This window comes from Dipodomys spectabilis, unplaced genomic scaffold (assembly GCF_019054845.1).
Source record: "Dipodomys spectabilis isolate Male_0828 unplaced genomic scaffold, ASM1905484v1 ptg000042l, whole genome shotgun sequence".
NCBI lineage: Eukaryota > Metazoa > Chordata > Mammalia > Rodentia > Heteromyidae > Dipodomys > Dipodomys spectabilis.
In genome coordinates this window covers 8,765,040-8,909,218 of record NW_024870719.1, presented here as the reverse complement: position 1 = coordinate 8,909,218, position 144,179 = coordinate 8,765,040, and positions in this window count along the sequence as shown.

Genomic DNA, 144,179 nt, shown 5'->3' with positions numbered 1-144,179 from the left:
ATGTTATTATACACATTTCTATACAAAACAATTCTTAGGGCTGGGAAAGTGGCTCAGTGGTAGAGCGCTTGCCTTGCATGCATGTGGCCCTGGGTTTGATTCCTCAACACCACATAAGCAAAAAGAAAAAAGCCGGAAGTGGTGCTGTGGCTCAAGTGTTAGAGTGCTAGCCTTGAGCTGAAGAGCTGAGGGACAGGGCCTAGGGCCAGAGTTCAGGCCCCACGACCAGAACCCAAAAAAAACCAACCAAACAAACAAAAACAACTCTTAATCACCTGCTATTGTGTCACCCAATTCCTGTTTTAGGTGTGATCAAATACTACAATAAAACATAGTATGTTTCTTTAATGAAAGCAGATTTTATACTCTATAATCAGAACAGTGGGATGAACTAGTCATTATGGAAAATAATGAGTTTTATATCAGTTTTTTCTTTCTAGCTACAGGGCAATCTTCAATGCTTCAGTTGGTTTAGATTGTACCTAACTAATAATGGTCATTGCAAAAGAAACTGATTTTAAGTCATTAAAATGTAACTGCAAATGTAGAATAAGTTAGATTATGTTGATTGATGCATGTGAAATTTACCAGTGATGTAATTCAATATTAATGAAACTCATTATTCATCTCTGAGCCTATACAACATTCATATTTTATATCATATTGCTTCTGTTCTTCCATGGTTTCAAACTATGGATACAAATATGTATGTATGAATATATGTGAAATTCATAATTATAAGATTAAAGTAACCATTAATTAATAAATAATGTTCTTTTCATTATCTCTCTTAATTTCATCTTTCATCTCTGACTTTGTATTTGAGACATTTCAGCTTTGTAAAACATTCTGAAAGAAACACTAGAATTTCACTGAAAGTGGATCTGTGTTCCAATTCCTAGCTCTCTGCTGCAGCATCCCTTTTCCATCATTCCCTATATCTGAGTTATATGACCATTACTCTAGCTGTCATTTTTGCCCTTTTTAGTATAATACAATTTTTCCAACTCTTGACTTTTAAGGTTGGTTTAGAAGTTTGCTCTTAGTGTATTATTTCCTTAATGTAATCTCATTGTTTATAAAATTTTCTTTCCTTTTCTGAAGCTTCTGAAAATTGACCTGTATTTGCTTACTTTTCCTGTATTTTCTGAGCTTGTTATTCTTTATCTTAAAAGTGTGTTACTTTGTAAAATGGTCAAACATTATTTAACTCAAGTATTTTCTCTGTTCATTCTATTTTTCTAAGAATCTGTTGGTACTTATATTAACTTTAACAGTTTGTAGTCTGTACAATTTATAGTATATGCAAATTTGTAAATCTTTAATCTTATACTGGACTTACGCATATTTCAAGATAGGGAATTTCTTTTTATAAATCGATTTTATTACACACCAAATTAGGATATTTCTAATTTTTACTTTTCTATTTATTTTATTGTAAAGAGACTGTATAGAGGGATTACAGTCACATGAGAAGGGTAATGAGTACATTGCCTATAGAGAATTTTACCCCCTCTTTTGTTTTTCCCTATTATCCCTTCCCTCCCCACCTCCCCAACTCCTCCTTCCCCCACCAACAAAGTTGTAAAATTCGTTTTCAACATAGTGTCTTGTCCATCTCATTGTTACAATGGGTTAACCTGTATCCTATTTCAGCATTTTGTCATTTCCCTTCCCCTCCCCAAATTAGAAAACTGTATATACAAGATGCAGGGGCTGTACCATGAGGGAAGAGCATACAGAAGAAAAAAAATCACATAGTACATTAAAAACAATAGCAACAAAGGTAAAAACATTTGGTGTCCCTATCTTAGGGCTCATTTTGCTTAGCCTCATCTTATATGGTCGTATGTACATAGCTTTTGACCTTTTCTGCTTGTCTGGTAAGATTATACTAGACCTATATTACTTATTGCAAATAAGGGAAACCATGGGACCTGTGTTTCTTTGAGCCTGGCTTACTTCACTTAATATAATTTTTCCAAGTCTTTCCATTTCTTAATAAATGAGGAAATGCTCAACTTCTTTAGCCATAAAGAAATTCAAATAAAAAAAACATTGAGATTCTACCTCACTCTAGTTAGAATGGCTATAATCAAGAACTCTAATAACAGATGCTGGAGGGGATGTGGCCAACAAGGAATCCTACTACATTGTTGGTGGGAGTGTAAATGTGTTCAACAACTCTGGAAAACAGTATGGAGGTTCCTCAAAATACTCCACATAGAGCTCCCCTAAGACCCAGCAATCCCACTTCTGGGCATTTACTCAAATGATCACAAACAAGACCACACTAAAGCTACCTGCACAACTATGTTTATCACAGTATTATTCACTACAACTAAGATATGGTACTAGCCCAGATGCCCCTCAGTAGATGAATGGATCAAGAAAATGTGATAGATAGATAGATAGATAGATAGATAGATAGATAGATAGATAGATAGATAGATAGATTCTATGCTTCCATCAGAAAGAATGACACTGCCCCATGTTTTAGGAAATGGAAAGACTAGGAAAATTCTTTTGAAAATAATTTCTTTTCAAATTTCTTGGTGAAAGGTGAGTAACCTATTATTGTATGCATCAATGTGTGGTACTTTTATTTTATTTATTTTTTGGTCTTAATTCCTGCATCTCATAAGCTTTATAGAGGATGATGACATTATTTTCTCTTTCTGAATTCTGTACACACTCATTGTTTTCTCTCTTCTTTTTCAGTTCCCACTTGTTTATATTGAGGTAAGTAATATGCCCAAATGAAATTCATTACACAGAACTTTAAACTGTCTCTGTCTTCTGGGTACCCCTCTTTAATGTGTGGTACTTTTAATGTAATCTGTTTTGCAGTCTAGAGTAGCTATTGCAATCATTTTCAAATATGATGTGTTATTTTTTAATAGTGTAAGTGACTCCTTAAACAATTATATCAGAATTTTATCTTTCATATGGTCAGTGTCCATACAATTTTAAATAATGTGAAAACTGCTTCTTATAAGTGTTATGACCAAAAGTATTTTTATTTCTTTTAAAAAAAATTCAGTAGTTAAATATGCGTAAGAAATCATCTTGGGGTTGAGACACAAAGCACAAAATTAACAAAAAATGCGTCAGGAAACAAGAATTTGAGGAGTAGGGACAAGGGGAGAAGAAAGACATTGAAAAGAAGAGAATAATGCAGTAAATAATTCATATTATATTGTAGTATATACTATAAAATTAAGAAGAGTAAGGGAAGGAGTGATTGGGAGGAATGGGTAAATCTTGAAAAGGGTAACACTGTTCAAAATGCATTTTTATTCATAAACATCTTTGTTAAATGGCAACTATTATGTACTATCACTTGAAGGATTTTCTCTTTTTTAAGTACTTTTCATTTTTTTATTGTAAAGATACTGTACAGAGAAGTTATAGTTACATGAGTAAGGTAATAAGTACACTTCTTGTCCAACATTGTTATCCACTCCTTTGCATCTCTGCTTTCTATTTATTTATTTATTGTGAAAATACTGTACAGAGGGGTTACAATTACATGGGCAAGATAGTGAGTACATTTCTTATCAAGCATTGTAGCCTCCTCCTTTGTTTACCCTTCCTATCCCTTCCCAGCCTTCCCCCGTCCCCCCCCACCCAATCTTCCCCGCTCCTCCCATCAAAGTTGTAAAGTTCGTTTTCGACATGACAACTTTTATGACCTATCATGGGACATTAATTGTGGAATTTTCCACTGTCGTGCACTTACAAAGTTTTCAATTTGGGAACATTTAGGGCTTCAGATTTTAATTTTATGGATTCTGTACTTGCTCAACTTGGATACGTTATTTGGGTCCAGTTAGTGGCTTGTATGTTGTTGTTTTGTGTTTTGTTTGTTTTCTTCTACTTATTCTTGCTTTCTACTTTGTTGACTTTTTGAGATTACATATATCACATATCAATGATATTATGAGGTATTATTTTTATGTCTAGATTCTTTTATTTACTATAAAATTCTCTAGATTTATCGATGCACTCATAACCTACAGAATTTTCTTTTTTCAGTGACTAAAAAGTATTCTCTTGTGTTGATACACGACTTGTTTTACTTCCCAGGTTATTTATTTTTAATTTCTCTTTTTTATGTTCAAGGGGTTACAGTTACGTAAGTAAGGTAGTAAGTACATTTCTTGTCAAACTTGTTATCCCATGCTATTTTGATGAACTTACTGATGGATTGACTTATTGGCTCCAGTGGACAGACATGTGATGAGCATGCTCATGAAGCCAGCTCTTCTCATGCTGAGTAGCAGTCCCTTGTATCTATTTCCAGAAGTGCAGATGGATCAAATGTTATCTTTAATTTTGATTTTTCAAACCTCCATATGGTTTTCTTAAATAGCTGTACTAAGTTTCTTTCAAATAAGAAGTGTATATAAGTGTTTTTAAATACATTTTCGGTAACACTTAATTTTATTGGTTTGATAATAAACATTCTAATAAATATGAGTCAATAGGCCATTGTGTTTTATTTATTTACCTACTTTTTCCTTATTTGGTTTTATATATTGTAATATTTTGGCTTGAAAATACTAGACTAACATTTCTTCACTTGAACCAGTTCTAAGCCCTTTTGCTTTCATTTTGTTTTTGAGACACAGTCTTGCTATGTCCATGCTGATGTTGAGCCTCTACTCTTACTGCTTATGCTCTCTAAATAGGTATAACTACTGCCTCATTATGGCTTGTTTTTCCTGAATGGTTAGTGAAGTTAAAATTATATCTGATGTTCATTTGTATTATCTAAGAAATGGGTATTTTATTTTGACAGCTGGATTATTTATTGATGTTTTTGTTATTGGTAATCTGGAGTTTGAAATCAGGGCTTTGAATTTAGTAGGCAAGATAGTTACCAGGTGAGCTTTCCCACCAGCTTTGTGCTTAATGGTGATATTGACTAGAATATTATAATATTTTAGATATCAGCTCTTAATTTTATTTGCCACTTGTAAATATTTTCCCCAATCTTTTTATTTTCAGTCTGTTACTGTGTTCTTTGTGCACAGACAAGGTTAGTTTCATGTAATCTGATTTGTATATTTGCTTTTGTTGCTTGTGCTTTTCAAGTTATAGCCTAGAAATTGTCCAATGTGCGAACTACCCAAAGTACTTGATGGGTCCAATTAAATCTCTATCAAAATTCCAAAGCCATTATTCACAGAAATAGACAACAATCCTTTAATTCATGTGGATCCCCAAAAGAATCTGGATAGACACAATCTTATTAACCCAAAGAACAGACATGGATTTATCACATTATCTACATCTGAATGCACTGATAATCAAAACAATGGGCAACTGGTATATATATATCAACCAGTAGATAGGATACCAGTCCTAGAAATAAATCTATACATCTACAGCCAAGTGGCTTTCCACAAGGGTGTTGCTAACAAAGTGAGTATATCACAGTGATGGAAAGCTTCACAATAGTTAGACTGAAATTAAATGTTATTTGAAGACTTAAACTAAAATCTGAACCTATAATACTAATAGCCAAATGGCCAAAAAAATTGTAAATTCGATAAGCAAATTCTTAGTTTAATTTATGAAGCTATCAATTCTTATTACTGAGGGAGTCCATTAACCAATATTTAAATGATTACCAGCATTTGCAAATAATGAGGCATACATGTATATGGGGAAAACACATAATATGAATAAAATCTTACCTAACAATGAAACATTTTAATATGGCTCGTCAAGACAAGTGAGTCCTTTCATGGGCAAAGTTGATATGTCACATTCTTCATGTTGTTCCCTTAAATGTCTAATAGTGATGATTGTAAAATGATGAAGTATATAATGAAAGTGATTCAGAAACCCCTTGTGCTGCTGGTTAATCTGGAATACTCATTACCATAGAAAACATGTGTTATATGATAGAAGCACATATAATTTTAATGACTCTTTTGCACTGAGTGAAAAAGTTTCAATAAATCTCACATCTGGTGAGATATTGGCCTTTGTATAGAAGTTTTAGAACAAAACAAAATGGTGACTCTGAAGCACAGATAATACTGGGTTTATTATCTAGCTTTTAAATGACTTTCTAGTGCATACTGTAGTAGATATTTTTCCCTTATATGTTTGTTTGTGAATTCAATATCACATCCAATCATTCCAGTATTTTTCTCCATGAGTTGTTCTGATAGACCCTGGAGGAAAAAATCACAAAGCAGAATCATTGTACAGGAATGACTCAGATTTCTGAATATACGTCTTTGAATTTTTTTCTTGATGGGTCGAGAAAATGTGGCATATATAGACAATGGAATTTTACTTACTCATTAGAAAGAATGATATTGTTCTATTTATAAAGAAATGGAATGACTTGGAAATAATTATGTCAAGTGAAGCAAGTTAAGCAAGGCCTAACGAGAAATAGATGCCCATTTTCCCTCATCTGTGGAAGCTAGATTTAGCTTGTAAAAATATACTAATGCTTACAAATGTAATAGTGCAATTTCTTAGAAAGGAAAGTCAAAGTTGAAACAAATACATACAAGGAAGTGAATGTGTGCAAGGGGAAAGACATAGACAAATGAAGAGAAGAGGGTAAGAATGCAGACAAGAATTCAGTGTATAGTCTACAAAATTAAGAAAAGAAAGGGAAAGTGTGGGTAGGGAAAAGATGGGTAAGAATATTGAAAAGGGTGACAATGTCAAGAAACATTATATTCACAAACTGCTTTGTTAAATGATAAATTTTTTTGTACAACCACATAAGATAATACAAATAAAGACAAAAAGAAAACAAAATGATAAAATTATAGTACTTTCAAAAGATAAAATTTGAAAATTGTAAGGTTTTATATTTTATGTATATGGACATTCATATATATGTTTATTACACATACACTCAAGCACACCTTAGTTCAATTAATTCAACTAATTAGTTCAATATTTTATGCTGTGATAAATTAAAATTAACTATTTTTATAGTTAAAATTATTACATGACTATTAAAATGCACAGTATTATTATGTACATTATTATTATTATGTACATTATTATATAACGTACAAATTATAACATTATTTTTTAATCCTACAAAAATACTGAAATTTTATCTTCTGACCTTAACAGAACATGCTTATAATTAGACAGACAAGGAAGGATTATATTTCAGTTTTAGACAAGATAAAGTTGAATAGGTCCTGCCTCAACATAAAGCCAGTTGTGTTGATCCAAACATAGTCTTAGTAATTTTGGAAAGTGTAGGTAAAAGGAACTCAATCTGAAGTTATTTACAAAGCTAAAAGTTTAAAAATATCTGAAAAAGATAGTAGTAAAAGTGGGCTGGAGGCATTGCTCAAGTTGGAGAGCATATGCCTAAACAACCTTGAGACTCTAAGTTAAAATCTTACTGCTTATCTGTATATTTCTATGTATCTAGTCATTTATCTCTATATATCCATTTAATATAGAATGCTTCAAATATGCCTAATATGTCATATATATATATATATATATATATATATATATATATATATTCTGAAGTTAGAATGTGCAATATACGAAAAGGGGATGAAGTACAAAATTGCCTGTGTGTGTAGGAATTGAACTCACATCTTCCGACCTGGGCCTGTTCACCCCTCCTTAGGCAACCTGGTGTCCCTCCCGCTCCCGGGAGGTCACCATATTGATGCTGAACTTAGTGCGGACACCAGATAGGCATAGCGCACTGCAGCTCAGAACTCCTGGACTCAAGTGATCCTCTGGGCTCAGCCTTCTGAGTAGCTGGGATTACAGACGCGCGCCACCGCGCCCGGCTGAACTCACATTTTCTATATCCTTTCTGAACTCAAAATTAGAAAGTGAGAAAAATAAGAATAGCAGTCATACCAAAATTTCATTATTTTAAATCCTGCGTTATATTATAGAGGAAAAGTAAATTATGTATGTATATATGAAAAACTTTCAGTTCATCATAGCAATATTAAAGTATTATGAAGGAAAATTTAAGAACTCATATATTTAGGAACATATAGGAAATATATCCATATTTACATTTATTATTATTAATGTATTATTATAACCATAAGTATTTAAATGTGAACATACAGGAATATATATAAATGCACATTTTCATGTATAAATAATTTTAGATTTTATTTATTTAATATATATCCAGAGTTCTTAAGTGTGTATTCTGTCTTTCTACTTTTTCTGCTGTTTTCTAATATATAAATCTCTTGTAGTAGGATCCTAATTATGATCTAAACCAATAAAAATATTGGCTACTGTATGTGCAAGAATTAATAATACATGACATATATGATGAACATAATATTAAAAGTACATAATATTTAGAAATTAAGTAGTATAATACCTAGCTTCACAATTTTTGCTACGGGAATGCCTTCCTTTGTTCTTACATCCACCAATAGCATATGCCTCTTAGATTTTAAGCCATTCCTTTTTGGAACATACAGAAATTAGTAGCAATCAATTTATGAATATAATGAGGTTATATTTGTGCTCAAATGTTCTGTAATTATAGAGGCTTATTTAAAGCTATTGTAAATTCTGTCTTCGTTCTGAACAAAAATATGGTCAATATTTGAAGTATTTTTCAAGCAGTTTTTCATTTTCATTTTGTGTGTGTGTTGGGGGGGTGGCTGGGAGCAACCATGAGGCTTGAATTCAGGCTCTGGGCATTATCACTTAGCTTTTGAGCTCAAGACAAGTGCTTTACTACTTGAGCCAAAGATCAATTTTCTAGCTTTTTGGTGTTCAATTGGAGCTAAGAGTCTTACTGGCTTTCCTGCCTGGGCTGGTTTCAACCACAAATCACAATCTCTGCCTCGTGAGCAGCTAGGATTACAGGTGTGAGTACCAGCAAACACCTCATTGCTTTCTTTTTTAAGAATGCATAATAGGTTAAGCAACTTTCCCTTATCTACATTTTAGTATCATTATTTTTTTTAATGAAGCTCAGGAGTCCAGGAGTCCGGAGGAAGATTGTGGGGATATAGCTGGGCTATATGTGAGCTCTCCCCAAATAAACAGTTTTCACAGTTCAGGGAATAACTCAGTATGGGAAAATCACAGCTAGTAAGCCGTAATAGCACAGAGATTCTGCCTAGAGAGGAAAAATTCAGGCAGTTTGCAGACAGACTTGAGCATAATTGGCTACCACAGCTGCTGACAACTGCTCTGGGACTGGACAGTGAATGATGGTGGGCATCTCTTCTCCACTTCCAGCATGGACTGGAAGATCAGGACCCTGTTGACCACTGGCACAGATCGGGATGGGCCAAAAAGCCAAGGGAAACTGAATATCCCCACTCTTTCCTACAGAACAGCTCAAAGAAGGCAGCACCTTGCTCTCTGACACCAGAGAAGAACACCGTATTTGATACTGGTATAGACTCTGCCATAACAGCTAGCAGATAACTCAGAGCACAATAGCAGGAGGCACCATTTCTCTCCAGGGCAAGGATTTAGATCTGTGAGAGTCCTCTCCACCTAGGGGAAGGTGGCCCTGCTCAGGAGGAAGGAATGCCTCATAGGGCCAGGGCAGATCAACCTTAACTACCTGCTGAGTCCAGAGAGAGCTATTCTCCCCTGCAGTCAACAAAGGAATTCCACCCATACTGCAGCCAAACTGGCACAGTCAGCTGCAGGAATCTCACTAAAATTCATTAAAAATAAAAGAATAAATAAATAATAAATAAATAAATATAAATAAGGGACAGGGAGGATAAATAAGCCCAGAGAGGATCCAGGTTAGAGGCCCAAAGGGGGCACCCACTTTGGGAAAGACCACTGACTCCAGACTGACCCAAACCCCAACCACCCCCAAGCTCAGTCCCAGCAGCAACAAACTACAGACTCCAGACACCTCCTCATGGCAGCATAAAGGAATTTAAAAAAAAAAAAAAAAAAAAGCAGATTGTGCTTTTTAGTCTGGGAAGATGGTCACAAAGCCCCAAGCCTGTAAAACAGAACTTTTTTCTGCTCACATAAACAAACTGATTTGAGAAACCAACCAAGTAACAGGAAAAACTGACCTGTAGTACAAGCAAATAAAAGATGCCATCAAGAGACTGGAAAGTGGACTTAGGGGAGAAATAAGAGCCCCAAATAAATAGAAGATGTTTTTCTCTTTCCTTTATCCCCAATTACATTATTTAAATTTTTCTTTATTCTTTTCAAGTTCTTTAAAAAAAATTGCTCCTTCTCTTCATTTTTTGCAACTAGTTTTTTTTTGTGTTTTCTTTTGCAACAATCCTGTTGGCTTTTCTTTCTTCCTCATTGCTGTTCTGTTTACAACTGGATACACAGCCTATGGTGACCACTAGACTGCCTCCATAACTATGTATAGACTTAACCCAGAGTATAAATTGATCACCCAATTCCCTACAAAATATTAGTATTCCTAATTTTAGTATTATTATCTCATACATATACAAATGTTCTAATTTTTAAAAAAAATTTATGTATATGGTTTTATCTTTCCTTTTTTGTTTGAATTTTTCTCCTTCTTTCTTACTTAGAAGTTAGGTCATAATTCTCCTCTCTCTGTTCCTTTCCTTTGCTACATCCCTCTAATCTGATTTTTCTCCTCCTATATTTTATTGTACACTTTAATCTTTCCCTTAAATACACACCTCAACCCATTCAATTATTTCTACTCCATTCCCTTTTCAGTTTCTTTACTCTGTTGACTCCCAAGTGTGAAACATTGAGCTAGACTATGTTGGTAGTCAGTAAGACAGTGCCAAAGTGGCTCAGGGTGTTATCTCTTTGGCCCAAATCATTCTAAACCTCATGACATAGCTACTCACTGATTACAAGTGTTTATCATCCCACTTCTGAAACGTAACACCCTTCTCCTGACAAAGATAAGCAGAAATAAATAGGGGAACACCTATATATGATTGGGAACCACTAAAAACAGTGCAACGATACCGCCCCAGTATGGATTTTGTCTTAAAACTATGCTGAAGGGTGGAATTGAGCCTACTTACATATCCAACAGAGAAGCAATAGAGTGAATACCTATTTGGATTGTGTACCTCTAAAGTCTGCACAACCTCATGCCTCTGAGTTAGTGTTTATCTTAAAATTGTGTGCTAGTGAGGGACTAGATGTACTTCTTTCTCAAATAAAGGAGAGATACATTGAAAACACCTATCTGTGAGTAAAACCTCCAAAGTCTGCCGAACTACAGGGCTGTGAATTCAGGCACGCCATAAAATTGTGTTCTGGAGGGGAAGCAGAAGCATTTTCAATTCCAAAAAGGAGAAATAGAGTGAAAATACCCATTTTGATTGTGAACCCCCTCTGTATCTACAGTACTTTAGGTGGGGACTTATCTTTGAATTGTGATTTAATGTGTAATTGATACACCCTCACTCCCCCAAAAGGTGAGATTGTGTGAAAATTCCCATCATTGATTGTAAACTCCCAACTACATTACTATAGGTAGGTACTTGTCTTAGAATTATGTTCTGGTATGTAATTGGAAATACATTCACTCCAAAAAAAGTGAGATAGAGTGAAATAACCCATCATTAATTGTAGATCTCCAAAATCTTTGCAACCACAGGGCTCTGGGTTGGTACTTGCAAGCTAATGAGAAATTGGATTTGCTTTCATTCCCAAATGGGCAGAACAAGCCACAGAAACACAAGAAAAATGGCAAGTCAAGGAATTTCAACTCCCACCCAAGACAAACAGATCACAGAGAACTTAATAAAAAAAAATCCAGAGGATACTTCTCAAAATGCTTTACAACACTGGTAAGTATGCTGAATGGAAAAACTGAAAGCCTACATAAGGCTATGTGTGAGCCTGATGAGGCAAACAAAAGATTAATAGAAGAATTAATGAAGCCCACAACCAGAAAGCTGAATGAATTTCAACAAAAGGAAAGGGAGTCCAGTGAAAGTATAGGCACTCGACTAAGGGATTTGAGAATGAATAGGGGAAACCAAATCAAGGCTGCAAATAAATCCATACAAGATCTAAAATAAAGCTTCAACAAAGAAATTGAAGCCATTAAAACTGAACAATTAGAAAGAAGGGAAGTGAAAGAATAAACTAGACAGTCTGGACAGTAGGCTAACCATGCAGAAGACCATATCTCTGGGATAGAAGACAGCCTAGGCATTATGAAGAAAGAGCAGACAAATATTCAAAACAAATCCAAAAAATGATAGATCTATTCAGCATATAGAAGACAATATCTGAAAGCCTAATTTAAAGCTAATGGGTGTAGAAGAGGACCTAGCAATAGAATCCAAAGGTCTAGGAAATTTATTTAACAGAATCTTAGCAGAGAACTTACGAAACATGCAAATAGATAGGCCTATTCAGATACAAGATGGCTTTTGAGCCACAAGTAAACCAGACATCCCTCTACCACATTGTAGTCTGCACAGGATCAATAGAATCCAAGGAAAGGATACTTAAAGCTGTCAGGGAGAAAAGATCTATCAGCTATAAATGAAAACCAGTCAGGATAACTATAGATTTCTCAGCAGAGACCATGAAAGCAAGAAAATCCTGGAATGAAGTATGCCATACCCTAAAGACTAACACTTATCAACCAAGAATAGTGTACCCAGCTAAACTCTCCTTCATAACTGAGGGAAAAATAAAAACTTTTCACAGCAAAGGAAAACTGAAACAATATGTCTCCACCAAAACAGCCCTACAAAAGATACTTAAAGATATCTTACACATAGAAAAACAATTAGAACATGATGAAAGCAGAGAAACAGCCCCAAACAAAGAATCAGATAAAGATAGGCAGAACCTAAGTGACACAGCCCCTAAGAAGTGGATAACATGACAGGAACTGCTCAACACCTCTCAATCCTAACTCTCAATATTAATAGATTTAACTCTCCAATGAAAGGAAATAGAATCTCTGATTGGATCAAAAAACAGGATCTGCTGTCTTCAAGAGAAGCACCTTCCCTACAAAACAAACATTCTAAAAGTGAATGGATGGAATAAAATCTACCAAGCAAATGTTCCCCACAAACAGGCTGGAGTAGCAATCTTAATATCAGATAAAATAGACTTGAAATTAAAATTAGTGAGAAGAGATAAAGAAGGACTCTACATACTAATAAAAGGATCTCTCCTACAGAAGGATATAAAAATTCTAAATATTTATTCACCAAATACAGGAACACCCAAATTTATCCAAGAAACACTACTTTGCCTAAAACCACACATGGATCCAAAGACATTGTTTTTTAATGACTTTAACACACCACTTTCCCTGCTGGATATATCACCTCGGCAAAAATTCAAAGGAGAAACAGCAGATCCAAACAATTTCATAGACTAAAAAGACTTAATAGACATCTATAGAATATTTCACCCATCAGCAACAGAATACATATTCTTCTTAGCAGCACAAGGAACATTCTCCAAAACAGACCACATTTTAGATCACAAAGCAAATTTGTCCAAATTCAGAAACATTTCAATCATGCCCTGATTATCTCAGACCACAATGGAATAAAACTAGAATTCAACACCAAATGCCACCACAGAAAAATCCTATAACACACGGAGGTTGAACAACACACTGTTGAACCAAGACTAAGTCATGGAATAGATTAGAAAGGAAATTCAAATGTTCATAGTATTTAACAAAAAACACACAAATTACCAGCTCCTCTGGGACACAATAAAGGTTGTACTCAGAGGATAATTCATTGGTCTGAGTTCTTACATCAACTAATTGGAGAGATCACAAATCATCAATTTATCAAGGCACCTGCAACTCCTTGAAAAAGAGTAACAAGCCAAACACCAGTCCAGTAGATGGAAACAAATACTTAAAATTAAAGCCGAATTAAATGAATTAGAGTGCAAAAAAAGCATAGAAAGAATTAAAAAAAAAAAAAAACAGAGTTGGTTCTTCGAAAAAATTAACAAAATTGACAGACCTTTAGCAAATGTTACCAGAAATAGAAGCAAATAACCAAATAAACAAAATCAAAGATGAGAACGGAAACAAAACGACAGAAGCAACCAAGATTCAGAACATTATAAGGTAATACTTCTCAAACCTTTTGCTAATAAGTTTAAGAATCTGCATAAAGTGGAAGAATTTCTAGCAAATATTGATATGCCCAAACTAAACCAAGATGAGCTAAACCAACTTAACTACCAATATCTAGCACTGAAATAGCAACAGCAATAAGAGACCTCCCATCCAAGAAAGCCAGATGGGTTCACTGCTGAATTCCACAAGTCCTTCAAAGCAGAACTGAAACCAATACTCCTCTAACTCTTCAATGAAATTGAAAATGAAACTTCACTACCAGACTGCTTCCATGAAGCCATCGTAATCCTCATTGCAAAACCAGGCAGGGACTCATCAAAGAAAGAGAACTATAGGCCCATTTCCTTGATGAACATCAATGCAAAACTTCTCAACAAAATTTGGGCCAATTGACTTCAACAAGTCACAAAACAGGATTCATTCCAGGGATGCAAAGCTGGTTTGATATATGCAAATCAATTAATGAAAAACATCACATCATGAAGAGCAAGGATAAAAACTACATGATTATATCAATAGATGCAGAAAAAGTATTTGGCAAGATCCAACACTCCTTTATGATGAAAGATCTGTAGAAGCTAAGAATCCAGGGAGGATTTCTCCATACAATAAAGGGTATGTATGACAAAACTACAGCCTGCATTATACTTAATGGCAAAAAGCTAAAGCCCTTTCCTCTAACTCAGGAACAAAACAAAGATGTCCACTCCTCTTCAATTTAGTATTAGAGTGCCTAGCTAGAGAAATAAGACAAGTTGCAAACATAAAGGGAATCCAAATAGGGAAAGATAAAACAAAATTCGCCCTCTTTGCAGATGGCATGATCTTGTATTTAAAGAACCCTATGGACTTGTCTCCCAAGTTACTCGAGCTGATTCAAATCTTTGGCAAAGTAGCAGGGTATAAAATTAACCCTCAAATACATTGGTTTTTCTGTAAGCCAATAATGAGAAGAGTGCAGCTGGAAACAGGAAGGCAACCTCTTTTGTAATAGCCCTACAAAAAAGTAAAATACCTAGGAATTAACTTAAGAAGTGAAGGACCTCTACGATAAGAACTTTAAAAACCTGACAAAGGAAATGCAAGCAGAACTAAGGAAGTGGAAAAACATCCCATGCTCCTGGATAGGGAGGATTAACATCATGAAAATGGCAATACTGCTAACGGCTATCTACAAATTCAATGCAATACCCATCAATATCCCAACCTCATTCTTCAATGAAATTGAAGAGTCAATCCATAAATTCATGTGGAACAATAAAAGACCCTAAATAGCAAAATAATCTTAGCAGAAAGAAAAATGCTGGAAGAATAACAATACCAGACTTCAAATTGTAGTACAGGGTCATAATAATGAAAATAGGTTGGTACTAGCACAAGAATAGACCAGAGGACCAACGGAATAGAACTGAAGAACCAGAAAAGAACCTACAAGCCTACAACTGCCACCTAATCTTTGATAAGGGAGCCAAAAAATAGAATGAAAGAAAGGCAGCCTCTTCAGTAAATGGTGCTGGCAAAATTGGTTAAACACATGTAGAATACTAAAGTTAGAACCTTTCATATCACCCTGCACCAGAATTAATACTAAATGGGTCAAACAACTCAGAGTAAATGCAGATACCCTGAAAACATTACAAAAAGAAATAAGAGAAACTCTAGGGCTACTTGGTACAGGCTGGCATTTTCTTATTAAAGACCCAGAAACACAACAAATCAAAGAAAAGTTGGACAAATGGGATTGCATAAAACTGCAGAGTTTCTGCATGGCAAAGGACATAGCTAGCAAAATCAATAGAAAGCCCACAGACTGGGTGAAGATCTTTCCTAGCTATACAACAGACAAGGGCGTCATATCTAAAATAGACTTAGAACTCAAAAAATTAAGTCACCCAAAAACAAATCCTCAAAGAAACAACCACCTGATTAATTAGTGGGCTAAAGACTGAAAGAGAGACTTCTCTGAAGAGGAAATAAGAGTGGCCAACAGACACATGAAGAAATGTTCAACTTCTCTGACTTTAAAAGAAATGCAAATCAAAACAACATTGAGATTCCACCTCACTCCAGTTAGAATGGCTATCATCAAAAAATGTAATAACAACAGATGCTGGAGGGGATGTGGCCAAAAGGGAGCCCTTACTGCATTGTTAGTGGGAATGTAAACTTGTTTAACCATTTTGGAAAGCAGTATGGAGCTCCCTCAAAAGAATCCACATAAAGCTCCCTATAACCCAGCAATCCCACTTTTGGCCATATACCCAAATGAAAACTAACAAGGCCATACTAAAGCTGCTATCACAACTATGTTTATTGCAGCATTTTTCACCATAGCTATGGTATGGAACCAACCCAGAGGTCCCTCAGTAGATAAATGGATCAAGAAGGTGTGAGATATAGATTATCTTCTCAGCTGAGTTGAAACTCTCAAACACTATGTACATATGATCACATAAAATAATGCTAAGTGAAATAAACCCCAAGATATGAACACAAGAGGTCTGTCTTTGATGCTGTTGTTTTAAATGTACTATGTGATTCTTTTATTTTTTCCTTTGTATACTCCTCTTTCTGTTGTCACTGTACTTCATTTTGGCACCCTGCATCTTGTAAGCACATTTGGCTATTCTGGGAAGGGGAAAGGGAATAACAAAACAGTGAAACAAGGACACAGGTGACCCATTGCAACAACGATACCCACAGGACAGTATATTGGAAACGAACTTTACAACTTGGGGGTGGGGGCGAGGAATGGGGGAGGTGAGAGAGGGAAAGGGATAGTGGGAGAACAACAAGGGAAGGGGTAACAATGTTCAACAAGAATGTACTCATTGCCTTACTGATGTAACTGTAACCCCTCTATACAGCATCTTTACAATAAAACAATTTTTTAAAGGAAATGAGGGCCCATCATTTTTACCTTTATGCCAACTTTTGTTCCTCTGTTTCACCCAGACCTGAACTCCTCCCCACCCAAGAGTTCCTGCCATACAGGTGGCCACTCCCTCTCATGTCCCAGACTCACCTGAGCACGCACCTACCTCACTTCCTGCACCCACCTCACTTCCTGCACCCAGACCTTCCTGCTACCTGAATAGGGATGGATGCCATGTGCTCCCTCTCCTGGGAAATATGGTCCCTCTAATAAACCTTACAATAATCTTCCTCATGTGCCTGCTTGCCTCTGCATGTTCCCCTGGGATGAATATAAAGGATCTTTTCAATCATTAACAAAAATGCATATAAACATTTGTCCTAATTTTTGTGATGTATTTTTCTCATAAAGTTATAAAGCAAAAAGTGGAAAGATAATGCATATTGTCACATTTCATTTCTCTCTAGTAACATCCTGTATATTTTGAAAGAACAAACAGAAGTAACTAATGCCACCACAGGTTTATATGAAGTATTCTAGATATCAGAAAACATAATCTTCATAAATACTTAAATGTGAAACCTGGTAAGAATATAAATTGCATGAATATTATCTATGTAGTAATAATATAAAAGCACAAATTAAAACCTATATCACCTTGTGTAGTTTCTCTCTTACCTATGGGGCTACATCAAACTATATTTTACCAAATTTCCAAAAGACAGTTGTGTTTTATAGTGCCTCTGTTAATGTTACATTTTTGGACCAAAATGAGGAATTGAAATGAAAACTCACATATTTTCATGGAATCAATAAAATTACTATGGAGCATAAAAATATTTGATTTACTTACAAAATCTCATGACAGATTACAAATGAAGTACACATTGCTTCATTTTTACTCAGTTAAATAAGGATGGTAGCAAGGATATCATACTGTTAGTTGGACTCACAAGTGGAAAATACTTGAAAAGTTATCTGGTAAAAAGCATGTAATTTTTAGTCTCAGCCTTAAGAGTAGATTGTCCTTTGTGTGACAAGTACTTGTATTTTTTCTTGATAAAAGACTTAAAAATATGTTATTAGATTTTTTTATGTGAGTTAACAAAGCAGCTAACTTTTCAGTAGCTATTTATTTGATTTGACTTTGTGTTACTGTTACATGCATAGTATTTGATTTATAAAACTAAACATATTAAACTCAATGTAGAAACCAAAAATAAAATCGCTGCTTAATTTGATTCAATTATTTAATTATTTCCATTCAGTAGGGTGAAATTTGAGAATATTTTGACTAATACTATTGAAGTTTTCTAAATTATTACCATATTTGGCTTTTCTACAGCGTTATTTTTCTTCTTCTACAAGTAAATATTTACTTGTTTTTCGTACAGTATGATCCATCCCAGACACACTTCTCAATTACATCTTTACTGTCTATTGAATAATATCAGTTTCACTTTTCTAACATTGTGTTAAATAATGCTAATCTTATTTCAAAACCACAAATGTTCTGCCATTTCCAATTGCATTCACAATAGCATTATTCACACATCAGGAAAATATAATAAAATACCGTACTTTAACATGTATAAGGTATTATTTCTCATTGTAAATATTGTAAATATGAATCTAATGAATTTTAAAAATCTTGTTTTATGTTACTGGCTTCTAAATGCACTTGATAATTTATAAATAAATTGAGTGCATTAAAAAAAAAGAGCAGAGTTGAATACAGGATTCACTCCGAATGCTTTTTCCTACTCAAAGATTTTAATATATCCTTGCTTCCAATATAATATTTCCAAAGAGCATTTGAAAATAATTTTTGAACTTTTGTATTGGTTATTATATTTTCTTTCTTTTTTATTTTTTTGGGGTTCCGGTTGTGGGGCCTGAACTCTGGGCCTGGGTGCTGTCCCTCAGCTCTTCAGCTCAAGGCTAGCACTCTACCACTTGAGCCACAGCACCACTTCTGGCTTTTTTCTTTTTTGTTTATGTGGTGCTGAGGAATTGAACCCAGGGCCTCAGGCATGCAAGGCAAGCACTCTATCACTGAGACACCTTCCCAGCCCCTGTTTATTATATTTTATATTCCATTTTGACTAGAAGAAAAAACATAGAAACACTTGTAAAGAAAGAAATTATAAGAAGATAGGGCCAAATTAATGAATAATTATGACAAGAGAAAGATAATAGATTTTTATCTTCTCTAAATCTTAATTGAAATAAATCTCTAAATCTATGAAAAAAATACAATTAGAAAAGGGACAAAAATGAATCTGCTCTGCTTTGGGTTTAAGATTGTATTTCTAAGCAAACAAAACAAATGGGAAGCATAAATATCATGGCAGATGCAAATCTTTCAAAACTCTTATAAATCAAACATATATATATACATAATACCAGACAGTAAACTGTGTAATGTCATATAATATTCTTAATACAAAGTATTAAGAAGTATTAGTGATATGACAATGTGCTATATAATACAATAAGTAACACAACTATCATATCTTCAATAATCAAATGGTGTGAAAGTTTTCAGTCAGTATTTAATATTCAGTTTTTTCTGTGGGGAGTTCAATGAGCCATCCTTACTCGCTGTGAAAGAAAGCATGAAAGGACATGATTACCTGCAATGAAATTTTAGCATTACTATTTCCACAAATTTCCAAATGTCAAAATATCTAAAGTAGCTTAGATACCAACCAAATAACAATTATTTGTGAGATCTCAAAATATTCAAGCATAGATAATAATCATAGAATCAATGCTGCATTTATAAGAGAAAAGAGCAGGCAGTCAAACTTATAAATTTTTACTATGCTAACCTAAAACTGATTTTAAAAAATCATGATTCAAGTCTTTATATAGAAAGTCAACCTTAAATCATGCCCAGGTTTTTAATGTCTGTATTTGTACACCTGTCTTCAGAGATATGGGAAGAAAGATCTTAAGATTATAACAATGCCTATTAATGAGCAGGAACAACATAAGACTTTACTCACATAAATATTTCATTATTTACAAGTTTCCCATTTAAACATATAATATTTTGTGAGAAGAGTAAAAATTTATATCCTCTATTCCAGAAAGTTTATTATAAAATTAAAATACGAAGCAGTCTTTGCCTACTCCAGGAGGATATAACTGTATATCCTAACATTTCAACTGATGACGAGAAATGAATATCTGCACTAAAGCACTAGGATATAAAAATATTTATTTTTATTTAGTCTTATTGATTTCTTCCTATTATTTAATATCATTTATTATATCTTATTTATTATTATTTATTGTATATTTTGCTTATTTATCCTTATTTAGAAAATATAAATGCACACATATATCTATGTACAGTATGTATATTTATATATGCATATTGTATATATGCATATTGTACATATTATACATAGTTTATTTGTATATATTACATGTATCTATCTATAATCTATACTATCTATATATTTCTATATATAAACACACAATTTTTATTTTTTTATTTTTTATTTTTTTTGTCAGTCGTGGGGCTTGAACTCTGGGCCTGAGCACTGTCCCTCAGCTCTTCAGCTCAAGGCAAGCGCTCTACCACTTGAGCTACAGCGCCACTTCCAGTTTTCTAGTGGTTTGTTGGAGATAAGAGTTTCATGGACTTTCCTGCCAGGGCTGGCTTTGAACCATGATCCTCAGATCTCAGCCTTCTGAGTAGCTAGGATTACAGGCGTGAGCCATTGTCGCCCGGCAAACACACGATTTTTACGTGAGAGTGTAAAATGTATAGCACATAAAGATTTTGGTATGGCCAAGTTTGAATTCAGGACACAAAAATCTATAGAGAAAGGATAGGAAATATTTAAAAAATGAAGGAACATGCAAATTTAGTTCTTTGTTGAAATAAACTGTATTAACATCCAAGAGTTCTGCAGCAAATTACTTCAGTTCATGATATACTTTATGACATAATGACATCCTCAAATGCTGGTACCAAATGGGGAAAAGTGACCTATTGGAATTTAAGCCATAACACTTGTTTCAGAATTTCCGCTGGGTCTATCAACCACCTGTTTAATGTTTTTAGCAACTGGTTGTGTCATAATAGAGATGGCAGCTGTTTGTTTCCACATTCCCCTAAGCTTTAGAGTCATGTAAAAACTGAGCAGACTAATTTTAGATATATAGTAGGCTCATCATAAAGTCAGCATTAAACACTCAGGATATCCATCACTATGAACACTTATTCAGTCTATAGCTGTCCTCTAAATGCTACAAAAAATAGACAAGCCAAAAATACAAAATGAAATTCCTATGTTTCATGATAAAAAGCATGAATTTAAAAATTCTAATTTATGTAAAGTACACATCTGTCACAAAAATTATCAATAAGAAATGACATTTGCATCATCTAAATAACCAAAAAGTGAGAATAGAAATTCAAATCATTAGAAAAACCCCTAATATTGTGCCAGAACTTGAATTTGTAAAGTTAGTAATTTTCACAAAGCAATTTTAGAAAACTGAGTTTCTAGAATTCAAATCTCTGGTAAACAAAATCAATCTCTCTGATACTTGAATAGACATCCTGTGTTTCAAGAAGCATTAGGGAAACTAGGGTTTGTTGTTCACTCCTTATTAAATCATCATTTATTCTTCAATGATTTGGATTTAGTGTCCCCTAAATTCTTTAAGTGTTGAAGACTTGATACCCACCTAGTGGTGCTATAACCAGACATGGTGAAAGTTTTAGGAAGTAGATAATGAGGGAGTTGCTTTTCTTCTTCTTTTTTACCAACTAGGTTGGAATCCAGAGCCAGACTTACTTGGTTTATTTCATTACAACTGGGATTCTATCACTTAAACCACATGGCCCACCAAGGACTTGGCTGGTCAACTGTTGACGAAGTCTCATTAACTTTTCTGTCTGGCCTGGCTGTGAACCATCACAATGCTCAGATCCTAGCCTCTTGAGTAGCTGCTTTTCCTCAATAGACAAGATGGTTCTCTTGTGCTCAGAACAGTAGTTTTGTTATTGACGTTCCAAAAGGAACATCTTAAATATGATGTTGTCCCTGTCTCCCTGTACTAAGGACCAAGTTGATTTGGTCCCTGGGACTAGAATAAGGTTTTCTCTAGGTTTTCTGTTAATGTAGAATGGGAATGGACAGATTCTCTGAAACATACAAGATCAACCATGTCATCCTGTCTTACCAAGAACAGCCCTCCTCTCATGCATACCCTCTGCAGTTTAACAGTCAGTGCCTTTCAGAGGATGCAGGGCAGTAAGCAGCTCAGAGAAAACATCATACAAGCGGGGCTGGGAAGGTGGCTCAGTGGTAGAGCGCTTGCCTTGCATGCCTAAGGCCCTGGGTTCTATTCCCCAGCACCACATAAGCAAAAAGAAAAAAAGCCGGAAGTGGTGCTGTGGCTCAAGTGGTAGAGCGCTAGCCTTGAGCTGAAGAGCTGAGGAACAGCACCCAGGCCCAGAGTTCAGGCCCCCACGACCAGACCTCCCCCCAAATAAAACCAAACATCATACAAGCATGGGATATGCTGGGGCAGGCGTGCTACACTAAGTCTTCCTAGAATCAAACATACTCATACACGTCAGAGACCGCATTACAATAAAGCACCAGAAGAGGTCCAGAAGCCATGTTTATGTTCTGAATTGGATCAATATGTTTAACCAATTCAATTGAGAAGAGAATTTTCACCTCCAGTTTCAGGTAAAACCAGACAGGAGGAGAGCCAAGCTGACCAATGTCTCAAATGTCTATTGTCATAAATAATTTCTTCAACCACAGAGTTTGTTAGGTCTATGTATACTTACTGCTAAAATTTTGATTTAAAAATGCAAAACAGTGAATTTTCTGTACTACTGAGGTCTGATCCCAGGACAGCACACAGCAAGTATGAGCTATTGCACACATTTTGATTGTGTTTGTTTTTTTTTTTAAATTTTTGAGATAAGGTGGTGTGAATTTTGCATAGGCTGGCCTTCTTTGCTCACAATCATTTGGTTTTAGTTTTCTAAGTATCAAGGGGATTTCAGGTGTACATAATAATTTCCAACTAAAACCTGGATCTTGTCAGAAGTAATTTTCTTGATTTTTGAGAAATTAAAGGTGTTATACAAATTTAGCTTCTTAATTTGGCCAATTTATAATGATTTTCAATGTGTCTTTCAAGACAGACTTTCTCAGAGAAATGCAATTACTTTCAAAAGGTGTAGATTCTGAATATTTAAATATATACAAGTAATTTAGGAAATTGGAAAGTTCTCTAATCTATATTGTATTTTATTTCTTCTTCAAGCTCTGCTTGAACCAGGTCATTTTCTTCTACTTAGTTGTTATTTTCCTCAATTTTATTGTCTCTATTCAGTTTCAGAAATTATTATATTGAGGATAAGGTACAATGCCTTTTAGAAGATATCTGCGAATATCTTTTCAAAGTATATGGAATATCCCAGTTGCACATTTAAAATAAATATTGTTACTTAATTTTGGAGTTACTCTTCAAGACTCCTCCATTGGTAATTCACACAGCAGGTACCTCTCTTGCTGATTTCCAACTATTTATCTCCTAGAGGAAGTAGGTCAGAAAACACCGTGCAGTTTTGCTTCTGCCAGCCAGCACATTTAAAATACTCACTGGGGATCCATGACCAAAAATATAGTTAGACTATCAGCATTAACTACTGGTCTTAATGCCTCCATGATTTTCTTCAAAGTTTCATAGTTCTGCAGTGACGAGCAATATTATCTCAGTTACAACTAAGGAGGCCAGCACTGTAGACTTGGAGGGACTAACCCAAATTAGCCATAGGGGGAAAAATTGGCCATGATTTTGTTCCTTCAGAGGTTTTCTGTAACCAAAACATTTTTCGCCAAGTACAAATATGATTAGATTACAAATGGCAAGTGAGTGAAGAACAACTCATGGAAGGCTGAGTGTGAATATACTCTGAAGACTTTCCTCAGGACTGCTGACACATAATCCAATTAAATAATTTTCTCAATGAGTTGATTTAAATAATTATCATTAAAGTAACTAAAATATTTGTAATTATCCTTCTAATAAAATTTATTTCACTAATATGTACTCTCATTTCGCATTGTAATTATATAAACTGTAGATATATCCAAAAGCCATAATTAAAATTTTGAGTACTTTATAAACTCCATGGTGTGTGTATGTGTGTGTGTGTGAGTGAGAGAGAGAGAGAGAGAGAGAGAGAGAGAGAGAGAGACAGAGACAGAGACAGAGACAGAGACAGAGAGACAGAGAGAGATAGAGAGATTAGGCTTAGCGTGGACTTGGCTGTGAAAATCTTGTTTGGCTTTTTTGCTCATCATTGGTGCTCTATCACTTGGGTCATGCATCCAACTTAGCTTTTCAACAGATAATTTAAGGTGGGGTCTTCCAGACTTGTCTGCCCTGGCTAGCATTGAACTTCAATCCTTTAGATATTAGCCTCCTGAGTTTCTAGGATTATAGGCATAAGCCATTAATGCCCAGTAAGAGAATCAATTTATAAGTGTTAGACATATTACAGCACAAACTATTAATGAGGGGGATGCCAATCAGAAATTTCACTGGCACAAAGACCAGATGTAATGTTACATGGTACTGAACATGTAAGGATCCTTTGCTAGTAGCAGGGTCTGAAAAGACATGCAATATACAAAATCTATGCATTTTGTATAACACATGGTAAGAAGTCCCCAGGTTTTGTCAGGTGTAACCTATTCCTACTAATGATAATTTCTGTGTAGCTTTAGATTTTCTAACCAATGAGCCATCATTTATATAATGAAACCGTAGACATATAAATTCTTACATCATAAATTTACAATGCTTAAGTCAGCATGTTGACTGATGATAGTTTGTGTACTGGTGTTAGTTTTAATTCTAATGTCTGGAACATGTAAGATGAATAAATCCTAATTAAATTAATAAACGCTAATTCTCCATAAATATCTGCTTTCTTTGGATTGTTCATGGCCATAAAAGGCATTTATTCTGAGATATTACACTATTTCATTAAACCCACAAGAAGTCTTTTATAATGTAGAACCCTCAACTCTGGATTTTCCAGACTCAAAGATCACAAGAAATAAACTGATTTTCCTTGTGAATTACTCTGTTTTAAATATTCTGTGGCAAAGAAAAATTGATTAAGACACTCATCCTACAATGGCAAACAAATATTTTCTCTTCATATTAAAAGGGACAAAGAAAGTGGTGCCCAAAATAGACAATACAATCAGTCTTTCAGTTTTTATGGTTTTCCAAACACAGTACGCAATCCATTATTTTACCATATGTTTTATTTTCCTTAAAAAAGCATCCACTTACTTATTTCATGAAGTGCTAAGTAAACTTGCCCTAACTATGCTCCTTGGCACATTAAAAAGTAGTAAAATCAATTAATGTGACCATTACGTTCTGATTCATAATGTGCACTCTAAGTGTCCAATTGTAAAAATGCAATAAAATGTTTCCTTCCAGGTAATTTTTATAAGTGCTTTTGAATTTTCAATTGCTTTTACAGTCATGCCTATGATGATGTTTTTTTGCAGTTGGCCTAACTGTGGAAATGAAGTGCAGCAATCTGCAAGGCAACGTATTTGTCTGTGCTTTACTCAAAACAGATTATCACTCATAAAAGTTTCATCTGCAGAGGTATTTGGGAAAGGTCATATACTTGCCAGTTAAATACATTTCTTTCCAAAATTTAGCCAGTGTAATGTAAGACATTATATTTTTGGACCATGGAAGTGGGTATTTCTGCCAACCAATTTCAACCAACTGTAAGTTTTTTGGAATTTTTCCTCAAGTGCCAGTTGAAAATATATATGTTCCAATATCTCCATTAAATTCTCCTATCCATTAGAACATGAGGTGGATATTAGATCAACTATTTTATTATTATAATAATTTGTATTTCCCTCTTTGTATATTTGCTTAAAATATATTACAGACCAAGACAAATCATATTATATAGCTTAGACTAAGTTTTAGTAATTTTTTTAATCTGTCACTTTCCTGTATGACAGGAATGTAGCCTATCAATGAGCATTGAAATAAAAATAGAAGGTAAGTGGAATGGATCATTGTTTAGCTAAGAGTAATAATTCTGTGGGTTTTTGTTGTTGTTTTGTTTTGTTTTTAGATTGATCTTACTGCTCTGGGAATTCTGGAAAAAAGCTGGAAAAGTCTATGAAGAAATTGATCACTAGAAATACCTCTGCATTTATTTTTTGTAAAAGCCATGTTTCATATGTTATTAGCATCGGTTATTTGTTAAGAGTGGTTTCCTTTCGACATGTTCACATCTGCATGCGGTGTACTGTAATCAAATTCATTCTCCTCGTCACTCCCACTCATCTTTTCTTTCCTCTTTTCATACCAATTTCAACAAGTACATTGTTCCATTTTCATACATGTACATATAATATTTTTACCATATTCACACTCCTTCACGCTCACTGCCCTTCTTTGTCTCTCTGGTACCCACACTCTGGACACGACCTGTTCTACCTTGCAATCAATTTTCTTTTCAGTTTATAATAATCATTTGAAGAAAATTTTCTGTTATTGCATAAATTCATATACAGTATTAAAAACAGATTAAGTCCCTTGATTAAGTTCCATCTCCTCTATATCTATTATTTAACGTCTTTTAGGATGTTCCAGTTTACTATCATCATTCACATCATTTCATGTCAGTATTCTCATCCTCTAACACCCAATTCAAAAATAATTTTATTTACATCTGGGCTAAGAAGACAACAGAGATAATTAATCTATTTTATTATTTCTGTAATGTTTATTTTAACTTTTTTTGTTTCCTTGTTCATTTATCAACTAGTGGAATACTTATGATGAAGCATACAGAAATAAAATTTTGATTCTGATTGTTACTTGAATCAGATTAATCAGAATCAACAGGTTTGTCTAAAAAGTTAATCTTAGTTCATATAATAAGTAATATAAAAGCATTCTCATACTCTAATCAACCACAAAAATTCATATGAAACAATAAAAGACCCCAAATAGCAAAAACAATCCTTAGCAGAAAGAATAGTGCTGGAAGAATAGCCATACCAAATTTCAAAGTCTACTACAAAGCCATGATAATCAAAACAGCTTGGTACTGGCACAAGAACAGACCTGAGGACTAATGGAACAGAACTGAAGACCCAGAAATGAACCCACAGACCTATACCCACCTTAACTTCAATAAGGGAGCTAAAATACAGAATGGAAGAAATACAGCCTCTTCAGTTAAAATGGTGCTGCCAAAAGTGGTTAATCATCGGTAGGAAACTAAGGCTAGATCCTTCTATATCACCCTGCACCAGAATCAACTCCAAATGGATTAGAGACCCCAAAGTAAAAACAGGTGCCCTGAAAACATTACAGGAAGGAAGAGGAGAAACTCTAAGGGACCTTGGCATAGGCTGACATTTTCCTCATAAACACATAGAACAACAAATCAAAGAAAGTTTGGGCAAATGGAATTGCATGAAACTGCAGAACTTCTGCATGGCAAAGAATATAGCTAGCAAGATCAATAGAAAGCCTTTGGTTTGGGAGAAGATCTTCACTAGCCAGACAGTGCACAAGGGTCTCATATATAAAATACACTTCGTACTCAAAAAATTTAAAGCCCATAACAATAAATCCTCGAAAAACAACAGCCCGATTAATAAGTGGGCTAAAGACTTAATTAGAGACTTCTCTGAAGTGGAAATAAGAATGGACAATAGACATATGAAGAAATGCTCAAACACATATAATTGTGTTTCATACTTCATATTAGCATAGTTTAAGTTAATGAAAGTATTACATAAAAAATCAATCTGAGCAAGTTAGAAGAGGTTAGTATTGTACTTATATATGGTTTATCAATTGAAGAATTGTAGAAAACATTATCTAAAATATGTAATAGAGAACTTTTAAATTTATCATAACATTTGGCTAAATTCTGAGATTAAAGTATTGAAAAGAAAAGGCCATTTGTCCACCATCTATAGCCATGGTACACTAAGAAAAAACTGGAACTAATCTATTTCTTCAATATCAAATATTTAATTATAGAACAAAATTAATGGAATGCTTGGCAGCATAATGAAAACTACAGAGTAAGACAAAATTGTTTATAAAATATTTAGTAAAAAACAAAATTGTCCAATATTTTTATGAATATGTAAATCTATTATGAATGACTAGGCTAAAACATAAATATTATAAATGAAAATCCTGTCAGATTTTGCTTAATGGTAATTTCTTTTCTTTGTTTTTAATTTAAATGTTTTTCAACATCTTTAATCATGTTTACTTTCCCTTTTTGTTAAGGAATTGGAAAATTGTAAATGTCCCTTTCACAAGCAATAAATACAATAAAGTAGAATCTACTGAGGCATTAAGTCTCTAAAGTCTACCATATAAGTAGGAAATGGTGACATATTTCAGGCTAGTCGTGACAGGGGTTTGGATCAAGGTACAAAGTAAGAATAGAGAACTAGAGGCTCTGTTCAAGTAGCAGAACATCGGCTATAAGAAAGGTAGTTGAATAAGGCCCTAAACTCAAATCCTGGAGAAAGAAAGAAAAGAAAGAAAGAAAAAGAGACAGATGGGGGAGGAAGCAAGAGAAGGAGAGAGGGGAAAGAGAAAGAGAGAGAGGGGGAGGGAGAGAGGTAAAGATGGAGGGAGGGAGAAAGGGAAAGTGGAAGAAAAGGAAGAAAGAAAAAAGAAAGTAAGAAAGAAAGAAAATTATAATACAAAAAATAAAATAAAAATAAAAAAGAATGACCAATACACACATGAAGAAATGCTCAATGTCTCTACCCATAAAAGAAAAGCAAATCAAAACATCATTGAGATTCCACCTCAACCAAGTTAGAATGGCTAGAATGAAGAAATTTAATAACAACAGATGTTGGAAGGGATGTGGCCAAAAGGGAACCCTACTGCATTGTTGATGGGAGTGTAAACTTGTTCAACCACTTTGGAAAGCAGTATGGAGGTTCCTCAAAAGACTCCACATAGAGCTCCCCTATGACCCAAAAATCTCACTTCTGGCATATACCCAAATGAAAACAAACAAGGCCATACTAAAGCTACCAGCACAGCTAGGATTATCGCAGCATTACTCACTATAGCTAAAATATGGAACCAACCCAGTCGCCTCTTAGTAGATGAATGGATTATGAAAATATGATAAATATATATACATACATAAACATATACATATATGAATTATATATATATATGTGAATTGGATGCCTCCATCAGAAAGAATAACACTGCCATATTTGTTAGGAAATAGAAAGACTTGGGGAAAAAAACGTAGTAAGTGAAGAATGCCAGGCCCAAAGAAACATAGGTTCCATGGTTTCCCTTATTTGCAATAACTAGTATACGTCTAGGACATGCAGAAAAGATCAACAGCTATGTACATATGACCATATAAGATGATGCTAAGCAAAATGACCCCCAGATAGGGACACAAGATGTTTTATCTTTGTTGTTGTTGTTTTAATGTACTTAGAATGTACTATGGGTTTTTTTGTTTCTTTTGTATATTCTTCCCCCATACAGTTTTCACTGGATTTGCTTTTGGTGCCTTGCATCTTGTATATACATTTTTGTAATTTGGGGAGGAGAAGGGACTTGGTTGGGGGGGAGGAAAGGGGTGTTAGAGGAAATACAAAGGAATGGGAAACAATGCTCAATAGCAAATGCACTCATTACCCTACTCATGTAACTGTAACCCTTTTGTACAGTATCTTTACAATAAAAATAGATATTAAAAAAGAATGAGGGGATAAAATGAGCCGTTATGTAACATATACAACTCACATAAAGTCCAGAATATTTTATTTCTTATGTAGAGGATTATATCTTGTATTTGATTTTTGGAAAAAGGTGTTGTAATGAAAAAAAAAAATCAAGATCAAAGAAACATGGAAAGTCTTAATATCACTCAATTCTGAGGTATAACCACAGAATAATTTACTTTATTATCACTTCTGTGCTTTTAAACTTATTCTCCTGTTATGTATCATATGATCAATGCTATTTTGTAAACAATATCTCAGCAGAAATCTGTTTTTTCAGTTGGTTTGGCAAAATATCTTTCTGTGGCATTTAATACTTAAGATAATTCATGTAGATCACAGTGTTCAGTTCCAAACAACTTCACCCTAAATAATTAAAAAAGTAAGATAATTCAACAGAAAGCTTAATATTTACACTAATCAAAGCTTGTATCTGACTCACAATGGGTGAACTTATGTTTAGTGATCAGAGAGCCTGTAGAAGCTAAGAGGTTTATGCAAGACTTCCACCATCATTTCCAGTTGCTATTCCATAACATATTCTACTGGACAAAAACTAAGGATAAAAAGAAAGTGTTAAAAATCTATTTCTGCACTGGAATCTCAGTCCATGCCAACTGGCAATCATTTTGTTATAATGGAATGTTGCAAAAAATAGAATTAACCAAGTGAGTTGCTCCACATCCCAGCCCTTTCTTCTCAGCACAATCTAAGTCAGTGTCTCTATTTTTGCTGTGAAAAAAAATATAGGTCATGTCAGGCCTTGTTGAATTGAGTTTAAATGCCCCGAAACATCAGAAGAAGCAGAGAAGATGCAATGTATTCAACCTGACTACTTGCTTGTTCTAAATATGCCAAAGAACCAGAATCATACTCTTGACATTCCTTGCCAGTATGTAATTCACAAGTGCAACTCATTTAGTACAAAGGTGAGCAGTAGTCTTCCTAGGGAAGCAGGTAAATAGTCTTCCTTGGAGATACTCATAGATAATACATGGAATTTACAATGACCATTAGTTCTTTATTAGTAAGGAAAATTAGTCTCCCTTGATGGAAAGCAGTAATACAATAACTTCAAGAGTTTTCCTTTTCAAAGACCACCTGTGTCCTCTTAATACAATTTCACTTCTAAATTAAGAAAGCTTATGAGAAAAGTTTGCTATCAGTTTGGATAAAATTGTGCCTCTGATCAGGCTTTGGTCTCATAGCTTGCCAGTCAGTCTCTGAGCATAGAAGGTACTCAATATCATTGTTTACAATTGAGGACTTATACTAGTCGATTCTGTGCAATCTAGTCAATTTCTTTAGCACAGCAAGTCAATCTGTCATGTTCCAAACATGTAGTGCAGCTTGTCACTGGAATTTTAAAATTTTGCAAAGGGTGATTATTATTAGTAGTAGTCCAATCTGTATTGGGAGAAGGGCCTTGTATATGAAAAGGAAATGTTGCACCTGTTTTTTTGTTCATTTGTTTTATTTTTTTGGTTTTGTACACTGTTCAAAGTTTACTGGGCAGTAACCTCACTAGCCATGCTTTAAACTTTTTTATGTTTTCCACATAGGAATCATTCCTGGGAAGAATTATTGTGTAGAAAGCTTAGAAGGAGACTCAATGAAATGCTAGTACAAAAGAGAGAGTTAGAAAGCTAGTTAATTAGATTGGATACACTGATTGTAAGCTAGAGCATAGATTGCTTTGAAAAATATATCTTTTAAATTCAACTAGATATGTCTAATAAAGATGAATAGACCACAGTTTAAAAAGTAAGTTTTGTTTTCTCCTAATTAATTTTAGCATAGTTTATTGAAAAATGAAACTTTCATTCTTGGCAAGTACCATCTCTTCAGGATTACATTTATAATATTTATACTATTTTATCTTACATATGTAACACAGTGTCATAAAAATAATTGGAAAATACCAAACTCTTCCATGAGGATATAACATAATTCCCTAAAAATATAAAAGCAATTAAAATACTGTTGTTCCCAAGAATTACTGACAAACTGCATTACTAAAAATACTATTTAATGAGAGCAAACAATAATAAAGAACATGAAAAAATGAGGCAGTTTAACCTCAGTTAATTTCATGATGGCATAAAAACAGAAACATACAAAATCAAGGTGAACAATTTGATATAAATTATAGCCATTATAATTAATAAAATGGTGTATGTTGTACTTTGAAGAGTACATTAAGTGCAGTGAAATACATTCATTAATTGTTTACTTAGCAATAAATCGACTTGAAGTGAGGATTCTGAGAAGAAAAAAAACTCATTCACCAAATGTGACAATGAGAAATTAAAGGTATTTGTAAATTTTTTCTAGTTCTTTGAAATGAATTCTGCTTTTTTTTTTTGGCCTTCATGTATAGACTATCAATAACATGGTAGGTTAGAAAGTTGTTTGTTGTTATTATTGTTTGTGTGTGTGTGTGTGTGTGTGTGTGTGTTTTCTGTCAGTCGTGGGTCTTGAACTCTGGGCCTGGGCTCTGTCCATTAGCTCATCTGCTCAAGGATAGTGATGTATCACTTGAGCCACAAAGCCACTTTCTGGTTTTTGTTTTTTTCTGGTGGTTAATTGGAGATAAGAGTCTCATGGACTTTCCTGCCTGGACTGGCTTTGAACCACAATTCTCAGATCTCAGGCTCCTGAGTAGCTCAAATTACAGACATGAGCCACAGGTATCCAGCTGGTTAGAAAATTTTGAGATGGAAAAAAAATGACTTTCTGCATCTATTTGGCACTCATCATGTTTGTAATATATAATTATTATGTATCTTTATCAGTGAATTACAGATATTTGTTTATATTTTTCTCAATTTATAAATCAACCTATAAAGCAATTTATAAAGGAACTAATTTCATCATTATATCATCTTAAGAGAGAAAACAAGGCAGGTCGCCTTGTTTGTAAAGAGAATGAACCTTCATGAGACAAACTGTTTTTGCACACCAGTTGAAAGGAAAGTGTTATTCTTTCTGTAGTATTTCTCATGTCTCATTCATTATGATTCTGTATGCTTGTGTTGTCTATAGATCTTCAATCATTGTTTTTTAATTTTCTAGGTTATTTTCCCCTCAAAGTCTGTCAATATACAAAATAAAGCACTCAAATGTTTACAAGCTTCAGCTAACAAAGAAACATTAGATTTCCCATAATAGACTTTAATGGACTATAAACTAAGAACCACTCATACACTAACAATATTATAAAGATTCTAACCTATTTAGGTTTCAGTTGTGATATACTCTCTCAAGAACCCATAGGAAGTATGATGGTGGTTTCTGTAACCATTTATCTCCTCGAAGATGAAAATAGATTTTGGGTTATTTTCTCAGAAGAATTTCCATAGATTTAGAGGAATTAATTTAAAAAATCTCCTTTCTTTTATTTAATTCTCTTTCTCTCAGCTTTTCATATAGTAATATGTATTATAGGATTGTTGTTTCTTAAAGAGTAGGTGAAAGAATAATCAAGGTATTCACAAGGTGTTAAATTAGAAAATGGTATAATACCCTGGCCTCATCTCAGTAGTGATAATTGTCTATATAAAGATTATCTTAACTATCTGAATGGTTTTTCAAAGTGGTTTTTCAGGATTTCCTGTAAAGATTACTCTTTGTCCTCTGTTTTGTGCTCTCAACAATAAACCAAAACAACTTCCTGAAATTCCTTCGGAATATTTTATTTGAGGTTGCAAACATGGCAAAACTTCTCTTTAAAATTTCTAGACTTGAAGATTCTGAAAAATGATGGATATTTTTATTTCTTGATACCTTGTAAGGCATTTAGTTTAGCAGAGTGGTTTTGACCTTTCTTATCTTTCACCAAAGATATGTTGAATTATGATGGTAGAGTCTGGAAAGTTCACCTTTGCCCTTCACAAGCTGAAAAGTCAAGTGAATCTTAGAACAGTGAGCTCTTAGAAAATAGGCATAGATTGGCACCTCATGTCCAAGTGGATTTAAAGGAAAAAAAATTCTTGCAATAGTGACAATAATTATCTTTTCTGGAATAGAAAAAGAAAATCTCCAGCTCCTGATATTTAGAGAATATATAATCAGTCTGACAAAACCTTCCTTGGGATACTAATGAGTATCAGAGTAAAATGTTAAATACGTATACCACATAGAATTGTCACATCCTGGTGAGAGAATAGCATCTAAGCATCGGTGTTTAAAACATGACTAACAAGACTAAAAGTATCGGTATCAACTAGACATATGGTAAAAATTCAGAATGTTAGTCTGAACTCAATCCTACTTAATGTGAATCAGTATTTTATGAGTATCAATCTTAAGCCCATACATCACAAAAATGAGTTCATATACATTTGTAATCTATAACTGGATCCAAAGCTTAGCTAAAACTATATCCCACAGTACAGTAAATGAGAAAGAGTTTTTGTAATAATTTGAAAGACATATTTATCTTGAAATTTATCAGTAGCTAAATTTTTAGCTTAGTAAGTGCTGTCTGGAAAATACAATTTTACTTTGAACTCTTGTAGTGACTTCACATAGCACATATGTACACATTGTTATATTTAGTTTATGGTACATATTTAAACAAAATAATAAACAGTGATTATAGTTACATTGCAATGCTTTGTCTGACAGAATTATAAAATATATTGATAAAAGTCAGACTTGGTTTACTTATGATGAATGCTTATAGCAAAATTTTACAAGAACAAGAGTATAATAACTAGTAAGTATAAAGTTGAGAATTGAGTGAATGCTTCTAAGAAGGCTGGATGATTTTTTTGGTCATGGGACTTGACTTCAGGGTCTGCCTAGATGCTATCTATGAGCTTTTGCTCTCAAGGCTAGGACTCTACAACTTAGATCTTCAGCTCCACTTCTTGTTTTCTGGTAGTTAATTGGAGATAAGAGTATCTAGAGACTTTCCTGCCTGAGCTGATGTCAAACTGTGATCCTCAGATCTCAACCGCTTGAGTACATAGGATTATGTGCATGAGACATTAGCTCCTGGCTAGGGTAATTTTAAGCAGCTGTTTTGAAAGGGTGTTCATGGGGAATAGGGTACTACAATCTTCTCATATACCTGCCATAACTGCAGATTTTGAGTAAAAAAAATACACATTTTGTTCTTGTGTAATGTTGAACCAGATCATTAATTTTTGGTAGTAGTATAATGAACTTTCTCACCAAAGATGCCATTAAAATTTCTGGAAACATCAATTGAACAGTCATCTTACTGTCTTATCATCTTTATGCTCTCCAGGAATTCTCATCTTTTACAGTGTTTTTGCTTCACATTTCATTGGTATATAGAATTTTGTGAATTTTTACAAGGAAGAAGAGAGTGAATTCCTGGAATCCTTTCCTTTTCATACTATCTACTCTCTCAACTTCAATGTCAAGGTGGATGAATATTCTAGGAAACTTTCAGGAGAATGGAACTCTTCTTTGACCAAATGGTCTTTAGAATTGGCATTTAAAGTAAGGAGACTACTGTGGAATCTTGATTTTAGTTCCAACTGTTAAAAATTATTACAATCTGCAGGAATATTGCTTAACACCACTCAGTCCAGCGAGTAAAAGACATATACAAATAATATTTTCAAATCTCTTCTATTCTGGCCTAAGGATCTTCAAATTTAAATTTAAATTTTGATTTTAAGGAAAATCATCTCAAAGGAACCAGTTCTGGGAATTCAATAGTAATTATTTTCTGCACTTTTGAACCATTCATGATAGAAAATTCATTTGTGATGAGTGATAGATTTTATAGTACAAGTATTGCAAGTATTTCAATTTAAGCAATAAACATTCAATTATCACTAGGTCTAGGTAACTAGCAGAACTTCTCCTGGAAGCAAAATTGCCACATTCTTTTGATAGCAACATCATCTACAGTTTCTGTAGAATACAAGTTCATTGTTACAGAGCTTTTTCCATAGCACAATATTGCAGTAACTGGGCTATGTTATTTAAAAACTATTTTATGAGCTCTGAAATTAAAAACCCTTCACTAATCAAGGTATGGAGTACTCAAAAGCACAAATTAAGGAATATTCCTTACTGTCTATTTTTTTTTTAGTTTTAATTTTCTAAATTTTTTTCACAGTCTTTTCAATGGGCAGATATGCATCAGTTAGCATTTGTACTCATATTAATGAAATCACCTAATGTTTACAAGCTATGGAATGGAAAGCATTAACTGAATATATTTTATTGAGTCATGTTTCAGTGTTTTACTGAATTTGAAAAGGTTGTGAGAGGATAAATCAGCTTCTGTTCCCATTTCATTACAGAATGTAATCTGCTTGCTCTTTCTGTCCCCATTACCAGAGCTCACCTGTTAGTCTATCAATACCACCTGGTTTTTTTGCTCATTTGTTTGTTTGTTTGAGAACTCAATGATGTTCTTCCCTAGGGACATTTATTTTACTTCTATTGCTTGTACCAATATATTAAACTTGGTGCTTAGAATAGCCAATTATTTTTTCTGCAAGTTTTCATAAGAATATAACTGGGATGGCTCTATGGTATGTTAAAAAAAATCATGTTAAATCTTAAACACAATAGTTCACAATGTCCTATATTTTGTGGACATAAGGTATTCAAAAAGTAGTTAAGTTAAAATTATAATATAGTGATTGCCATTGGCTGTGGTCAGGATTGATCTCAGAGCCACAGATTGCTAAGCAAGTAAGACAACACGATCTATGGTTCTAGTCTTTGGATTTTAGTTTACTTTTTTAGATAGGGACTTAGTAACATTTTGCCTCAGAGTACATTCCTGTGGTGCATGATTCCTGAGTACGTACAAAATAATGAATATGTCTACCCCTTACATATAAACATTTTTTAAACCCACTATAGAGTTTTTTGTATACAAGTTCCTAACTTTTACATAGCCTAAAATATAATTTTAATTATTATAAATATTGTAATACTTTTAAGCACCTTGATCCACAATTTATTTTTAAATTAGTTTTATTGTCAAAGTGATGTACAGAGGGGTTACAGTTGCATAGGTAAATTAATAAGTACATTTCTTGTTGAACAATGTTACCCTCTCCCTTGATTTTCTCCCTCTTTCCCTCCCTCTTAGTTACCCCCCCACCCAAGTTGTAAAGTTCATTTCCAACATATTGTCTTGTGAGTATTGCTGTTGCATTGGTTTGACCTGTGTCCTTTGTCTCACCATTTTGTTGTTCCTCTTCCCTTCCCTAATGCAGCTAAATGTATCTACAAGACACAGGGTACCAAAATCAAATACAGTGACAACAGGGGATAAACCAAGGGGAGAAATAAAACAAAAGGAAAAAGAAATAACCTCAGAAGTAGACTGTTGGTGGGAATGTACACTTGTTCAGCCCCTTAGGAAAGCAATATAGAGGTTCCTCAAAAGACTAAACATAAAGCTGTGACCCAGCAATTCTATACTTAGCCATTTATCCAATTTTCCACAAACCAGGTAACATGAAAGCTACCATGTCCACTGTAGCATTCTTTACCATAGCTAAATTATGGAATCAATCCAGATGCCCCTCAGTTACATATGTCAAATAATGAGTGCATTTCTTTTTAAACAGTGCCATTGTTTTCTCATTTTCTCTCCATTTTTCACTCCCAAACTCTTTCCTCCATAAGTTGTACCATTCAGTTTTCAACATAGTGTCTAATGGGTACCACTGCTGAGTTAATTTCTGTGTTTCCCCTTCCCCTCCCCAAAACAAATAAACTTTCATACAAGACAAAATGTACTGAACTCAACAAAAATGACAAACAAGGAAAATGAAAAACAAAACAAAATATCTGGAGTTGATTTTTTATCTATGAAGAATTGTCTATATTATTTTTCAAGCAGATATATAGATATGCAATCTATTTCTAGACTTTAATAATCATCCAATTGCCAAATATCTGTTCTATACTACTTTTACTCTGACATATTAACTGATATATTACAATGACTTGTAAATTTAAACATTTTGAAGTATTTTTAAATTATTTCTTATTAAAGTATTTGTACAAAGGAGTTAACATTCAACAAATCAACTTGTAAGTTCAATACATCTTTATCTTTGCTATCTCCCCTATCTGTTCCAATTTATTATGGCAAATTTTTTGGGGGGGGTTGTGTTTTGTAGTTATAGTGAATTTACAGACAAATTTGGGAAAATTTACAATCCGTGTACTGACTCTCACAAGTAACATGTTTTGTCTATCTTTTAATTTTTTATTGAAAAGAGTTGTATAAAGGGGTTACACTTACACAAGTCAGATAGTGAGTACATTTCTTTTGGAACAGCATTATGCCTTCCCTCATACTATCACAGTTTTTCCCCTCCTGACTTCCCTCTCCCCAAAGCTGTACAGTTCATTTCCAACAGGTTGTCTGGTTGGTTTCACTGATGATTAGGTTCATCCTTTGTCCCCCCATTTCTGTACTTTCCCATTCACCTTCTCAAATGAGATAAACTTATATACAAGGCAAAGGACACAACAATCATGAACAGGGACAGAAGAGACTAAGCCAAAGAAAAAGAGAAAAGAAAAGGAAAGAAAAGAAAAGAAAACAGGAAACAATACAATAAAAGACCTTTTGCTTCCTTTCCTTGGAGTTCATTTCAGTAAGCATCATTTTAAATGATCATATGCAAATAGCAATTGTGCTCTTGCAATCCTCTCCTAAGCATATCCCCTTGTGTTCTCACTGTGTGAATATTCATTAATCATGTTCAGGTGTAATTGTTTGTCCTTTACTCTCCATTGGGTTTACTTGTACATTTACAGGCACATTGTAATAATTGCAAATGGAGGAAAACCTGCAGCCTATATTTCTTTCTGGCTGATTTCACTTAGTATGCTTTCCAAGTCATTTTATTTCCCTACCAAGAATGCAATTATCATTCTGATTGAAGTTCAGACTATTTACCACATTTTCCATTCATCCACTGAGAGTCATTTTGTGGATTCCATATCTTGGTTATGGTAAACAATACTGCAATGAACATGGTTGTGCTGGCAATCTTTAGTGTAGCCTGCTTTGTGTTTAGTCAAATAGACGCTCAAGAGTGGGATTGCCAGGTCATATGGAGATGTATGTTTAATCCATTGTGGAACCTCCATATTGCTTTCCAGACTGGTTGAACAAATTTTCATTCCCACGAAAAATATAATCTTGTTCCATTTTGGCCACATCCCCACAAGCATCTGTTTTAAAAAAGCCTCTTCAACGAATGGTTCACTCAGAATCATCTGTAAACCTGCAGAAAACTTAAGTTAGGTCCCTGTACTAGAATCAACTCCAAATGATCAAATACCTCAATGTAATATCAGATACCCTGATAATATTACAGGAAGGGATAGGGCTCTTGACATAAGTCAGAACTTCTTAAGATTCAGAATCACAGCAAGTCAGAGAAAGACTAGATAAATAAGATAACACCAAACTGAAGAATTTCTGCATAGCAAAGGACATAGCTAACAAGATAAATAGAAAGCCCAGATAATGGGAGATCTTTACTAACTATGCATCAGACAAGGGCCTCATATCTAAAATATACTCAGCTCAAAATATTAAACCTCCTGAAAACAAATTCTCAAAGGAAAGGAAACTATATATATAAATGGGCTAAAATCAAGAACTCTAATAACAACAGATGCTGGAGGGAATGTGGCCAGAAGGGAACCCTACTGCATTGTTGGTGGGAGTGTAAACTTGTTAAACCACTTTGGAAAGTAAGATGGAGGTTCCTCAAAAGATTCCACATAGAGTTTCCCTATGACCCAGCAATCCCACTTTTGAGCATATACCCGAATGATCACAAACAAGACCATACTAAAGCTACCAGCACAACTATGTTTATTGCAGCATTATTTACCATAGCTAAGATACGGAACCAACCCAGATGCCCCTCAGTAGATGAACAGATCATGAAAATGTGGTGTATATATACACAATGGAATCCTATGCCTCCATCATAAAGAATGACATTGCCCCATTTGTTAGGAAATGGAGAGTCTTGGAAAAAATATATTAAGTGAAGTACGCCAGGCCCAAAGAAACATAGGTCCCATGGTTTCCCTTATTTCCCTTATATAACTAGTATATGTCTGAGACAAGCAAAAAGGGTCAGGAAAGGTGATAATAGGTGAAATGAACCCCAAGATAAGGACTCAAATTGTTTTTCTTTCATGCTATTGTTTCTAACATATTTATAAGATGATTTCTTTTTTTGTACATTAGAATCAGTGATTCTATTATCTTTATTCACATATTTAAAAACCCTGTTTTTCTGACAATACCATTCTCAGATTCTAACTGCCCCATGTTAGTTGTTCTATTTTTAAAATTATTAATAAATTTTTGTGTGTGTGTGTGAAAATACCATACAGAGAGGTTACAATTACATGAGCAAGGTAATGAGAACATTTATTATTGCCTCCTCCTTTGTTTCCCCTTACCATCCCTGCCCTCCCATCTCCCTCCCCCCCCACAAGGTTGTAAAGTTCTTTTTTCGATATAAGGTCTTGTACACCTTGTTGTTGTAATGGGTGCACCTGTATCCCTATTTAAACAATTATATTGAGTGAAGTAAGCCAGGCTCAAAGTAACATAGGTCCCATGATTTCCCTTATTTGCAATAACTAGAATATGTCTGAGGCAAGCAGAAATGGCCAAGAAAGTTGATGTTAGGTGAAATGAACCCCAAGATAAGGACTAAAATGGTTTTTATTGCTTGCTATTGTTTCTAATGTATTTATAAGGTGATTTTTTGTTGTTCTGTGTGTCCCTCCCCCACTGTATAACCCCTGTTTTCACTGTATTTGATGTTGGTATAATTTGGGGAGGGGAAGGGAAAAACAAATTTTTTAAATAGGGATACAAGTGGACCTATTGCAACAATGAGATGTACAAGACATCAAAAAATGAACTTTACAATTTTTTTGGGGGGGAGAGAGGGATTGGAGTGAGGGGGAAGTGTAGTCGTGGAGATGCGAGGGCAGGGATGGTAGGGGAAAAACAAAGGAGGAGGCAACAATGCTTGATAAGAAATGTACTCATTACCTTGCTCATGTAATCGTAACCCCTCTGCATGGTATTTTCACAATAAAAAAACATAAAAAATAGAAAAATGTTCGACATCTCTGGCTATAAAAGAAATGCAAATCAAAACAACATTGAGGGCTGGAAAAGTGGCTAAGTGGTAGAGTGCTTGCCTTGCATTGATGAGGCCCTGGGTTCAATTCCTCAGCACCACATAAGCAGAAAATGCTGGAAGTGGCGCTGTGGCTCAAATGGTAGAGCGCTAGCTTTGAGCTGAAGAGCTAGGGACAGCCCCAAGGCCCAGAATTCAGGCCCCATGACACAAAACAAAAACATGGAGAAACAACAAAACAACAAAAAAAACCTACATTGAGATTCCACCTCACCCCAGTTTTTTCTCTTGTCTCTTGTTAATTTGTTTATTTTTTCAATTTTTCCCAGAACACAGAGCAATGAATTTTGAAATTTTAATAACTTTAAATATAATAATCAGAGGCATACAGTTCTGTAGCAAGTGAATTATAAGGCCATTAAAGAAGAAATTTGTGAATGGTAAAATCTAAATGCAAGATTTTAATCATGACATAAAATAATATATTGGAAAGGATGAAAAAGATTATTACATAGGCTGCGAATTGATGGTTCATACCTGTAATCCTTAGTCAGCAAGCTAACATCTGAGGATAATAGTTCAAAGCCAGCCTGGGTAGGAAAGTCCCTGAGAATTCAAAGAGATTAAGAGATTAAGAATGACCAATAGGCTGAGATCTGAGGATTGTGGTTCAAAGCCAGCCCAGGCAGGCACCAATAAACCAGTTGCTCAGAAAAACCAAGTGGCATTGTAGCTCAAGTGGTAGAGTGCTAGCCTTGAGCTGAAGAGCTGAGGGATAGTGTCCAGGCCGAGAATTCAAGCTCCATAAAAAAAATGGTGAACCCATGGAACAGTGATACTCACTAGACACTATGTTGGAAATGAACTCTTAAATTTGGTTGGGCAGGGGGATGGAGGAGAGGAAATCCAGAGAAAAAAGGAGGCAGGAAGTAACACTGTTAGAAATGTACTCATTACTTATGTTACTGTAACCCCTCTGTACATCATCTTTACAATAAAAATAGAAAGAAATTATAAAGATAAGAAAAAAGAGAGAGACTCTTATCTCTAATAAACCACACAGAAAAAGTCAGAAGTTGTACTGTGGCCCAAGTGGTAGAGTACTAGCCTTGAGCACAGAGAGACCTAGGGACAAATCATAAGTTTTAAGTTCAAATCCCAGGAACAAGAAAAAATAGATTATTAAAAAATATGTTCAATTAATATAATTTTTCCAGGCCCAAAGATACATAGGTCCTATGCTTCCCTTATTTGCAATAACTAGTATATGTCTGAGACAAGCAGAAACAGTAAGATAAGTTGATGTTAGGTGAAATGAACCCCAAGATAAGGATTCAAATGTTTTTTTTTTTTCTTGCAATTGTTTGTAACAAATTTATAAGATGATTTATTTGTTGCTTTGTATGTTCCTCCCCCACAGTATAACCCCTGTTTTCACTGTATTTAATGTTGGTATACTTTGTGGAGGGGAAGGGAAAAAACAAATTGTTTAAATAGGGATACCGGTGGACCCCTTACAACAATGAGATGTACAAGACGTTATGTCGAAAACAAACTTTACAACTTTGACGGGGGTGGGGGTGGAGGGTGGCACGGGGGCTCAGAGAGTGGGTGGGGGTGGGGCATGGGGGTGGGATGGGAATGGATGGGAAGGGGAAACAAAGGAGGAGGCAACAATGCTTGATAAGAAATGTACTCATTACCTTGCCCATGTAATTGTAACCCTTCTGTATGGTATTTTTACAAATAAAAAATGTGTTCAAATCTGCGCTTAATGGAATTTTGGAGTATGTATAGATGAACAGTTTTTGTCAATATTAGGATTGGAACTTGGTTGTCATACTTGACTGAATAGTGTCTCTAGTCACTAAGTTGCACCAGCAACCCTGATATTGGCTGATTATGACATGTATTTTTAAATTTTTATTTTATTGTAATGGTGATATACACCAAGTGGTTACAGTTACATAAGTCAAGTAAGTTCATTTCCTTTTGAATAGTGTTACCCTATCCCTCTTCTCTCCCACTTTTCCCCTCTGTCTTCCTTCTCTCCAGTTGTACAGTTCATTTCCACATAGTGTCTAGTTGGTTTTATTGATGAATTGGTATACCCTTTGTCCCACTGTTTCTGTGCTTCCCCTTCTCTCCAAATCAGAGAATTTATGTACAAGACAAAAGCTTCAGAAATCATACTGCTTTATTCCCAACTGGGAATAAAGCAAAAAGAAAGAAGAAAAGAATAGATTAAAAAATCAAACTACAAACAGTACAATGACAAAACCTCTTGCTGTTTGTTTTTGTGATAGCATTTAACTTCCTGTCCAGCATATGCTTGAGTGAGATCTCCCTGTGAAAGTCTTTTCCAACAGCTATGAAACTGTTCAACCCAACATATCCATTCTTCCTGAACAAGAGTCCTCAAAACATTTTTTTTCTGTTTTTGCCTGGATTGTCCTCAAATTGTGATCCTAAAAATCTTATCTTCATAAATAGCTAGGATAACAGGTGTGAGACACCTGCATAGGGAAATATTATGGAATCATTTTGCTCCTAAAAGTTCTAACTTATACAGTCCTACAAACATTATCACTGCTAAAATCGAGCCTGAAGATCATGTAGTTAGAACAATGTTATATCATGTCTTGTTCCTTCTTGAACTTAGATTTCTATTCCACTGTATGGACAAAATTTTTCTTCAATTAAAGTATATGTATATGTTAGCTGTTCATATATTTATATTATGCTCTTCAGACACCTAATTTTTATGTCTTTATCTAAGTTTTATACGTCTTTACGTTTTAGAAGTCTATCTAAATTTAATAGTCAATATTATTAGGAGATAACAGTTGATCAAAATAAATTCAATAGTTTTAGATATTTGTAAAAATATAATTTTTGTAGAGATTAGAAGTACTTCATTTAATGAACTGAATTTGTTTGTATTTACATAATTTTTATATTTGAATGATAATTTTCAAAGACTGAAATATGGATGAACAAAGGAACTTTTTCATCCAAATAATCAAATTCATGTGGCATTTTTTTCTAAAGCAAAGCAACACAGCACTTTAAAACCTTTCATTTATAAGCCAGAAGGCAAAATGTGACTTATATGAAATCATTTTAACAATTCTGTCACCTGACAACTAGATCAAGTCTTCTACAATTTTGTCAATAACAATGCACTAGAGAACACCTGACCTGCATAATGATTTGTTTATTGTCTACATGCAGACCTTAAAGTGAAATTAAACACCAGGGTTTCCAACCACTTTTGATTTCTTTGCAGCTTCTTGGTATTTAAATTAAGAAAAGTTATAATGAAAATTTCAAGTATTTGTACATATATAACTATATATAAACACGCATACATATATAGACACTGTACAATTATTATACAAGTATATCTTATATACATGGTTAAGCATGCACACATGCATGTGGAATGTATGTACACATATGTGCACATGTATATATGTTTTTTGTGTAGGTGTGTTGTATGAATTGTCAGATACTATACATGCTTCTGAATGTTTAGTATATGCATGTTTACACTTGATGTCATATATTTATTTCAATGTGTATAATTTGTGTGTCCATCTGTGCTGTATTATATGTAGTATAATATGTGAATTTTGTGTTTATGTACATGTATGCATAAATCAAATTTATTAAATCAAAATGAATTTTAGACTTCCCACCATTATAGAAACTGTCTCTTAGTGACCTTTAATCATTGACAGGGATTTTGCTTGTGTTTTTATTTTCTAATAATCATACCTTTCTCATATATTATTCTAATTTTATTCTACAAAATTTGCTTTTGTGGCTCTGGAGATTGAACTCAAGGCCAGGCCTCCAGTGATTTGGCTTCTAATTTGTTTGTCAAATAAGGTGTCATAATTTGCCTTCGCCAACCTCAAACCCATCTTCTTACCTTGAACTTGCCAGTATCTGGAGTTTTAGGCAAGCACTACAATGACTGATTTGTTCTGGAGTTTTTGTATTTGAACTCATATGTAACAATTTGTCATTAGGGATATACTATTCATATCTGCTCTTCTTAGTCTTGAAAATGCCTTTTCTCAGTTTCAGTTCAGAGTATAAGTGATACATTAAAGTTAACAGTATTCCTGGGAGTAAGTATGATTTTATTTTATTCCATCTATCTGAAGGTGGAGTTGTATTGTTATTTTTCTTCTAAACTTGTACTCCTCAAAGAGACACAAATTCAAATTAATGGAATAAAAACAAAATCCAGATCAACATTATTATTGCTAGTGATGTTCTCAGCACCTGCTAGAAATAAATAGGGGCACTACTGAGTGTAGTTGTGGGAAGTAGGGGTCAGGATATAGAAGATAACACAAAAGGATTATGAAGTTAAATGTCTAAGCAGTATCATGAGGAGCATTTGGTGGATACAGATATAGGAATGAAGGTCATTCCGTCATCTTATGAATTGTGAAGAAATTGTGCTTATTGCTTTTTGTTTATTAAAGGGAAATGTGCAGTGTCAGCGAGTTGCAACTAAACACTAACAAAATGTGGGTTTCATTGCCCTAATTTCTGGAGCAGTTGCGTGGAGGTTTCCAAGGACTTGAAGGTGGGCCAGGTATTTAGTTGTTGCATGCATTCAGGTGAAGAAAGACTCAAGCACTACTGAGGCTATAATGAGCTTCAGACATATGGAAAATTCAAATTAACATGTGTTAAATAATTATGGCTGAATGAAAACTTTCAGATTATTGCTAAGTTCACCGATTTATTTTGAAAGGAACTGCAATCTGACTTAAATGCAGTAATTAGATTATATACAAGGAACTAAGAAGAAAGACAAACTCATCTCTAATTGAAAACTATGGTTCCTTAGGATGGTGGATACATTATTTTCCAAAAAGTCCAAAATGACTAATCATTATATCTGTATACCTTCAGTTGGAGCTTCTCTTAACAGTTTTGGACTTTAGCCATCTCTCTCATTATGGAATGACTACTAAACACAGGATACTGTTGGATAAAAACAAACTCTCAGAGAATAAATGGTTTTTCAATCCTGAGACCATCTTAAATGGTCCTTAGGCCCCTTAGCCAACCACGACTCACCTAGCAACTGGCCACACAAACATGAAGTAGTGTACATGAAGTCAGAATAACTTAGCTATTGGCCTAGCTCAGTGAAATTGAAAATCTGTGCAACAGTAGGATAAATAAATGTTAATAGTTTTTCTACACTAAAGCTTTCATTGTTTTTCTGGATTATTATGCAGAGATGTTGATGTTAGTGGACATTTGACTGCTTCACTGACCTGCCAAGATTTAGTCCCTGTAAAGGAGATACAAGATTAAGAGTTGGCAAATTCATCATTCTATGATTCTTTATAGAGAACTAAATATAATATTTTTGTCAGAGAGTAATCAAATACAACTACTAAATTTGAATTAATAAATTAAGCTAAGATTAATTAATTGTTCTAATGAACATGTTGTTTAATGGTATGAAAACTACTTTAAAAGGAGTATGCTCCTGGTGGCTCATGCCTGTAATCCTAGCTACTCTAGAAGCTGAGATCCAAGAATTGTGGTTCAAAGTTAGTCCTGGAAGAAAAGTCCATGAGACTTTTATCTTCAATTAACCACCAGCAAACAGGAAGTATAGTTGTGGTTCAAAGTGGTACAGTGCTAGACTTAAGCAAAAGAGCTCAGGGACAGAACTCATGGCTTAATTCGAGCCTTGGAACTGAAATAATAAAAAAGTACAAGGGATCAAATGCAATGGCACAATCCTGCAATCCCTTCTACCTCTACCTGGAAGAGGTAGAATGATCATGCTCTAAGGCAGCTCTGGCTTAAAAGCACAACTCACTATCTGAGATATACATATATATATATATGTATATATATATATATATATATATATATACACACACATATAAATATGTGTAACCTTAATCAAATCATTACACAAGAGAAAGAAACGGTAAATTTTGGAAAGGCGTAGGAACCAATACAGTGATTTTTCAGACATTAAATATTTAAGAACATCTTAGTGTAACTATGGGTAAACTCTATATGGTAAACTCTATTTCACTAATGCAATTATAGACAGATTAATATACTAAAATATCTAATATTTTCACACGTGTTAATCAAACTACTTGTAAAATATAGTAACATGGCAGTCTTACAATAATCTCAGATAACATTAGATGGCCCTGCTGGCCTTACATAACTCACAGATCTTATGATGACTCAAGTAAGTCACAAATTTCAAGTAAGGCCACTAAGGCACATGGAAGAGAAATTATTTTCACTACAAAGCTGCTAAGGTGACAACACAACTCCAACCTAAAGCAGATTAGTATTTTTTCTTATGTATAGCTTGGTCCCAATCACTGTTTCAATGGAGAACATGAAGTATAAAAGCCCATATCTTAGATTCTTGAAAAATATTGCCCATTTTTCATTTCTATAGTTACATAATATTAAACCAGTTTATTAGACAATGTTCATAAATGTACATTTTAATAAAATATAGTATGATAGATATGTGCTGAAAAATAACTACTGCCTTCACTTACACAGTATCAAGACTGTATAACTTTTAATATTAATAGTTATAATTGAAAGCACATATCTTCTTTAAGAAGGAAATTATCTTTAATTATTTGTTTTACACAGTTAATTTTACCTTAATTCACTATAGTCTTTATTGATAGATAAGTCAAGGGGGATAAGTCAAGTTAGATAAGAAATGTAACCATTACTTTACTTATATAACTATAACACTCCTGTACATCACCTTGACAATAAAATTAAAAAAGTTTGTTTTCTTTCAGTAATTAAACAAGGCAATTTTGGTGGTGAGAAAATTGTCCCCAAATCTAGGGAGTTTGGGAGCATTATTTGTTTCTTGACATCTTAAACATTTTAGTTTTTTCCCCTCATTTTTGTTTCATCATTTTTTTAATGTGTCCTCACATCTCCAAGAAAAGAATGCAGAAGAAGCAGCATCAGCATTTGCCTATTAGCACTTGTTTCCTCTATAAGGAAGTAAAAAGCCACCCAACAGATGTCCAATATTTAGGAAAAAGTCATCTCAGCAACAAGAGCAGGTAGGTGCATTTTAATCTTTTTCAAATCTCCTTACGGACTATGTCACACTCCGTACATCTTCCCTGAAAATATATCCAAAGTAACTATGTGCCATTTGTATGATAATGAGAAAAAATCCACTAGTAACTTATCTAAGCAGCTATCAATATGAGAGTAATCTTGCAGCCATAAATTGGAAATAGAAGGAAGCAAGAAATAGAAACTATTTCAGATTTTGCATTAAACATCCAAGTCATTGACAATAACTCTAGTGGTTAAGATAATACAAATGAAAATCTAAATGAACATTGTAAAATACTGAAATGAATAGAAGGGCTATCTAGATCAATTAGGTTCAAAATTCAGTATTTTAAATAAAAACTGAAGGTAAGCAATTCTTGTCTTTCCAGAATACAGACATCAAATAATCTCCATGATTCTCGGAATCAATGTATACTAGGAGATTATACATAATACCCAACACCCACAATGTTACAACCCACGGTATTTAGGAAACTCAATAATATTAATTTAGCAGTAAATAAATATACTTCATTCTACAAATCTCCACTCTCTCTCATTCTCTTTTATAACTATATTTTCTAGGTTAATATGTTTATATAACCTGACTCTGTTTTCATTTCCCAGTTTTAATCAACAGTAGGCCATACTCTATTAGGCATGATTTATACAACTTATTCAATACAACTATAGAAATACTTTTTCCAGCAAAGAGTAGATAACTGGAAAAAAATCTGAAGAAATTTAGACTCCTTACAAATAACACTTCTTTAGTACTTTAGAATTTCCTCTGTAAAGCTAATTAGTAATAAGAAACATGGTATGTGTTGAAATATCTAACAAACAACTTGTTTAACATTATGTCACATGTTAAGGAATTTAAAGAAGTTATAAAGGTGTTTAAAATCTCATTGAAATGTTATAATAAAAACTCTAAGTTTGGGGAAATTATAGTACAAGTCTTCCTGAAATATAATGTTTCCTTATATTTGTGATAACATGCTTCTTGCCATAGTTGCACTTGAAAAATCTCTATTTATCACAAGGATATTCTAGCTGACTTCAGAATTATTTTTAAATAGTATAGTACATGATGACTTGGTTTAGAAAATAGTAATCTTCCTCAGCTTCTTTTGGAAGTACTTAATTTTATCACTGTGTGTATAATACATTTTATCCCACAACACACTTTGCCAAAGAATGTTAGGCAACATGACACAGAAATACATCCAAACAGACACTTTGTTCATGTGGATTTGTTTGTTCTCTATTTTGGTCCTGTCTTTAGATCTGAAATTTTCACATCTCAGACTGGGCATGATTTTTGAGCTTGGTTCCTGGCATGTTGAGAAGCATGGAACATTTTTAACCACAACACCAGCTTGGAAGCAGACTGATGTCTGTAGAACCCAGAGGCATCCAAAAAGAAATGTTTCTGATCTGTTTATTCATGAACATAAAATAGATGCTTGTTCATTTAAAGCAATTTACCTTTTAGGGTTTTGTAAAAATATTCAGGAATGCTTCGTATATGAAACTAGTAAGAATAGTAAAACATCATGTAGGATTAAAATTTCTCTTGACAATCCACCAGCTATCAAAGGAAAAACACTGAATATATTTTCTGTACCCAAAACAATTGTCATATGGTCACATATATATAAATATTAAATATATAGAAAATGACACAAAAGTAATCTATCAATTCATAGATTTCCATTTTAAATCCTAGAGTTGTTGAGCCTTTGAGGGAAACATGAAATGATAACCACTCAAGAGAGCATAACTTTTGCAGTAGAGCAATGGAGAGACTTGAGGTCATTTCAGTAAAATTCTTGCATTAATAAAGTGACAGAGCCAATGAGACAGCTTCAGTTCTTCCTCCTTATTTGTGGATTTACTTTGTATCATTTCAGTTACTCATGGTCAGTCAGGGTTGGCAAAGTTAAAATGAGACATTCCTGAACTACAAGATTTAAAACTTTGAGCAAATTCACTACATGATTTTTATTTACTTTATTGTTGACTGTTGTTTTTCATGTCTTACTCCACCTAATTAAGAAGTGAAATTTTACCATAGGCATGTATATATACAGATATATTATAAATATATATATATATATGTGTGTGTGAGAGTGTGAGTGTGTGTTTGTGAACAAATATGTATTATTTGTAGTGTTCAGAGCTATGTTCTCTTTCAAGCACCCACTAGAGGTCTGAGGATTCATTGTCCTTGAGAAGGTACAGGGGGATAATTTACAGAACCTACTAATGCTGGGAGCCACATAATTTATTATAAACATTGGTGTTTAATTTTGTAAATATATTAATTTATCACTGATGGTACTCTGCTATATTTATTTATCATCTGGAGTTCTGTATAGAAGCCAATTATTCACATGGACAGGATCACTGTGTGTCTTTGCAATTTGTCCATTTACAACCTTACTTTGTAAAATGGAGCAGGTGATTCAGATTGCCAATATATTCACCAGCATAATATTTGTTTCCCTTGGTGATGTTAATAACAGCACAAGTAGTCTCCTAGGAAAGAAAACAGATTGCACAAAGTCATTTATATCTACTTCTGTTACATAGTGTGACAAAACTCATCTCCCTACCTGGAATATCCTACAGAACAGTCATCTCAGATAAATATTTTAATTTTAAAGTTCCAAACATCATTATAATCACTTTTCTCTGCATGCATGTTTTGTTCAGATTCTTGAGGCCTTTTTCCTTGGTCAATTCAGACATTAACTAAAATTTTTGAAATTACATAATACCCTTAAATTCTTTTAGTGGTCTCTTACATGTCTACAAACATGTTTATTATATGTAGAGAATGATGAGAGGGGTTTGACTTGAGCATGAAGAAGTTGTTTTGTTTCATTTAACATAATAATTTACTTACTATAAGCACAACATCAGCTTTTGAACACTTTTTGGGAAAAATTCTTCCCTACTGAAAAAGAGCATTTCACAAATATCAAAAAGGAATGGTTGGAAAGGTGCTCAGTGGTTGAGTGTTTGCCTAGAATTGTAAAGCCCTCTGTTTGATCATGAGTGCTGGACAAAAATCAAACAAAAATCAAAAGGCAGAATTCACACAAAATTACCAAAAACCTCACCTATGAAAAACAATCCTAATTTGCATTTCTTTTATGGCTAGAGATGTTGAGCCTTCCTTCGTGTCTATTAGCCAATTTTATTTCCTCTTAAAGAGAAGACTGTCTTTAAGTCTTTAGCCCATTTATTAATGGGCCAGTTGTATCTTTGAGTATTTGATTTGGGGGTGTTTAATTTTTTGAGTTCTAAGTATATTTTCTGCTTGTGAAGATCTTCCCTCAATTTGTAGGCTTTCTATTGATCTTGCTAGCTATGTCATTTACCATGCAGAAACTGCAGTTTAATGCAATCACATTTGTCCAACTTTTCTTTTATTTGCTGTTTCTGAGTCTTTATTAAGAAAGTTTCAACCTGTGTCAAGGAGCTCTGGTCCTGGAAGATGAGCAGAATATTTTAATAGCTATGTACATATGACCAAATAAGATAATGCTAAATGAAATGAACTCCAAGACATGGCAACAAGAGGTTTTTCTTTGTTATTATTGCTCTTAATGTACTATGTGATTTCTTTTTTCTTTTGTGTTTTTTTCCCTATGTTTTATCCCCTGTTGTTGCCGTATTTGATTTTGGTACCCTGGGTGTTGCATATACATTTATCTGAATCAGGGAAGAGAGGGGGAACAACAAAATGATAAGACAAAGGACAAAGGAGAAACAGTGCAACCTCAATACTCACAAGACAATATGTTGGAAATGAACTGTACAACTTGCAGGGGGTGAGGGGAAGGGAAATTGGGAGAAAAATGAGGGAGTGGATAACAAGTTTGACAAGCAATGTACTCACTACATTATGTATGTAACTGTAACCCCATTGTACATCACCTTGACAATAAAATAAATGAAGAAAAATAATTTTGGTTAAAACAATACAAAGATGGAGGCCTAATGCTACCTGATTTTAAAATAATTAAGTCCATGATAATTAAGAAAATATGATGCTAGTATAAAAAAGACAAATAAAGAACTTAGAAATGCATTGACACATTCACAACCAAATGATTTTAGATAAATTTTCCAAAAATACAGAAAAGGACAGGGAAATCTGAAATAAATGGTGCAGGGGACCTTGGATATACACATGCAGAAAAAAATACACTTAGAGTTCTACCTTACCTCACATCATATAGAAAAAACAACTTTAAGTGGATTAAAGATTTAATCATGAAAGTCCAATTTCTAAAAGTACTAGAATAAAAAATTGGAAGCGCTTATAATATTGACGCAGGGAATGGGTTTTGGACATGACTTCAAAAACACAAGTAACAAACAGAAATCAGTGTATGGATGACATCAATCTACAAAAGCTTCACCACAGCAAATGGAGCAACAACAGAGTGGAGAATAGCTATACAGTGAGAGCTACTATTTGCTAACTATATATCTGATAGTAAGTATAAATAATGTATGAAAAATAATAGTAAGAAAATTACTAATTCAATTGAAATATAAAAATACAAATACATGTCTCGAAAGAAGACAAATAAAGAACACAGGTATATGAATAAGATTACTAAAGTCTAAACCACAATGAGATTACCTCACTCTTACCAGTATGACTGTTACCAAAGGGAGAAGATATCAATTTTACATGAGAATGAAGAGAAAAGGGAAAACTTGTATCCTGAGCTTTGATATTGAAAATTTGTTGACCCAAAATGGAAATCAGAGTAGACATTTCTCAAAAAACTTAAAATAACAAAGACAATATCATGTAACAGTATGGCTACTGGATAGATCTATGTAAGAATATTACATACATATACAGAGAAAATAAAATTTACCATGTTTATTTTCAAACACCATTCACATTATGCAACAATGCATAAAGTGTTATAAGATTATAAAATATTTATATTGTTGACATGTTATTTATAATATCATGAATAATGATATTCTATCTTCAGAATACAATAGATGAACTTGAGGGATGTTACAATAAGTGGAGTAAAGAGGCACAGAAGGAAATAGAATAATTTTCTTATAATTAGAATCCCCAAATATTGATCTAATAATAGAAGGTTATCAGATCCTGAGGGAAGAAATCAAGCATGAGGATCTGATTTTATACACATTACTGGAGTGGGGGGGAGAGGAGATAGGTCTGAATCCTTACCTTTGTGAAAGGAACCCTCCTTGGACATTTATCTTAAATCTTATTGTAATGAATATTATTTGTATCTACTCTTCTATGTTATATACATACGTGCATATATGAATTAATGCCTGTATTTATATGTCCAGATATTATATTTTGTTTTCGAAAATTTTTGGAGCCATAAAGGAAAGTAGAAATTCCGGCTTGTGCTGCCTTTCAACTGGAATCCTCAGATCTCAGGTGAGCCACTGGAGCCCGGCTCCAGTTTTTTGTTTGTTTGTTTTTGTTTTTATGTCATGGGACTTAAAATCTGGGCCTGTGCCCTGACCTGAGCTTTTCAGCTCAAGGCTAGCATTCTACCACTTGAGCCAAAGAGCCACTTCCAGTTTTCTGGTGGTTAATTTGAGATGAGAGAATCACTGACTTTCTTGCATGAGCTGGCTTTGAACCATGATCCTCAGACCTCAGCCTCCTGAGTAGCTAGGATTACAGGGATGAGCAGCTGGCATCCAGCTTTCATTTGCCAGTTTTGTACATGTAAATACTTAGATTAATAAATACACATAAATTCTTACCAACAAATTCATAACTCTTCTAATTCTTTTTGTACACATAGAACTTTATATTCACTTTCTCTGTTCAAATCACCACAAAATTTTTGCTTTCTGATTGAAATATAACTAATTCTTTAAAAAAAAATCTTTAAGTGGTTGTACAATGGGGTTTCAGTTCAGCATGTCACTTTGAGTTCACTATAACTGCTAAAATATTTTACTAATTAGTAGTACCTCATAGGAGTCCAAATAACACTAGATAAGTAAAGAGATGAATAGGAAGTATTTACTAAATCTCCAAGCTACGACCAGAGAAAATGGGGTAAAATGAGACAAAACAAACAAAAAAACAAAGCACATGGGCATCATTAGGCCCTGATCATCTATATTTTGGCTAGAGTTGCATATTGAACAGCGTTAGGAGCTATTTTTGAAAAAAAAAACCCAGGGGAAGCAGACTGATAACATGCCTGTTTCTTTTCAGGCCGACTTGGCAATAATTGCCGCCAGCATTTGGGCAGAATTTCTACCGGATCAAAACTTGGCTCAAAGAATTCTATATTGGGAAGGGTCATCTTCAATCCTGGAACACAACCATGTCTACAATGGAATCACTGAAACAGATTCAATGGAGGAAATGCTTATTTAACTACACCCAGCGAATTATGTTTGGATAAGGTCTTATTGATTTCTTTCTGTTTTCCTCATTTCTGTACAGATTGCTTGTAGCAGGCAGCCATTAGGCCTTCACCATGGACTAGTTATCTTGGCATCTAGAAACATTCATTTACTTCCAAAGGACTTGAGCATGATTGAATATTCATCAGCATTAGTCTCATACAGAGGAGGCATGCCAACTTGCACAGAGTTTAGGTGTTGCTCTTCTTACATCCTAATATATCTTGAAAGTTCTGTCTTTAGCAGTATTGAACAAGATAGATCTAGTTATAACCTGTAGGTCTCTTTATAAATTCTTAATGACAAAATTCTTTTTCCAATGAAATCTAAGAAATAAATGTATAAAGATGAGACTATTATACTGGGATTGTGGTGTTACGGTTGTTATTTTCCTTTTCTTTTGTCTTTTTTGTTTTTTGGCAGACCTGGTCCTTGAATTCTGGGTGTAAGTTTTGGGCCTGAGCTTTTGTGCTCCATGCTTACCAGTCTACCACTTGAGCCACAGCTCCACTTCCAGCATTTTATGGTTAATTACAGGTAAGAGTTTCAAGGAATAAGGAGCACCAGTGGTTCATGCCTGTAATACTAGCTACTCAGAAGGCTGAGATCTGAGGATCCCAGTTTAAAACCAGCTAGGCAGGAAAGTCTGTGAAACTCCTATCTCCAGTTAACCACCAGAAAACCAGAAGTGGTGCTGTGGCTCAAGTAGTAGAGCGCTGGCCTTGATCTGAAGAGCTCAGGGACATTGCCCAGGCCCAGAGTTCAAGACACATAACCAACAAAAAAAGAAAAGTGTTTCATGGACTTTTCTGTCCCAGCTAGCTTCAAAGATTTTTCATCCTCAGCTTCATGAGTAGCTAGAATTACAGGCATGAGCCACTGGAGCCTAGCTATTCTTTTTTTTTAATGCATTAAAATGTTATGTGTAATAGTAATATTTTATTTTTTATTTAATTTTATTGTCAAAGTGCTATAGAGTGGTTACAGTTATATGTATAAAGAGTCCACTTCTTGTCAAATATTCTTACCCCCTCCCACATTTTTCTCCCAATTTCCCTATCCCCTCCCCAAATTGTAAAGTTCACTTCCAACATAGTATATTATGAGTATCACTGTAGTGTTGGCTCATCCTTTGTCCTTTGTCTCACCATTTCATTGTTCTCCTTTGCTTCCGCAAATCATATAATTGTATATGTAAGACAGAGGGTACCAAAATTGAATACAGTGACAACAGGGGATAAGCCAAAGGAAAAAGGTAAAGAAAAAATAACTTCATACTGTACATTAAAAGCAACACTAACAAAGAAAAACATCTTGTTTACACATCGTGGAGTTCAATTAGCATTTATCTTTTTTTAAATTTTTTTGTCGGTCGTGGAGCCTGAACTTTGGGCCTGGGCATTGTCCCTCAGCTCTTCAGCTCAAGGCTAGTGCTCTACCGCTTGGGACACAGTGCCACTTCCGGCTTTTCCTGCTTCTGCGGTGCTGAGGAATCAAACCCAGGGCCTCATGCGTGCAAGGCAAACACTCTACCACTGAGCTACCTTCCCAACCCTACCATTTATGTTATATAACCATATGTACATAGATTTTGAGCTTTTCTGCTCATCTGCTCATCCTAGACATATACTAATGATTAAAAATGAGGGAAAACCTGGAGGCTATGTTTCTTTGGGTCTGGCTTACTTCACTTAATGTGATTTTTTTCAAGTCTTTCCATTTCCTTGTGAATGGGATGATGTCATTCTCTCTGATGGAAGCATAGAATACCATTGCATATATATACTACGTTTTCTTGATCCATTCATGTACTGAGGGGTATCTGGGTTGGTTCCATATCTTAGCTATAGTAATGAGCACAGATGCTCTGCTAGCTTTAGTGTTCCCTTGTTTGTGGTCATTTGGGTAAATGCCTGGAAGTGGGACCTGAAAATTTACAAGAAGGAATAGGAGAAAGACTAAGTCTCCTTGGCACAGGCTGAAACTTTCTTAATAATGACCCAGAAACACAACAAATAACAGATAGGTTAGATAAATGGCATTGCATTAAATTGCAGAGCTTCTGTATGGCAAATGACATCGCTAGCAAGAAAGCTAAATAGAAAGCTCACAGATTGGGAGATCTTCACGTCGCCATATAACAGAAAAGGGTCTTATATCTAAAATATACTTAGAACTCAAAAAATTAAATCCCCCCAAAACAAATTCTCAAATAAACAAACACATTAAAAAGTGGGCTAAAGACTTTGAGAGACTTCTCTGAAGAGGAAATAAGAAGGGCCAATGTTTTAGATATGAGGCCCTTGTCTGTTGTATGGCTAGTGAAGATCTCCCAATGTGTGGGCTTTCTATTTATCTTGCTATATATGTCCTTTGCCTTGCAGAAGGTCTTCAGTTTAATGTAATCTCATTTATCCAACCTTTCTTTAATTTGTTGTGTTTCTGGGAGTTTATTAAGGAAATTTTGGCCTTTGCCAAGGAGGCCTAGAGTTTCTCCTATCCCTTCCTGCAATGCTTTCAGGGTGTCTGCTTTTACCTTGATCTATTTGGAGTTGAGTCTATTCAGGGTGATACACAAGAATCTACCTTTAGTTTTGTACAGTTGCTTAACCAATTTTCCAGTACCATTTGTTGAAGAGGCTGTCTTTCTTCCATCTTATTTTTGTGGCTACCTTATTGAAGATTATGTGTCCATGGGTCTGTGAGTTAATTTCTGGGTTTTCAGTTCTATTCCATTGCTCCTCAGTCCTGTATTTGTGCCAATACCAAGCTGCTTTTATTACTATAGCTTTGCAGACAAGAGCCTTATATCTAAAGGATTCTTCAAACTTAAATAACTAGTTCCCCCAAAAATAAATCCTCAAAGAAACAACTCTCCCACTAATGAGTGTGCTAAAGACTTAAAGAGAGACTTCCCTTTAGAGAAAATAAGAATAGTCATAGACACATGCAGAAATGTTCAACATCTCTGGCTATTAAAGAAATGCAAATCAAAACAGCATTGAGATTCCACCCCTGTTAGAATAGCCATTATCAAGAAATCTAATAACAACAGATGCTGGAGGGGATGTGGCCCAAAGGAGTGTAAACTTGTTCAACCACTCTGGAAAGGAGTGCAAAAGTTCCTCAAATGACTAAGCATACAGCTCCCCTGACGCAGCAACACACTCCTGGACAATTACCCAAAGGACCATGTTGGAAAGGAACTGTGTACAACTGGAGTGGGGGATGGGAGGATGGGAAAGTGGAAGAAAAATGATTATGGGGTAACATTTCAACAAGAAAGGTACATACTACCATGTAACTGTAACCCTCCTGTATATCACCTTGACAATAAAATTAAATTAAAACAAGGTCATACTAAAGCTACCAGCACAATCATGTTTATTGCAGCATGATTTACCATAGCTAAGATATGGAACCAACCCAGATGCCCCTCAGGAGATGAATGATCAAGAAAATATGCTATATATACACAATGGAATTCTATGCCTCCATCAGAAAGAATGGCATCACCCTAATTATAAGGAAATTGAAAGACTTGGAAAAAAATCATATTAAGTGAAGTAAGCCACGCCAAAAGAAACACAGACTCCCTGGTTTCCCTCATTTGTAATCATTAGTATATGTCTAGGATAGTCCTAGCAGATGAACAGAACATCTCAATAGCTATATACATATTACCATATAAAATGATGTTAAATGAAAAGAACTCCAATATGTAAACAGAGAAACTTCTCTGAAGAGGAAAGAAGGATGGCCAATAGATACATGAAGAAATGCTCAACCTCTCTAGCCATAAAAGAAATGAAAATCAAAACAACATTGAGATACCACCTCACCCCAGTTAGAATGGCTATAATCAAGAACTCTAATAACAATAGATGCTGGAGGGGATATGGAGAGAAGGGAACCCTACTGCATTGTGGATGGGAGTGTAAACTTGTTCAGCCACTTTGGAAAGCAGTATGGAGATTCCTCAAAAGACTCCACATAGAGCTCTCCTATGACCCAGCAATCCCACTTTTGGGCATTTACCCAAATGTTCACAAACAAGACCACACTAAAGCTACCAGCACAACTATGTTTATTGCAGCATTATTTACCATAGCTAAGATATGTAACCAGCCCAGATGCCCCTCAGTAGATGAATGGATCAAGAAAATGTGGTATATATACACAATGGAATTCTATGCCTCCATCAGAAAGAATGACATTGCCCCATTTGTTAGGAAATGGAAAGACTTGGAAAAAATTACATTAAGTGAAGTAAGCCAGGAAGTTTTTCTTTGTTGTAGTTTTTAGTGTACTATGTGATTTCTTTTTTCTTTTGCGTTTGTTTTTTCCTACGGCTTATCCCCTGTTGTCACTGTATTTGATTTTGGTACCCTTTATATTATATATATTTATCTGAATTAGGGAAGGGAAGGGGAACAAAAAAATGGTGAGACAAAGGACAAAAGGAGAACCAATGCAACAGTGATAGTCACAAGACAATATGTTGGAAAGGAACTGTAAAATTTGAGGGGGGATTAGGAGGATGGTATAGTGGCATAAAAATGGGTATAGGGGTAACAATTCAACAAGAAATGTACTTACTATCTTATGTATGTAACTATAACCCCTCTGTACATCACCTTGACAAAATTAAATTAAAGAAAAATAAAGGCCAATAGACACATGAAGAAATGCTCAACATCTCTGGCCATAAAAAGAAATGCAAATCAAAACCACATTGAGATTCCACCTCACTCCTGTTAGAATAGTTAGTTAGATGCTAGTGAGGATGTGGCTAAAAGGGAATGCTACTACATTGTTGGTGGGAGTGGAAACTTGTTCAGTCACTCTGGAAAGCCGTATGAAGGTTCCTCAAAAGACTGAAAATAGTTGTATTTTAAATCATATGATCTCATAGATAAAATCAAAGTTGCACTAAAAGAGTGATTTGAGTTGCCAGTCCCTAAACATTGTGACTATTTTTATTTTACTTAAGTGTCCATATTTATATTGCCTTGGGACAATGACAACAGTGATTTATTTTAGTCTTGAAATATTACCATTACAGATGTTCTTTCACTTACAACAGTGTTACATCCCTCACACTTGAAAATGTTGGAAAATGAAGATTCAGTTAACATACCTAATCTACCGAACATCAAGGATCAGAAGTGCAGGATCCTTTTGATTATTCTCGCTTACCATTGTCATTGCAGAACAGAGTAGGAGCTGAGAATCTATTTTGATACTCAGCTTCAAGATAGAGTACTACTATTCATTTTTAAGTCAAGCAAAGTAAATATCAAAGCACAGTGTTTTGCTTTGTTTTTTTTTTTTATCTGAATGTGTATCCTTTCTGTACAACTTTAAAGTTAAATATTTTAAATCAAAAGTCCCATTGAAATTCAGGAACCCTCTTTCATCTAATATGGGATATGACCTCTAAACCTTAAAGATTACTGAAAATGAGTCAAAGAAGAGGGCATAATAAATGGTATAATAAAAATAAAGAGATTAGACTATGGAGATAAGAACAGGTGTAGCAATGTAAAACAGGAAAAGTAAATTCTGATACATTTCAAAATGAGTGAAATCAAGCTAAATCCATGGAGTACACTTTTAACATTTTAAAATTACCTAAATCCCATGCAAGTGGTTTTCTTTTTATCTTAGATATGTGGACAATCACTTCATATTTTTAGATTCTATAGGCAACTCCCTTTGATTATGTATTGATTCTTGATGCTCTTGAAGCTAGTTTAACTGAAATGCATATTTTCTTTAAATTGGAAATTAAATTCTAGTGAGTCAGGCAGAAAATTCTAGTGGGTCAGCCTCAGTAGAGAAAGTATATCTCATTAAGTGCATATTTTACTTTTTTTGTGATAGGCTAGTCTCTGCCACTTGATCTATGCCTTTGGTCTCTTTTGTATTGACCGTATTTGAGCTTCTCTGTATGTCCAGATTGGCTTTGGCTGCTGACCTCCTACTTGTGTGTCTCTAAGTTGCTAATTGTGACAGCAGCATGTACCTGAGCCCAGCTAGCCCAGCCATTGTCTCCACCATATTTGGTATAATAGGCATGCCTTGTCATACCCAACCATTGTTTGAGGTAGACTCTTGTAAGCACGCATACCCAGGCAGGCTTTCAACCACAATCCCCCATCTCTGCCTCCCATGTATCTAGAAAGATAGACTTGAGGAACCATGCCTGGTGTATTTTACATCAATATTTTAGGAAAAATCTAAACTTACTACAATTCCACAGAAACATGAAACAGAAAAGGCTAAGAGAAAGAAAACAAAAGGAAATCATTCAAAAAATGTGTTGCAATTCAGGAAACAAAATAAACTTGTATATGTATATGAGTAATTATTAAAATCCCACCAAAGCAGGGCATTCAAACTCTTAAATTTTTGCTGCAGTCACTTACTTGAAACTATTGTCATTAGATCCCCTTTCACAATCAATAAAAATATCTCAGAAAGTTCCCATAGGATATGGTCTATCAGTTCTGTTAAACATATAGATCAGTTCTGGTTAAATACTGCTTAATCTTCAGTTAAATTTCTGTAAGAAATGTTCTGTTTAATCTTACAGTTGATTAATCTTATGCTTCTTACTCCCTTAGGTACAGCATAAGACTGTTTCTTATCATGATGCAACTGAACTATAAAGAGGACATTGGCTATTCTTTCATTTATCTTCTTTTTTCCTCAGGGCCTTGCCAATAAATAGAAAGAATATTACCTTCTATTTTGTCACAGATTCTTCTTTCTGTATTGATGATCTTATCATTATGAAATTTAGAAACTGGGGCATGGAATAGAAATGGAGAGATTAACTTCATTGATTAATTTTTTCTCCTTTTTATTTTTAGATAATACCTATGTTAGCTCACCTATGTTAGGTAATACCTATGTTAGATAATACCTATGTTAGCTCACCTATCTTAGATAATACCTATGTTAGGCTCACGCCTTTATCGTAGCTACTCAGGAGGCTGAGATCTGAGGATCGAGGTTTAAAGCCAGCCTGGGCAGGAAAGTCTGTGAGATTCTTCCCTCCAATAAACCACTAGAAAACCGGAAGTGGTGCTGTGGCTCAAGTGGTAGAGTGCTCGCCTTGAGCTGAAGAGCCCAGGGACAGCGCCCAGGCCCAGAGTTCAAGCCCCATGACCAAAAAAAAGAAAGAAAGAAAGAAAGAAAGAAAATATCTGTTTTCAGTCTGGATTGCCTTGATTCTATCACTTACTCTGTTTTTCTTTCCTTCAGGTCACTATGCTCATGACATTCTAGGAAGTAAATTGAGTTTTTCATAGTATCGTCTTCATAAAGGAGCTTATCCGTCCCAATATGCTTCCCCTCTTGTCCTATCACAAACCGTCTCTTTGATTCACTTCACTGTTCCCCTTGCCATAAAGCAGACCCTGGGGCACTCCGCTCTATGATCTTCCACATACTTCAGGAGCCCAGGGAAACACTGAGTGGGCCTCATTGTCTTCTTTCCAGGCATAAATAATGCCCAAGATTAAATTCTGTTCTGCCCTAGGCTTCTCATGTAAGCTATACTTCAAAGAAAAAAATAATACAACCGCCAACACAATGCAGGAATCTGTGTTCTCCCTCTTAAAGTAGTTTGTGGCTAGCTCTGAATGTCAATAATCCAGGTACCCTCATAGTAAGAGAATGAAGACTAATTAGTCAGGGCACGAGGACAGCTCTTCTACCATTTATAATACTGAAATGTCTGTTTCTATACACACTGGGTTGAATCTCATGGAGGTGTGTCTATCTTAAGAAGTGAGGAAGACTCCCACTTCTTGTTGCATGGGTAAGGGAGGTTAGAAACCATTTTATTCCTAACAGTATCTTCTCATTTAATGACCATCTGAGCTTTCATCCCCTTTCCTGTTTATCTATAATGAATTTATTATAAATAAATGGAGTAGGACAATGAGGAGAAAGGAAGTGTGAGAAAACAAGTACCAAATAGATTTCTAATACCTGGAAAAATAGATTCCATCACATTTATTCTCATAGAATATGGAGAAATTAGTACCCTACCCATCGAATGCCTTTGATTTTTAACAATGAAATCTATTTTATGTTTGTCTTTCCTTCTTCTTTAGGTATATATGGATTTACAGCCTGAATTTGTTTATTCATGGCTCCCAGGCACATTCTCTAAACTTATTCCTTTATGTTAAGCCAACTGAAAACAACAGAATCTATCCAAACTTGGATGCTACTGCTCCTTTTCCTGTTTCCTAGGTTACATGTATGGCAACTTAATGTGCTGTACTTGCTACAGTTTCTAGAATCGTTTCTAGAGTAAATACAGCACTACCTACTGCTTGTTTGGAACAAATTGTTTACTTTTCTTTGTATAGAATACTCTATTTAACATTACCCTTGGGTTTCTTAAAACTTTTTCTTTTTATCTTTAGTAAATTTCCCATGTTGGATTGAAAAACATTTCCAATCTAGGTTGAAAGAACACCCCACCTACATATCATAACATAAAATACTACATTCATATACACCATTTGTGATACCAAAGGTTTTCTAATGCGTTGAATAAAATAAAAATATACCAAATACTGCTATTTGATTGTAAAAAAAAAAAAAGTATCATGCACTTAGATCAGGCACAGACACCGCATTTCTACGAAAGATTTTAAAGTTTGTGATTCATCACTATAAAAATGCAGTTGAAATTAATGCTTCCAGATACTCATGATGGTTTCATCAACTTCATTCTAATGATATTTTAATTAACTATAGAACAATTTGGCAAGTGGTAATTTTGTAAGTGTGCAATACAGATAATTTTGCTTCGTATAATTATAATAATTGATTTATTCAATACATGAGCTATATTTTACAACTCATAGTTACATTAAATTGAGGGTTCTATGATGTGTTAGAAAGATAAAAGAGAGCAGGTAGACATGTAAAAATGTTTCTAAAGTTTCAGAGCTGAGATTTTCAACTTTATTTCTTCTATTTGAAGAAAGACCTAATTATTGTAGGTTGATATTGACTCAATTGTGTTTGCATTAAATTCTCACTTTCTATAAATCATAGCTGGCTTAAAAATTTCATGAACCATGACATACTTAAATAGCAAATTCTATTTAAATACTATATTCTTCCATCTATCCATTTAACATCATGTGTGGAAATCACCTACAGGTGCTGGAATTTAATATTCTCAGTGTATATGTAACTCAGGGAAAAAGCTGTTGAAAAACATGTATGTTTGGGGAGGACACATGGGTGAGATATGGTCTATGCCCTTAGAATCATATATTAGAGAATATCATTTAAACTAATAACAAATAAGGTAAATTTTGCACAAGGAAATACCTGACAAAGAAAGACCACTATAATTTAAAATGGGGTTTCTATGACGTAAAATTAAATATTGAAAATCTGCTGTAAATACTGAGGTAAAACTAATACATTAAGTTACAAATTATCTTTTTAATAATGACCAGCAAAATACATGCCCATTTCTTAGATTCAGAACTTAGATTCAAAACTACAAATATGAACAATGCAATGAAATTTATGCTTCTCTTTAAACATAAGTAATCTTTTGAAAGTTAACTATGCATAGCTCAAACAATTATAATTTAGTATATCTAGTTACTTCACTTTACATATGGATCTGCAAATAACATTAATAACATCGCTGCTGAGATGCAGAATTGATTGTAGTATTTTATTATTAACTTTAGTTATACAACAAGAAACATAAAATTAGTTAATAAGCTCAATTATGAAGCCTAATGATATTTTTTAATTTTTTAATTTTTTTAAATTTTTTGTCAGTCATGGGGCTTGAGCTCTGGGCTTGGGCACTGTCCCTCAGCTCTTCAGATCAAGGCAAGCACTCTACCACTTGAGCCACAGAGCTACACAGAGCTACACAAAGTTTTCTGGTGGTTTATTGGAGATAAGTGTCTCACAGATTTTCCTGCCCAGGCTGGCTTTGAACTGTGATCCTCAGATCTCAGCCTCCTGAGTAGCTAGGATTACAGGCGTGAGCCACCCATGCCTGGCATGATATTTTTATTAGATGTTTTCCTTCTATGGGAAATTCCTGTTTCTGCAAACTAGAACTCCTAAATTTGGTGAACATTCAAATTTGTTTTGACATAAATGTCCTCAAGATTATAATGGCAGTCTGTCTTTTCATACACCACACTCCAACTTCTCACCTGCAAATTAATTACATGAGAAACACATGAATATTAGTAACTCACAATTTTACAATCTGAAAATTAATTTTGACATTTTTCCTGAACCAGATTAATTCATACTAAATAAGTGTCAAACTTTAGTCACCTATCACTGTTTTTCTATATCTGATTGTGCACTATATTATATGTGAATAGTAATGAGTTTTTTTAAAACTAGATTACTATAATGATATGTTTTAGTAAATGAAACTTATTTTTCAATTTTAAATGATAAAACAATACAAATGAAATATTAAATTGTTTTTTATCTATGTTAACAATGGATATACATTTCTATTTTTAATATACTTGGAAAAGATTAACTGCTCCTAAACTCTAGAGTCCTTTCTGATACTTGGTGCTTTTGAGTAAAGTGAAAGCCATCATCAATTTCTGAACATTGTTGCCATTTCATTAGTTACATATTCAGCTTTGGAATAAAGCTCTGTCTTTGATAGCGGTATGAAACTTTAAGACAATATTTGAAGATGCCTTCCATTTTTAAATTATCACGTTATAAATAATGACCTAATGACATAAAATATCTTTTAAAAATCATTCTTAAATCCTAATAGTTAGTCTTACTTTTATACTTTAATTTCAAATTCAGGAGATGTGGTTGATTTGTCAGTAGTTACAATATTTGAACTTTGTATACTTTTCTATCTATTGTGAAGCCTTATATTCACATTTAAGTTAATGACAGTACAAATATGCCCAGTGTTCTGTATGATATGTTAGCCCAAATTTAAATGTTTATAAATGTTGTGGTAGTAGTAGAAAATCAATGATTTGCATATTATTGATTATTTTCATTTAGAACTTCATGTAACCATTAAATCACAAATATATGAATTTTATTTTTTTCTTATTTCTTCATTCAATTTTTCTTATTTAAAAAACATTTTTGTGATGGTTAGTTAGTGACTCTTTCTGATAAGACTTTATCTTTCAATTGCTCATTGCAGTGAGATCAGAAATAAAATCTATTAAGAACTCCATTGACATGCAATTACAATAGCATTACAATTACAATACAATTATATACTTGTCAAATATATTCTTTCTTTTTAAATATAAAATACTATGGCACATTTATAAATAATACTATACTAAACTTGAGAAATAATATTTTGTAAAAAAAAAGAAAAAAGAAAAAAATTATCCAAAATCAGGTATATATTCAAAGATCATGAATACTCACAAAAATATTTTAAAAATTATAAAAACTAAAGGCAAAATGATAATATTCCTAAATTCAGGAGGAAGAATAGAGGTTAAAGTTTATCTCTACTGAATTTATCTATAGAAATTTTTCATTTCTATTTTTTCAAATGGACTTTTCCTAACAGTCATTGAGTAATATCAAAACTGTATCCAATCTGGCACATTTTGATCAACATTTTGGTATGATTGCACATGGATAGGCTGGTTGAGCCAAAATTGAAACTATTCAATATACTCTAGAAAACACTTAAATATTTTATAATATCTAATGGGATTAATAATGAATGTTTTAAAAAATTAAATAAAATTGGAGAATTTATTAAGATAAATCTTTTGAGATTCAAATTCATATATTTTTTCTCCATTTTTCATTTTCAAATAAGCTTTTTTTAAAAAAATCTTATATTGGGGATACATCTACAGTCCTTTCTGATGGAGATAGAATTCATATATATATATACATATATACATATATATACATATATACATATATATATATATGTATATATATAAGAACATATATGTGTATATATACCACATTTTCTTGATCCATTCATCTACTGAGGGGCATCTAGGTTGGTTCCATATCTTAGCTATGGTGAATAATGCCGCAATAGACATAGTTGTGCTCATAGCTTTAGTATGCATTTGTTTGTGATCATTTAGATAAATGCCGAAAAGTGGGAATGCTGGGTCATAGGGGAATTCTATGTGTAGTCTTTTGAGGAATTTCCATACTGTTCCAGAGTGGTTGAACAAGCTTACACTCCCACCAACAATGCAGTAGGGTTCCCTTTTGGCCACATCCCCTCCAGCATCTGTTGTTATTAGATTTCTTGATGATAGCCATTCTAACTGGGGTGAGGTGGAATCTCAATGCTGTTTTGATTTCCATTTCTTTTATGGCTAGAGAATTGAGCAATTCCCCATTTGTTAGACAATGGAAATACTTGGAAAGAAATAATATTAAATGAAGCAAGCCAGACCCAAAGACTCATAGGTCCCATGGTTTCCCTTATTTGCAATAAGTAGTATAGGTCTAGTATAATCCTATCAGACAAGCAGAAAATGTCAAAAGCTATGTACATATGACCATATAAGATGATGCTAAGCAAAATGAACCCCAAGAAAGGAATGCAGAAGATTTTTTTTGTTTGTTGCTGTTTTTTTTTGTTTTGTTTTGTTTTGTTTAATGTACTATGTGATTTTTATTTGTTTGTGCTTTTGTATGTTTTTTCCCCTACCCCTGGTGCCCTGCATCTTGCATATACATTGTTCTAATTTAGGGAAAAGAAGGGAAATAACAAAATGATGAAACTTTATAACAATGAAACATACAAGAAGCTATGTTGAAAACAAACTTTACAATTTATGGGGTCCCGGTAAGGAGTTGGGGAAGTGGGAAGGGAAGGGATTGTAGGGGAAAAACCAAGGAGGGAGTAACAATGCTTGATAGGAAATGTACTCATTACCTTGCTTATGTAACTATAACCCTTTTGTACAGTATCTTAACAATAAAAAAAGAAAAAAATCTATTGTCCTACAGAATTTGGGAGAATAGAAAAGTATAATACAAAGTTATTGCATGTTTCTTTCTTCTAATATAGGTAATTTTATACTCAGAATTTTTGTTTGGAAAAGAAAATGAAATAAACAATTTTGTAGACAATGATATGAATGTGGCTTGACTTTGTACTGACATATACTTACCATGCAATATTTATGTCTTCTTTTCTTGTCCTACTATGATTTTAGGAAACTAAGAAGTAAGTGCTTTCTTTCCCTATTCTTTTGATGAATTAACTAATTTTGAATATAGGGGCATTAAATCATTTAGAAGTATTTACTGCTCATTTTAAATGGAATACTGACAGAAAATTTCTTCCTCTGTAAGAGCATTATACTATTTGAAGTGGAGTCGATGAAGTGGTACTTATCAAACATCTGGCATTCAGACTCATTTAACTGTTTTCCTCATCCTAGAAACATTTTGCAAAGGGAAATGAGTGGTTTCAAAGACTGATGATGAACGGAAATACCCCAAAATGTGAATTTCAGTGCAGTTAAACTTCACTACAAAATTAAAGTTATCATAATTATTACTCATATTAATTCAGGAAGTGACATTCTGATTTATGCAAAAACACAAATACATTCAAAATAGAACCTTGTATTATTAAGCTAATACTAATATCTAGGTGAATAACAGCAGGGATTAATTGTAAAACAAAAACTGATGGTTTCTTTTTAAAGACTGAATAGCATTAAGATTAGAATATGATGTGATTAGTTAACCATGAATGTATGCACAAATTTTGCATATACAAATTACTAGCACAGAGATCCTTTTGGTTACTTAATTACTAAATAGTATGTCCATTCTTTTGTATGTTCTTGCCCCTTGGTACCCCTGTTTTCACTGTATTTCATTCCCGTGCCCTGCATGTTATATATACATTTTTCTAATTTGGAGATGGGAAGGGGAAATGCTGAAATAAGGATACAGGTTGACCCACTGTAGCAATGTTGAAAATGAATTTTTCAACTTCTGGTGGAGGGGAGGAGGAATTGGGGAGGTGAGGAGGGAAGGGATAATAGGGGAAAAACAAAGGAGGGTGTAACAATGCTCATTAGAAAATGTACTCATTACCTTACTCATATAATAACTGTAACCCTTCTGTATAGTATCTTTACAATAAAAATATGTTAAAAAGATTAAAGATATTTATAAACTGTAAAAATTTATTTTCAGTAGAATCATTACCTCTTGGGAAATGACATGGTGTTAAACTTGCTCTATTTTCTGCTGCAGAATTTTAAATTAGCTAAATAATGAAATCTCTTAAAGATTCAGTCTGTGCCAAATGAAAATAGAGAAGAGTCTGGAACAACACATTTGCAATATCTTCATGAGAAGAAACATGAGGCCATTTTCTGGTCTTTGCCTTGTGTAGTGTAGAATTGGGGAAATTAAGTGATCACGTCAGTACCAGTAAAACCTAAGGCAGATACTTGTGTGCAGAGAATGGTACAGTCAAGTGATGCTCTGCCTGGCCTAAGGCATCTATGGGCTTTCTACTGCACTCTACTCTACCCCTTGATAAATGAATGACTAAGGCTGTTGCAAAGAAAGGAGTTAGCAAAACCCAAACTTCTCCAGCTGATGATTCAGTCTCACTGAGAGCAACAGTGGGAGTAATAACAGATGTTGCTGTAGGAAACCAGGTCTTACTAGTTATGGTGGAGGGGGAGACTGAATTTAGGAGGTCAGTGGAGGTCAGGCTTAATCCATTTATGAGTATTCCTGCTATATTTGGTGGAACCAGGTAGTGATATGGAGAAGAATCAAGCCTATTCTATTATACTTTGAAGAGGGCTACAATTTAATTATCCCTCTTTTAAAAAAAGAAAAAGAAAAAAGAAAGTACATGAAAATGTATCTGCCTGGAAAAGAGGTAAGCAAATATAGAAGATTATTTAAGGTTTTCCCCAAGAAGTCATAGTTTTATGCTAATTATATTCCTTTTAATTAACTAGAAGAAATTATTGTCAGTGTCAAATAAAGATAATTAGCTCAAGAGGAACTATTGGTAAAATAGTAAATTGATGGGATATAATGAAATCTCTTTAGATTAATCCTTACTGCACAAAATAATTGTACTAAATTATGAAAGATTTTTCATAGATATGCTTAGAAATCATGAGTGCTTCCTTAGCTTAGAGGTCATTACCAAGTGCAAACTCTCATTCTGGCATATATTTACTTACATGTAGTTTTGGGCTTTGTGCTAGGCCCAGGGAATTATAAGATGTGATTTATCATCTTTGTCTTTTAAGAGTTTATATGCAAGAGGAAACAGACATGTTAATAACCGCCATTGAATGTATTGTGTGCTTTTATCGAAATTAGAGTGTATAGGGAAGAGGCAACCAGAGGAGTCAAGATCAAGAGTGTGTAGGGTTGCTATTATGGAAATTTATCTTGACTGTGTTAGAGTAAACAGCACAAATTTATTCTCTCACTATTTTCTAGATCTGAAAACTACATGGAGACATTGACTGGTATCTCTGTTCTGAGTTTCACAAGATCTAAGACAAAATTTTAGTCTTTTGACATCTTACCAAGTGACTAAGCATAATTCTACTGGTGGGGAGAATTCATTTTATTGTAGTTTTGGACTGCTGTCCTGTACATTTGCTGATTGTCCATAGGACCACACAACTCTTAAAATGACTGAAATGCTGCTGTTGCATGGATCAGCGTTTAGCAATTAAAATTGTGTTCTTATCATGTTTTGATTTTCCTATGATTAACCTATGTCTATCATGCTTTCTTTTTCTCTAAAGACTAATCTGAAGTAGTCTCTATTTAAAGGTTATATGGGAATTTAGCCTCTTCACAACATTACATAGTGCTTTGTTAAAAACAACAACAACAATAGAATATTGGAAGGATATTATCGCATTGTAAATTCCACTGAGAGCTATATTGAAGGTTAATTTGGTATAAATAAATAAAATCAAGTTCTTTTTCAAAGAAGATCAGTGAAATAATTTTATACATTAAAGCAATAGCAACAGATTCTATTCTTTGTTTAAGAAAGATCATACTAGTCATAATGCACAGTTATAATGTGCCATTATAAATATTACAGTATGGAGGACTGGATAGAGTCATGGTTAAAATGGTTATGTAGTTGTTCAGTTTGAAGATAAGCCAACAGGAAAATCAAGAATCAGAAAGGAGTAGCTACTTACCTATGAGGGTAACATTTGAATAGCACTAAGAAAGTGTGTTCCTGACTGAACAGAGTAAGGAAAGAGCAGGATGATTTCTTTTCTGGTTATGAAATGAGACCAATAGAACTAACATCTCCAAAGCAGAAGAAGCACTAACAAGACTTAATGGACTTGAACAAAATGGAATTTTCAAGGCTGGATGTAATAGTGCTCATCAGAAATTCTAGCACAAGGAAGTCCAGTATTGGAGGATCGAAAATTCAACGCCAGCAACATAGCAAGAAAATATCTTAGGAAACAAAAAAAAATCACAGGAAATAATATTAACAAAAGATATATAAAAATCTAAAATGCTTACATTGTCTTCAAAATGTTATAAAACAAAAGGTACATGTGCATCCATATAAGGGGACTCTCTTCAGAAGTTCTCATATGTATGAAGAATGGAAGGTATAGGAATGTTCAGTCTTTAGAAGGGGAGCTGCAGGTACAAGACTACTTAGAGTGCAGTGTGAACTGTGTGTATTACACCGTATATATCATAAAGATAAACACAAAAAACATACGGATTTTATCCAGAAAACACATTCCTTCTGAAAACAGAAATTCCATTATTTTTATTATTATTATTATTTTACTAAAAGGCAAGGCAAAAGTATTTCCAGTAGATAATATGTGGAATGAAATAGATGGTTTTGACAAAATGTAAGAAGGGATTCAGAGGACAGTTACACTTATTGCTATTCCACAGTAGTAACATCTCCTGCACTACAACTAGAAAGAAGACTATAAGGGTGATTGATGATGCGATAAGTTTGTAGGTGGAAGGCCAGGAAGCCATTACATTCTCTATTAAGTAATACTCAAGGTACTCTGCTGACTGTAATGGGGAACTGCCAGGACAGGAGCTCAAAGAAATGTATAGTAATGTTTAAAAATAGCTATCATGTGGCCTACACGATGATGATAGAGGAAGAGGACTAATTGTCCTCTGAGAAATTTATAGGGTATTGAGAACCTTTATGAAGCAATAGTAATTAGGACAGTTTAAAAACGGAGTAATAATAGGCAAGGTAGAACAGTGGAATATGATAGGCAGATTGGAAATAGGCCTATACACACACCACAAAGAAAGTTACCATTAAAAATTGGGTTAAGCCTTATGCTGTGATAAGTTGAAAATCAATTATATTTTTGATAATAAACATAGTATCAATACCAGGGGACTGCAAAGCTTTAAAATCACAAGAAATTTTTTTATAAGAAATGTTGCAATTGTTTTGATAAAGAGTTCCTTTTTATTTTAATTGAAATATAATGAAATGGAAGCAAATTTAATAAAAAAAAAGAACATGCACTTCTTAACAGACAAGATTGATAATAAGTATTAAATATTTTTGAATATAATATACATCATATAATCTCTACAGTATGTTCCTAAAGTGAATATAGTTTATTTCCTAAGTAAATTGTTTCTGAAAATATTTTCTTTTGGGGCATTCTTCTGCCATGGGAAATAGTTCCTAGTTCTCTCAAATGAATAAGATAGACAAAAATAACTGAGCCATAGGTGTATTTTTTATGTCTGTATTAATTTATCACACAAAATTAGAGCTTTCCAAGTAGGATAAAGGTATATATTTTTCTAAGAATATATGAAAGGTGAAAATCTTCTTGTAGGTACTTTTAACTTCTGGCTTTTCAGGTATGCATATAACTTCCAGCTTTTCTGGTCTGTATAAAACCATATCACACTGTATTTATAATATGAATTTTCCTGACAGCATTATGGAATTGAAGATCATGTAATGATTTTGTTATCTATTTTATCATATAGCTATAAAGCACCTTTGTCAATTATTTTCTGTACAGAGTTTTATGTAATGATTATGTAAATAGATATCTATATCTCTATATGTATATAAGCATATGTACATACATATATTCATATATACATGCATAAATCATATTTGCATCCAGACAATGGTACATAAAGTTGTTCTTAGACCTCCATTGAGAGAGCTGAGCCCTTTATCAGTCCAATATATTATTGGATAAAAAGATGTTTAGTATGCCTATATTTTGATAATATTTATCTCACTATTGGATTCAAATGCTTTTAGTATGAAATATTAAAATGAAAACTGAGTACAGTTGAGAAACTGTCATCTGCTTTACATTGACAAGACTCATTTGGGAAATCTTACTTGATATTTTCCTGTTTTGAAGACTGGTCTGAAAATTCATGAAGTGTTAATGACTTTTCTGCTGTGCACTGCACCTTCTGTGCCTTAGAATACAGTAATCAATTCTATTCTTGTGCTTTTTCATGCTTGTGTTTTTTCATACCTCTGCTTTAAGAAGGCCAACAATTTTGTTTTCAGCACTGGTGATTAAACCTAGGCCCTTGCACGTGCTAAAAATGTGCCTTACCACTTGAACTGCATATTAGTATTTTATGTTTTCCATATAATGATAGCTTTTTTTTTGGTCGGTCGTGGGGCCTGAATTCTGGACCCAGGTGCTATCCTTCAGCTCTTCAGCTCAAGGCTAGCGTTCTACCTCTTGAGCCACAGTGCCACTTCAGGCTTTTTCTGCCTATGTGGTACTGAGGAATTGAACCCAGGGTCTCATGCATGCGAGGCAAGCACTCTACCACTGAGCCAACTAATATTTTTTGAATCAACCAAATCAGAATATTGTCATAATATTTATGAAAACTTCCATTTGTCTATGTGAAACTTATACTTTATTATTATGACCAGTTCTCATCTATAAACTAAAATAAAATATGGAGAGCATGGTGAATAAGGAATGTTACTGGGTTTTTTTTAATAGTTGGACATGCCTACTTAACACTTGGCACTAACCTTGCAAATTTTCACACTTTCTAATATAGCTGATCTAACCTTGAATTTCCTATGAATTTTCTTGTCAACAAATCACTGATAAAGAAACTGCTTATCAGACTAGGTTTCCTCAAGCATAGAACTGTCCTCAAACATAAATTTGAGTGGAGCTTAAGTTCTGTGAAGCTATTTTATAATGATGGGAATAATTTTGGAAAATTTTTCCTTGATATTTTCTTTATGTCTTAACCCTTAATTTACATGTAGTTGTACCTCTTAGTTTTCCTTCATCTTGTTTATTCCTATTGTTTTTCTTGCGTGTCTCCATTCCCAATGCTGAAGTTCTACCTGAAGATTAGAATTTTTAAAACTATCAAATCACATAGCTTTATAATCACATTTAGCCATTTACTTAGCCTTCTCCACTAAAACAACTGGTAAGCTAATGCATCTTACATAATGTGTTATTAGATGTATAAAAAATATACATATAACTTTATGCTTGCATGACTATATCCATAGCTCTAACTATGCTTATGGAACTATAAGTGTGTGTTACACAATGTGAAATAAGGAAAATAAAATCATACAAACTTTCATTATAATTTTTGACATGTTTAAAGACTTCAACTTTATCAATTCACTTATTAATGTGGGAAATGAACACACTATTTTTTCCTTGAACTGTATTGAGTTATTCTACTTCAAAATAAATCCAACCTGACATTTCTATGCAAAGACCTTTTTAGGTGTTTTGGGAATGTGCTGCCTTCACTATACCCCAGGCAGCTGCCCAACTGAATAGCAGCAAAGTATACAGATCTCTGAGTACTAAGCAGGGACCACCGCCAATCTAAATATACTGTACCTGATGTCCACAGCCACCATCTGGGCTGCAAGGGCAAGACTCCAGATTCTTCCTTCTGCAGACAGTGACAGCCTCGTAAACTATAAGCTGCCTTAGACAGCAGGAAAATTAGCCCCTGGGAAACAGGGCAGGTGGTAACCATTTCCACCAAAGCATGTTGATGGAATAAGCGCCTACATTCAAATACCTTCTGAATCGGTGCCAAGAGTTGTCTCCAGGTTTTGCCAGCTAACTGTTTGCTATCCAACCTCTTCACCTGCTTCATTCCCCTGGGAGCTATGCAAGCAGTCTTCGCCAGCTGTCCTGTTGGAGATGGCTGTGTGGTGACACCAAAAAACTGGACTGAGGAAACAAAGAACAACCAGGCTCCTCAATGTGTGGACACGAAGGTTGCTTTGTAATGTGTGCTTTACTCTTTTAGAAACTTGTATCTGGAGACAATATATTTGAGCAAAACCCATTTAGAATCAAGATGATTTTTCAAGAACTTTTTGTACACGTCAAAACAAAGAAAAAAAAGTAAAAGAAATCAAGCGATTGCAATTTTCCTGGATTTGAATCTAAGTATTCAATAAATAAAGCTTGATGATACTAAGCTAACACTGCTCAATTTTTTTTCTTCAAAAATTTTTCCAAGCTTCTGCTTCATTTTCTTTAGTCCCTTCTTACTTTCCTCACCCCCTTTCCAAAAAGAGCTAATTCTTTACCTTTCTTCTTAGCAGTCACCTCTAAACCTTGCATTTGAGGCACAAAATATGGTTCATGGACCCGTGGCAGGAACATCACTTGGAAGCTGGTTAGATAACACAAAAATCACAGGCACTATCCAAGACCTACTAAATCACCATATACATTTTTAACAAGAGGCCTCTAGGGTCACTATGCCCGTTAAATTTCGATTTATGCTTCTCTCTGTCTTTGCAGTCTTAACACTAGATTCATTCAGGAAGAATGAAACCTTAAATGCCTGGGACATCATATTTGGGAAACAAAAATGCGCGTAGTTGCCTAAAATGTACATTGAAAGAGCTTCATCACATATATAATATATAATATTGTTTCAATAATGCCTGTGCCTACACTTAGAATAATATTGTGAGGAAAAAAAAGATTCTTTAGTAGAGGAAAGTATCTTTGGTAGATTACAGATATATTTCACTGCAAGCATTTGTTTCTCTTATTCTTTTGGGGTAGCATTGGGGTAGCATCATGATTGATAGGTAGTCAATCAATCGCTTGTGACATGCCTCTAGCCATTTCTGTTCTTGATGTTTTTGAAACAGCCTCTTACTTTTGGCTCCCATACCTTGTGTGAAATTCTCCATTACTATTCCTTCACTACACTATGTGGGATGGTGGTGCACAAAACCAAGCTTCGCTTTTTTATCTATTGAAGTGGAGTCAAACATTTTACTAGTCTGGCCTGGTTTCTGAGTAGGTGGAACAACAAACAAAAGTTAGTAGCAAGGCTTTAAGAGATAATAATATGATATATGCTAAAAATCAAACATGCTGTAACATTTTAACAACGTATTTCTTAATACTATATATTATTAGTGAGTATAAAAATTAATGAATGTCTGATGCTATACTTTTAAGATGATTTTGTTAAAGAATGTTTAGTAAAATACTTCAAAACTAGAATATATTGTTTTTCTGGCAGTGGTTATAAGAGGTCACTGATTTTTTTTAAATTCTTTATATATTCAGAGTTAAATAGCATCTAGCTTATTTTCTTAAAAAAATTAACTTTTGAGAATTACTACTACAGTAAAGAATGAAACATAAGGAGATCCATGATGATAACGTTTAGAAGACCCAACTTGCAGCACATTGGTAAAGAAGCTTTCTGAAGACATTAAATCTATCTTGAGATTAATTTAACTCACTCAAATACAAGTGATACTTACTGAAAAAATACCCTTTTCAGGGGCTGGGAAGGTGGCTCAGTGGTAGAGCACTTGCTTTGCATGGATGAGGCCCTGGGTTTGATTCCTAAGCACCACATAAGCAAAAAGAAAAAAAGAAAAAAAAGCCGGAAGTGGCGCTGTGGCTCAAGTGGTAGAGCACTAGCCCTGAGCTGAAGAGCTGAGGGACAGCGCCCAGGCCCAGAGTTCAGGCCCCACAAACTGACCCCCCTCAAAAAGAAATACCCTTTCCTAGAACTCTAGACCACTATCAAAAAATTAGCAAAATAATTTCCAAAAAATTATAATTAGCATTGTGCATATGCCCAGAAATAATTTCTATAAAATGATTATGTGCCAAATATTTTCTTACGTACTTGATAAAAAAATAAGACAAACTTCTAAGGAGCTAATATTCTCCAAAGTAATGGCTATAAAGAACCTATGGGTTTTATTTAAGATAGTAAAATACCAAATATTGGCTTCAAGGGACCCATCTATGGTGTTTTTGCATGCATTTTATGAAAATGTGTATTGATTCCCAGGTTGCATTGTTGGGAAGGAAGCTGCTGATATTTATCTTTATGTTTTTCTGTAAAAAATATATATCTCTAATGTGTTTTACAAAATGTAATCTTCATGGTGCATGTAGACCACATTTTCTTTGTCCATTCATCAGATTGTACAAGGTACCTTTCAGTTCATACCATCATCCATCCTTGTTTTCTTTAGTCTTTTGACTAGTAGCCATTCTTACTGGCATGAAGCACTATCACATTTGATTTTGGCTTCTCCTTCTCTGATGATTTGTGGCATCTAGTATATTTTTCACATCAAACTATAGCATTGACTGGATTCCTATTGCCCATTGCCAGAACTACTTGTGTCCTATTTTCTGGCTAAAAATTTCTTCTTGTGCACACTACTCATTTCCTGATTTGTGTAACTGTAACCCCTCTGTACATCAATTCTATAGTAACAAAAAATTAGCTTCCTCATAAATATTTAAGACCACAAAAATAAATAAAATAAAATAATCTATTCTAAAGTTAAAAAATTTCTTCATATACTGAAACAAGTTAAAGTGTTTTTCATATTGATAAAGACATGATACACATCTTCAAATCTAAAGCTAAGCCAAATTAAACAGAAAAAATATAAGTATTCTGTATATTTAAGTCTCCTCATTCCTACTTCACTGATACCTGTACATAACAAGACTATTGATGTGTCAGCATGGTACAAAGCAAAAATTAAAACTATCTGAAATCATTAACAGATGTTTTAGTCCAAGCTCCTTGTATAAGTTATTATTTGAGACTTTGCACCTCTCTTTAAGAAATTACATTAAAATAAAAATTAAAAATTAAAGGAGAGTATTCTTGCAAAAATATATAATTTACATTGATATATGTAGGAGAAATTAAATTTAATCAACATCATGTGCCTAGAAAATGGACTTCACTTTTACTCATTCTAGTAAGAACTATAACCTTCGAAGAGTGGATTTTGGATTTTGAAGTAATATGAATTCTTTAACCTGCTTCCAAATATCGAAATAGCTAAAAATAATTACAAAGAATTTATTGAAAATGGATGTGATATGGTCATTTCAATATGAAAGATGAACTGAAATTAGTTATAATTGTTACACCTATAAAATTAATATTGAAAAATTGAAACTTTAATAATTAAAACATCACTGCAGTTCCTGATAAAAATTAGTATCAGAGTTACTTCCATGTTTTATGAGATTGAGATGTTCAGTTTGACATGAATTAGTAGTCAGTAAATTCTCACTTACATAGTAATTGGTCTATAGCTCATAGAGCTTGTTCTGATTGTGTGAATGTATGCATCTGTGTGCATGTCTGTGTGCTCATATGCATATGTACTAGTTTAATACACTTGCCCTTCTTATTGGTGCAATAAATGTGTTATAAAAATCCATATATACATATATACTTATATATGTGTGAAACATAGGCTGAAGATAAAAAAGTAGAAAAGTACTTGTCTACCATGTACAAGGCCATAGGTTCAATCTTTAGCACCACAAAACATCAAGACAAACCTTTTTACACACAAACACACAAATTTTCAGATATAGAATCAAGAGATAAATTCTACAGAGATGTCATGTCTTTTGTATTTTAAGTTTTTCAAGGAAACAGACATACAATATGAGGTTTTAAAATCATGTTTTCTTATAAATCCAGTAATTCACACAGCAAGAATGCTTACCTAGAAAGGGACTCTATTCCAGCGCCCATCAGCATGGTTCTTTTTATTATTATTATTTGCTTGTTATCACCAGAATAGCAAACTCTTTTGAAATGAAAATTCTATTTTTCTGGTAAACAGTTCAAAAGAGAATGTAAAATACTACTGCTACTAATAATAATTCTGTCTTGGTTACCAGTGCAGAGAATAGTGCTAAGAAAATATTGATACTTAGCTATAAATGATTTTATGTTCATTGAAGATGGAATGCCCTTAATGTATCTGGAGTTATTGCATAATGATAACCAAAATAATCTGAGCATATGTTGTGAAAATTATGAAAGGAACTAAGGAGCCTAAAAAATCACTCACTTAATAACAGATAAAACCTCAGTAGAAGCCAAGAGAATGGAATGATGTTATCATATAAGCATACGCACATGGAAACTTAAAAAACTATATTTGTGATTTGGCAAAAAATTACATGAATCTTAGAATTTCCCATGCAATTCACATCGAGATGAAGCTACTAGAGTAACCATTACTTTGAGTAAATGTAAATTTGAATATGTTAAGGCAGGTGTAGATCAGGATTTACGTGAACTTATGTGCCACAGAATTATTTCTAAAATATTTGCACAGATAATAGGCTACAAAAAATATAACCTGGAATAAATGTTCAAATCAATGCAGATTGTCTTATGCAATATTACGTTTCTTAAACAAACTTCCCTACTAGCAAATGAAAATTTTAGTAATGAAAATCTGAAGGCTAATACTACAGGCATAAACTGATCTATGCAGGGATTATGAGATCTTTTGACCTGTACACATTACTTGAAGGAGGTATTAAATTCATAAAAGATGAGTGTCAGTCACTGACACTAAAGAAAAACCCAACGTGGGTAAGTCTTTAATTACTTCTCTTTCTGACCAGTGCAATTGCTAAGTGAAGGACTACTGTGCTGCTTAATTAAAACCACTTGTCTCCTGTTGCTGAGTAAGTTTCATTAGGATCTTTGTTTGAACATTATTGTTTCAAATTTTTTATCTTACATATATTAATATTTTCAGACACAAAAATGTATGTCAAGTATTTCTAATATCATTTGCAATGTACACTAATGGATAAATGTAGACTAAATATCTTAGCATTGCTTCTTAATTATATACATGCATCTATATGCATGCTATGTTTTGTTACTTAATGAAAATATATTATAAAATGTGATTTTACATCTATGGAGCCTTGGGAGATACTCACAGAATTGCAATTGTTTCTATCAAAAAAACGAACTTAACAACTTTGGTGGGGGCTGGGGGGAGGATCGGGTGGGGAAAGGGGGAGGAGTATGGGAAGGGATGGGAAGGGGAAACAAAGAGGAGGCAACAATGCTTGATTAGAAATGTACTTGTTATCTTACCCATGTAATTGTAACTCCTCTGTACGGTATTTTCACAATAATATATATATATATATATATATATATATATATATATATATGTATGTTGATACTGGACTAACAGACTTTGAAAAAGTTAAGGAAATTTAAGGAAAAATATACCAAAGAAGATGTAAACTAGGTAGCTGGGTTCAGTGTAGTCTTAACAAAAATCTTTAAAGTTTAATGGGTAGAAATGACTAAATCTTCTTATCTATAATGCCATATATTTAAAAATCTCAAATTTGATTTGATAGAAATGAAAATTTGTACTTAAAAAATTCATTCAGGAAAATTGCTAGGATAGTTTGAACGTGTTTCCCCTAAGGAGCTGTAAGCAAATAATAAGCATAGCTAGAAAGATTAAATTTTAGGTATGCTTGAAAGTAGAAAAAACAAAGTATTGAACCGAAATTTTAAATGTGTCATCACTGAAAATTAATTTCTCCAATGCTTGAAACATGGTTTCTACTTGGTATCATATAATTTTTAAATAGAATAGTCTATCCAGTTTCTAGACTTATTTGCAGCTTAATATAACAGAGTTTTCAAAGTGTCAGTAAGTTTAAAAAGTGAAAGAGTGGCTGGGAAGGTGTCTCAGTGGTTGAGTGCTTGCCTTGCACACATGAGGCCCTGGGTTCGATTCCTCAGCACCACATAAGTATCAAAAGACTGAAGTGGCACTGTGGCTCAAGTTGTGGAACACTAGCCTTGAGCTGAAGAGCTGAGGGACAGTGCCCAGGTCCAGAATTAAGGCCCACGATTGACCAAAAAAAAAGAAAAGAAAGAAAGAAAAATTGAAAGAAAACCCAAACTGGAAATCCTTCATCTTCTGACCCAAGACATCACCATAAGCAAGGCCCTGGCTACCACAGATGTTGCCTCCAAGTCAGTGACCAGCTTTTGATGTCATTTGGGGCTGCAAGTAAGTTCCATGTAAAGTTCAAAATTAAAGTATGTCTACTCGTGCTCACAATGTGTAGCTTTTAATAGACTTTCAAAGTAAAATAATGTTAGTCATCCAAAGGGGTAATATTTTTATAAATATACTACATCCCTTTTAAAAGTTGTAATTAACTCAGAAAGATACAGGCACCTTCTTTATTGCATAAGGCAAACAATTTAAGAATAAGTTTATAATGCACTTTTTTATACGGTTTTTTTAATTGTAAAAATAGTGTACAGAGAGGTTACAGCTGCATGAGTAAGGTAATGAGCACATTTCCTATCGAGCATTGTTACTTTCTTCTTTGTTTTTCCCCTACCATCTCTTCCCTCCCCATACCCCCAACTCTTCCCTCCCTCCGCCCCTCCACAACTTGTAAAGTTGGTTTTCAACACCTTTAAGATAGTATAGTCAAAACCCTTATCAAACGATTGTTTACATCAGCAAAGGTCAGATAATGTGATGTTAGGAAAATGAACCCTTAGGTATGTATTTTAATGCTTTTTTATTTCATGCATTTCTTTCTAATGCATTTATCAGATTATCTCTTTGTTGCTTTGTATGTCCCTCCCCCACAGTATAACCCCTGCTTTCACTATATTTGATGTCAATATAACTTGTGGAGGAGATGGGGAAAAACAAGTCGTTTAAGGATACAGGTGGACCTGTTGCAACAATGAGAAGTACAAGGTCATGTCGAAAACGAGGTTTACAATGTTGGTGGGGGGGAGGGGAAGGGGGGGTATGGGGGGGCTGTAGCGGGGAGGTACGGAAGGGATGTGAAGGGTAAACAAAGGAGGAGGCTGCAATGCTTGATAAGAAATGTATGCATTATCCTGCCCATGTAATTGTAACCCCTCTGTACAGTATGTTCAAAAAAAAATTAAATTAAATTAAAAAAAAAAAAAGAATTCATCTAGCTCTATCCAAGATCCTGAATGGGCTTGCCAGGACCTAGGTAAGCAGGCCCAGTACCCACCACCTAGACTTCTCAGGTGCCCAGCCACAGTCAATGTGAAGTAAAAATTATCCCAAGTCACACACTAAAATGTAGGCTTTGACTTAGAAGTTTGATGTTAACTTTTGCTAAGACATTTTTTTAAGTGTGATTAAATAGGTTAATTTGCCTATTTTTTTCTTATTGTGAAAATACCGTACAGAGGGGTTACAATTACATGGGCAAGATAATGAGTAAATTTCTTATCAAGCATTGTTGCCTCCTCCTTTGTTTCCCCTTCCCAACCCTTCCAATGTCCCTCCCACCCACCGTCGCCCTCCTACCCACCCACCCCCGAAGTTGTAAAGTTCGTTTTTCAACATAGCGATTTGTACATCTCATTTCATTGTATTTGATATCGGTGTTGTGGAGGGGAAGGGAAAAAACAAATTGTTTAAATAGGGATACAGGTGGACCCATTGCTAAGACATTTTGGAGGGGAAAAAAATCAAGCTTTAAACACAGTAACACTTATTTTGACATCACAGTAAAAACCTAGAAAGTGTAACTCTATGTCCAAATGTAAAAGGCATTAAAGAATAAGCCATAGTACCAGGAAGTGAGGAATACCACACAATATACAGTATGTCTAACCATGTTTAGGGGTAAAGGCTGGGAAAAATCACCAGAAATTAAGTGCCTTTTCTTTCCTGTTGTGACACACTGACTCAAACCCATCTCCCATCTCACAGATTGAGATTTTTAATAACAAATGCATGTAAAATTTTTCACATTGAAATTACACAAACATCTCACTAAAATAAAACCTTGTTAGCTTTACTTAATAGGCATTAAAACCTAGCAATCTTATTGGAGAAAGAATTATCTCCCTCTTCTTTTTGATAGAGTCTGAGAGCTTGGAGCAGTAACTAGATAGATAGATAGACAGATAGATAGATAGGTAGATATCTACCAAGAGGGAATGAGCTATGTCTTAGCAAAGTAGAAAGTTTTGCAAATTCACATTACTCCTAGGTTTGAAATTCTTTTCAGCAGGGCCCCTCTGCTATTATTGAGCTTGTGTACCAGCACACCTGTTGGCAAGCTACTGAGAGTCTGTTCACTGAAATTGTCAGAACTTTTCTAAGGAAAGGGTTTGGGGCTTCATACTAGTGTTAAGTCTGGTGCCAAATTTCACTGGAATTCAACTTCATATAACCTGGATTTTGTTTAGAGGTTCTCCTAGTAGAGTAATCCTTTACTTTGCTCTATTATCTTAATGTTTTCTTTTTCAAATAGCTACAGTACTTAATGAAACCAATGTTAAAAGTGAAAAAATAACATGTTTATTCTAAAGTGTCCTAATAGTTATAAGCCCAACATTCCTAGAATAGATAACATATTCATACTAAGTTAATTATAAGATAGTTATATAAAAATTTTTGGGAAGTTTCAAACTTAAAAGTTATTCATTTAAAGCATGAGAAAAAATGTTTCCCTGCTACAAAATATATGTAAACAGAGTTAAATTAGGTAAGGACCAATAAAAGAATGTATATTTCTGACTGCAATTTTCATTAGCATGCTTGTAGAAGACAAAGTGTTTCTTGCTTAACTGCACATAAATCCATGGAAATATTGTTTAAAATATCAAATTTAGTTTTCTATAAATAACTGATGAAAATTCTATTGTAGTTTTTAGTTGCTAGTGATGTCAATACATAGATAGATGGAGTGCCAGCCAAGAGCAAAAATAGATATACATGCAGTTATGTCTTCAAAATTGCAATTTCATACTCTTACTAAAAGTAAAACTTAACATTTCTTCTTTAGGAATTCTGAAACCTCAATACTGGCTAGCAGGAGATATAATTATATTTTGCTTCTGGACTTCTTTGAAGACTTTTGAAGGAGGATTTGGAAATGACAGAACCCAGAGCAAAGAGATTAAAACTCTGTAGGAATTAAAGATCAGAAAAAAAAAAATACCTTGAGCACTGTAGAAATTGACCTTATAGGCACATTAGAAATGCTGAGTTTCAGTTGTATCATGTACACACTAATTCTATGTTCTGCAAAATAAAATAGAGGAATTTGAAATTCTCTCACAGTAAGCCAGAAACTGAGAGGTCATGGCCTAGGGAAAAATCATATGAAGGACACTGTAGTTTTCTTAGGAGAAGGACTCAAAATGATAATGTAACTTTAGTGGTATATTTGGTAAGACAAAATTGAAAATTGGCAAAATTTCCTAAGGAAATTTTCTTTTCTGGAAATCAGATTCTGTAAGAACCTACAGTAGTTATTGTCTGCTTTGTTTATTCCTTCCTTTATGCCTATCTTCCTTCCTCCATTCCTTTCTCCCTCTCTATCTTATCCTCTCTCCCATCTCTTTATTCCCATTTGTCTTGCTACACTGGGGAGTGAACCTTAAACCTAAAGCATGCTAGTTTGTACCACTGAACCAGTGCTGCCAATATTGCTTTATTCTGTAACCTCCAATTGTTTTCAACAACTGATGATAAACTGGCTTTTGTTATATTGTTTGGGCCAAATTGAACAACTAATAGTTGTTTTTCAAGTTTACACCAACCTTTTATTTTTATGTTTTAATTGTAAAAATACTATACAGAGGGGTATAGGTAATTATACATTTCCTATTGAGCATGGTTACCTCCTACTTTGTTTTTCCCCTACCATCCCTTCCCCTCTACCTCTCAAACTCATCCCCCCCCCAAGTTGTAAGTTCATTTTCAACTTAGTGTTTTGTACATTTCATTGTTACAATGGGTCAACCTGTATCCTTATTTAAACATTTTGTTAGTGCCCTTCCCAACTTTTTTAGAGAAAAGGTGAAGAAGCAACAGGTTAGACAAATAAAAATTTAATAAAAATGTAGAAGAAAGTATATGGAAAAAGTACAGCATTTCATGGTATTGAAAACTGTAATTTTCACAAGTATTCTTAGCACATGTTTGAGAAGATTTTGGCTCTAATACATTCAGTGAGGTGGTGTTATTTAATGCTGAGAATAAGAGAAATATCACAAGTGGAAAAATTTGCAAATTTCTTAGGAAGGTGATATGATATGTAGGTTAAAGTTTACAGGACAAAATAAAAAGAATGTCATGGAATATGATTGATACCACAATTGTTGAGAGAAATGTGAATCCCATTTACTATTTGCAGTTCCTCTAATTTTATTAGATTCAATACTTCTATAATGACATTGTCTAAATTTCTTGTTTCTGTTTCTTCTTTTTCCTGGTCTGGGGGCTTGAACTTCAGGCCTAGATGCTATCTCTGAGCCTCTTTATGCGCAAGGCTATTATTGCTCTACCACTTGAGTTACAGCTCTACTTCCAGCTTTTTCTGAGTAGATCATTTGAAAAAAGAGTCTTATGGTCTTCCTTGCTAAGCTGGCTTTGAACTGTAATCCTCAGATCTCAAACTCCTGAGTATCTAACATTACAGGTGTGAGCCATCAGTGCTCAGTTTCTTGTTTCCATATTTAACATCTCATTTTATCTGATGTCTCAAATACATTAGCCTCTTCCTGCCCCTTCTTTCTCCTGTTCTATTTCCCATTCTCTTCCTGCACGTGTGTGCATATATGTGTATATGTGTCCTAGCATGTGTGCATCTATATACACATGTACTCCTACCCATGTGCACTGTTACATGCACCATCTCCAGTTTGCTTCTCTTTATTGCATGGACAAACATTTTAAAATCTACTTTTGCTTAGTCTTAGCATGATCATAGTTTTGAGTCTCTGTGACTGCAATTGTTTCCTCAATGGTACCTGAGTCCTGTTAAGATTCTTTGAAACTAACTGACACAAATACATCTACACACACACACACACACACACACACACACACACACACACATGAAATACTGAGAAGATACATCTAGTATTATCTGTAAGGCCATGAGAGTTCTAAATGAGAAGTGAGAAGTGACATTCCATAAACTCAAACTATGTTGGAATTGGAACTATTTCCTGGGTGTCTGGGTTCCTGAAAAATAAGGTATTGCTATATACCTATTTGATTATCAATGCAATTTGACCAGGAGAAAGCATTGACTATAAATATTTCTGAAATTCATAGTAAAACCCCATGCTGTTTTTTGTTCTAACATGATCCTTTTCTGGCCAGTACTAAACATTGTCTCCTGAAGAGAATTAACAAGCATAAAGTACACACGTCTGTGTCAGTGTCATTTTGGTAGACTAAATATAATCATGTATGTAGGAAATAAAAATGGTTCAGCAGGAAAAGTTTAATAAATTTGTCTTCTTTCTTCAAAAGAAAAATCTCATTGTTTAATATTGTGATATTTGCAATCATTATATTCTTAGATTAGTGTGCTACTATCATTTGGTACCACCCATCTTGCTAAAAGTATATATTTATGAAAATCACAAAATTCTTTTTCTAATTCTTTTTGAAAACCACACTATTTTCTCCTGAATGTAACAAAAACCAATGCATAGTGGTAACATGTAAAAAAGAGGGTCTTGGTTTCAGATGTGCTTTAAATTCAGTAGAGTCTTAAACACATACAGGCTATCATTACTTGACCAGCTGGCAGTGGCTGTTCTATTCTCAGACTTTCAATAACTGATGACGATGCCTCTGTCTCCTCTCCCATCAGCTGCTGGCTCAATTGACCTCCTTCACCTTAGCTCCCATGCCAGACCAACAGGATAGAAAGAACATCTGGGCATCCTGTCTACCCAATGTCTCCAGAGCACTTGCTGCTGCTTGGAGCTTAATCTTTATTTAACCTTTGTTGTAATGATGAAATATTGTCTCTCTGTCAGCAGTTCTCAATGTACGGTGCAGTTTTGTCATCAGTTCCCAATTTAAACACTTATGGAGTAGGAAGCATGACTTTGGCACTCTGTGTGACATTTCTCCATTTCCTTGCTTATGTCCCAGAACACCTCAAACCATTGACCTTAAATACTGGAATACCAAGTGAGATTCTCCTACATAAGACACTCCCATGATATAAATTTGGCACCATAGGAAGCTACATTAGCTTTTAGCACATCAGCATGTCTTTTTATCAAATCACACCTCACAAGAAAATGTGTCAACTTTCAGAACTGCTGACTTGAATCATTTCATAAAACTTAAGTACAGAAAACTGATTCACTGAGTTAGGTGGACTATCCATCTATTTAATAGCATATATTTTTTAAAAGCATGAATGAGAGAAACAAAACATCTCTGGTACATGTGCCATAAAATTAAGATATGAGATATATTTCTACAAACCAAAATGATTTGGAAAAATGCTAACTTGGGAAAAGCAAAGAGCCAACCTGGCAAATCACATTTGCAAGTACAGGGATTTGTGCATATTTTTCACTGTATTTGGAAGACATGCTGAGTATTTTAGCTCATGCAAAGAAAGAAAATTTCTATTAGTAGACATTTAAGGAAACTAAAAATGATTTGAAAACAATTTTTGTGAAAGCATAATACATATATAAGAAGCTGTAAATAATTGTATACAGTTGTTTTTTATTCTCATTATATTAACAGTCATAATATAAACTGGAACAAACAATGACCAGTAGAATATTTTTACCTGTATTAGGATTTATATTTAATTAGTAATCATAAAATCTTTCTAGAAAACAATTACTTGTAGGCATATAACTCAGAAATATCAGGATACTGAGCATCCAGACTCAATAGCCAAAATCTCTATTGATTTAACAGATCAAAATTGGTAAAACAACAACTATTTTCAAATTCATGAATTTTACAAGTGAAATGAACAAAGTCAAAGAAGAATTTCAATAATAACGGTCATGATAGTAGAAAACACACACTCTTAAGTCAAAACAATTTGGCAAGTAGGAATAACATGTGGATATCCAGTTTTGTCAACATCATTTGTTAAAGAAACTGTCTTTCATCAAACCAGTTTTTGGCAACCTTTTTGAATATTACATGGCTGTAGGTATGTCAGTTTATTTGTTAGTCTTCTATTCTGTCCCATTGGTCTTCAGGCCTACTTTTGTATTGATACAAAGCTGTTTTCATTACTAGGGCTTTGTAACACAGAGCCCTTTCATTATTACTATTATTATTATTATTATTCCTCCAGCCTTTCTTTTTTGCCTGCTAAGAATTTTGGTTGCTATTCAGGATATTTTGTTGTTTTATCTGAATCTTAGGATTGCTTTCTCTATTTCATTGAAGATTGATGTAGAGATTTTCATGGGTGTTGCATTGAATTTGTATATTGTTTGGGGCAGCATTGCTATTTTCATGATGTTAATTCTTCCAATACAGGAGCATGGAAGGTCTTTCCATTTCTTTAACTTTTCTTCAATTGCCTTCTTCAAAACTTTCAAGTTTCACTATAAAGGTCCTTCACATCTTTGGTTAATTCCTAAGTGTTGCTTTCATGGCTTCAGTCTTGATATTCTCTATATTGGCATACAGAAAACTATTGATTTTTTTAAGTTGATTTTATATACTGCCATTTTACCAAAACTTTCAATTACCTATAGTGGCTTGGGGGAGGAGTACATAGGGTCTGTTTAGCACAGGATCATGTCTCCTGTAAAAAGTGATCATTTTACTTATTTCCTTATATGGATTGCCTTTATGTTTCTATCTTGCCATATTGCTCTGGCTAGGAAATCCAGAATTGTATATTGAAGAGGAGTGGTAAGAGTTGACATCCTTGCTTCATTCTTGATTTTAGAGGGAATAGTTCTAGCTTTTCACTATAAGAATAATGTTGGTTGTAGGTTTATCATACATAATTTTTATTATATTGAATAATATTCTATATCTTCCTAGCTTCTCTAAAGCTCTTATCATAATGAGGTGTTGGATCTTATTAAGAGCTTCTTCAGCATCTATTGAGATGAAGATTACTTCTGTTGATGCAATATATTATAGTTATTGATTTACATATATTGAACTAGCCTGAAATAAATCCTATTATTCAGCAATTCCACTCCTGGGCATTTACCCAAAGTATTACAAGCCAGGATACAGTAGAGGCACCAGCACAATCATGATTATTACAACACTTTTCACAATGGGAAAGGTACAGAATCACTCCAGATGCCAATCAATGGAAGAATGGATCAAAAAATGATATATATGTATACGTATATATATATATATATATATATATATATATATATATACACCCCACACACACAATGGAATTTTACATATCTATTGCAAAGAATGACACTTTATCATTTGTAAGAAGTAGCTATTTTTCATTGGATTCCCTTTCCTTCTGTTGGAATTCATTCAGCTTTCTGTCTGTGGATTTCATGAATTGCTCTTCTAATCTTTGCTAAGCCTCATCACGCTCACACATATCGCTGTGCAGACTTTCATTGTTTACATTCAGCTTATTAACCAGTAGTGTTTGTAGAACATTTTGAAACTCTCCTCTTGGTTTTTCATTGACTTCTATGTTGCCTGTTTATTTTGAGTGAAAGTTGAGGTTCCTTGACTTACCATTTTTCTTGTGTTTCTATGGTTTGTTCTGCCCATTTGGAAGCAAAAGTGATCTAATGCCATATAGAACACAATTTTAAGACAAGAATCAACCCAAAGTCCTGTAATTGCACAGACTTTAGATGTTCAAAATCATACATAGGTATTCCCTATCCACCTCTCCTTTATTTGGGTGGGGGAGGAGCATTGTGGTTCAAGATTGGGGATTATGTATACCTAATATATACATAATATATATACATTCTTAATGGATACAAATATACATCAGAAAACATGGTAAGGCTCTATCTGTAAGAAAATGGAAAGACTTGGAGAAAATCATATTAAATGAAGTAAGCCAGACCTAAAGAAACATAGGTTCCATGTTTTCCTTTATTTGTAGTATTTAGTACATGTGTAGGATAGTTCTAGAAGATAACAATAAGCTGGGTGCCAGTGGCTCACACCTGTAATACTAGTAACTCAGGAGGCTGAGATCTGAGGATTGCAGTTCAAAGCTAGCCTGGGCAAGAAAGTCCATGAGATTCTTACCAGTGATTAACCACCAGAAAACAAAGTGGTGCTGTGGCTCAAATGGTAGAGTGCTAGCCTTGGGCTGAAGAGCTGAGGGAGAGCAACCAGGCCCAGAGTTCAAGACTCACGACTGACAAAGATAAAAATTAAGAAGATAACAGTAGCTCAATAGTTCTGTACATATGAACATAAAAAAATGATGCTAATCAAATGAGCTACATGATATGGGAACAAGAGGGCTTTTTGTTATTGTTGTTGTTTTGTATACTATTTGCAGTTATTTTATTTTTCTTTCATATTTTTCTTTGGTTTATCCCCTATTGTTAATGTTTTGGTGCCTTTGTCTTGTATATAAGTTTATCTGATTTGGGGATTGGAAGGGGAAGCATAGAAATTATGAGACAAAGAACAAAGGGTAAACCAATGCAACAGCCATATTCATAAGACATTAAGTTGGAAATGAACTTTACAGCTTGGCTAGGAGCAAGAAAGTGGAAGAAAACAAAGGAGAGGAAAACACTATTTGACAAGAAATGTACTCATTACCTACTTATGTAACTGTAACATCTCTGTACACCCATTTACAATAAAATAACTGACTTCACCAAGTAACATTACTTAAAATAATTTATGAAATAAACAATAAAACATTATGGCTCTATTCTCACAACTTAAAAAGAATTAAATATTTCCATTGCATCTAGAAGAATGCTTTTTTAGGAAGTTTTTTATTGAATTTTCTATCTCTACAAGTAAAATTCAATACAATTTTATGTTCATAGTGTAATATAAGAAATAGAAAATATTTTATTTTCTATTCAATTTCAGACTAAATTACTAAAGAACTACATGAGTGCATTTGGGGTCATAGATATTACAAATTATTTATAATTCATTTTAGTGAATTAAAAAATCCATTATTTTTAGACTTTGTTTCTCTTTGCCAAGACCAAAAGCCAGGACAAATATTCCAAAAATTAAATTAATAACTATAAGCAGCAATCTATTGCATTTTGTAGAAAAGCCCTGTACCATTCCAACACTATGATGTAAGAACTGATTATGCTTATCTACAACCTGAAACAAAATTATCTGACCATGTCATTAAAACAGGGCTCCACCTGCATGATCTGACAGCAATCTTTTAAATTTCAAACAGATCTAGGCATAGTGGCCTAGAAAACAAGTGCTATTAAGGTGGTCTTCTATGCTTTATTTTTCAATGATCTGTGGTTGCTTTTCTTCTAAAGCCTCATACAATGATGAACATGGTGGCGTTTTCATGAATAAAAGAACTGAAAAGTCAAAAACAGGACCATTATGCAAAATAATTGCAGGTTGCACTGCTAAATCAAATGAAAAAATCTTATTAGGATTAAAGTAATAGCATTAAATATAGTGAAATATGTCATAGGGAAAAATGAAGCAGGGAACAAGAATATAATATGCTGTGATCCTTATTTTATAAAAATGAAGGACAATTTGAATGTGTATAGATTTTAATATTATGTTAAATTGGTACTTGAAATAAACCTCTCTTAAAAATAAGAGCAAAAAATTATAAAGAGGTTTCAATAACTGGAATTAAAGATGATAATCACATTTACAAATATTTTAGTTAAGTACAATAATTTAATGAAACATCAAAAAGCAAGACCATATAGGTCACTATTTGGATTTCAAGCAGAAATGTCATATCACGCCTTTTTTATCTGACATGTTATATACACAGTAAACATAATAGAAAGCAAAATTTTTTTAAATGTTGGCATTAATTGTAAAGGTTGTAATTTAATACAAAGTTTAAATAATTGAATAAAATTTAAATCTTTATTACAAAGTGAATATTTCTACAAATGTGAACAGGTAGAAACAAATTTTAATGAATATCAAACAAATTAAGAAAAAAGTTTGTCTTCTTTATGAAATGCAAATATAAAAAGAAATTGCTCATTGTTTTTAACATAATATTGTCAGATACATAGATATAGAGATGTGCCTATGTGAATATTTTCAGAGTGACCAATTTTACTCAGAGGAAATAAGTTATAATAAGGATTTAAAATTCATTATCTAAGATTTCATGTTTTAATAGAGGTTCTTATTTTATTTTTCTATTCTTATTTTTATCTAGGAAACTGTATTCTTAGATATTTATCAGTTTTCCAAATGTAAAAAATATATATATTAGTAAATGCAATCACTTAAATAATAATTTTAATGGAATTACCTATACATAATACTTCATATATGCATATATAATTAAATATATAATGCAATACAATGATATTATCTCTTTTGTAAATTTTGGTTCTTGAATATCACTCTATTTAAATAAGCAGAGGCATATGAGTATAAAATTTATTTTCACAATATTTAAAATTCTAGAATATTAAATATTAAAACAAAGTAATCTAATATTGTTCAAATATATATCTGAATTGTTTAACAGTTGAAGGATGAGTGTTAAGAAATGTGTTTTAGTTGGAAGATGGTAGAAGAGCAGCTGTGAGCTAACCAAGCTCTGGTGAAGAAAGCAGTTTTAGTGTTCCAGTGAAAAATTCAAGGCTAGTAAGTCACACCAAGTGTGCCATCATAGTACACAGAGTTTGGCCAGAGAGGAAAAATTCAGTCAGCTTGTTTAATGAGACAGATTTGAGCACTCACCAGTGACCATGGTGGTGGTGGTAGCAGTGGCTGCCACTACCACCATATCAACAGACAGAGCCTTGGACAAATGCTCAAGAGACAGAGTGAGAATGGCTTCTACTCACCACCAGCCGAACTGACACTGAGAAGAAATCTTCATCCTGCTGACCACAGAGAGATACAGATAGTAGATGGCCCCAAAACCACAAGACATTCCCACTCCTTCTCACAGAACATCTCTCCCACCACCAGAGAACACTGTCTTTGATACTGGCAAAGACTGGGTCAGAGCAGCTAGCAGATAACCTAGGCCTTAGGAGCAGACACTGCAGAGCCATTTTTTTTAACAGGACAAAGGAACCTGACCAGTGGGGCTCAGCTCCACCCACGGAAAAGTTGACTTCCCAGGTAACAGAAGCTCTGCCAAAGGCAGGGCAACTTTATAAACTGGGTAAACAGAGACAGAGGTGACCCAAACCCTCTACAGCAGGGGCAGCTCTCCCAACTGGTAAAGGTTAAAAGAAAAACAATTCAAAACTGGATATGGCATAAATCCTGAGATTGGCTCCAGGCTGGGCCACAAGAGTATCTAAGCAGCTATCCCCTAAGAGAAAAGCAATTGATTGCTGATAGGCCACAACCCCATGCACATTCAAGCTCCCTCACAGTGAAGCCAAGCTAGAGGAAACAGCTATCTGCTCTGTGATACACAGAGCAATTGACCTCCCACTCAACTAGTCTGTGAGGGGTGTCACAAAGATCCCAGGCCAGTAAGGCAGAGATTTGTTCTGCCTGGTCAAACAAACTGATTTAAGAAGCCAATCAAGCCACAGGAAAACCAAACACCACAAGCAAATCTGAGACTCCACCAAGAGGCTAGATACAGACACAGGGGAGACACAAGATCCCCAAAATAAATCAAATAATTTTTTTCTACTTAATTTTTAATTTTTCTACTATTTTTGTTCTTTTCATTTTTTTTCTTTTTTTTTTGGTCCTTTTTTTTTTTTTAACTCTCCTTAATTGCTGTTCTGTTCATCCCCAGATACATACACATCTTTGATTATTAGGCTTTATTTTTCATTGTGTATATACTTACTTCTACATTGATTACTTAATTCACAATTTCTCAACCTTAGTTCCTTTAATTGTAGTATTATATGTCCATACTTATGTAATTTTTTTAAGATTTTCATTTTTAAATGTTTTATTTCTTTTTCTTTATTGTTTTCTCCATTCTTTCTCTTTTTCCTCTCTGAATTTAGATCTTAGTTATCATTCCCTCTCTTTCTTTCCCTCACTAAATTCCTCTAAACTTATATTCTCCTCACAGTTCTTGCTATATCTATTAATTACTTCTCCCCTGATTATTTCTTTGATTTTTTTTTGCTCATTCATTCCCTAGGTGTTGTTGTTGAACTAGATTGTATCAGTTCATTTTGACTGTGTCAAAAATGTGTGCAACCACAGGGCTCTAAGTTGATGATTGCTTTAAAACAGTGTTCTAATGTGGAATTGGTTTTTCTTTCATACCAAATGGGCAGAACAAGTCATAGAAACACAAGAAAAATGGAAGTCAATGAACTTCATTTCCTTCTCACGATAAACAGGCAACAGAGTAGTTAATGAATAATCCAAAGGAGAGTTTTCAATATGCTCTACAAACACTACTTGAAAACATGCTGATTGAAAACCTGCAACGGGCTCTATGTGAGCATGATAGAGCAATGAGTGAGTGTGATGAGGCTAACCAAAGAATAATAGAGGAACTTCATGATTGTGATTAATAGATTAATAGAGGAATTCATGGAATACACAAACAGAAACTAGAGAAATCCATGGAGTCCATAAATGGAAAACTCAATGAATTTAAACAAAAGGAAAGGGAGTAAATGAACTGTAATCACTCAACTAAGGGATTTGAGAGTGAATATTAAAAACAAAATCAAGGAGGTAAAGAAGTCTATGCAAGATCTAAGACAAAGGTCCAACAAAGGTCCTAAAAAAAAAGTAGGAAGTCTTGGCAGTAGGTTAGACCATGCGGAAGATTGAATCTCTGGGATAGCTTACACATTATAGAGAGAACACACAACAATTCAAGACAAACCCAAGGAATATGATAGATCCATTCAACAGATAGAAGGCACCATCAGAAGGCCTAACATAAGACAGAGTGCAGAGAAGGGCCTAGAGACAGAAGCTAAAGGTCTAGGAAATTTATTTAACAGAACTCTAGCAGAGCTTTCCAAGCATATGAAAAGTTAAGCCCATTCATATACAAGAAGCCTTTAGAACCCCAAATAGATCAGACCAGAACAAGACATCCCACCATCACATTGTAATCCAAACAGGATCAATAGAGATCAAGAAAAAGATCCTTAAAACTCTCATAGAGAAAAGATCAATCACCTAGAAAGGGAAAACAATCAGAATAACTTCAGATTTCTCAGCAGAGTTTATGAAAGCAAGAAGAGTTTGGAATGATGTATGCCACACGCTAAAGACAAACAACTATCAATCAAGAATACTGTAGCCAGGTAAATTCGCCATCATTACAGAAGGTCAAATAAAAAAAAAACAGAAAAATTGAAACAATAAATCAGCAAACCAGCATAACAAAAAATATGAAAAGATGTCCTACTCATAGAAATCCAATAAGAGCATGATAAATACCAAGAAACAGCACCCAAACAGAGAATAAGATAAAAATAGTAAGAACTTAGTAGGCACAGTCCATAAGAAGGTGGATAACATGACAGGAACTACCAAACACCTCTCAATCCTCTCAATATCAATGGACTTAACTCTCCAATTAAGTGACATTGATTGTCTAGTTGGATCAAAAAGCATTCCCAACTATCTTCTGTCTTCAAAAGACACACCTTGCCCACAAAAAGAAACATATTCTGAAAGTGAAAGCCTGGAACAATATCTAACAAGTAAACAACTTCCATAAACAGGTGAGAGTTGCAATCCTAACATAAGATAAAACAGACATCAAATTAAAATTCGGGAGAAGAGATAAAGAAGGACAATACATACTAATAAAGAGATATTGCCAACAGGAAGATATAACAATTCTAAAATTGAAAGACATTCAGCAAATCTTACCAGAAATAGAAGAGAACACACCCAAATAAACAAACTCAGAGATGAGAATGGAAACATAACCACAGAAACAGCCAAGAATCAGAACATTATAAGGAAATTCTTAAACATTTATGCTAATGAATTTGAGAATCTGGATGAAATGGATGAATTTCTAGCAAATATTGATATGCTCAAACTAACTCAAGAGTATTTAAACCAACTTAACGAACCATATCAAGCATTGAAATAGAATTAGCAATAAAAGTCCTCCCATCCAAAAAAAAAAGCAAAAAAGCCCAGGACCAGATGGATTCACAGTTGAATTCCACAAGGCCTTCAAAGTAGAGCTCATACCAATAACTCCTCCAACTCCTTAATGACATTGAAAGGGAAAATTTACTACCAAGCTTTTTCTCTGAAGCCATCATAACAACCTTCATCCTCAAACCAGACAGGGAGTCATCAAAGAAAGAGAACTATAGACCAATTTCTTTGATGAACATCAGTGCAAAACTTCTTAACAAAATTCGGGCCACTCAACTTCAACAATGAATAAAAAAACTCATAACTATGATCAAATAGAATTCATTTCAGGGATGCAAAGCAGGTTCAAGATATTCATATCAATTAATGTAATTTACCACATAAATAAGAGTAAAACTAAGAACCACATGATTATCTCAATAGATGTAGAAAAAGCATCTGACAAGATCCAACACTCCTTTATGATGAAAGCTCTGGAGAAAATAGGAACCCATGGAACATTCTTTAATATAATAAAGGCTGTGATGACAAACCTACAGTTATCATTATATTTAATGGTGAAAAGCTAAAGTTATTACCTATAAATTCAGGAAAGGGACAAGGACGTCCACTATCTCCACTCTTCTTCAATTTAGTATTAGAATGTCTAGCTAGAGCAATAAGGAAAGATGCAAACATAAAGGGCATCCAAATTGGGAATAATGAAGTAAAACTCTCCCTCTTTGCAGAAGACATGATCTTGTATTTATAAAACATTATGGACTCTACTCCCAAGTTACTCGAGCTGATCTGAAACTTTGTCAGAGTAGCACAGTATAAAATTAACCCTCAAAAATCAATAGCTTCTCTGTATGACAATAAAGAGAAAGAGTGCAGATGAAATCAGAAAAGCAACTGATTATGTAATAGCCCCACAAAAAATAAAATATCTATGAGTTAATGTTACTAAAGAAGTACAGGACCTATATGATGAAAACTTTAAATACTTGAAAAAGAAAGCTAAAGTAGAACTAAGGAAGTAGAAAAACATCCCATGGTCCTGAATTGGGGGGATTAACATCATGAAAATGGTAACGCTGCCAAAGGCAATCTACTAATTCAGTGCAATACTCATCAATATCCCAACTTCATTCTGCAATGAAATAGAAAAAGCAATCCAAAAATTCATATGGAACAATAAAGATACTGAATAGCAAATAGAACCCTCATTAGAAAGAACTGTGCTGGAGAAATGTCAATACCAAACTTCACACTCTACACAAAGCCGTAGTAATCAAAACAGCTTGGGACTGGCACAAGAACAGACTAGAGGACCAACAGAATAAAACAAAGACCCATAGACCCATAACCACCTAATCTTCAATAAGGGAGCCAAAAAAATAAAATGGAAGAAAGATAGCCTCTTCAGTAAATGGTGCTGGAAAAATTGGTTTCAAACCTATTGAAAACTAAAGTTAGATTCTTATACATTACCCTGTACCTGTATCAACTCCAAATGGATCAAAGCCTCGAAGTCAAGCAGACAGCCTAAAACATTATAGGAAAGAACAGGAGAAACTCTAGGGCTCCTTAATAAAGACACAGAAACACAACAAATCAAAGAAAGGTTGGACAAATGGGATTGTATGAAACTGCAGATTCTGCATGGCAAAGGACATGGCTTGAAAGATCAATAGAAAGCCTACCAATTGGAAGAAGACCTTCACTAGCCATAGAACAGATAAGGGCCTCATATCGAAAATATACTTAGAATTAAAAAAAAATTAAATCCCCCAAAACAAATCCTCAAAGCAACAACTGCTCCATTAATAAGTGGGCTAAAGACTTAAAGAAAGACTTCTCTGAAGAGGTAACAAGAATTGAAAATAGACACATGAAGAAATGCTCATCCTCTCTAGCCATAAATGAAGTGCAAATCAGCCGGGTGCTGGTGGCTCACACCTGTAATCCTAGCTACTCAGGAGGCTGAGATCTGAGAATCACAGTTCAAAGCCAGCCGGGGCAGGAAAGTCTGTGAGACACTTATGTCCAATAAATCACTAGAAAACCAGAAATGACTCTGTGGTTCAAGCGGTAGACCGCTCGCCTTGAGATGAAGAGGGCAAGGACAGCGCCCAAGCCCACAGTTCAAGCCCCACGACCAACAAAAAAATTGCAAATCGAAACAACATTGAGTTTTACCTCTCCTCAGTAAGAATGGCTATAATCAAGAACTCTAGTAACAGCAGATGCTGGAGGCGATGTGGACAGAAGGGAAACTTACTGCATTGTTAGAGGTGGGAGTGTAAACTTTGGAAAGTGGTATGGAAGTTCCTCAAAAAACTCCACATAGCGCTCCCCTATGACCCAGCAATCCCACTTCTGGGCAATTACCCCAGTAATCACAAACATGACCTTACTAAAGCTACCATCACAACTGTGTTTATAACATCATTATTCATCATACCTAAGATATGTAACCAACCCAGATGCCCCTCAGTAGATGAATGGATCAAGAAAATGTGATACACACACACACACACACACACACACACACACACACACACACACAAGAATTCTATGCTTCCATCATAAGGAATGACACTGCTCTATTTGTTAGGAAATGGAAAGACTTGAAAATGTAGTAAGAAACAGCCAAAGAAGTATAGGTCCCAGAGTTTCTCTTATTTGCAATAATTACTATATATCTATGATAATCATCTATTCAAAGCTCAAATGCTATCTATGTACATATAACCATATGAGATGATATTAAACAAAATGAATCCCAAGATATGGACACAAGAGATCTTTTGTTGTTCTTGTTGTTTTTAATGTATTATGTGATTTTTTTGTTTCTTTTATATGTTCTTCCCCCTATGGTTTATCCCCTGTTGGCAACATATTTGATTTTTATACCCTGCATCTTTTATATACAATTATCTAATTTGGGAGGGGAAGAGGAATAACAAAATGTCAAAACAAGTCCACAGGATGACCCACTGTAGCAATGATATTCACAAAACACTATGTTGGAAATAAACTTTACAAACTTCAGGAGGAGGGTGGAGGAGTGGAGAGTTGGGGGAGGGAAGGGATAATAGGAAGAAAACAAAGGAGTGGGTAACAATATTTGACAAGAAATGTACTCATTACCTTCCTCGTGTAACTGTAATGAAAAAAATTTAAAAAGAAATATGTTTTAAAACACAGATATTACTCTTTAAATTATGTCTAGTGAAGCAAAAATATGAAGTTACTTGTAACTATGGTAATTTAAGAAAGTTGTTGCAGATAGTTAATAAATCAACATGGGCATATTGACATATACATCTTATAGAAATGGATTTGGTACTGGTGTTCATGGTAAATTCCTTAGCTGAAAGAAGTAAAGAATGATAAGTGGATTTTAATTGGGATTGTTTGCAATAGGGTCTTCTTTAGTCTTCAAATGGCAAAAGTTATTCTAAGAGACATCAATATGAGGATTGAATTGAAAGTCTGATAGAGATGATACAGATAGAGATAGAGATAGAAATGAATGGAAATATACAATTTCACTCAATATGAAAGAATTTATTTGCATTTATTAGAGAATTAATGCTATTTTGATAATTATTTTATTTTGTTTATTAACATTTATTAAGTAAATATATTATTTCAGAATCTGATTTACATATATGTGTAGAATTAGTCTAGACCAAATTCAGCTTCTTTTTATCTGTTCTTCAAGCACTTCCTCCATTTTCTTCCATTTTTCATCATTATTCTATATTCATGTTGATTTAAAACTTCATATATGAAAGGGACATGTGTGTTTGTCTATTTCTCTCTTATTTTACTAAATATTATATTCCAGTTCTATCCACTTATCTACAGATGCAGGCATTCATTATTTATGCCTGAATTACATTTCATGGGACATTTGCATCACATTTTATTCATCTAATCATCTGCTGATGAGCAATAAAGGTGACTCAATATCTTGGCTGCTATGAATAGTGCCACAATAAAACACAGCATGTAGGTGACTCTTTTGTATGCTGATCACATTGTTTTGTATATGAGCATGGATAGCAGGGACTATATGGTAGTTCTGTTTAGATTTTGAGGAACTTTTGTGCTGTTTTCTTTCCTAGAAAGTATTAATTTACAATCCTGCCAACAGTATATCAGAGCTTATTTTTTTCTTTTTTTTTACCCTTTGTTGTGTGTGTGTGTGTGTGTGTGTGTGTGTGTATCTGCCAATACCAAGGATTTTACTCATAACCTGTGCCTTGACTTGAGTTTCTTGCTAGCTGCTGATATGATGACATGAGCTGTTAATTAGTCTGATGAATATAATGGGCAAAAAAATTCAATTTCAAAAATGAGATAAAAATTTGAATAGAATTTTTTTCCAAAGAAGATACTGAAATGATCAGAAGCACTGGAAAACATGTTTGTTGATATTACCATTAGGGAAATAAGTATCAAAACCAAAATGAGACACAATTTATACCCATTTGATATGTATAATCAAAAGAAGAGGAAATATTGATGAAGATGGAGAAATTTGATAGATTTCCAGAGGGAAATATGCTATTGTAATACAATTGCAACAGCAATCATAAAGGCAATTATTTAAAAAGATAGCACATGATCAAAAATTCCACTTCTAGATATATATCTGAGAAATAAACCAAATTACCAGACAAAAGCCTTTGATATGAACAAATAAAATCAATGTGAAAAACTTGTACATAATGATGATGACAGCTTATTTATAAGATCCAAAAGATTTCCTATGCCTATAAAATAAGAAATTAATTAATACATAATAGATGATGCCTTTTTGATATGGTTGGTTCCATGTCCCCACAAAAATTCTTTGAAATCTCTGAGTATCTGGAAATGTAATCTTATTTTGAAATAGGATCTTTGAAATTGTGTTTAATAAAAATGGAGTTCATGTGATTTGGAAATGAAACACCATTTTTGTCATTGAAAGAACAGAGAACCAATATACAGAGGGAAGACCACAGGGTAAAAGCCAGGTGAAGGCAGAGGGAGAGGTTAGAAAGAAGCAACTATAAACCAAGGAAAATCACAGATACCAAGAGCTACTAGGAAGAAGCAAGTAAACATTCAACACAGGGTTTTATTGGGTACATGGCCCTATTATTACTTTGATTTCAGAATTCTCTCCACAATTATGGTAAAATACATTGTTACTGTTTTAAGCTTTTCACTTACTTTTATTACATTATTTCTAGGAAATGCTATGTGGTAGAAATATTCATCCACAGGGTAAGAGATATATTGACACATATTAAAACATTGAGGAATCATGCATTGAAAAGAAAAGTCAGAAAACAGATAAATAATTCATGGGTTCAACGACTTTAATTTTCTAGACTAAACAGATTCAAACATATCAACATTATACAATCCAGAGAACATGAAAAATAAGAATTACTAGCTAATATGTATGAGGTTTCTAATTGGAGTTATCAAGATATTCAGTAGTTAGATATTGGTGATGATTGTACAAATTTTGGAAAAACAATTAAAATTAAAGGAAGTTATGGTTTAAAAAACTAATAATGTATATATACTAATTGCAGAAAAAAATAAGGGATGAGATGACATACCTCAGATATTCAATATAATACTTCATTATCAAAACCAGATAATTTCATATGTCTGTAGCACAAGGAATTCACATAGCCCTACTACTTAGGTGTACTTGCAGTGCAATAGTTTGCCCCATGTTGGAGCCTTGAAATTATTTATTTTACAGAAATTTCATTGAAACACCTGCATAGACTTCTATATTATTTATATGTCACTCCACAGTTCATGTTACTGATCTGCTGACTGGAGATGGCCCAAGTCTTCCAAAGGGAGGAAACTTCTGCCTGGCCCTTAGGTACTGAATTCATGATATTGTTACAACAAAGAATTTGAGGACATTTAGAAGTAAAGACTAAGAAAGTTTATTACTAAGGTTTAAGAAGGAAAAATCAGAGAATGAATACAAAACACAGAGGAAAATGAATGCTTGAACATCACTGGAATTGTTAGTAAAATAGTAAATTGAGGTTTGGCTCATATTTAATTTTCTTCCAACACCATGTGCATTTTTTCATTCTTCCTTATGCACTATTTTAATAACTGGTCCAGTGATTTCAAAGTTTGACTGTTTATTCAACTTGAGTCACTGTTGGTAAGGTATTCCCTCCAAGAAATAATGCAAGAAATAATGGATTCTGACACAGGCATGACAGGCATCCTTCCCTAAAATACTTTTCTCCCTTAAACATAAAATTTTTAAAACATTGCTCAGTTCCCAAAATATATTAATTGCATAGACAAGTGATCAATGTCAGAGAGACAGAAACACAGAGGGACAGGGAGAGAGAATGACAGAAACAAAGAGAGTGAGGAAGAAAGAGAGACTTTTCTTATTTTCATTTTCATTTGTACAAAACTTCATATGTCTTGGGGAAGTGTAAGGCTTAAAAGAAAGTAAATACTGTAAATTTACTTCTAATTGTACTATTCATCATTTGAGCATTTGTTTGTGCATTCCTGAATGTTATTTCCCAAGTCTCATTTTCCCTGATATATACTACCTCATTCATGCAGATCCAGACATGTTCTATACCACTTATAGCTCCCCCTAGTATTCAGATGGAGTGGAATTTAGCTGAATTAAAATACGTCATCTCAAGTCATTCTTAGGCTCTTCAATTAAAAAATAACTTTATCAAGTTTTGTCATGACCAAAATATAATTCTAAACTTCTTACATAAATCAAAACCCTATTTACCCCAATGAAGATTTATCACACAAGTAAAAATCCCTGAAGCCACTGTATCATGGTTAATAACAATGTGCCCTTTACTTTCTGCATGTCAATAGGAGCTAGCTCTGTTCTTCCATCCAATACAAATGCACTAATGATATAGTGTCAGGTTAGAATTTCTAGAAATGAATTCATTTTATTTATGATGAACTAATAAAGTTTATTTTAGAATTCAACATTTCTGTAGCTCAATATTCTTATCTATTGTTATATAGCTAAACATACTATAAATATAATCAAGGGTTTCAAGTTTACATACCAGTTTTGTTCCAGAGGTAGTTTTCTAAGCAGGACATGGGTTGATCAATGACCCTACAAGCACTGCTGTACTTTCTCTAGAAACGTAGAAACTACTGGAATTGCTATTTAAGTACAAGTTAAAATAACTAAACAAACTGGGCTTCATTTGGTCAAATTATATGGAAACTTCAAAATTTTAATCATCTACGTTTGAGTACAAGATTTTAAAAAAAAAACCCTTTTCAAACAGCCTCAAGTAAAAGATTATTGTTATATAACAGAAGGTCCGTCTCATAAAATCCAAGTGTGAACATAACTGTGGCAATTTTAGTTACCTATCAGTTCTAGAGTTAAAATATTCTGGAGGCTATTTTTTTTATTTAATTTTATTTTTTTTGTGAACATACTGTACAGAGGGGTTACAATTACATGGGCAGGATAATGCGTACATTTCCTATCAAGCATTGCAGCCTCCTACTTTGTTTACCCTTCACATCCCTTCCCTACCTCCCACCTACCACCCCCCACCCAATCTTCCCCCCTTTCCCCCCCCTCCCCTGCACCAACGTTGTAAAGCTCCTTTTCGACATGACCTTGTACTTCTCATTGTTGCAACAGGTCCACCTGTATCTTTAAAAGACTTGTTTTTCCCCATCTCCTCCACAAGTTATACTGACGTCAAATATAGTGAAAGCAGGGGTTATACTGTGGGGGAGGGACATACAAAGCAACAAAGAGATAATCTTATAAATGCATTAGAAACAAATGCATGAAATAAAAAAGCATTAAAATACATATCTAAGGGTTCATTTTCATAACATCACATTATCTGACCTTTTGCGCTTGACTCATACATATACTAGATATTGCAACTAAGGGAAACCATGGGACCTATGTTTCTTTGGGCCTGGCTTACTTCACTTAATATAATTTTTTCCAAGTTTTTCCATTTCCTAACAAATGGGGCAGTGTCATTCTTTCTGATGGAGGCATAGAATTCCATTGTGTACATATACCACATTTTCTTGATCCATTCATCTACTGAGGGGCATCTGGGTTGGTTCAATATCTTAGCTGTGGTAAATAGTGCTGCAATAAACATAGTTGTGCTGGTAGCTTTAGTGTGGTCTTGTTTGTAAACATTTGGGTAAATGCCCAAAAGTGGGATTGCTGGGTCATAGGGGAGCTCTATGTGAAAAATTTCAGGAACCTCCATACTGCTTTCCAAAGTGGTTGAACAAGTTTACATTCCCACCAACAATGAAGTAAGGTTCCCTTCTGTCCACATCCCCTCCAGCATCTGTTGTTATTAGAGTTCTTGATTATAGCCATTCTAACTGGGGTGAGGTGGTATCTCAATGTTGTTTTGATTTGCATTTCTTTTATGGCTAGGGAGGTTGAGCATTTCTTCATGTGTCTATTGGCCATCCTTCTTTCTTCTTCAGAGAAGTTTCTCTTCAAGCCTTTAGCCCACTTATTTATTGGGCAGTTGTTTCTTTGAGGATTTCTTGTTGGGTGGTTTAATTTTTTGAGTTCCAAGTATATTTTAGATATGAGACCCTTGTGCGTCGTATGGCTAGTGAAGATCTTCTCCCAATCTGTGGGCTTTATATTGATCTTGCTAGCTATGTCCTTTGCCATGCAGAAGCTCTGCAACTTCATGCAATCCCATTAGTCCAACCTTTCTTTGATTTGTTGTGTTTCCTGGTCTCTATTCAGAAAATTTCGGCCGGAGCCAAGGAGACCTAGGGTTTCTCCTATTGCATCCTGTAATGTTTTCAGAGTGTCTGCTTTGACTTCGAGGTCTTTGATCCATTTGGAGTTGATTCAGGTGCAGGGTGATATATAAGGATCTAGCTTTAGTTATCTACAAGTAGTTAACCAATTTTTCCAGCACCATTTACTGAAGAGGCTGTCTTTGTTCCATTCTATTGTTTTAGCTCCCTTATCGAAGATTAGATGGCTATAGGTCTGTGGGTTCATTTCTGGATTTTCAATTCTATTCCGTTGGTCCTGGGGTCTGTTCTTATGCCAATACCAAGCTGTTTTGATTACTATGGCTTTATAGTAGAGTTTGAAATTTGGTATTGATATTCCTTCAGCAGTGTTCTTTCCATTGAGGTGTGTTTTTGCTATTCGGGGTCTTTTATTGTTCCATATGAATTTTTGGATTGCCTCTTCTATTTCCTTGAAGAAGGAGGTTGGAATTTTGGTAGGTATTGCGTTGAATTTGTAGATAGCCTTGGGAAGTATTGCCATTTTCACGATGTTAATCTTTCCAATCCAGGAGCATGGAAGGTTTTGCCATTTTCTAAGTTCTGTTTTGATTTCCTTTTTCAAGATTTTAAAGTTTTCATCATAGAGGTCCTTCACTTCTTTGGTTAAGTTAATTCCTAGATATTTTATTATTTGTGGGGCTATTACAAATGGAGTTGCTTTCCTAATTTCAGCCACATTTTTCTCATTGTTGGCATACAGGAAAGCCATTGATTTTGGGGGGTTATTTATACCCTGCTACTTTGCCAAAGTTTTGAATCAGCTTGAGTAATTTGGGAGTGGAGTCTATGGGTTTCTTTAAATATAAGATCATGTCATCTGCAAAGAGGAGAGTTTTATTTCTTCTTTCCCTATTTGGATCCCCTTTATGTCTGCATCTTGTCTTATTGCTGTAGCTAGGCATTCTAATACTAGATTGAAGAGAAGTGGAGAGAGTGGGTATCCTTGTCTTGTTCCTGAGTTAAGAGGAAATGGCTTTAGTTTTTCACCATTAAGTATAAGGCTGGCTGTTTGTCATATATAGCCTTTATTGTATTGAGGAATGTTCCATGGATTCCTAATTTTTCCAAACCTTCATCATAAAGGGGTGTTGGGTCTTGTAGAATGCTTTTTCTGCATCTATTGAGATAAGCATGTGGTTCTTATTCTTGCTCCTGTTGATGTGATGAATAATATTAATTGATTTGCGTATATTGAACCAGCTTTGCATCCCTGAAATGAATCCTGTTTCATCATGGTGTATGATTTTTTGGATGGATTGTTGAAGTCGATTGGTCAAAATTTTGTTGAAAAGTTTTGCATCAATGTTCCTCAAAGAAATGGGTCTATAGTTCTCTTTCTTTCATGAGTCTCTGCCTGGTTTTGGGATGAGGGTTATGATGGCTTCACAGAATGTGCTCGGTAGTGAACTTTCTCTTTCAATTTCATTGAAGAGTTGGAGGAGTATTGGTGTGAGCTCTGCTTTGAAGGCCTTGTAAAATTCCGCTGTGAAACCATCTGGTCCTGGACTTTTCTTAGCTGGGAGGTCTCTTATTGCTGTTTCTATTTCAATGCTTGATATGGGCCTGTTAAGCTGGTTTAACTCATCCTGGTTTAGTTTTGGCATGTCAATATTTGCTAGGAAAAGGTCCATTTCTGTCAAGTTCTCAAACTTATTAGCATAAAGTTTTGAGAAGTATTCCCTTATAATGTTCTGAATCTTGGTTGTTTCCATGGTGATGTTTCCATTCTCATCTCTGAGTTTATTTATTTGGGTGTGTTCTCTTCTTTTTCTGATAAGATTTGCTAAGGATCTGTCAATTTTGTTAATTTTTTTCTAAGAACCAACTCTTTCTTTTGTTGATCCTTTCTATAGTTTTTTTGGATTCTAATTCATTTAATTCTGATTTAATTTTGATTATTTTTTTCCGTCTACTGGATTGGGGTTTATCTTGCTGCTCTTTTTCAAGGAGGTTTAGCTGTGTCATTAAATTTTTGGTTTCAGATCTCTCCAATTTGTTGATGTAGGAGCTCAGAGCTATAAACTTGCCTCTGAGTACTGCCTTTGCTGTGTCCTAGAGGAGCTGGTAATTTGTGTGTTCATTTTCATTGAATAGCATGAACATTTCAATTTCCTTTCTAATCTCTTCCATGACCCACTTGTGATTCAGCAGTGTGTTGTTTAGCCTCCATGTGATACCGGACTTTCTTTGGTGGCTTTTGGTGTTGAGTCCTAATTTTATTCCCTGTGGTCAGAGAGAATGCAGGGTATATCTTCAATGTTTCTGAATTTGGACAAGTTTGTTTTGTGGCCTAAAATGTGGTCTATTTTAGAAAATTTTCCATGTGCTGCTGAGAAAAACGTGTATTCTGATGTTACTGGGTGAAATGTTTGGTAGATGTCTGTTAAATCTAGTTGATCTATGCAGCTGTTTAGATCTGCAGTTTCTCTGTTGAGTTTTTGCCGGGTTGACCTATCTAGTAGGGAGAGTGGTGTGTTAAAATCCCCAACAATTAATGTCTTTGGATCCATATGGGATTTGAGGGAAAGTAGTGTTTCTTGGATAAATTTGGGTGCTCCATTGTTTGGTGAATAGATTTTTAGAATTGTAATATCCTCCTGAAGGAGAGATCCTTTAATTAGTATGTAGCGACCTTCTTTATCTCTTTTCACGAATTTTAATTTGAAGTCTATTATATCTGATATTAGGATTGCAACTCCCGCCTGTTTTGGGGGGCCGTATGCTTGGTAGATTTTGCTCCAGCCTTTCACATTGAAAATGTGTTTGTTTTCTCGGGCAAGATGTGATTCCTGAAGGCAGCAGATAGAAGGATCTTGTTTTTTAATCCAACTAGACAGTCTATGTCGCTTAATTGGTGAGTTAAGTCCCTTAGTGTTAAGAGATAGGACTGAGTGGTGTTTGGGAGTTCCTGCCATGTTATCCACCTTCTTGGGAGTTGCAAAAACTGGGTTCTTCCTATGGTTCTTGGATTCTCAGTTTGGGGGCTGTTTCTTGGCCATTATTGTGGTCTTGTTGGTTTTCTATGTGTAGGACATCTTTAAGAATTTTTTGTAGCGCTGGTTTGGTGGAGATGTATTGTTTCAATTTTTCTTTGTTATGGAAGGTTTTTACTTGGCCTTCAGTTATGAAGGAGAGTTTAGCTGGGTACAGTATTCTTGATTGATAGTTGTTTGTTTTTAGGGCATGACATACATCATTCCAGGTTCTTCTTGCTTTGAATGTCTCTGCTGAGAAATCTGAGGTGATTCTAATTGGTTTCCCTTTATAGGTGATTAATCTTTTCTCCTTGACAGCTTTAAGGATCTTTTCCTTGGTCTGAGTTGACCCAGTGTGGATTATAATGTGACAGTGGGATGTCATATTCTGGTCTGGTCTATTTGGGGTTCTAAAAGCTTCTTGTATCTGAATAGGCCTATCTTTTTGCATGTTTGGGAAGTTCTCTGCTAGGATCCTGTTGAACAAATTTCCTAGACCATTAACTTCTGTTTCTAGGTGCTCCTCTACACCCATTATCCTTAGATTAGGCCTTCTGATGGTGTCTTCCAGGTGTTGGATATATCTATCATATTTCTTGGACTTGTCTTGGATGGTTGTATGTTCTTTCTCTATAATATCTAGGCTGTCTTCAATCCCTGAGATTTGATCTTGTGCATGGTCTAACCTGCTGTCAAGACTTTCTACTTTGTTTTTTATCTCTTTTCTTTCTAATTGGTCAGCTTTGATGGCTTCAAATTCTTTGTTGAAGCTTTGTTTTAGATCTTGTATGAACTTCTATACTTCCTTAATTTGGTGTTCAGTGTTTATTCTCAAGTCACTTAGTTGATTGGTTACGGTTTCCTTGGACTCCCATTCCTTCTGTTGGGTTCCATTCAGCATTCCCTTTGTGGTCTCCCTGTCTTCCTTCAGCTCTTTGTTAATGGATTCCATGAATGCCTTTAGTGATCTTTGTGTATTTTCTTCCTGCTCTCTCAATTTCTGTATTACTCTTTGATTAGCTCCTCCCATTCGTGGGATTCCTGTAGTTCTCTTTGAGTGTTCTCAGCCTGCTCATGCCATTCTGGCCTTTCTCTTTGAGTATTCTCAAGCTGCTCACTAAAATCCTGTGTCAGTTTTTGAGTAGCTTCCTCACGCTTATGGTATTCTTGTATAAACTTTTGGATTGCCTCCTCTCTCTCCCTATCACACTGATACAGAGTCCTTTGTATGTTTTCCGTCTTTTCATTTATCATGTGTGCCTGCAGTGTTTGTAGAACTATTTGGGAACTCTCCTCTGGATTATTCATTATCTGTTCTGTCCCCTGATTATCAAGATTGTGGATTGAGACACCCGGATTTGCCATTTTTCTTGTGTTTTTCCGGCTTACTCTGCCCATTTGAGATGAAAATAGCACCAGTTTTGTGCTAGAACACTATCTTAAGGCAAGCATCAACCAAAGTCTGAATTTGCAGTCAATAGTCTACAGATACAATCTAATTCAACAGATACATCTATTCAACATCAAACAACTACGTTAATGGGCTACGAACCGCAAAGAAGAATTTGGAAGACCAGAAATTATTAGGGTTAGGGAGAGATGTGGGTAAAAAATAGGAATAGATTGATGTGGGGAGGCACAGGGAGAGTTAACTAAGGCCTAATCTCAAAGCAAGAAATAGGTTGGGTAGGATGAAAGTAGAGGGAGAGAAAAATAGAAGAAAGGGAAAGGGAAAAGAAAAGAGACCAGAAAAAATAAAAAAGTAAAAAGTAATCCTATTATATAGAATCGAAAACAATCTATTTAGAGAAGAATGTGAATATATTGAGCGAAGGGAGGGATATAAAGGAGATGTGAAAAACTTAAAATAAAAATGCTTAAAATATTATATAGGTATAAAGAGGTAGTACTGCTATTAAGAAATTTGAGTCTCAGAGGTTTTGAATTGAGTAATAAATTTGTGGATTAAGTGTGTACTCAATGGGGGATAGGGTCTAATAGTCAACTGCCAGTTTATCTGAGGATGTGGAGGACAAGAATTAAGTCACATAAAGAAGAACGAAAGAGAGGAAAAGGTGAAAAGGATAAGAAAGGAAGAAAAAAGATCAGACGTTCAGTAGAGCTAAACAAAAAGAAAGAAGATAATTTAAAAAAAAAGAGAGAAAGAAAACAGAAAAAGAAAGAAAAACGCACACTCACATGTCCCTAAAATAAATACCAAAAAAAAAAAGAAGAACAAGAAGAAGAAGAAAAAAGAAGTTCTTTGATTTTTTTGGGAGGGGTGGCAAAAATCCTGTATCTCCCTTGTGTCCGTAACCAGCCTCTTGTTGGAGTCTCTGGTCTGCTTGTGGTCCTGTGGCTTGGTTGGTTTCTTAAGTCAGTTTGTTCGAACAGGCAGAAATATGCTCTGTTTTACCCAGGATTTTGCGATCCTCCTCCCAGGCTAGTTCAATGGGAGGCAGATCTGCTTTGAGTATCACCAAAGAGGGAGATGCAGTGATGAGGCTAGGTTCTGGGTAGAGTTGAGGCCTTTCAACAAACAGTAGCTTTTCCTGGGGGCTAGTTTGTGAAAAAGTCACAGAGCCCAGGCTGGAGCCATTCTCAGGGTTTCTGTTTACTGAATTTCAATTGATTGTCGAGGCTGTTAGAGGGAGGGGCAGCCTCTGGCTCTGATTAACCAGTGAAGAAAGCCACTCCTAGGGCTGGCACCCGAGCTGGGTGACTTTTCCCTGGGTGGATCTGAGTCTGGCAGGTCACGCCGCCATTAAGTTCTTGTGACCTGCTAAATGCCTCGTTTTATTCCAAGGCCTGAATTGGAGCTAGCAGCTCCACCAAGCTTTGTCGGTATCCAAGATGGAGATCTCCGGTGCTGGGGGAGGGAGGGGTGGCCTTCCCCCTCTGCTCCCTGAGAAGGAGTGAGGACGTCAGGCTTCTACTTACGCCGAGTCTTGGTTCCTGGGTCGTCTCTGGTCTGCGAACTGCTGGATGAAGATGTCCGCTCCTTGTCCGTTCTTGCTGGTGCTGAGTAGAATCCGCTCGCCGGCTGAGTCTGGCTTCTTCGTCCCGGACTCTCTGTGGCTCAGGTATGGCCGTGGCTGCCACCGCCGCAGCCACCGCTGCCACGGCGGCTGTTGGCAAGAGCTCAGATGTGTCTCCTTGCCTGGATTTTGCCTCTCTGGCCTGACTCTCTGTCCTGTGATGGCACACTTGGTGTGATTCTCTGGCTTAGGACTGTTCACTGGAACTCTAAAACTGCTTTCTATGCGAGAGCTTGTTTAGATTCCAGCTTCTCCTCCACCACGTTTCTGGAGGCTTTTTGTTGGTCTCTATCTCCTTGCTCTTGTGCTCTGCAATGATACATTTACACATTCACACCATACAAAACTTCAATTCTGTACCTACCCAAACTCAGCTTACAAAGGGTCTATCAGGACCTCTAAATATATTATTTGTTGCATTGATATGCGATAGGATTAACAAATCCTTCTTCCACAAATTTCTTGCTACACATTTTGAGTGAAAATAATTGGTTTCTCACCTGTTTTAGAATAAGTTTGCAAGTATATCTGAAATAGTTAGACTTGAGTCAGTATACACCTTCTGAATTGCTAACCAATTCTCCTTGTTAGCAAGAGACACAGAATGTCTGTATGTAAAGCAATAATCCATAGGTGACCATTTAAGCAGAATAGCCACTGTGAGTAACATAATACCCATTTCTTCATGAATAACATGCAGAAACATTCGATTTCTGTTGCAAAGCCTTTCTAATTTATAGAGTATGTGTTTCAAAATTCAACTGAGAAATATTAGAAGCTCTTTTTAGTTCCTTCATGAGAAAAATGTCAATGGCTTATTTTAAATTTTATCTATCCATTTCCTTTTAAGTTATGTTTTAAGGCTGTGGTTCTCAACTCTGGTGAGCACATTAACATTACCTAGGGAGATATCAAAAAGCATTGATGCCTGAGCCCATCACACCCATAGTAAGTAAGATTCCTTTTAGGTAGAACACAGGTATTGATATTTTTAAAAAGCTCCCTTGATGATATGATCTGCAATCTTTAACACTGTCAATCTTAAAGTCCTTAATCTGCAGGTGATGGCCATTTCTTTTCAGAGCCTGTAATGATTTAGTCATTAATTCTTTTCAGTGGTATATTAATTCTTATCAGCAGCTAACCAACTCTCCACAAAGTAGCATATGGGCAGATGTGATGAGGGAAAACCAATTATTCAGTTTCAGTTTCTGCTCCAACATTTAAAGGTCCTGGTCAATCATCACTATTAGTATTGGAACAAGAAAAACTGTGTGAACAAAAGATAATCAATAGTTTTTATTAGACTACTCAGAGAACTGAAATTTCTGGCTCTAAAATGTGGAGAGACAAGTGCTTTATAATGAGATAGATGAACTGAGAGCTAATTACCTTGACGATATTCAAATAACAATTTCAGTCAGCAGCTAGAGGCAAATATGGAATAGAGCAAGAGAAACTTCCTGGGATCATAGGCTCATGTATCTCCTAAATTTTCATCAAGTTTGCTTTCCTCCCCCACCCAGACTATCGATTTAGGATGCTAGAAAGTCCTCTCTGTCTCTTCTAGTATAGAAGAAGTGATGAAAATTAGAAAGAGACTGATCAATACCATAGACATATTTCTTAATCTCTAAAAAATACCCTGACCCAACCACAGCTTTCTCCAACCTCCTCTGTTTCATCTAAGCAGTTTTGTTAGATCATGAGAGAGTTACAAACGATAAAAAAAATGTTCCAATTAGAGAGAAGGAAGGGTGTGAGGAATAAGACTATCTTGTGTGAGGACAAGAGTAACATTTATGAAAATTGAACCCCTAAGAAACTTTACTAGAACATTAAAGACCCATCATCTTTCTCATATATGGCCACCACATCAAATGGTCACTAGTAAAGTCCCAGTAGATTTCTGATGAAAGATATGCATAATTCAGAATTACTGAGGAAAGATCTGTACAGAAGCTTGACAGTCATGAAATGAGACAAAAAAATAGAGGATTGTAAAACATCTGGAATTGTTTGGCACAATAAGTATTAGACACAGTCTTCAATATCTCCATGTTAACACAAAGATTATTTGAAGAAGGCCTACTTACTTTACTGTATGATTTACTAAGTGTAATAATTTTAGAAAATCGAAAGCATATCAAATATCTACAAAGAAAACTATATGAAGTTGGACTTATTTAGAAGATATTAGGACAATTATAATGTCTATGATTGCTATATTAATTGCTCTAGTGAAAAAAAGTAGAAAAGAAACAAGCATAGAGATTGATAAGAGCAGAGGGACTAACAGTGTGGGAAAGCATACAATAGTAAAGATTAATTTTTTTTAATTTGTAAAGATTAAATTTTTAAAATATATTTTTGTGCTCAGTCCTGGAGCTGGGACTCAGGGCCCCAAAGTCTTGGCTGGTGCTCAACCACATCTGACTTTCACTGGTTAATTCAAGGTAAGAATTTCATGAAGTTTTCTACTCAGTCTACTTTTGAATTGTGATCCTCTGCTCTCAGCATCCTGATAAGCTAGGATTATAGGTATGAGCTTCTAGTGCATAGTTTAATAATAACAAGTTAATAATAATAATAAACACTGTCATCAATAGATGAATCACTAAACTTTAATAACTAACTAAATAAATGAATCAAAAATGTGAAATTGGAAGAATCACAAACTAATATGGAAGGAAAAATTACAACACAAGGAGAAAAATGTGGGATAATATCAGGAGGGATCATTAATGATAATATCTCTCATATTAGGAAAAGCAGAAAGATAAATAGAAATATTACCTAAGAATAGTGAGTAAAAACTTTCCTAAATTAGTAAAAAACACAAAACTACAGATATCCAAAATGATCAAGGAATGATAAATGTGCAAAATACAGAGATAGACAGGAACACCAGACACAGATAGATACACATACAAATACACACACACACACACACACACACACACAGTGGGGCATAACATATTCAAACCATAGAAAGAACACAGATTGAGAAATATCTTCAATGAAATCAGCCATAAAGAGATAGTTGTATAGGTTATTTATTTTACCTATAAGAAAACTAGGAGGAGAATTAACCTTTCAACAGTAAGCCTTTGAAGGAAGAGTACACTGAGTCTAAATTCTTGGAATATTGCATTATGGGAAGCAGAAGATGAATTATATGTATTTAAAATCAACTATTTTTTCTTAAAAAGCTGCATAATATTGTGTATATATAACATATGGATGAAATGAGAGACAGCAATGTCACAAAGCTGAGGAGAAAAGAGAATCTTCTGGTATATTTGTGCTGGGGGAACAACCTGCTTTTTGTTTGAAGGCAGACTTAACTAATAATATTTTACAGTAATATATTTGTTAAGAGAGATAGAACAAATATACTCTAAATGCTTAACTAAACCCAAGTAACATAGAAACACAAATTACAAAATAAAAACCAATGAATAATGCAAATAGAAAAAAATATAGTATTGGCAGATATTAATTCATGCAGAAAGAAAACACATCAAGTCATTGCCAGAGTTGTGCAATTAGGGAAAAAAAGAGTGATATGGAATTTTCACTTAGGGAAGTTAAAAAGTCTGAAATATGATGACAATGATTGCTGTAAAACATTGTTCCTTCACTTAACATCATTGAATTGTACATTTAAACATACTGAAATGACATAGTTTGTGTAAAATGAATTTCATTAAGATTAAGAAAAAATGTCAATGGCTCTCCTGCATAATAACAAAATATTTAGAATTTCAAATAAAAATTAATCCAAGCACAATGGAAACAATAAATAATAAAAACAAAGATCATATTGTAAACCTACCTATCAAAATAAAATTCAAATATATATAATGTGAATATATATATATATATGTAAAACACATATAAATCACTAACGAAATACCTAAGGCTCAAATAGATGAATAGACATTCTTCTTTTAAAAAATTAATTTCCTTTATTGTTATTATAGAGCTGATGTACAGAGTTACATGATTCAGGTAATGAGTACATTTCCTTTCATACAGTGTCTATGTTCTCTCATTCTTTCCCACCTGTTTCCACACATGAGTTGTATAGTTCACTTACAGCAATGTCCAGTGAGTTCCACTGCTGTACCTTTTCACCCTTTTCCCTTGTTTTCTGTACCCTACCCCCCAACCTTTCCAAAGAGTAACCTCTTTTGGTCACACTGTGTGTATCTAGAATCCAGTATAAATTTTTTTGGAATGAGTTTTTTTGTGAAAATACTGTACAGCGTGGTTACAGTTACATGAGCAAGGTAATGAGTACGTTTCTTATCAAACATTGTTGATTCCTCCTTTGTGTAGCCCCTACCATCCCTTCCCTTCCAAGTCCCCAACTACAATTGCCCCACTCCCTCCTCCCCGCCTAAATTGTAAAGTTTGTTTTTCAACATAGCATCTTGTACATCTCATTGTTGCAATGGGTCATCCTGTATCCCTATTTAAACAATTTGTTTTTTTTTTCCATTCCCTCCCCAAATTATACCAACATCAATTACAGTGAAAACAGGGTTATACCACAGGGGAGGAACATACAAAGCAACAAAAAAAATCACATGGTACATTATAAATACATTAGAAACAATAGCAAAAAAGAAAAAAAATACCCACTTGTGTCCTTATCTTGGGGTACATGTCACTTAAAATCACCTTATCTGACGTTTTCTGCTTGACCCGGGACATATACTAGTTATTGCAAATAAGGAAAACCATGGGACCTATGTTTCTTTGGGCCTGGCTTACTTCATTTAATATAATTTTTTCCAAATCTTTCCATTTCCTAAAAAATGGGGGGATGTCATTCTTTCAGATGGAGGCATAGAATTCCCATATATCTCTATCTCTATGTATCTCTATCTCTATCTATATATCACATTTTTGAGATCCATTCATTTACTGAGAGGCGTCTCGGTTGGGTCCATAGCTTAGCTACAGTAAATAATGCTGCGATAAACATAGTTGTGCTGGTAGCTTTAGTATGGTCTTGTTTGTGATCGTCTGGATAAATGCCAAAAGTGGGATTGCTGGATCATAGGGGAGCTCTATGTAGAGTCTTTTGAGGAACCTCCATACTGCTTTCCAAACTGGTTGAATAAGTTTGCACTCCCAACAAGAATGCAGTAGGGTTCCCTTCTGGCCACATTCCCTCCAACATCTGTTGTTATTAGAGTTTTTGATTATAGCCATTCTAACTGGGGAGTTTTAATCTCAATGTTGTTTTGATTTGGATATCTTTTATGGCTAAAGAGGTTGAACATTTCTTCATGTCTATGAGCCATTCTCATTTCCCCTTCAAAGATGCTTCTCTTTAAGTCTTTAGCCCACTTATTTATCAGGCACTTGTTTCTTTGAGGATTTCTTGTTGAGGTATATAATGTTTTGAGTTACAAGTTTATTTTAGTATGAGACCCTTGCCCATTGTATGGCTAGTGAAGATCTTCTCCCAATCCTTGGGCTTTCTATTAATCATGCTTGCTATATTCTATGTCATGCAGAAGATCTGCAGCTTCATGCAATCCCATTTGTCCAACTTTTCTTTGATTTGTTTTGTTTCTGGGTCTCTATTAAGAAAATGTTGGTCTGTACCAACCCAGGGTTTCTCCTATTCCATCCTGTAATGTTTTCTGGAGTCTGCTTTGACTCCAAGGTCTTTGATCCATTTGGAGTTGATTCTGGTGAAGGGTGATATATAAGGATCTAACTTTAGTTTTCTATAGGTGATTAACCACTCTTTCCAGTAACATTTACTGAAGGGACTGTCTTTCTTCCATTTGATTTTTTATCTCCCTTATTGAAGATTAGGTGGCTACAGTTCTGTGGGTTCATTTCTGGGTTTTTGATTCTATTCCATTGGTCCTGAGGTCTGTTTTTGTGCCAGTAGCAAGTTGCTTTGATTAATATGGCTTTGTAGTAGAGTTTGAAATTTGGAATTGATATTACTCCAACACTGTTCTTTCTGTTAAGGATTGTTTTTGTTATTTGGGCTCTTTTATTGTTCCATATGAATTTTTGGATTGTCTGTTCTATTTCCTTGAAGAATGAAATTGGAATATTGATAGAATTTGTAAATAGCCTTGGGAAGTATTGCCATTTTCACGATGTTGATCCTTCCCATCCAGGAGCATGGGAGGTTTTTCCACTTCCTAAGTTCTGCTTTGATTTCCTTTTTCATATTTTAAAAGTTTTCATCATGGGGTCCTTGACTTCTTTGGTTAAGTTAATTCCTAGGTATTTTTTTTTTGTGGAGATATTACAAATGGCATTGCTTTCCTGATTTCAACTGCACTCTTCTCATTTTGGCATAAAAAAGCCATTTTTTTTTGTCAGTTTTGGGGCTTGAACTCTGCACCTGGGCACTGTCCCTCAGCTCTTCAACTCAAGGCGAATGCTCTACCACTTGAGCTACAGTGCCACTTCTGGTTTTCTGGTTGTTTATTGGAGATTTGTGTTTCACCGTCTTTCCTGCCCGGGCTGGCTTTGAACCACGATCCTCAGATCTCAGCCTCCTGAGTAGCTAGGATTATAGGTGTGAGCCACTGGCACTCAGCTAAGCCATTGATTTTTGAAGATTAGTTTTATACCCAACTACTTTGCCGAAGTTTCGAATCAGCTCAAGTAATTTGGAGTGGAGTCCATGGGTTTCTTTAAATATAAGATCATGTCATCTGCAAAAAGGGAGAGTTTTACTTCATCTTTCCCTATTTGAATCCCTTTATGTTTGCCTCTTTTCTTATAGCTATAGCTAGGTATTCTAATACTACATTGAAGAGAAATTGAGAGAGTGAACATCCTTGTCTCGTTCCTGAGTTTAGAGGAAATTGCTTTAGTTTTTCACCATTAAGTATAATGCTGGCTGTGGGTTTGTTATATACAACCTTTAATGTATTGAGGAATGTTCCACTGATTCCTAATTTTTCCAGATCCCTCATCATAAAGGGGTGTTGGATCTTGTCGAAAGCTTTTTCTTCATCTATTGAGATAACTATGTGGTTCTTTTCCTTGCTCTTGTTGATGTGATGAATTATACTAGTTGATTTGCATATATTGAGCCAGCATTGCATCCCTAAAATGAATCCTGTTTGATTGTGCTGTATGATTTTTTGGATGAATTATTGAAGTTGATTGGCCAAAATTTTGTTGAGAAGTTTTGCATCGATGTTCATCAAAGAAATGGGTCTACGGTTCTCTTTTTTTTGATGAGTCCCTGCTTGGTTTTTGGGATGAGGGTTATGATGGTTTCATAGAAGGAGTTCAGTAGTAAACTTTCTCTTTCAATTCCATTGAAGATTTGGAGGAGTATTGGTGTGAGTTCTGCTTTGAAGGCCTTGTAGAATTCCGGTGTAAATCCATCTAGTCCTGGGCTTTTCTTCAATTCCATTGAAGATTTGGAGGAGTATTGGTGTGAGTTCTGCTTTGAAGGCCTTGTAGAATTCCGGTGTAAATCCATCTGGTCCTGGGCTTTTCTTAAATGGGAGGTCTCTTATTGCTGTTTCTATTTCAGTACTTGATATGGTCCTATTAAGTTGGTTTAACTCATCTTGGTTTAGATTCATCGTGTCCGTATTTGCTAGGAAATCGTCCATTTCTTAAAGATTCTCAAACTTATTAGCATAAAGGTTTGAGGATTATTGCCTTATAATGTTTAGAATCTTGGTTGTTCCTGTGGTGATGTTGTCATTCTAATCTCTGAGTTTGTTCATTTGGGTGTGTTCTCTCCTTTTTCTGATAAGATTTGCTAAGTATCTGTCAATTTTGTTAAATTTTTTGTAGAATCAACTCTGTTTTGTTCTTTCTAATTTTTTTTGGATTCTAATTCATTTAATTCTGATTTAAATTTAATTATTTCTTTTCATCTACTGGATTGGAGTTTAGGTTGCTGCCCTTTTTTTTTTTTTTTAGTCAGTCGTGGGGCTTCAACTCTGGGCTTGGGCACAATCCCTCAGCTCTTCAGCTCAAGGTGAGCACTCTACTGCTTGAGCCACCACACCACTCCTGGTTTTCTGTGATTTATTGGAGATAAGAGTCTCACAGACTTACCTGCCCAGGCTGGCTTTGAACCGTGATCCTCAGATTTCAGCCTCCTGAGTAGATAGGATTTAAGCATGAACCACCGGTGTCCGGCTTGCTGTTCTTTTTCAAGGAGGTTCAGATGTCTCATTAAATTGTTGGTTTCAGATCTCTCTAATTTGTTGATGTAAGAACTCAGAGCTATAAACCTATCTCTGAGTACAGCCTTTGCTGTGTCCCTGAGGAGGAGTTAATTTGTGTGTTCATTTTTGTTGAGTATCATGAACATTTGAATTTCCTTTGTAATCTCTTCCATAACCCATTGGTGATTCAACAGTGTATTTTTCAGCCTTCATGTGTTACAGGACTTTCTTTGGTGGCTTTTGGTGTTGAGTTCTAATTATATTCCTTTGTTATCTAAGAGAATGCAGGGCATAACTTCAATGTTTCTGAATTTGGACAAGTTTGCTTTGTGACCTAAAATGTGGTCTATTTTGGAAAATATTCCATTTGCTCCTGAGAAAAACATGTATTCTGATGCTGCTGTGTGAAATATTCGGTACATGTCTGTTAAATATTTGGTAGATGCAGTTGTTTAGATCTGTGTTTTCTCTGTTGAGTTTTTGCTGAGTTGATCTATCTAGTGGGGATAGTGGTGTATTAAAGTCCCCAACAATTAATGTTTTTGTGTCAATATGAGATTTGAGGGAAAGTAGTGTTTCTTGGATAAATTTGGGTGCTCCATTGTTTGGTGAATAGATATTTAGAATTGTAATATCCTCCTGAAGGAGAAATCTCTTAATTAGTATGTAGAGACCTTCTTTATCTCTTCTCACTAATTTTAATTTGAAGTCTATTTTATCTGATATTAGGATTGCAACTCATGCCTGTTTATGGGGGCTGTTTACTTCTTAGATTTTATTCCAGCCTTTCACTTTAAAAATGTGTTTGTTTTTATGGGCAAAGTGTGACTCTTGAAGGCAGCAGATAGAAGGATCTTTCTTTTTAATCCAACTATACCATCTATGTTCCCTAATTGGAGAGTTAAGTCCATTAATGTTTAGAGTTATGACTGAGAGGTAGTTCCTGCCATGTTATCTACCTTCTTGGGGGCTGGGACAACTGGGTTCTTCCTATAGTTCTTGGATTCTCAGTTTGGGTGCGGTTCCTTGGCCTTTATTGTGGTCTTGTTGGCTTTCTATGTGTAGGACATCTTTAAGTATCTTTTCTAAGTTTCATTTGGTGGAGATATATTGTTTCAAATTTCTTTGCTGTGGAAGGTTTTTCTTTGACTTTCTGTATGAAGTTTTCCAAGTATTGAATATATTTATCATATTTCATGGATAGTTTTATTTTCTTTCTCTATAATATCTAATTTGTCTTCAATCCTCAAGATTGGATCTTCTACATGGTCTAACCTACTGTCAAGACTTTCTACATTGTGTTTTATGCATTTCCTTCTAATTGGTCAGTGTTGATTGCTTCAAATTCTTCGTTGGACCTTTGTTTTGGATCTTGTATGAACTCCTTTACTTCCTTAATTTGGTATTCTGTGTTTATTCTCAAATCCCTTAGTTGATTGGTTATGATTTCCTTGGACTCTCTTTCCTTCTGATGGGTTCCATTCAGCATTCCCTTTGTGGTCTTCCTGGATTCCTTCAGCTGTCTATTTATGGATTCCATGAATACTTCTACTGATCTTTGTCTATTTTCATCTTGATTATGCAATTCCTTTATTATTCTTTGATTAGCTTCTTCATGCTCATGCAATTCCTGTATTTCTCTTTGACTATTCTCAGCCTACTCAGGCAATTTCTGTGCTTTTCTTTAACTGTTCTCAGCCTGCTTACATAACTCCTGTATTACTCTTTGAATAGCTTCCTAACACTAATGAGATTCCTGTATTAATTTTTTGTTAGCCTAATCATGCTCATGAAGTTCCTGTATTAATCTTTGGTTTGCCTCATCTCGCTCCCAATCATTCTCACACTGAGTCCTTTTCAGGTGTTCAATCTTTTCATTCACCATGTTTACCAGTAGTGTTTGTGGAATGTTTTTGGGAACTCTTCTCTGGATTAATCATTAACTGTTCTGTCACCTGATTATCATGAGTGGGAGTTGAGATACCCAGACTTGCCATTTTTCTTGTGTTTCTCCAGCTTGTTCTGCCCATTTGGTATAAAAGTAACATCAATTTTGTCCTAGAACACTATTTTAAAGCAAGCATCAACCAGAGTCCTGTATTTGCACAGTCAAAATGGCTGCAGATATAATCTAGTTCAACAGATACAATCTATTCAACATCAAACAACTATGGATTAATGGTCTAAGAACATCAAAGAGGAATTCAGCAAACCAAAAATTATTAGGTTTAGGGAGAATTGTGGGGAAAAATAGGATTAGAGGGATATGGAAAGGTAAAAGGAGAGTGAATTTAACCAAGTCCCAATCTCAGAGAGGGAAATGGATAGGACAGATTATAGGAGAGAGATGAAAAAATAGAAAAAAATGTTAAAACAAAAATTTTAATTTAAAAAATGAAACACTTAAAAATTATGTAATTATAAATAAATGTTATTGAGAGAAGAAAAGGATAGGATGAGAGGAAGAGAGAGATAAAAAGGAAAAATGAAAAAATAGAAAATAAAAAATCTTAAAATTTGAATACTTTAAAATTATATAGGTATAAAATAATAATACTACTATTAAAGAAGTTAAGCCTAAGAGGTTGTGAATTTTGTAATAAATTCCTGGATTAAGTATGTACAAAATGAGGGATAAGGTCTAATAATCAATGACACAAATATATCTGGGGATGAGCAGAACAGCAATTAGGTCATGCAAAAAAGAAAGAGAGAAAAAAGAAAAACAAGATGAAAAGTTCAAAAGAGATTTTTTTAAAAGCACACATGCACACATACACACCTAAAATAAAAATTATGAAAGAAAAAATAATTCAAAAATTTTAAATTAAAAAATAGGTTAAAAAAAAGAGTTCTTCATTTTTTTTTGGTGGGGGGAGATATTGTATCCCCCTTGTGTCTGCAATCAGTCTCTTGGTGGAGTCTCTGGTCTGCTTTGGTGTTTGGCTTTCCTGTGGCTTGATTGGTTTCTTAAGTCAGTTTGTTTGAGCAAGCAGAAAAATGCTCTGCCTTACCCAACACTTTGTGATCCTCCTCCCAGGCTATTTCAGTGGGAGTGAGATCTGCTTTGAGTATCATAAAAGAGGGAGATGACTTTTCCCTCTAGCTTGGAGTTGATGTGATGAAACTATTTTCTGGGTAGGGTTGAGGCCTATCAACAATCAGTAGCTTTTCCCTGAGGGGCTAGCTACTGAGACACTCACAGAGCCCAGCCTAGAGCAATTCTCAGGGTTTATGTTTACTGAGTTTCAATTGTTTGTCTAGGCTACAGTGGGAATGGGCAGCCTCTGGCTCTGTTTACCCAGTGAAGAAGGTCACTCCTCTAGGGGCAGAGCTTTCTCTGCCTGGGCGAGATAACTGTCCCCTGGGTGGAGCTGAGCCTGGCAGGTCAGGTAGGTTCCTGTAAACTGCTAAATGGTTCTTTCTGTTTTCTTCCAAGACCTGAGTTGGAGCTAGCTGCTCAGCTGGGTCTTTGTCAGTATCAAAGATGGAGATCTCCAGTGGTTGGGAGGGGCAGCTTTCCCACCGCTCCTCCATGAGAAGGAGTGAGGATGTCAGAGTTCTACTCATGCCAGGTTCTTGGTTCCTGGGCCATCCCTGGTCTACAATCCTCAAGATGAAGATATCTGCTCCTTGTCAGTTCTTGCTGGTGGTGAGTATAATCCACATACATGCCGAGTCTGGTGCCTTTGTCCCAGACTTTTTCTGTTGGTATGGCAGCTGCAGGTGCTGCAACTGTGGTTACCTGGCAAGTGCTCAAATCTGTCTCCTTGACCAAGCTGCTGGATTTTCCCTCTCTGACCAAACTGTCTGTACTGTGGTGGCACACTTGGTGTGGTTCTCTAACCTAAGACTGTTCACAGGAACACGAAAACTGCTTTCTATGCGAGAGCTTGTTTAGCCTCCAGCTTCTCCTCTGCTATCTTCCAAATCCAGTATATACAATTCTTTTAATGGAATAGAAGTCTCAATATCTCTATTTTAATTGTCTCCACAGTTGTCTATTTATGTAATCAAAGAACCAGTTCATTGATATTAACCAATCAATTAAAGGCCACCTTACAGATTTTGACCAGATTTTGGTAAAGTATGTGTGGGAGGCCTAGGTGATAGGCACTGAAATCAATGAAGAACGTGGCTGGAATGTTCATATTATCCACTTCTAAGAAGTACTATAGAGCCACACATAATACTGGCAAAGAAAAAGCCCAAATCAATAGAGTAAAATGAATGGCCCAGAAAAAGGAATCCACAAATGTAAGAGCCTGATCTCTGAGAATGCAGTGCAGCAGGATCAATGAAGAAAGGAGAGTCACTTCAACAACTGCCACTGACAGGATAAACATCCATTTGCCAACAAAGAAAAGACATATTACACAGAAGTACTTCAAAATGGATGATATAGCACATGTCATTTTTGTAAGTAAAGCTTTTTAAAAGCAGTACAGAAGGAAATTTATTTAACTGGTTTTGGTGATCAAACATATACTTTATCAAAAACCTGTTTGAGGAATTTCTGATTTAGCTCATTGTAAAGGCACTTAGCTAGCGAAATACAAAACCCTGAGCTCATTCTTGATTACTGAAACAAAGGCTCATACAAAAGTATGAAGTTTATTAAAATTACCATAAATTAGTATCTTGAAAATCACTGGTAAGAGAAGAGGAAAGTAGAGTCTTTACAGGCTAGAAATTTTTTTTTCAAAAGTTATCTGACAAATTCATGTCTATGATAAAGAACTATTAAATTTTAAACAATTTTAAAACTTACAAATACAAAAAGTATATCACTAGAGATAGCCCAAAGGACACAATGAAACAATATTCAGATTCATCTTAGGGCTATGGAAGAAATATACATGATACATCTAGGACCTGGTCTAGTGCCAGCCAACAGGACAGTATGCCAAAACAACATAAACTTATTAATAATGTTTATCACAGGAAGAGTAGACCCAAAAATGCAGATGTGAATGATTTTAGTAACAAACTCCATGCTAGTAGTCTTAGTTTATAACTCCAAAGTAGAGTCAGTTAGCACAGGTCCACTCTGTTTTACTGTTGTATCAATATCCACAAAATATTTGAGGAATCCACGGGCATTGGTATATAATTGGTAGTTGAGTGAAGTAAATGTAATGTATTTTATGAAAGATTTTCACAACTTACCTGTAGATTTATGATGAACACACCAGAACATGCCCAGTCAAGGGTATTGTTATTCAGTAGCTGACACACTATATTGAAACAATACATGTATTGTCAAGTAACAATAGTTTGTCTTCCCATAGCCATGTCATAATTGAGCAATGCCTGAAAACTCTAATGGTAACTGTGAAAGATCATTATAATACAGAATTTCACTCATCATTCTTGACCTCAATTTCGGCAAAATCTACATTTAAAGATTGGTCTCTTTATCAAAGCTTATTTCATGATTGTGTATCTGAACTTATGCCAGAACACATGGCTCCAACTACATCTCAACCAAGACATGAGGACAGCACATAACTATTCATTGTTCTCTATTTTAGATTTCCTGGAGTACAATCAAGAGATGGTGAATTCTTAACTGACTCATTCCTGTTAGGAAAACCAGAGCTTTTGATTTTTTTAGTTTGCAATCATTTTTCTATAACCAAAGTTCAAAGCCTCCTCAACTCATAATTTTTATGTTTCTAAACACTTTTAAATTATCTCATGTTTTAAGGATGCAATTCCATGAAAACTTTTTCCAGTACGTTACGTGACATATATACATAGCACTCACCAGACCCTTCTTCACGTGTGCTGGACACACTTCCAGTTCACCTATCATTTATTTCCACATGAAAGTATACGTGTCCCAAATTAAGCATTTATAAAACCATTCAAATTATTATTTTTTTCTTGAACCTATATTTTCTTTTTGTCTAATTAAATGATAGTAGTGTTTTTCTAGTTTTGCAGTTAGCTTAACCATTTTTGTTATGTTCTCATTTTTTTCTTCACCCTTTCCACATTTAATCAGCCTATAAGGTCAGTTGATTCTATCTTGTCCTATCTGATTTCCATTCAATTTTCTTCATTATCCATTGCCACAATCCAACTCAATAGCTCTTTCCTTTGTTATTGTAACATCCTTCTAATTGATCTCCAGCCATGCCTCACAGTGCAAATCAGAGTGACCTGAACAAGTATGCTCATACTGCTTTCTCAAGGACATTGAGACAAAAATAGCCCTAAATCAAATTCAAAACACTTACCATTTACCCAGTACTTCAAAGCGTGTCCTGTGTATTTTTCTCACTAAACAACTTACATAATTAATCATCACCTTCTATCACTTTTCTTCCTTCTTCAATCTAATATTATTTCTCTACATGAATGAGTTAGGAACTCTTTCACTTCTAAATACTTGTGAGACTATGCCTTATTGATCCTTCTAATCACATTTTAATTATTAGAAAGCTGCATTTTATTCTTACATGGAAGCATGCCCACTTATTTCTATCATCCCTCATGGTCTAATGTGTTAGTTATGTTGAATGCTCTACTGAGTGTACACTTATTACATTTTAATTTTCATTCAATTTTACTTTTAAAATTTAATTTTATTACATTATTTACTTTTAAAATTGAAAATCCACAGTATAACATCCTTATTGGATAGACCTTACACACACAATGAAGAACAACATTTGTACCTTATTTAGGTCTGCAATAATTAGTACCAGTCATCATTTTAAAAAATTCAAAAAATAAAAATAAATGAAAACTAAAAAATTAAATGTTTGTATTGCTCCAAAATTCTTGTCCTAATTAATACCAGTTTAGAAATATTGTTACCACAAAAAATCAAAAGTATCATATATCATTGATCCTGACAGACTGAAATTTCAGTTTAAGTAAAAATATTAAAGTAAAACATGTTACATTTTTTGAAACTTTGTCTCTGAATATATGACCATTAAAAACCTGCAAACCACATATTTTTCTAGAATGTAAATCAAAATACTTTTAATAATATTACATTTGGCCAAGTGCCGGTGACTCATGCCTGTTATCCTAGCTACTTAGGAGGCTGACATCTGAGGATTACGCTTCAAAGTCAGGACTGGTGAGACTCCTATCTCCAATAAACCACCAGAAATCCAGAAGTGGTGCTGTGGTTCAAATGGTAGAGCACTAGCCTTGAGCAAAAGAGCTGAGGGCAGTGCCCAAGACCAGAGTTCAAACCCCAAGTTTGACCAAAGAATAAATGATATTACATTTGCTCTGTGTACTACATAATTATTGCAAATTCTATGATATTTGTGCTTTTATCTATCAGTACATTCAAACAACTGTTTTGATGACATTTTAGAAATGCATTTTATGAAATACACTAAGTGCATATGCTTAGATGTAAAATATCCATAGTGCTCTTTAGTTTTAAAAGTACATTCCATTTTTTAAAATTATTCCAAGTTGAGAAATGCCATTGTCTAAATATACATTTGTAAAACAATAAATGAAATTGATATTTTAAATTTATACAATTTTTTATTCAAATATGGTTTCTCTTACAGAGTTGATCTCAGATTTTAAAATATTATGTAACATAAGATTCCTATGGGGTTTATTAAATACTTTTTAATTGTCAGGGTGATATACAGAGGGATTATAGTTATATAAGTAAGGTAATAAGCACATTTCTTATCACTCTTCTTACCACTTCCTTCATTTTTTTCTGACTTTCTCCCCACAACCCTCCCCCCCCACAAATTGTATAGATCATTTCCAACAAATTGTCTTGTGTATATCGCTGTTGCATTGGTCTTTGTCTTAACATTCTGTTGTTCCCCTCCCCTTCCCTAATTTGAATAAAAGTATATACAATATCAGGGTACTAAAACCAAAATACAGTGACAACAGGGGAAAGGACAATAGGGGGAAGAACAGACAAAAGAAACAAAAAAATCACATTGTACATTAAAAACAACAAAGGCAAACCTCTTATATCCATGTCTTGAAGTTTATTTTGCTTAGTGTCATCTTATATGGTCATATATACATAGCTATTGAGCTATTCTGCTCATCTGCTAAGATTATCCTAGTTGTATACTAATTATTGAAAATATGGGAAACTATAGGACCTATATTTCTTTGGGACTGGCTTACTTTACTTACTATTATTTTTCCCCCGTCTTTTCATTTCCTTACAAATGGGGAAGTGTCATTTTTTCTGATGGAAGCATGGTATATAAAATATTTTTAAAGTAAAGAATCACCAGGGATCAACTGTGACATGAGTTGAAATATGTGTGAGAAGAATGAACAGTAGGTGACAGTAACACATACAATTCATGAAGTGATGTTATAAGAACAGTTAAGTCATCTTATTTGGTTGAATTGGCACTTTCTTTCTTGGGTAGTGTCCCATAGTATGGAGGAGTTGGAGTTAGTGAGAGTTTCACTCTTCATTTTTAAGATTAAAGTAACTCTAAGAAACAGAATCTCAGCACTTTATAGCAGAAATTTTCAACTTGATCTTGAAAGACCATTATTATTGTCAATTGACAAAAAATAGAGTTCACAGCAGTTGGCACATTGGTAGTGTGAGACAGGAAAGTAAATGGACTTTGGAGACAAAATTACTGTTCCTGGAAGAAGAATGATAATATTAGGTATTTGCCTTGTGACCTTATAAAGCTCTCATTTTTAGACTTGCAAGTTGTGCTAAAAACACACCCTAATATTATTATTGTAGCCTGAATGTCTTCATATCCAAATAAGATTGTTTCAAGTCTTACCATAGGTCTTGCATAAAATGAGCATTCTCTCATTATTCATAAAGAATTTTTTTTGGTCAGTCATTGGACTTGAACTCCAGGCCTGGCACTGTCATCTCAAGAAGAACCTGGGCTCTTCATCTCAAGGCTAGTGCTCTACCACCAGATCCACAGCACCACTTCTGGCTTTTTCTGCTTATGTGGTGCTGAGAAATCAAAACCAGGGCCTCATGCATGCAAGGCAAACACTCTATCACTGAGCCACCTTCCAAACCTTCATTAAGAATTCTTATTTGATCATTCTTTTCTACCCCTATCAGGCTCTATTTGTCAGATTTTTCAGGATTCTTAAACTACAGTTGCTCAGTAAGAAGTAATCTACTTCATACCTACTTTGGATACATGAAATTCTCCTCTTTCCCCTACCCTGTCTCATAAATAATATCTTTGAAGATAATTATTTTTTACTATTGTTTACTATATTTAAGAGACAGTCTGGCACTTGTGGTATATGCCTGTAATCCTAGTTACTCAAGCATCTGAGATCTGAGGAGCATGGTTCAAAGTCAGTTCAGGCACAAAAGCACATTAGACTCTGATATCCAGTTAACCACCAAAAAGCCAAAAAAAGAGCTGTGGCTCAGTTGGTAGAATGGTAGACTTGAGCATAAAATGCTCAGTGACAGTTAACTCACTAAAGTTCTCAGGATTTCCCACAGCTAGGCTTGGCCATCAGTACCCAGGGTTGTCTATTTCACATGGAAATGAAGTCTAAAGCATTAGAACTCCTCACTACTTTTCCATTGTTGGCTTGATTTCTCTATGGTTTTTGGCTTTCTCTCCCAGCTTCATCATTTCTAATCCTCTTCCTCCCTTTTTTTCTTATGTAATTGATTTAAATATACAAAGTTAAGTTGCAACTGCTCTTAAATTTATAATTTACTAATCTTTATTATAAAACTGTCACCATTTTCATATTGACTCTGGTTGTTTGCCTTAAAAAACAGTCTTGTGAAAAACTGCAGAAGACATTCAATTAGAAAATAATTCCTGTCACATCAACAACCTGGTTGACTCATCCAGTCTCTATTGTATCAGTCCTTATCTCTCCCTATTGTATCAGTCTTTACTGACATAGAATTTTGTTTAGTATTCCTACAACCCTTTTAATGAAGGATGGGACTTCATAATGTATTACAAATAGGTGTATTTACTTTTTTATCATCTAACATTAGAACTTGTGGTTGCTGCATGTTGAGTCTGAGCTATAGTAGTGTATGAGGTAATATAAATAGTCTTTTCATAGAGATGATGATAACTTCTCTGGAATGAAGAAAACAGAAGGAAAGAGGGCAAAAGTTAATTATGGGACTGGGAATATATGCTATGCTTTCAAATGAAATTCTGTTCCAATTACTTTGAGTTACATTAAGATTATAGTCTTTGCTGGGCACCAGTGGTTTATGCCTGTAATCCTAGCTACTCAGGAGGCTAAGACCTGAGGATCATGGTTCAAAGCCAACCTGGGCAGGAAAGTCTATGAGACTTTTATCTCTAATAATCCACTCAGAAAACCAAAAATGGCACTATGGTTCAAGTAGTAGAGTGCTCACTTTAAGCTGAAATGCTGAGGGACAGTGCCCAGGCCCAGAGGTCAAGCCCTAGGATTGACAAAAAAAAAAAGATTATAGTCCTTGAAGTTATTCATTCAGATGCCCAAAACTTTAGTTAATTCTATAAACAGATTTTTCTTTATGAGGAAGTTTTTGAACAAGTGCCCAGTTACCTTTCATAGTTATATTAGTCAAAATATATTCCTTACCCTTCCCAAACAAAAGCATATGCATAATGAGTCCTGAGTAAAATATTTATGTCTTCATAATTCTAAAATTATTTTTAGATTATTCTTTCTCCCAAGTGAATGCTCTGTATGAAAGTCAATCTTCTATCAAATGTGCACATATGTTTTGAATTAATGTAGTGGAATTATAGAACTGGTCAGTATACTTGCTAATATTTATTAGTAGCTGATTAGTAATTTTATAGGCATCATTTAAAAATCTAGGCCAAATAACTTTTATATTCTTAATGATTTCTTTATTGAAAAAGAACATTTCCTCACTACTTAATAACTATACTAGAATTATTCAGAATCTAAGAGTGAATCTCCTGTGTAAGATTCTATGAACTATTATTTGGAAAACAGAGCAGCCTCTTAAATATAACAGCATCTCTATTGTTTTAATTTGCAACAAACCACTCATAGTAGATATGCTTAAACTTCAACTCATTTAGCATTGCATGCATTTTTATTCCATTTACCAAGGAATATACGCATGAGGAGAAACATTTACCACATATTCATTTAAACACACAACTAATAATGATATATTATTTTCTTTAAATTTTTATAGAATGCATTTTAAGCACATACTTAAGAAAAGTGTGAACATTCCATCAATTGTCTCTGCAGTGATATTACTCATCACATGCAGTCAATCCATTGTCTTTCCTCTTAAAATTATAAGAAAACAGTACATCATCAAACATATGCATTCATATACATTATAAAATAATAAACATTCAGACAAAAGTTTTTTCTTTGAATTCTGATATTCATTTTTCATTCCCTTGGTATTCTTATCTTCTTGAAGAAGTATTCATATCCAATGTAGTCAAGGATTCATATTTCTTTTTTTATTTTTTTTGGGTCCAGTCGTGGGGCCTGAACTCTGGGCCTGAATGCTGTCCCTCAGCTCTTCAGCTCAAGGCTAGCGCTCTTCCACTTGAGCCACAGCGCCACTTCTGGCTTTTTTCTTTTTGCATATGTGGTGCTGAGGAATCGAACCCAGGGCCTCACGCATGCAAGGCAAGTGCTCTACTACTGAGCCACCTTCCCAGCCCAAGGATTCATATTTCTATTCTCTCCAATTGAAATCTACTCACGTCTGTGATTCTTATTGCAATATTAATACATATTTGCAAAGAACAATATGATATCCATGTTAAATAATATAACCAATGACCAAATACTTTTATTGCTTAATATTTATGGTGTCATATACACAACCTTTCTTTTCATGACACCAATCATTTGGACATCTCTGCTACTTCTTTGGCTCCTTGTTCTTTGTTAGATCCTCTTACAGCAATAGATAGATAGATAGGTAGATAGATAGATGGATAGATAGATAGATAGATAGATAGATAGATAATAGATATGCAATTAGATATGCAATATATGTGTGCTGAATATCAAAAATCTTCTGTAAATATTTGAATATATTTAACAGGTTCTTATAGGCTTTTGCTTAAATGTTAATTCACAGTTTTGTTCATGACAGCTATTCTCCTTTTCACTCTTCTCCCTCTCCTATTAATTCTTTCCTTTCCTTTTTGCTATATCATACTTGAGAAATCATATAGTGAATATGTAAAAAATTCCTAAGACTTTGTCATGACACCTGATTTATATTTTTGTCTCTATATCCCCAGTTACAAATTCTGAACCCAAAAATGAAAGCAACATTTCATATTACCTCACCATCTATGTCTTCATTTTTTCAGGGAAAGAAATTTACATTTTCTATAATATACCTTCCCTATTTTAGAGAATAAAATGGACATCATAATATCATTATCACACTACTATCCTGATTCTTTTATGAAGGATGCACCTTTTGAGAAGGTCAAAGGTCCAGAAGCTCAGTAGTGGAATGTAGTATCATATATTAATTTTCACTGTCTTATAAACATTGTGTAAATAAGATACCAGGAGATCAAATAAAATTAAAACTGTCAAAGTACAATGCTTATATATTCCAAAGCAAGACATTAGACCAAATATAAAAAAAACTAAGTGATCACAAATATACAGATATATAGAGTTAGAATAGCTATTTACAGAGTTTGAATAGATATGATGAGCTTGATAAATTAAGATAAGAAGAATAGGAAAAACTCATGTGGAGAGAATTTTTAATAATATAAGGAAATCAAAACTATCTTTTAAGGTTACTAAACAGACAATTATAAATATAAATATAATAGCTATATCCTAATTTTATTTCTGAAGTTTTCATCTTATAATTTATTTGCCTCACTGTGCTTTATGTTGATTCAGAATAATAAATGTAAAATCTGTATTTTACCACAATTAGCATTTCAAAATGCATTTTTGTATTGTCCTATTACATTTAGAATAAATACAAATATCATTTTCCTAATCCTCTTTACACATTTCCAGCTTAGGGATCTGCCAACTTGATCTATAAATTCCATCTCCCTCTACATTTCTACCTTGAACCTAATCTCAATTATATTATATTTTATAAATACCCCACGGATGCCAAACTCTCTCAAGTCACCTTTCTTGATGCATATTAAGGTTTAGAGCTTTTTCTGTTTACAAACCTTTTTCTATTTTTGCTTTTGTCCTTGCTTTGGTGGCACTGGAGAATAAATTTAGGGCCTTGCACAAGCTACGTAAGTGTTCTACCAGTTCAACTATGCTTCAAGCCCTTATTGTTTTAGTTTTCTGATAGGGTTGTGTGATTTTGCACAAGCTAACCTTTGCCTGAGATCTTCCTACCTCAAGCTCCTGACTTGAATGGACAATAGTAGGTGAAAACTATCACATCCAACTGAATAATTTCTTTTAGTATTTTAACTGAAATATCCAGCAACATATTTTATTGAGATACACATATATTTATGCACATGTATGAACTAAAACACACATATATTTACCATTTATCAGCTTTTTAATTGAAATTTATCTGTTTTCCCATTTAAAAAACCCTTCTCTTAACAGAGTACCTAGAAAAGATACTCTGTAATTACCTACTTTAATTATTCTCTATCAACACAAAATAATAGGTCCCAGGCACATGTAAATATTATAAATAGATAACATATATTGAAAATATTTATAGTTTTGCATCTATTTATATAGACATCAGTATTAAACAGAACTTAAAAGGCAATTTCTAAAATTCTTATATAATTAAAAAATTTAATTTTGATTTTTAAATGCTATAGTTCAGCAATTATATTTTTCAGAAAAGTGAACACTTGACATAAATGGATAAAATTAAAACATTAAAAAGTTTTAAAGCCAGAATATATAGCCATAGAAATTATTAAGGGTTAAGAAATATAGAAGAATTTCAAACTGAGATCATTTCATTATTGCATATAAACTATTTACAAGAAAATTCCTAATTTTTTTGCTAAGACACCTTGTTAATGAGATGTTCATGGTCACTCTGTTATTCTTTTGGAAGATTGTTTCAGTTTTTTGTTTCTTTTGTTTCCAGTGTCATTCCATTTAAAACCATCTGTGTGAACATGAATTGTCTTGAGACTGCTCATTACTGTTCATATTTATAAGATAATTTGCAATCAATTTTTAAGTGATAAACTTCATGAAGAACAATTTTTGATGCACAGTAAAATCAGAGGGAAAATATCATGTTTCCACATAGAAGCTCAAAGAACACATGGTAACCTACGTTCTTATTGACATCCTATATCACAGCAAGGCACATTTATGATCAATTCTCTTACATTAACCTATGCTTATCACATTAAGACCCGAACTCACATTAAGTTTTCCTGTTGGCACTGTTCATTCTGTTACTTCTGATGAATTTATAATGACAAGATTCACCATTGTAGTATGAAACAGAATTCTCATTTTCATAAGAATTATTTTTGTCTGGCTATCATCTATCTCATATAATAACTCATAACACCTACCAATTCTCTTTCTGTATCTACACTTTTGTCTTTCCAAGTAAAGATCATGCAGTTGGAACTATATAGAAATTTTGTCATGTGAGATTCTTTACACTCTAATAGGCATTTCAGTTATCCTTATGTATTTCCATTTCTATGAATTTAAATTTTCTAACTAAATGATATTCTATTTTATCATTAGTTATTCATTTGCCTATGGGAAGACATGAAAGACAACTTGGATGCTTATCTGTTTGACAATTATGAACAGTACTACCTTGGTTTTTATGGGTTTTATGATGTCTGTGCGGAAATCAGTTTTCAACTAATTTTGCTAAATGTAACTATGTGTGACATATGTGCAAAAGCATATTTAACTTTTTAAGAAAATGGCTTGCAAATTTTTTATATCAGTTTGACACCCACTAGCAATAAGCGATACCTCTTATTGGTCTATCTTCCTGTTAGGCTTTGATGTCATCAAAATATATCCGATTTTGGAAATATTGGACTTTTTTGTAGCAGAAGAGATTTTGTTTAGTGTGATTGCCTTGAAAGTTTAAAGTTTAAAGGCTTATAATGTTGAAACTCTATTCTTATGATTACTTACCATAGTTATACCATCTTTTATTAACACATATCTCCCCAGAACAGGAGGGAAGAGGTAACACTCTTCAAAAAGTAATGTACTCTTTTTTGCAAACAAGAGAAACCATGGACCTATGTTTCATTGGATCTGGCTTAATATGATTTTTTCCCCTAGTATTTCCATTTCCTTACAAATGGGGCAATGCCATTCTTTCTGATGGATGCATCGAATTCCATTATATATATAAACCACATTATCTTGATCCATTCATCTACTGAGGGGCATCTGGGTTGGTTCCATATCTTAGCTATGGTGAATAATGCTGCTATAAACATAGTTGTGCTGGTAGCTTTAGTATGGCCTTGTTTGTGGTCATTTGGGTAAATGTCCAAGAAGTGGGACTGCTGAGTCATAAGGGAGCTCTTTGTTTAGTATAAATCTAGGATAATCTTAGCAGATAGCAGAATAGCTCAATAGCTATGTACTTATGACCATCTAAGATGATGCTAAGCAAAATGAAGTTTTACTTTGTTGTTGTTGTTGTTGTTGTTTTGAATGTACGATGTGAATTCTTGTTTCTTTTCTATGTTCTTCCTCCTAAGTTATATCCCGTGTTATCACTGTATTTGAATTTAGTACCTGGGTATTTTATGTATTTTTATTTGAATTAGGGAAGGGAAGGGGAACAAAGGAATGGAAGATAAAGGACAAGGGGGAACCAATGCAACAGTGATATGCACAAGACAATGTGTTGGAAGTGATGTGTACAATGTGGTGAGGGGTGGGGAAAGGGTAAATGGGAGGAAAATGAGAGAAGGGGTAACAAGTTTGACAAGAAATGAACTTATTACCTCACTTATGTAAAAGTTACAACTCTATGCCTCACGTTGACAACAAAAAGAAAGAAAAAGACTCAAAACCTGACTTATTGAACTGTAACCTCTTTGTACAACACCTTAAAAATCAAAATTTAAACAAACAGAATGTGTCTTGAATTTTAATTTTTCTTAGGAAAATTCAGTTAGTTTTTAGAGTAAATGCTTTGTTTCCTTGCTATGTTTTTGTTTCTTTATCAACAATCAATCATACTAGAGTGGTTCTCTTTGCGCATCATTCAACTTCCATTGCAATTTTTTCATTCTTTTGCCATTATCATACCTTGATTACTGGAAATTTATAGTAAATCTTCAGGTTGTACAATGTAAACCTTAGTTTTGCTTGCTTTCCAATATTGTATTGGATATTTGTGCCTTTTGAATCTTTACATCAATTTTAAAATTAGTTTGCTTCTATCCATAAAATAGATTGCTTTGAATCTATACATCATGTTGTCAAAAAAAACATGATTAGAAACATTCATATTCATTAATATTGGATAGATTTCCACTTATTTAGTTACTCAATTTTTATTAAGTTAAATAGTTTTCTTTGCACAAAATATATACATATGCACATACACATACACATGAATACACATATACATATATATAACAGATTTTTTTTATTTAAACATTTCATGTTGAAGACTGCTTAATGTATTGAATTTGTAATTCTACTTGTTGATTTCTAATATGTATGAAAGTGATTAGGTTTTGCATATCAGTATCATATTCTGTAAAAATACTATAATTGTTTAAAAGCTCCATAAAATTTTGTACACTTTTGGCATTTTTATGTAGGCAAGCATATAACCTATTTTCAAGCATATAACCTATTTTTAAAGTATTTTTATTTCTTCCTTTATCAATATGTATAGTTTTGACTTATTTTTCTAGTATAAATTATCTAGTACATGTGTTATAATGTTTAAAAATAGTTGTGAATAAAGTTTGCCTTGTTTTTGATCATAAGAGAAATACTTCAATTTTCTAATCCTAAGAATTATAGGTGTTGTAGGGATTTTGTAGAAGTTCAGTTTGATGAAGTACTCTCTATTTGTAACAAGCTGAGAATTGTTTTTATTTAATCTAGCTGTATAGTTTCTCAAAGGAATAGGTAAGTCATTTAATAAGTACCAAGACAGTTCATGTTATTAATTGAATAATGAAAGAAATATGTCATTCAGCACTTGAATTCAGTGATAGAAGCACACAATTTTATTTTCTATCAATTTTGACTTTGCCTACCCTGTATTCATGCATGCAGAACATCATTCTATATATGGTTCATACTATATTCCTATTCAATGATTTGTTTAAAAATTACAAGTCTGGGGAAAAATCTCTTTCATAGATTGCCCAGGTTAAAATATTGAGTTTTAAAAATCCTCTTAAACTACCTTTTGCTTAAAAAAAATCATCACCAGAGTATTTGTACAGTCTATACAATTGATAAAAGCAACATTACATAATAAATAGTATAAGGGCTTGGAAGTGTGGCACTTACCTTTTCAACAGGAATTTGTCAATTCAAATTGTGTTATGTTGAATTAAACATGAAGAATGGACATCATGGGCAATAATTGAGTAAGATATAATCTTAAAGATGAACATTAGTTGTAATTTTCTTTCTTTGACCTTCCATGAAATCATTTCCAGTCTTTATAGGCAATGATAAGAATTGTAAATAATGTAAGTTATTATTATTTAGTGGTTCAGGATAATAATTCATATTATAGCAATTTTATGAAAATTTAATGAAATTAATGCAAAAATTGTGATAGTACTAAAGATTACTTTGTCGCATCCACCTCGACCAGCATGGAAGACACGACCCAGGATTATTCTCAAAGCAGTTTATTCAGGAACCTTGATTATTAGCTTCTCCCTCTCCCCACCCCCGTGCTCCGGTTATAAGCCTCCTGGATGGCCAATCCCGAGGTGCCATGTGGCATATACTAATAGGGTCGCAAACACGGAAGCAAGCCAGTAGCCAAGCCATAGCCATATAAGGAGTTGTTTTTCACAGAGAGCACTCGCCATTGGGAAGGCGGAAGGCGGAAGCCAGCGCCATCTTTGGTCGTGGCCGCCCGCGCCATGCAGCCGCGCCATCTTTGGTCGGCTCCCGCAGCTCTCCACAGCTCCCCCTTTTTGTTTTATTAAGCGACAGGTAAGAGTAGAGGTTGGGCCTCTGTCTAAAACATTAATGAGAGGACCTTGCACTGGTCTTTGCCTGAGGGGCGCGCCTTCCCCAGTGACGACCAGGCCCATCCGATGCCTTTTTTGCAGAGGTGGGATCTTGGGCATCAACCCACTTGCAACCCAACATGCTCTTCTTGGGCTCACGCCAGGAAGTGATTTACATGTGCAGTGCGTTTGCCCAAGTGCAGTGCGTTTGCCTTACACCCTGTGCTATTTTTTTAATGTAGCAAGCCACACGTGAGGGGACTGTCCAGCCTCAATGGCAGTGAAGGCCTGGACCACCATAGCCATACTCCTGTGCTGCGAGCTCCTAATCCGGCATATGCACCACAGGCACAACAAGATCACCAATGCCAGGATACCAATAAGGGAGCCTATTCCCACCCACTCCTTCAAATGATCCACAGCTGTCAAAATCCAGGAGGAAACATCTTGTAACAGGGCATCATCCATCCAGGTGGAGTTTACCGCGACAATGGCCAATCGTAGCTGTAACATCAATTGGTCGAATTCCCCTGTCCAGTTGCCTAAAAGATAACTTGACAGTTGTTTAGACAAATTTGCTGCCTGGGTATAGTTATAATACTGGATAGCAGTAATACAAAGCCCTTCATATTTTTGAACACATCCCAGCTGAGCCAACTGCCACATGATATCAACCTGTTCCTGCACAAGGTCAATCCTTTGATTTAACAGCATCAGTCCCCCTTTTAATTGTGCAATGGCCACTTGTTGTAAATCCAGAGCTCTGGCTGTAGTAGCCGACAAGTTATTTAGAATCTGAGCCGTCTGCACAGTATGTGACATGGCGACAGCGGCAGCCGTCGCACCCGCAGCAGCCACAGCTATAGCAGTTACAATGGCCGCAGTGATGCCAAAATCTCTCTTATGCCTAAACAAGGTTACAGCTTGAGAAGCATCTACTGGCACAGGCACCCAAAGTGGAATGCGTGCAACTATAGCTAACGGATACTGAGAACTCCAGCAGGTAGCATAATAGCAGGTTTCATTAGTACAAGCACACACATCATCTGAGCATACAGAGGTGTTGTTAATTATCCAAAACACAAAAGGGGAAACCACACACACGGGGGTAGGCTGATAGCTAATTACCGTATAATTTTTACTAAAATGACAATTGGCACCCACAGTACGGGCAGTACTAATCAAATTGCAAGTCATGTTTGCTATAAAAAAGTGACCCCCTTTTTTATACAGCTCCTTTTCATCTGTTGAATAAGTGCTCTCACTTCTTCCTCCTCTAACTCGCTGGAACTTCCTCTTTCCGATTTTAGCTCGGACAGATCTGGGTATAGTTGCCCCCTTTTGCCCTGTCTACTGTCTCCCTTTTCACTGATCGCCTTCTCTGACCTCTCCTCCTGTAACTGTTCCAGTGCTGACTGTCCATTTTCTATAACCTTACAGCAGCGCTGGTCCTCCAGGCAGCCCCTTATCAGTTTCCAAATGATGCGGACTCCTGCCTTTAATGTGCCCTGTATATAGGCAAAGTCCAAATCCTTCCCTAATTTTTCCCACGAAGCTACTGTAAGGCTCCCGGACACTATGAACCAAGGAGCTACAATGTTGCGTTCTTCAAGGAAACTCTGTAAAACACCCTTCTTAAACTTTAGTCCTTTTGAGTGTAGGAGCTCATTCAGGGCCAGAAAAATTGGATGAGACGTCACAGCGCCCATCTTAGTTATAAAAATTTTATCTTCTTTTTTACTCCCTTTTTTATTTTTTATATTTATATTCTTACTTTCACTTTAGGCCTGTATTTCTTCCCGGGTTTCCGCTCTCTCTTTATCTACAGAGAAGAGCCCCTTATTATGCCCGCTTTAATCGCGGATTCCCACTTACCTGGGAACTTACCGGTGCACCACCCTGACTGCCAAGAGTTCTGGATCCCTTGTAGAGTTAGTTTCCCCGTACGGGCCACCACTTGTCGCATCCACCTCGACCAGCAAGGAAGACACGACCCGGGATTTTTCTCAAAGCAGTTTATTCAGGAACCTTGATTATTAGCTTCTCCCTCTCCCCGCCCCCTCGCTCCAGTTATAAGCCTCCTGGATGGCCAATCCCGAGGTGCCACGTGGCATATACTAATAGGGTCGCAAACACGGAAGCAAGCCAGTAGCCAAGCCATAGCCATATAAGGAGTTGTTTTTCACAGAGAGCACTCGCCATCGGGAAGGCGGAAGGCGGAAGCCAGCGCCATCTTTGGTCGTGGCCGCGCCATGCAGCCGCGCCATCTTTGGTCGGCTCCCGCAGCTCTCCACATTACTTAAAATATAGTAACATATTAAATAATATCAATGAGGTAAAGCTTCCATTAATCAAAAATAAGCCATGTGCTTTCTTCAGATCTATATTACAGCAGAGAAACAGTAGGTTTTCATCAGATATAGTAGTGATATTTACTCTAAAACTCAAGCTTGTTTCAAATTCATTCTTCTATTAAAGATATCTCTAGATTTTGTGAAATTATAATCTAAAACTTTAGTAAGTTTTGATCTTGTGGAATAAATTTAGAGCTACATGAGCATTCAACTATTCCACTGAATACATGAGTAATCATAGCTAAAATAGATTTTCAACAATTGCCATAAAATTATTGTTGATACTTATTGATTTTAAGACTTATTTCCAATCATTTTTGAAGACTATCCTACTGTCAATATCCTCCTCTTAATGTGTCCTTTTACAATATCAAATATGTTTTTGCATAATATGCACATGTATGGTTGTACTTCCAAAGATTAAATTCATCATATAACTATAAGTATTAAGCCTTAGGAAATAAACTCATTGTTAAATCTGAGAGTTTATATAATATAAAACTTACTCACTTTTTATATACTATAAAATTTACTTTGTAAAATAAATTTTAACACAAAAATATAATTCATAATATAATTTTACACATAAAAATTAACATGTCCTAAATTAAATGAATATTGTAAGGACACAAGTGGTTTTTTTTTCTTGCTTGCTATTGTTTCTAATGTATTTATAAGGTACCAAGTGATTTTTTTGTTGCTTTGTATGTCCCTCCCCCATAGCATAACCCCTGTTTTCACTGTATTGATGTTGGTATAATTTGGGGAGGGGATGGGAAATAAACAAATTGTTTAAATAGGGATACAGGTTGACCCATTTGCAACAATGAGATGTACAAGACACTATGTCGAAAAACGAACTTTACAATTTAGGCAGGGGGGTTGGAGGAGGAGGGGGGGAAAAGTAGTTGTGGAGATTGCAGGGAAGGGATGGTAGGGGAAAAACAAAGGAGGAGGCAACAATGCTTGATAAGAAATGTGCTCATTGCCTTGCTCATATGACTTAACCAAAAAAAAAGAAAAAAATAAATATAAAAAAGTTGGAAAATGACAGTATTTTATAGTGATACTATCATGTGTATACTGTACATGTATATTCTGTGCATGTATACGCAGATACATATGTTTAAATACACATATACACAGATTTCTCTAGATCTCTTCAATTTGTTCTATTTCTCCATACAATTCTGAGTAGTAAGCACAAAACATCCATTTTCTTCATTAGAAGATAACCTACTGTAAATTAAAAACTTAATTTAGATATAACTAAAACTAAAATTATAAATGGATATCCCTAGATATAAATATATGGTGAATTTTTCAGGGCAAAATCATTTGAACACTTATCAATACTTTGTAATTGTAAATATTCCTTCAATGGAAATTAAAATTTAGATGGTTCTAAAACAGTGAAACTATGCATATAAAATGTTACAGTTTGATTATTTCATATCTGATTTGTCTTACTCTTTTAATATAACTAATAAGAGAAACATAAATATTTGAAAATAACTAATAAATACCAATGGTCCAGACATTCACATTTTAATGAAGATAGTTAAATGGATGTGTACCAGTTCAACTAATCATGGTAACTGACACTATACACAAAATTGAAAGGAAGAAAGAAGAAAGAAGGAAAGAAAGAATAAGAAAAATGAAAGAAAGAAATTCTTTTAAAAAGAATACCTAAAATCATATTTCTAAAATCAAGTGTAGAAGAAATTGCACATATTTACAATACTTGTATTTATTTATCATCTAAGGTGAATCTTTTCTATTGTTTTTCCAAGCGTTTTTTTTTTTTTTATTTTTACATATTTTGGTAAGTCCTGAAGTTATATATGATGACATAAAGCTTACTAAGAGGGAAGCAATATTATTACTAAAATGAATTTTTAAGTGAAGAAAAATTCATCAGTGTCTCCGTTGTATTAGTCAAAGTAAATACATAACCTGAAGACCATGAGTAGTGAGCATGGTTGTACAGAATAAAAGTATGAGGTTAAAATGAATTTAATCTATTTTGCATGTGCATTTCAATATCTTTTGTTATAATTAAATCGAGAAATTATCATCAAATAAAAAAGTGACCCAATACAAAACACTCTGTGAAATCTATACTACTAGCCAAATGTGTCCTTGAAGAAAAGGCCTGGGTTGTTATATTAGTTTTAATGTAAATAGAATATGTGGGTTATTTAAAGGATGAAACAGCTCAGTGAACAACACAAATTAGATTATTAAAGAATATCTGAGGGTTTAGATGGATAACACTAATTTTTTTCCTATGGATTTTAACATCTCCCACAGATTGACACTGAACCTAATACTCTTCTATGTTGTAGTTTTTATTATTTATTTTTATGATTATTTTAATTTTATTGTCCAGGGACATACAGAGGGTTTACAGTTACATATTTAAAGTAGTGAGTACAATTCTTGTCAAACTTGTTACTCCCTCCCCACTTTTTCTCCCACTTGTCCTCCACAACTCTCCCAATTTGTATAGATCATTTCCAACATATTGTCATCTGAGTATTGCTGTTGCATTTCTTGTCCCTTTCTCACCTTGAATAAAATAGCAACTTTACCACACAATTATTTTTTGAAACTACAATTGTTCTTTTTAATTTTACTCATATTCTCCTTATTTCTTTATTTTACTGCTCTGAATAGGGATTCAAGCATTATATTACATAAGACTAGTGAGTATCAATCCACGTTTGGAAGGATAGTTATAAATTCTCCCTATTTAGTGTGATCTTGACTATAGGTTTTCCATGTATACCCGTTTTAACACTGAGGAAGGCTATTCTATTCCTATACTCTTCCAAGTTTTTAAAATGAATCTATGTGAAATTTTGTCAAAGTTTTTCTGCATCTTGAAATGTTTATATGATTTTCATCTTTGCTGCTTTTTACATTCCATATTATGTTTATTGATTTACATATGTTGAACTAGTCTTGCATCACTACAATGAATCCAACCTGATTATGTGATATCAGCATTTGGGTACATTAAAAAAATCTAGTTTGCCAATGTATTCTGGCACTTGGTAATGTTATGTCACAAATGAGGGTGTTCGCACAATTTTAAATAAACCTTTTACATTTTTCTATGTTAGGTTCATTGTTTTTATAATAAAATATTAGGAATTTGTAATGACTGCCATTGAGATCATACACATCCAAAAGAATACAATGGTAACTAGGTAATAGAATTGAAAAGTAAAATATGTTCTGGATCTGTAACCATGCTATTTCATGGATTTATTATACCCACACTGAAAATAAGAAATAGTAGTATTACATGTGTTTCACAGTTGATATACATTAAGAGTAGTACAGATTTAAATTACCTTGATTTAAGTCATTCCCCAGTCTTGGAGATAGAATTTGAATTCCAATATCTAGCTATAAAGTGAATGTGCTTACATGTTCAATACATATTCTTGCAATGCAATATAATAAATAGTGTTATTTGGATGTTCTCATGTAGTATATTCCAAATTTAAAAATTACTTATACACCTCAGTGCTGGTGGTTCATGCCTGTAATCCTAGCTACTCAAGAGGCTGAGATATGGGGATCATGATTCAAAGCCAGCCTCGGCAGGAAAGTCTGTGAGACTCATCTCCAATTAAACACCAGAAAACTGGAAGTAGCACTGTGGCTCAAGTGGTAGAGCACTTGCCTTGAGCTGAAAAGCTCAGAGACAGAGCCCAGGCCCAGAGTTCAAGCCCCACAACTGACAAAATATATATATATATATATTATATAAACATATAAATGTATTTATAAATATATATTTATATTGTATATAAATATACAATATAAATATTGTATTTATATATTTGTATAAATATATAAATTTATACAAATGTATAAATATCCATTCACTGATAAAATGTAACCAGTTCTCCAGCTCTTTGTGATGGAACAGTCTTTTAATCCCTGCTTCTTGGGTGGCACATTTAGGAGGATTACAGTCTGAGACAGCCTGAGAAAAAGCATGAAACCTTATCCAAAAAAACAAAAGGTCTGGGGACATGGCTCAACTGGCAGAGCTTTGGTTGTTTGCCTAACCTAATAACCTGAGTTCAGACATCAAGACCACCAATTGTTTTTAGTTATGTGAGTATTGACAAAAATTTCCTTCTATCTGCCAACCTCTGTGGAAGGATAAATGCTTAATTTTGAAAGATATTTTTGAAGAGAAACATCTCCTGTTAGCCAAAAAGATGGGCTCTTAATAGGAAAATGAAAATCAGGAATAATTCTAAATGCTGAAAACATTACATAATAATATAAATATTTTAAATATACATTTATGCTTATGCATATATCTGTATGTATATAAGCATGAATACACACATATATATATATAAACATGTGTATGTGTATATTTATGAAGCTTGCTTTTCATTTCAAATTTGTGGAATCTTGGGAACAGTTTCAGAAGAAAACAAATTTCTTTCTTTTTTAATCTTTTTGTTGTTGTTGTTTGGTTGGTCATGGGGCTTGAACTCTGGGCCTGAGCGCTGTCCCTCAGCTCTTCAGCTCAAGGCAAGCACTCTACCATTGGGTCACAGAGACACTTCCAGTTTTCTGGTAATGTATTGGAGATAAGAGTATCATGGCATTTCCTGCCCAGGCTGGCTTTGAACTGCCATCTTCAGATCTCAG